The sequence below is a fragment of the Carcharhinus amblyrhynchos genome, chromosome 4 (assembly GCF_965287045.1).
Source record: "Carcharhinus amblyrhynchos chromosome 4, sCarAmb.v2.hapA, whole genome shotgun sequence".
NCBI lineage: Eukaryota > Metazoa > Chordata > Chondrichthyes > Carcharhiniformes > Carcharhinidae > Carcharhinus > Carcharhinus amblyrhynchos.
The window spans coordinates 16243810-16387988 of record NC_137327.1 but is presented as its reverse complement, the minus strand read 5'-3'; the positions used below and the strand labels follow the sequence as shown (position 1 = coordinate 16387988).

Below are 144179 nucleotides of genomic sequence, written 5' to 3'. Positions count from 1 at the left end.
AAGATTTACAGAAGCGGCGCCACTGGAGCCTGTTTGGAAAAACACTTCATAAAATTTTAAAACAAACATTCGCGAGCTCCTGTTCAGTGTCTAGCAACATTTGATCTCAAATATTCCCTTCAAACTGACAGTTAATCTTTCAGAGATTGAGAAAATAGTTGCTTAATTATGTCATCATGGCTGTGTTGTAAATAATTGACAAGTAGAATAATGAAAAAAACAGGAAAGCCCATTACAGATGTTTCAGTGATGTTGTTCAGTAACGCTGAGCACCAAACACTCCATCCTCACTTGCAGCAGTGGTGAACACTCGGAGAATTCCAGCCATTATCTCTCATTTTCTCTCCACAAATGTTATCATGTTTCAGTCACAAATATTTTTCAGTATTTTCAATTTTAATTTTGATTTTCTATAATGTTATTCTTTTTTTGATTTGATTTGATTTATTATTGGCACATATATTAACAGACAGTGAAAAGTATTGTTTCTTGCATGCTATACAGACAAAACATACCGTTCATAGAAAAGGAAACGAAAGAGTACAGAATGTAGTGTTATAGTCATAGCAAGGGTGTAGAGGAAGATCAGTTTAATGCAAGTTAGGTCCATTCAGAAGTCTGTCAGCAGCAGGGAAGAAGCTGAACTTGAGTTAGTTGGTACATGTTCTCAGTCTTTTGTATCTTTTTCCTGATGGAAGAATGTGGAAGAGGGAATATCTAGGGTCCTTAATTGTGCTGGCTGCTTTGCTGAGGCAGCGGGAAGTGTGGACAGAGTCAATGGATGGGAGGATGGTTTGTGCGATGGATTGGGCTACATTCACGACCTTTTGTAGTTTCTTATGGTTTTGGGCAGAGCAGGAGCCATACTAAGCTGTGACACAACCAATCTCTATATATGGGAATCTTCCGCGCCGGACGAGCTTGGAATTGCAATCTTCTGGCAGTCTGTCAGTTTTTTAGACAGCTGGGAGCTTTGCGACGATAGGGTCTGGGGTTGGAGTATACTGGGGAAGCTGGCTTCAAAATATTCAGTTACCCCAACTCCCCATACCAACATGGGTTGCCAGCATTGGGGTGTCAGAGCCATCCTGATGACTCCCCTGGTGGACCCCTCTTCATGACCCTTTCTGCGGCTCACCCATGCATGCCTGCATTGCAAGCACCCCACCTGAACTCAATCCCCTGCACAACCACTCCCCTGTATGACAACCACCCCTCATACACACACTCCCTGCACAACCAATCCCCTGCATGACCACTTCCCTGCACAACGAACCCCCTACAAACGACCACCCCCCCAACCTGGATGCACCCCCTGCACAACCACTCCCCCTGCGCGACCACCCCCCTACATGTCCTTCACCCTGCACAACCACCCCCCTTTACAGAGCTCCATTCTGCATAAGCTCCCCTTCATTGTGCATGCCCTCTCATCATAGCTCCTCCCCACTCAAGGGGGGTTGGCTGTGTAGGGGGGGTGGTCATGTGGGAGGTGCATCCAGTGGGCGGTCGTTGTGCAGGAGTTTAGCACCATTTTCTGTGACAGGTCAGGCTTGGTAGCTCACTTCCTGCCAACATTTCTAGGTGCCATATTTAAAATGTTCCCAACATCGCTGACCCACCATTGAAGAATCTGGGCCTCTTGAAGGAGGAAGATGGATTTTGAGGAACACTTCGAGGCTGGAAGATGGATCTCTTCAATGATAGAGAAGCTCGAAGGCCTGTGATAAATGCTCCCCTCTTCTGCTGTTCCAGGGACACTGGCAACCTCCATGTGGAGCTCCTGAGGCAGCCCCAAAATGTTTACAAGTAAATTCTAACTTTTCCACACCATGTTGTCCAAGTCTGTTTTTCTGTTGGTGTCACACAGAATGAAACACTGGTGATAGATTCCAGTTGGGCCTTTATCTGCAAACCATTGGCAGGATGAAACTGGTTTTGCAGCAGCTGCCAGCGGCGTTCCTGATCTGCCATGGCAGGTAGCTTCAGAAAACCCCGTTGTAATTTCATACCAAGGTCAAACCAACTTTAGGGCATCTACTGAGTCCCTGCACTCCCCATCCTCCCAGCCCGTCATAGATTCTGCCAGTGGGGGCATGGGAAAATTCCATCCTAAGTGTGAATTATGACTGGGAAGATGCTGGGAAGTTGTTTTCCTGGCTGGAGGTTCCACAACCTGGGGGCATAGTCTGAAGCTAAGAGTCAATCATTTGGAACTAAGATGAGGAATGATTTCTTCATTCTTTGGAATTCTCTACAGAACTCGGTGGGTGTTGTTATTGAGTCTGTTCAAGGTTGGAATGAAGAGACTTTTGGACACTAAAACAATGAAGGAATGTGTGAATTGGGCGAGAAAATGAAGGTGAGGTAGAAAATCAGCATGATCTTAGTGAATGCCTGACTGTGCTCAAGGGGCACAGAACTCCTGCTCCTGTTTCTTACAGGTGAGGCACTGGCACAGTGGTGCTATCACTAGACTAGTAATCCAGAGACCTAGGGTAATGCTCTGAGGACCTGTTTCAAGCCCCACCAGGCAGACAGAGAAATTTAAATCAATTAAAAATCTAACGATGACCATGTAACCATTGACGATTGTTGTGATTACTAATGTCCTTTAGGGAAGGAAATCTGCCATCCTTACCCAGTCTATCCTACAGTGACTCCAGACCCACAGCAATGTGGTTGACTCTTAAATGCCCTCAGGGATGAACAATAAATGCTGGGCCAGTCAACAACACCTGCATCCCATGAACGAATGAAAAAGATCTCAAAAAATCCAACTAGACATATTAATGCCCGGTTTCTTCACATTTGATTACAGTTTATAAATAAGTAAATATTGATGAATCACAAGACGCAAAGTCAGGCTAATGCCGCACAATAGTTCAAGAAATAAAAGATTTCAATTCTAGTGGGAAAAGTGTGCTCCTGACCTTTGCAGAATAAGAACATTTCTTCCCTAGGGAGAAAAATACAAAAGTCTGAGGTCACGTATCAACTGACTCAAGAACAACTTCTTCCCTGCTGCATCAGACTTTTGAATGGACATACCTCACGTTAAGTTGATCTTTCTCTACATCTTAGCTATGACTGTAACACTACATCTTGCAATCTTTCCTTTCTTTCTCTATGAACGGTATGCTTTGTTTGTATAGCCCGCAAAAACAATACTTTTCACTATATACTGCTACATGTGACAAAAATAAATCAAATCAAAACTTATAGATAGATAAGAGAGTCAGCTATCAGGTTGTCTTATAGAAGGGGGAGGGATGGTGACAAGATCGCAACAGGGAATCCACAAGATTTCCTCTTACGTGCAGACACAAGAGAAATGATCAAACAAAAATCACTTGTAAAATCTTCCTTTTTTTGGGTCTTTTCTATCACAAGCATTTTAGTTTTTAAAAATGTATTCGTTGCTTGAAAACTCTGTAAAGGTGGTGAATTGTACTGTTGGTGAGACGCAATTCTGTGGTGAAGGAGGAAACCAAGTGAATTCAGTGCAGATAAATATCTCCTGTCGGTTATTTATAAAAGCTGTATTCACTACTCAGCTGTTATAAATCATAAACGCATTAAAAAGATTTTAACAAACACTACAAATGAGATTCATGTTTGCTCTTGATAAGCACAGTTTCTGTTTCCCCGAAGGGAAACATTCTCATTGCTTACAGGTACTTACCTACAACTGAGCAGAATAAAATGTGAACATGTACATTTCAGGCTCGTATAGGCTTTTTTTGACATAATCTAAAGACCTCTGATTCTCATCATAATGTTTCTTTTTGATCAGTAAACAAATTCAAAACTTATTCCTGTTCTTGTGTACATCTTCACATTTGGGGGAATCAAATTTTCCAACGATGAGTTAGTAAGTGTCTGGTTTTGTCACAAGTAGGCTTACATTAACACTGCAATGAAGTTACTGTGAAAATTCCCTAGTCGCCACACTCTGGTGCTGTTTGGGTATACTGAGGGAGAGTTTAGCATAGCTAATGCACCTAACCAGCACTTGGAGTAGCACGGTGGCACAGTGTTTAGCACAGCTACTTCATAGTGCCAGGGATCTGGGTTTGATTTCCAGCTTGGGCCATAGTCTGTGTGGAGTCTTTACGTTCTCCCTGTGCCTGCTTGGGTTTCCTCTGGGTGCTCCATTAATCTCCCACAACCCAAAAAACGTGCTGGTTAGGTGCATTGGCCATGCTAAATTCTCCCTCAGTGTACCCTAACAGGCGCCGGAGTGTGGCAACTAGAGGATTTTCACAGTACCTTTGCAGTGTTGATGTAAGCCTACTTGTGACTAATAAATAAACTTCTGCCTTTTAGCTTTGACAAAGGGTCATCTGACTTGAAACGTCAGATTTTTTCTTTCCTTACAGATGCTGCTAGAACTGCTGAGGTTTTCCAGCAATTTCTCTTCTGGTTAAATAAACTTTACTTTCCTTCTTTGGAGTGTGGGAGGAAACAGGAGCATCCAGAGGAAACACACGCAGAGAACATGCAGACTTCATACAGACAGTGACACAGGCCAGAATTGAACCTGGGTCCCTGGCGCTGTGAGACAGCAATGGTAACCTCTGTGCCACCTTGCTGCCCTGATTCAAGTAAAAGACCTTCAGATCCAGAAATCAACTTTAAACTTTATTTCAACCTGGTTGCAGAATTTTACAGGTTATTTAAATTATTTGGTAGTGCGTTCCGCTGTGCATTTAATGACTGTGATGTATTGACCAACCAATGGTAACATTAAGGAGATCAGATAATTATATTAGTTGAACCGTAATATACAGCAGAAAGCACCCCAAAATAATTTAAATAATGTGTAAAATGCGGCAACAAGGTTCAAGTAAAGTTTTACAGTTTAAGATTGGTCACTGGGTCTGAAGGTTTTTCACTTATACCGACCCCTTAGCACAGACCACAACAGGGCAACACAACGATAAAAGAATTTTTAAAAAGCAGATTCCCAGCATGGGTCATTGTCCGTGTGGAATCTGAACATGGGTTAGACATGTTAGGAACACACTTAGCAAGCGTTCATTCATTTTTCGATTATTTTACCTGTTCTTTGTCTTTGAGTGACTTGCATACCGAGACACCTAAATTCCTCTACTCCTCTATCGCTCTACGTTTTGCGATGGTAAGTGGTGTTTTAGGTTAATTGCCTCTATTAATCAGATGGATCTTGATTTAAAGGGTTGCTATTATGTCATAAATTTCTTGTGGCAGACGTTGTACCCAGTTTGCAAACTGCTGATTTAATGATACAATCAATACAGCTGGTAATGGAGTTTTATCTTTTGACTTGGTCCTATCCGGGCAAATTAATGAATTTTTGAAAGGTATCGTAGGTAAAAGGCATTTATGACGCATTGTATTCCCTTCATCAATCAGCAACATTACCATCGTCAAAAACCCCATCATCATTATCCTTGAAGTTACTGTTGACCAGAATCTTAACTGTACCAGCCATTTAAATAAACGGAATCTAACTGTGGTTCTGCAGTTGGTTTATTTGTCGCAGTAACTGATCTCTCCCTTCCCAAAGCATTACATTTGCCTCTTTAACATAGCAAAATACAATTCAATAATCCTAACCTCACTTCATTTATTCCCTATTCACTTTGGTACACATGGCTCATCAGGAAGCCTTGAGTCTAGCAATGAAACATTTTTGTTTTTAAAATATCCTCAAAGAATCATTGTTTATTTAAACCTTTTGTACAATCTAAGTGAGAAAGTAAAGGAGTGAGGGAGTTCATTTACAACGTCATTTATTGGTTACAGGATCAGGTCAGAGGATGGGTATGCTCCAGAGAAGTGTTTCATTTCCTAGGTCACCTGCTTAGTCCCCAAAGCTTAACTAGCGCAAGTTAAGAGTGTGGCAAATGCTCTCCAGGCACATCTCCAACCATGCTTAAGCAGTTCGATGCATCCAGGAAAAAGCAACCCACTCGATTGACATCCCACCCATTAAATATTCACTTCCTCTTGCATAACGCAGCTGCAGTTTGCAAGTAACACTGCAACAACCTGTTTCTTCAATAGCACCTCACAAACTGCCAAGTGCAAGTACACGGGAATATCGCTATCCTTCAAGTTTCTCCGGAAATGAATGGAGATCATACCTCCATTCTGATTTGGAGATATATCGCTGCTTTTTCATCGTCACTTAGTGAAAACCCTGGAACTCCTTGCCTAACTTTATTCTTATCTTATGTTTAACAGTACAACAGGGTGTACCTTCACTACACAAACTACAGCAGCTGAAGAAGGCCTCTTGCCACCTTCTTCTGAAGGACAATTAGAAATGGGCAATAAATGCCAGCCTTGTTAGTAACACTCGGATCCCACAAATGAAGAAAATCAATGTAGACATAAGCTCAACAAAGGAATCTAATTGTGGTTCTGCAGCAGGCTTAGTTGTCAGAGTAACTCAAAGAATCGTTGTTTATTTAAATTTTGTACAATCTAAGTGAGAAAATAAAGAAGTGAAAAGGAGTTCATTTACAATGTCATCACTGTTTCACTAGTTAAAGTGATTTATTTAATTATGTGGGTCCTTTGCTTCAGTTGGTTCTTCAAAGCTGTAATTACAGATAGAAAGCATGTGGATAATTTGAAAAGCGCAAAGATCTTTCAAGGCTCAAGATTTGATACACAGGCCAATATTTAGAAATCACTTGTAGTTGAGCTTGAAAACATTTGGCTTGTTACTAAGATTTGCAGATGGTTCTGTTTTACTATGGCAGGGCTTCCTTTATTTACTTATTTCATTGGTCTGTTATTTCTACATACGGAGCTCGTACTGAAACCAATCGATAGGTGATGCAAAAAGCAAGCAACCTTGGTCTTTCAGTGCTTTTGAGCAGCCCCAGAATATTTCGGCTGGGTTTCTTTCTTGCGAAAATCTGTCAATATTCTTCAATGGGTACTTCAGACATATGGGAAAATAATTGGTAATCAGAATTGAATTACAGGCACATTCATAGCGTGAAATATTGATGGAGTCATTACCGAAGCATTCATTTTTCTTCCTGTTTTCAGAGCAGACTGATCCGCTGCGCATTTTCATGCTGCTTTTGTTTCTGAGTATTCCTTTTTAAAGACACAGTACAAAGGTTGTTTGGGGTCAACGCAAGCAGCTGCCATGGGATATATATCCATACATTAATGTTTGCAAAACTACAAAGTAAATTTAGTTGCTTCACTATAATGCCCCGAATCTATAATACCAGACGACAAGCTCAGAGGGACCCCAGGCTTCGTGTATGACCAGTGGACCTGAATCTGAATCGAGTTGACTTTGGCTAAGTTGTGTTCTCATTTAGTTTTGGTTCACTTGGTACTTGAATTCGAATCCTTTCTAACAAAAGAGCTTGCATCTTTTTTAAAAAATGAGAGGAGATGTTCCACATTTTACCATTCCGTCTTTCGCTTTCTGCAGGAGTGACAGGGATCAATGTCTGACCCAACCAGAGGATCAGCAACAATGGAGGTCATTGTGAAAATGACAGAATAACAATTTCCAAAAGAAAATACTACACGTGCCAGAAGTCTGAAGTGAAAACAGAAAGTGGGCAATCTTGCTTGAGTGTCAAATAAGTCTGAAAACTGGAGTGTTTCAGCCTAAACCTGCCAGAGAAGCTGGCTGAAGACTGTTTGGGGTGCCATTGCGCAGGCGCCCCAATCTCCCAATGCACTGGGAGAACTCTGATCGACCAGCACCGTGGACCAGAAAGATCACTTGAAATGATATAAATGCTCAACAGGTCAGGCTGCATCTATGGAAAGAAATTGAGTGCAATTTGTTATACTCAGCAACTGGCATTCATTTCTGGGTAGTTTCACTATTAAACATTCCTGAAAGCCTAACAAATGGAGTGGGGTGGGATGAGGTGGGCATGGGATTTCTAATTCTTGCCATCACTGATATAACATGCACCCTTCTCCCATACCATTGACGCAGAAGAGGAAATTTATAGGTTAACAGCCTGTTGTGGCACTGGAGCATTGACTACAATTCAGGCGCAGGCCAATGCTACTCAGTGTTGTGCTATCAATCTTTAAACATTTGTTTTGAAAATGTTGATGCGAACGGTATTACTGAATTGAGTTCAAACATGAAATATTGACCTGTCAGTACATTCAGAAGTCCTTTGCTCGCAATCTAAAAATGCAATCGCTACTCAGTTATTGGTCTAGTATATTGTTAATAGCACTTTACAACTTTCCCCAATTATGTTAATGATGTAAGGGTCCATTTAACAGACATCCATCCAGTTGTCAGACTTTTACATCTGCCTTTAATGAGGGTTTCCTGGAGATAGACTGAAGTCAGGATTTTTTTTTAAGCTTTGAGATGTCTTTCTGAACAGACTGTGGTAAGTACTGACGTGCCGTGGAGAGCAGAACTGGATCAAGAGCTGAATCCTTTGCTTTGAAATCTGGCAGAACAAATGAAAATTGAACCTTTTGTTGCATTTAAGTTTTACTCCTTTTCTTTACAATTAATCTAAACAAATTGTACCTACTTTCCCCAAAATGTTCGAGGAAAGATTTATAAAAATAAACCAACACTGTGATGCATTCATTAGTTTCACAAAGAATGGGGAGTTAACACATCCATCAAAATGGACCGAGAGTGAAATTACACCGGATATATTCTGGACAGTTTGTCCACCTTGAATAGGCATTGTTTAAACACAAATTACATTTGTAGCAAGCTTCAGTGTGTGAACAGCATAGTGTCACTCAGTTGTGACATCTAATTTGTCTCAGTTTAGGAGATCCGTATCCCGCAATTAACACTTCCAAATTATAACAGAAAGCGAACGAATGTGCTGACTCATTGCTGTGGTTTTTAGTTCCCTGAATATCTGTGGGCATATTGTATCAGCTGGCCTTCAAAGTTCAGCTGCAGGGTATTGATTTGCTGTGGGGACCAGCTTTAATGAGCCTGATGAACTGAATACGAGGAAGGATTAAGGTTTCATTTGGTGCCTGATGGAGTAGAAACGCTTTTCAGTGCGTATATCAGGTTTCTGAGGATCAGCCGGGGAAGATGCCCTTCAAGGTAAGCTAATTTTGCTCCTTGGGAGAAACAGTAATACTCGACCAGAACCCACAAGAGAAGTGTAGGCTCCTCTCGCTCAGTCTCCCACTGCCCCCATCCCAAAGGCACCTGTTCCTGTATTCAGCTTGGACCCAGACACCCACTGGTTGCATTAGTTGACAAATCGTTCGGTGTGGCTGTTAAAATTGGCTGGGTGACCTTCTGGGGAAGTTAAATGCTATCTCATTGTCAGTCTGTGATCAGACACTAAAGCTAAGAAAGCCCACCATCATCTCTGCTTTCTCAGGAAGCTACGAATCTCAACAATTTTTACAGATGCACCATAGAAAACATCCTTTCTAGTTGTATCACAGCTTGATTAGGCTCTTGCTGTGGCCAAGACCGCAAGAAACTACAAAGGGTTGTGAACAAAGCCCAGCCCATCATGCAAACCCACCCCTCATCCATTCATTGACTCCTTCTACACCTCCCACTGCCTCGGAAAAACAACCAGCATAATCAAGGACCCCACACACCCCGCACATTCTCTGTTCCACCTTCTTCTGTCAGGAAAAAAATACAAAAGTCTGAGATCACACACCAACCGACTCAAGAACAGCCTCTTCCCTGCTGCCATCAGACCTTTGAATGGACCGACCTTATACTAAGCTGATCTTTCCCTACACCTTAGCTATGACTGTAACCTCAACATTAGCTCTTCACAACTTTGCCTCCTTTTGGCTGCTGGGTTTAGGAAACCTGATCAGTCAGCTTTAAACCTGGAAAAGAGATCAAATCTGAGGAATACGGCCTTGTTAAAATATTCAAATGAGCGACCTATGTCCATGGAGCAGGCTGGTTCCTTGCATCCTGACCCACTTCCAATAAGCTGAGAAGTGGCCATATGTGAAGACAGGTTGTGTTTGCGTTTGAGATTTTTTCACAGGTTCCAACAAAAACCCAACTTTTTAGGGGGCTATAATTCCAACTCAGTCTCTAATTAATTCATCACCATTAACAAGAAGTCTCCTAATAACCTAAAAATGTTACTGTGCGGAAATGTTCCAGATTTAATGTTAAATATTGCAGCTGGAATATCTGTGTATTAGGGGAGTCTCTACAAATGATTGTAAGACAAACTCAGAATGCTTTTAATGTTATATTAATTAAGCAGTTTGAAAACATTACTGAGTGGAACGCCATTGGCCAAGATTGAGGTTTTTAACTTAAGAGAAATTAATCTTTGATTCTTTTTATCATCGTACAGAATTATTAAACATAAAATCATACACTTCAGCTTATTAAAGTTTTTTTTTCACCTTTTTAAATTTAATTTTTAGCTTCTCTGAATGACAAAAGTTTAGAGGAAATGGGAAAAGTTTAGAGGAGATGTGCGAGGCAAGTTTTTTACATGGAGGATGGTGAATGTCTGGAACGCACTGCCCAGGGAGGTGATGGGCACAGGTACAATAGCAGCATCATAAGGGGCAACTAGGCGAATACAAGAATAGGACAGGGATGGAAGTATACGGGGTCTGTTTGTGCATACAGTTTTAATTTAGGCAGGCACCATGATCAGCTTGGCAGGCTGAAGGAGTGGTTCCTATGCCATACCTTTCTTTGTTCTTTGTAAATAGTGTGAAGACTGAGAAAACAAATGGTATAATGGTTTTCAATTAATTCAAAGAGTCTAGGAGGTACTATAGGCATCCACTGACTTGTCAAGTGCCCAGGTGGCACTAGGTGCAACAGGCGCTCTCAAAAAGAAGCAATGCAAGGGCAATCCAACTCTTTAGCCAAGACCCCAATTGCCCCTACAGGATTCTACCCTTGAATTTGTTATATTGATAAAGAATCATAGAATGCCTACAGTGCAGAAAGAGGCCATTCAGCCCATCGAGCCTGTACCAACAACAATCCTACCTGGGTCCGACACATGTGAACTTGCAAATTTACCCTACTAATGTTCCTGACACTAAGGGGCAATTTCACTCTTCTTCACTCAAAGGGTGGTGAATCTCTGGAATTCTCTGCCCGTTGAAGTGGTGGAGGCTACCTCGCTAAATATATTTAAGTCATGGGTAGATGTGTTTTTGGTAGACAAGGGAATTAAGGGTTATGGGGAGAAAGCAGGAAAGTGGAACTGATCCACTTCAGATCAGCCATGATCTTATCAAATGGCGGGGCAGGCTTGAAGGGCTAGATGGCCTACTCCTGCTCCTATTTCTTATGTTCTTAATTTGGCATGGCTAATCCACCTAACCTGCACATCTTTGGACTGTGGGAGAAAGCTGGAGTGTACAAAGGAAACTCACACAGACAAGGGGAGAATGGGACAAATTCCATGCAGTCACCTGACCCTGGAATTAAACCTGAGTCTCTGGCGCTGTGAGGCAGTAGTGCTAACCACTGTGTCACGGTGCCATAGAATATTGTTGATGTGTAAAATTCACACATTTGTCAGCAGATTAGTTTTTATGATTTTGAAGCCCATCATTTCAGCGTAATTGCTCCTATTTAAAATCTACAATGAACGTCTGTTAAATTGCAAAGTGAGGGATGTGATATCAAGCCATTAATTATCGCCACACTTTTATTTTTCACTTTTCAGGTCATCAAAATGGAAATACCTACAATGTTCAAAGACAATGTGATAACTCCAGAAATCTGTGAAAAGTTTTTTTTTGAGTGAGAAAAAATAGCCAACTTCCAAACCCTTCTGTACTTACACTTTCAGAAGTAGAAACAATTCATCTGAAATCGCTGGTGATGTTTTGCCAGGCAGAACACTCTATGGTGTTAGTAAAAAAACATTGCTTGCCTACAGCTCTAATAACATATGTCCCATGTGTTCAGGAAGCTCAGGGCACAGTCCTCAGTTATTGGGTTACCTTCTGGAGGCTTTTCTGTTCCCATTTTCTTGGAACTGCTATCGTGCTAATGGCAATATGTTGTTTCATAAATGGAACTGCATCATTTGCCAAAGAGAATGAGTAACTAAGAGGGTTTTTTTTCATTAAAGCATCCACTTGTACTTTTTTGACATTATCTTGCCTTTGATTTTTTGTTTAAATTTATTCTTTTTAAGCTATTTTATTTCTTAATCTAAAAAAAACAGAGAGAAAACACCGACATTTTTATGTCACAATTGTATAAAACGTTGGTTAGCCCACATTTGGTTCAATTCTGGTCACCTCACCGCCAGAAGGATGTGGAGGCTTCGGAGAGAGTGCAGAAAAGAGTTACCAGGATGTTGACTGTTTTGGAGTATATTAGCTATGAGAAGAGATTGAATAAACAGGGATTGTTCTCCCTGGAAAGACTTAGGCTGAGGGGCGACCTGGTACAACTTTATAAAATTATGAGAGATCTAGAAAGGGTGAACATTTGGAAGCTTTTTCCCAGGCAGAAATGACAATCACAAGGGGGGCACAAGTTCAAGATAAGGGGGGAAAGGTTCAGTGGAGATGTGCGGAGGAAGCTTTTTTACACAGAGAGTGGTGAAGGCCAGGAATGCATTGCTAAGTGAGGTGGTTGAAGCAGCTACGTTAACCACATTTAAGACTTATCTGGATAGACATATGAATAAAAGGGGAATATAGAGCGATATAAGCAGTTGGTCCAGATAGATAAACATGATTGGCACAGGCTTGGAGAGCTGAAAGACTTGTTCCTGTTTCCTGTGCTGTACTGTTCTTTGTTCTTTCTCTTGTTCTATTTCGGGCTGAATTCTCCAGCCTTCCTGCTGTGTTTTCCCGTCAGCAGGGGGTGGTGCATTGTTTGTTGGCAGTGGGATTTTCTGGGCCCGCCACTGTCAATTACTGTCAATGGGAATTCCCATTGACATCACCTTAAGCCTGTGGGTGAGGGTGTGATGCTGGCAGGAAGGATAGAAGGAAACTGGAGCATCCAGAAGAAACTCATGGAGACATGGGGAGAACATACAAACTCTGCACAGACAATCAATTTAACAGGCTTTTGGTGAGGCCTATGTCAACTCTGATGGATGTTTGCACTTTCTTGTATCTGTAGCAAGCCAGGATATTGCCCAAGTCTTGCTGCATTTGAGCACAGACTGTTTCAGATGGTGCAAAATAACCTCAAAGTTCTGAGTAAAAGTGAGAAGACAGCCTGAGATTCAACAAGAGAAAGAGGAAAGGGCAGAAGGCACATAATTCAGTAATAATAAGAACTAAAGTGATCAGAATTTATAAGTAATAATAGCAAACTTTGGTTCAGTCATTTCAGCATGATGGGTGCTGAGACATTGTGGTCTTTTTATTCATGGGACATGGGCATCGCTGGCTGGCCAGCATTTATTGCCTGTCCCTAGTTGCCCTTGGAGGGCAGCTGAGAGTCAACTACATTGCTATGGCTCTGAAATCACATGTAGGCCAGGCCAGGTAAGGATGGCAGATTTCTTTCCCTAAAGGGCATTAGTAATTTTTTTTTTCCTGACAATCGCTTCACAGTCATCAGTAAATTCTTAATTCCAGATACTTTTTAATTGAAATTCCATCATTTGCAGTAGCAGGATTTGAACCCAGGTCCCCAGGACATTAGCTGAGTTTCTGGATTAGTAGTCTAGTGATAATACCACTTGACCATTGCCTCCCCTCAGTGGGTGCTGGTTTAGGAGAAGCATTATGCTTATTCATCATTTTCAGATTCATGTGCTAAATGGAGAAGTATGCGAGGCTACTGATACAAATGGTGGTACAGGGAGTCCTCACTTAAGCTGTGGCTGTGTTGAAAATCAGCACATTTATTGAAACAACTATGAATCATAGTCTCCATAGGAAGGTCAGAGTTAGGTTCTGCCTGTTCCGATCCCAGCTGATAATACTGAACAAGTCAGATCGCAGAGTGAAACTGGAGTCCTTTTACATTGACCAGGCTCTGTCAAGTGACAGAAGTTGGCCAGTGCAGGTAGTGGGCGGCATTCTCAGTGTACCTGCAGTGCCCAATCTCTACCACTGAATTCACAGTGAGAGTTCACAACCAAAGCCAGCAGTGGGCGTGGATTGAAACCATAAGCCAGAAGAGAAACCACTCATGTGCAACATGAGGGCCAGACCCCTAGGCATGAAGGATGGAACAGAGGCTGGCAGAGGGGGCACAGCTGGGGGGCAAGCACGCTGCCAAGAACCATTACCGGGAAGCAGTGCTCTGGGATAGGTGGGCCACAGATAAGGAAATCAGACAAGCAACATTAAAGTGAAATTAACAACGTTAAAGGAATATACTTAAGCTACTTTATTAATAATGTTAAAGTGAAACAACAAAGGAAACACAAAATAAGTGTGGCCTGCATCATTTTGAAGGTAATTGTTTATCCCAATCTCTGAATCTGATTTGGGAGTTGCTCACCAGTTTAGCCGATTTCATTCAGTATCAACACTTGGTAGTAGTTATGTGCCACCTAGTGGTGAGGCAGCACATGCCATAGAATTCATAGAAGAACGATTGAATCCCTATGGTGCAGAAACAGGCCATTCAGCCCATCGAGTCTGCACCAACTCTCTGAAAGAATATCTTACCAAGTGAACCCCCCACTCTGCCCCACACACCCATCCCCATAACCCTGTTGGATTAACCATGGTAAACCTACACATATTTGGACACTAAGAGACAATGTAGCATGGCCAATCCACCTAACCTACACACCTTTAGAATGTGGGAGGAAACCAGGGCACACAGAGGAAATCCATGCAGATAACAGGCAAACTCCCACATAGACAGTCACCCCAGGCTGGAATTGAACGTGGATCCTTCGCGCTGTGAGGCAGCAGTGCTAACCACTGTGCCGCCCAGAAACCAAGTGAACTGACATTTCCGGACAAGTGTAGAAACGGTGATCATACAAGTTTGAGATGGCAAATTTACCATCCTCTGAAGTTGTTGTGACCCCCCCCCCCCACCTCAATACCTGCACAATACCATTTCTTGCTCCATGTTTGTTGTGTTTTTTTTTGCCCTCAATGTGAGAGAGCCATATTATCTTGATTCATTCATTGGGACATGGGCATCGCAGGGCTGGCCAGAATTTATTGTCTATCCCTAATTGCTTTTGACCTGAATGGATTGCCAGACCATTTCAGAAGGTTCTGGAGTCACATGTAGGCCACACTAGGAAAGGATGGCAAATTTCCTTCCCTAAAGGACATTAGTGAACCAAGTAGGTTTTTCTGCCAATTAACAATGGTTTCATGATCATCAGTAGATTCTTATTGAGTTTTTTTAAATTTAAATTCAAATCTCACTGAATTGAACCCGAGTCCCCAAAACATTTGCTTCTGGATTGATGGTCTAGTGAAAATACCACTAGCCATCACCTCCCCAAAAATATCAGGATCTTGCAATGAAGCCCTCCATTTTCCACAGGGTCCCAGAGAGCTCGAATTTTTTACCATCTAAAAGTGAACTTCAGGTCAGCCACATAACAACTCCTCATGAACATTTCGTTCATTCAAAGTGCACTTATTCATTTTGTTGCCCGAAGCCCTGGAGATTAGGTTCACTGCTGCTGCCAGGTTTGATATGAGGATGAAGGAGCCTGAAGAAAGGATGGTTCCAGAGCAGCAAGCTTTCAGTACCAGAGTGGATGCCCCGATAGGCTGAAGAACGTTGCCTTTGTAGACAGTTACTAAAGGAAAACCTTTGCTGACCTCCACCGCTGAGTTGGCATAATGAATAACAAGGTCAAGCAAAGCCCTTGACATTTATGCCTGTGGCTTCTTCCGGCCCACAGGCGCTGTATAGATTGTCTGTAGTGTTGGGTGTTTCGCAGCACATTGATGGATCAATCAGTTGACTGAGAAATTGTTCAGCAGGAAAAATACTTCTGTCACTTTGCCCTCTGGCTAAAAAGTGTGAAAGATCGTTCCATTTTATGATTAGATTCCCCAAATAGTGAGGGCCCTCGGTGCCACGTAAGTGGTTACACAACGACCTGATAATACATCGACAGAGTAGTTCAACAACAACAACAGCTCCAATAACTTGTTTGTGCCATTAGTGGAATTAAAACATCTTAAGGTGCCTCACAGTCAGAGTATAAATCAAGATGTGATACGGAGGCACAAATGGTGATAATAGAGTACAAGGTCAAAAACTTAGTTAAAGATATAGAAGGTGGTGGAGTAATGATAATGACACTGAGCTAATAATCCAGAAGGCCAGGCTAATGCCCTGGGAACATGGGTTCAAATCCCACTATGGGAGCTGGTGGAATTTAAATTCAATTAATGAAGAGAACAACAAACAATGAAAAGTAGGGCACAGGATAAAGCCGTTTGGCCCCCCCCAAGCCTGTGCTAATCATGATGCCCTAACTAAACAATAAAAAAACCTCTGCCCTTACTCGGTGTGTATCCCTCTATTCCCTCCCTATTCATGTATCCATTCAGATGCCTCTTAAATGTTGTTGCTGTGCCTGCTTCCACCACCTCCTCTGGCAGCACATTCCAGGCACTCACCACTCTCTGCGTGCAAACCATTCCTCTGCATATCTCCGTTAAAGTTACTCTCTTTCGCCGTAAACCTGTGCCCCCTAGAAAAAGGGAATTGGAGCACCCAGAAGAAATCCATGCAGCCACGAGGAGAATGTGCAGACTCCACCCAGACAGTGACCCAAGGCTGGAATCAAACCCAGGCCCCTGGCGCATGAGGCAGCAGTGCTCACCACTGTGCCATGCTGCCACCCTTCGATTGTGTGGCAGGATTGGGCAAGCAGGACACATGTAGCTCGGCTTGCATGTCACGGCTGACCTGCAGGAGTTATTTAAACAATACTTTCCAATACTTGATCAGGTGTGCAAATCTCAACATCACGTCAGCCTAAACTTTGACCCGGGAGTTGTTGCAGAGTCTATTCTTTTATTCCCCGTAAGCGTCAGGACACATGCATCAGGAATAGGAGCAAGCCAGGCGACCCCTTAAATGTGCTCCATCAGTCAACAAGATCACAATTAATCTGATCTTGGACTCAACTCTACTTTCCTGCCTACTTCCCATAACCCTTGACTTGTCTAAAGCTGAAAGATCTATCTATCTTAGCCTTAAATATAATCAATGACTCAACCTCGGCCAGCTGTTATCTGGGGAAGAGTAATCCAGATATTCACGATCCTCTTGAGGAAAGGAATTCTTCCTCATCTCCATCTTAAATGGGCAACACTTATTTTGATACCATGCCCCTTTGGTTTTAAATTCTCCCCCCGATGGAACACATCCTCTGTCAAGTCCTCTCAGACTTGTATATGTTTCAATAAGATCGCCTCTGAATTTGTTAAACTCAGCTGAACATGGGTCTGCCCTGCTCAACCTTTCCAAATCCGGCAAGCTTCTGACTATCCACCCTGTCTATGTCTCTCATAATTTTGTAAACCTCTATCAGGTCTCCCCTCAGCCTCCATCTTTCCAGTAAAAACAATCCTAGTTTATTCAACCTCTCCACACAATCAACACCCTCAAGACCAGGCAATATCCTGGTGAAACTTCTTTGTACTCCCTATAAAGTTTCCACATCTTTCTGGTAGTGTGGCAACCAGAACTGCACATAATACTCCAAATGCAGCTTAACCAAGGTTTTATATAGCTGCAACATGATTTGCCTACTCTTTGAGGGCATTGGCCCCAGCCAATGAAGGCAAGCATGCCATTGGCCTTCTTAATCACTTTGGCCAACATTGGCCACCTGTGTTGCCACGTTTAGGGAACTATGGTTCTGCACACCCAGATCGCCCTCTATGTTAATATTCCTAAAATCTGAAATGTAAACCTAGTTTCAGTAATGGTGACTACTAAATTATTGTTGCAAAAACCCACCTGGTTCACTAAAGTCCTTTAGGGAAGGAAATCTGCCATCCTTACCCTGGTCTGGCCTATCTGTGACCCCAGACCCAATGCAACATGGTTGACTCTTTATTGCCCCCATCCCCACTGATTGCATTCAAGGCCCCATTCCCGTCAGGCCCTGCCTTCTAGGCCCCACCCTTTTGGCATTGCCATTTGCCCAGTGGGCAGTGCCAAAGTGCCCCCTTGGGCAGTGCCTGAGGGCACAGGCTACTACTATCAGGGTGCCCATGCCCAGAGGGGACAACTACCCCCACCACCTAACTCCCTGGGGGATCCCAATTGCCCCCCTTCACATCAGCTGTGTCAGGCTGCTAACTCCCCGAAAGTGGGTAGCTACTGTAAACCCTGCTGGAGTGAAACACTCTGGCAGGGTGGGAGAGGCAAATGGGCTCAGAGAATTCAGTCGCGGGTCCACTAATGATATTGAAAGTATCAGTTAAATTCTGGAGCAGACCGCGCTGGAAATCCAGCACTGGGAGATGCTAGTGAGGGCGCAAACACTCATGGAAATCGCCCCCCGCGCAATTCCTTTGGCCCGCTACACTAGAAAATTAGTGCAGTGGGATAGGAGAATCGCCCTCATGGTCTCCATATTTAGGGAGGGCCGTACTTACATTGGAAGCAGTTTAGAGAAGGATCATGAGGTTGATTCTTGGGATGCAGGAGTTGCCGGATTTGGAAAGGTTGAGCAGGGCAGACCCATGTTCAGCTGAGTTTAACAAATTCAGAGGCGATCTTATTGAAACATATACGAATCTGAGAGGACTTGACAGAGGATGTGTTTCATCGGGGGGAGAATTTAAAACCAAGGGGCTTGGTATCAGAATATGTGTTGCCCATTTAAGATGGAGATGAGGAAGAATTCCTTTCATCAAGAGGATCGTGAATATCTGGATTACTCTTCCCCAGACAACAGCTGGCCGAGGTTGAGTCATTGATTATATTTAAGGCTAAGATAGATAGATCTTTCAGCTTTAGACAAGTCAAGGGTTATGGGAAGCAGGCAGGAAAGTGGAGCTGAGTCCAAGATCAGATTAATTGTGATCTTGGTGACTGATGGAGCACATTTAAGGGGTCGCCTGGCTTGCTCCTATTCCTGATGCTTGTGTCCTTAAGTAACATATGGGGAATAAAAGAACAGACTCTGCAACAACTCCTGGGTCAAAGTTTAGGCTGACGTGATGTTGAGATTTGCACACCTGATCAAGTATTGGAAAGTATTGTTTAAATAACTATGTAAGCTGAACTACATGTGTCCTGCTTGCCCAATCCTGCCACACAATCGAAGGGCAGCATGGTGGCACAGTGGTGAGCACTGCTGCCTCGTGCACCAGGGACCTGGGTTCAATTCTGGCCTTGGGTCACTGTCTGGGCAGAGTCTGCACATTCTCCCCATGTCTGTGAGGGTTTCCTCTGGGTGTTCCAATTTCCTCCCACATTCCAAAGATGTGTGGGTTAGGTTGATTGGCCATGTTAAATTGCCCCTTAGTGTCAGTAATTAGTAGGGTAAATGTGTGGGGTTAATGGGAGAGAGGCTGGGTGGGGCCGAATGGCCCCCTTCTGTACTGTAGATATTCTAATCCTATTCAAAAGCACAGCTTTTGGTAGCAGTCCTGTTTGGTAGCAGCGATTGGAGGCTCTGTGTAAATCACACCAGCTGATCTATTTTCCAACCAAGTCACTTGACCTGGGGGTTCATAAAGAAGCCACAATTTTACTGTCAAATTTCCTTAAAAACCCATGCCGCTGCTCAACCCACAACGACACACCAGGGGTGAATTAATCATCAGCCAAAGCAGGATAGATTGCAGAGTCGTCAGAACATCTGAAGCTGTGTTTATTTTTAAGGCCAAGTAAATTAAAATAGTTTAAACCAAAATGAATGATTGCTGTTCCTAATGAGCAACGCTTGGCAAATCTGATCAGGATGCTGATCCCCGCTGATTGAGTGGAAGCACTTTCTGAGGCCTTGGCTGGGAACTGTCCAGCAACTTCCCAATTACCACTTCCACTGCGATTATATTTCAAAGGGTTTTCAGTGGATTCACTTTGGGACTTCCTGAAACTCTGAATGGTATAATATAAACACAGATCTTTCTTTTTGTCAAAGTTTTAAAGACTGTTCCAGCCATGAATGGTTCCAGTGTGCAGCAAAAAGAGTGCTGGCCCCGGATTTAAATCAGGGACAGCGAAGTAACCGAAACCAGGCAAGTCACAAAGATAATGTGAAGATCCACTGAAACTAGAGGCAAATCTCTCATTACCCTTGAGGTTGCACTGACAGGATGAGGTCTGATTGCTTTGGAAATGGTGACAGAGGGAACTGCCTTCATCAGATATCCTCTCAAATTGATTAATTGAGTGGGGACCCTGACATGTGGGTGAAAAGTGGGTCCAAAGGCTGCCCTTGCTAGCAATGGGACCCGCTTTGCAATCTTTCTCTCTCAAAGTTCAATATTTTGAGATTGTAATGTGGAGATGTCGGCATTGGACTGGGGCGGGCACAATAAGAAGTCTCACAACACCAAGTAAAAGTCCAACAGGTTTATTTGGAATCACAAGCTTTCAGAGCACTGCTTCTTTATTATGTGAGTGTTGATATGTGTGATCTTCTTGGAGACCCTCTCCACTTTGAGCTGGCAGTTTGTGGTATCGTTGGTAGCCATGATGTGGAGATGCTGGCATTGGACTGGGTTGGGCACTGTAAGAAACTCAAAACACCAGGTTAAAGTCCAACTGGTTTATTTGGAATCATGAGCTTTCGGGGTGCTGCTCCTTCATTAGGTGAGTTAAGATTATACCATTGTTCTCAGGCTGGGCTAAGTTGTAAAAATTCCTGTTGACCATTGTCTAGGTTCACCAGTATAAACTCTTCCACCCAATACCAAACTCATGAAGCCCTTCCTGACTGCTCATGCATCTCTCTCCTCACGGTTTCTCTTATTGCTTCAAGGAGATACAAATCCTACATGCAGAGTCCCATGAGCAAGCAATGTGGACCTCACTTCTCTTCTTTTTTAAATGAGTCCTTTCAATTTTCTTTGTAGGAAAATCTTTAGCTCCTTGTTCTTTACCCAGATTCCTGCAGACATCCAGGGTGAGTGAGATGGTGTCAATGGGTACAAGGACATCAAAGGTATGGGTGTGATTGAGCAGATTAGTAGCTTCAGAGATGTCTATGGATGTTGGAATGTCTACGGATGCTGTCTGTAGGCAAGTGGGAAAGTCATTTAATAAGATTCGACAGGTGAGGGGCTGATTGCCTAGTGGTATTATCTCCTGATTATTAATCCAGAAATTCAGCTAATGTCCTGGGGACTCAGGTTCAAATCCTACCACAGCAGATGGTGGAATTTGAATTCAATAAAAATATCTGGAATTAAGAATCTACTGTTGATCATGAAAACATTGTCAATTGTCGTAAAAACCCATCTGGTTCACTCATGGCCATTAGGGAAGGAAATCTGCCATCCTTACCTGGTCTGGCCTATATGTGACTCCAGAGTCAAAATCCCTTTATCTACAATTCTCAACTGCCCTCTGAAATGGCCTAGCAAGCCACTCAGTTCAAGGGCAACTAGGGCTGGGCAATAAATACTGGCCAGCCAGTGAGATCCATGTCCCACAAATTGCTTTCATAGCATGTAAGAAACAATACTTTTCACTGTATACTAATACATGTGACAATAATAAATTCAATCAAAAATGAATAAAGAGAAAAAGAATATTGCCAAAAATGAAACTGTGCACAGTCAGAGCAATCTTGTAACTTGGGTTGCAAATGAGCTAGAAGGTAGAAAGCAGGGTAAAGGATATATGTTCTGGCAGGATGTGGTTCTCAGAGATCCGTACTGGGGCTTTTGTCATATTTATCAATTACTTGGATGAATTGATAGAAAGCTGTCTATCAGGTTTGCAGATGACACTGAGCTGAGAGGCACATTAAATAAAACAGATGGTGGCAAAAAGTTACTAAGAGACAGGAACAATAAAACTGTGGCAAATGGAGTTCGAAGCAAGTGTGATGTCATCCACTTTGTATCCAAGAAAAACATGATGAAGTTTCCTAAATCGGAAAACAAAGCAGAATTCTCGGTATGTATGTACACAAATCACTAAAAACAAGTAGACAGGTACAAAAAGACAATCATGAAAGCTAATGGAATGTTAGTCTTTATTTCAAGGGTCTGGGATAGAAAGGCATAGCTTAATTGTGCCAAAGTCAGATGGTATCTCAAGTATTATGTTGAGTACTGAACACTGCAACTCAGGAAGGCTTTAGAAGGAGCGCACAGCAGATTGACCTGAATGAGATCAGGATGTGTTAAATTACGAACATCTGCTGCATAAATTTGATCCATTTTCCCTCAAGTATAGAAAATTGAGGTGAGACCAAATGGAGCTGTTTCAAATGACAAAGATTTGACAGGGTAATTACAGAGTAACAATTTCTCGTGTTTACTATTTCCAGAATAAAAGGGTATCATCTGAACAATAAAGGCTGGTTATTCAGGAGGAAATGAAGAAGTGCTTCTTATAAGATAAGGCCTCGATTTCGCAAATCATCCATAAAGCAACCCACACATCATATACTTTGGAGTGGGGCTGGAGCACACAACCTTCTGACTTCAAGGCAGCCGTATGACAAGCAAACCAAAACTAACACTTCAGCCACTGGGCAGACCTTGGGTTGTTTGTGGCTACCTTTATGTTAAGGGAACATAACATTCCAGAGATAACATTCCTGTCTATCTTAGTAACTTACTTGCACGTGTGGACACATAGAACTTTCCCTTTTATAGTAATAGATTGTCAAGTAGCTAGGCAGTGCTCTGATTACAATATCTCATGATGTGGTGATGCCGGCGTTGGACTGGGGTGGGCACAGTAAGAAGTCTCACAACATAAGGTTAAAGTTCTACAGATTTATTTGGTATCATGAGTTTTCAGAGTGCTGCTCCTTCACTCAACTGATAAAGGAGCAGTGCTCCAAAAGCTTGTGTTGCCAAATAAGCCTGTTGGACTTTAACCTGGTGTTCTGAGACTTCTTACTGTGCAATATCTCAGAAAGTAAAACAACTTATTTTAATTCTAAATAATAATTATCTCTTTTATCACATTATATGATATTCTATGATATTAAAAATAATAGCCTGAAATTTCCACAGGACTTCCCTATGGAAACAAATCCCAGACAAAGGGCCAAACAGGCTAAAATGGCCAATCAACCCTTCTTCTTTCTTCAACTGATTTGTCTTGTTTTGTATCACCTCTGCTCACTACCTTGCATGGGGCATACTTTCACCTGCATATATATCTAGTTTGTGCAGAAGTCTTGAAGTCAGGATCAGGTCCCTCCTTCAGCACTTGCTAAACTTCAGTAACTATAAAGGAATGGAGAAAGCATAAAATAATTTGACAATCATAGCTACAGCCATTAGAAATCGACCATCAGCCAATCTCAAAGTAGTTGATGATCTCTTTAATTAGCAGTGATGGGGGTTAGGTTAAAAGGGAGGGTGGGAGGGGGTGGGGCTGTACTTCCCACTGTTGAATGAGTGTTCAACTCTATGAGTTTAGGAGAAGGTATTAACTCAGACACGGAGCTCCAAAATGGCAATGCTGGCATCATTTCAAAGTGGCACATTGATTGTCGTCATGACGAAAAGGGATTGGTATAGGCTAGTGGGTCATTGTTTTTGTAACTGGTCGGCGCAACATCGTGGGCCGAAGGGCCTGTTCTGCGCTGTAATGTTCTATGTTCTATGTTCTATGTTCTATGACCTACCTACTCTGCCTACTTCTGCCTGACCTTCACCATGCACTAATGCCCTCACCAGTGCAGCATTCACTACAAGTTTCAACAGAAATGTACATATGTATACCATTGTCACCATTTTGAATGTCAAAGGCCCTATGGATTTGACGTTTGCACCCACAGCCTCTCGACTGCAGTGATCTACATTTCATGCGTATTGGGGGGGAGAGGGGGCAAATTTATCAGCTGTTGATGAGCTTCTCCCAGGACTACAATGTTCTCAAGAATAACTTACACACTAACACTTTTTTTAAATAATGCACTACAATAACAGAATATTTGGAAAGTTGGACAAATCTAATGCAAAAGGCAATATTGGCAGCTCATCACTGGAAAATACCTGCTTTCAATTCTTCTTCAATACCTTTTCCAATTTTCATGGTAATTTAGGAACCAAACACAAGACAAGGCCGACAGCATAGATTTACAAAAGAATGTGAAGTGCAGGCAAGTCGCTCGCTGCTGAATTGTTCACTCATTTAAATATACTGACTAATTGAAAACTGTTTTCCCCAGTTGGGAGTTTGGATAAATACTGTGGCCAAAAAGTACTGACAACCTGAATGGATCCATTCTTAGTCATCCTGCTGGACAGTTTACAGAAAGCATTCCTTTGCGTTGTGCTGCGTACATAGTGATGGGCGACACAGCTGCAACAGTTGACTTAATTCCTGCGTTCGGTTTACCGCCTGTCATCTTCAGACTTACACTGTGTGTACTTTATACACAGCTGCTTCCAGCTGAAGTTCCCCTTGGCTGCCAATGCTATCGATTCCACCCAGTTTACTTTGAAAAAGCCACATGGCAGATCTGTACTTGCGCTTGCAAGACGAGTCATCAATCCAACCGTGGCCAAGTGGATGTTCCTGGTCACGTATCCTTCATTATTTATTCCTGGTATATGGGCACTGGTAGCAAGAATTGCATTTATCACTCATCTCTAATTGTTTAAAGTTTATTTATTAGTGTCACAAGTGGGCTTACATTAACACTGCAATGAAGTGACAGTGAAAATCCCCTAATCGCCACACTCTGGCACCTGTTTAGGTACTCTGGGGGGAAACTTAGCGCTGCCAAGGCACCTAACCGGCACATCTTTCAGACTGTGGGAGGAAACCCATGCAGACATGGGGAGAACATGCAGACTCCACACAGATAGTAACCCGAGGAATTGAACCTGCGTCTTGGCTGTATGAGGCAGCAATGCTAACCACTGTACCACCGTGCCCTTGAGAAGGTGAAGGTGAGTCTCTTTCTTGGAGCTCTGCAGTATGTGTAGTGTCAGTATTAGGTAGTTCCATCACGTTGATCCAGTGATAATAAAGGAATAATAATGTATTTGTGTAAGAGGTAATGTTCCTATGTGTCTGCGCCCTTCTAAGTGGCAGAAGTTTGAGTTTGGTGGGGGGGTAAGGGGGGAAGCTGCTGTTGAAGATGCAATGACAAGTTGTTGCAATGCACCTTACTGTGAATGGAAGGAATATTCCAGGTGTTGGGTAGGGTGCCCATCAAAAAAGACTGTTTTTGTCCTGAATGGTGTCAATATTCTGGAATGATTTTTGGAGCTGGATCCAGGCAGTTCAAACAATTCCATCACTCTTCTGACTAATGCCTTCTAGCTAGTGAGAAGGATTTGGGAAGTCAGAAAATGTCTTGCTACAGAATACACAACTTCTAGCCTGCTCTTGTAGAGAAAGTATTTCTGTCACTGCCCCAGTTAAGTTTCAGGTCAATCATAGAATTCCTACAGTGCAGGAGTAGGCCATTCAGCCCATCAGGTCTGCACCAACCACAATCCCACTCAGGCCCTATTCCCGTAATCCCAAGTATCTATCTTGCTCATCCCACTGATACTAGGGTTAACTTAGCATGGCCAGTCAACCTCACCCACACATCTTTGGACTGTGGGATACGGGGAGAACATGCAAACTCCAGACAGATAGTGACTCGAAGCTGGAATCAAACCTGGGTGCCTGGTGCTGTGATGCAGTAATGCTAACCACCGTGCCACCATGCCATCAACAGTGAACCCCAGGTGTAGTAGTGCTGGGTTCCAATGGCTTGTGATGATGGACTGAGAACAACAATAGTTTCAGTACTCTGAGCAGCTCTTGCATGTTTCAATTCTGCCTGCGTTCCGGGAAGAACCTTGGTTTTGTAATGTGGTCTTTCTTGCAGTGTTTTGTTACATGTTGATAATATTTTGTTTTGAGTGATTACAATAAGTCTAGATCTTTCCCTTAATGTTTGGATATCTCTCCTCATTATTATACCAAATTAAATCTTCCAGGTTTTGAGATACACTCGTGTCTAACATCAGCGGAGTTCTTAACACAGGCCCTTTCCCGGGAGGCAGGAGAGGTGAGCTAGGAATTTTCCCATCTCCTACTACCCATTGAGGATGAAACTCCAGGCCAACATCTCTGCTGATTCAAGTTTCTCCACACTGCACTCAAACATCAACTTAAATTAAGTGTTCAAACCCTTTGAGTGCCATTAGAGATTATAACCCTGCGGCTCAGAGGCAACTGAAGCAAGCCGAAACACTGAACAATGGACGTTTGTCTCCATTCATCAACGGATCAGTAACAAAAGGACATTAATTGAGGGTTACCACTGGAAAATGAAGTGGGGGGTTATAAGAGCTGTTTTCACACAGACAGTTATTGGAGCACGGAGTGCTTTATCAGAAATGGCTATTGAGGCAGAGATAACAGCATACTTCAAATGAAATTGAATGAGTGTTTGAAAAAGACCAATAAAAGTAGACAGGATGCATGAGTGGAACATGGATTAGGATGGAAAACCTGAAGAGCAAGACTGTGCATAGTCATAATGGGTTGGCTGATATCTTTCTGTGCTGTGATTTCTATTATTCCACATACAGTGCTCTATAAATTTATTACTTTCCTTTGATAGATATTTGTTCATATCTTTTAACTACTTACATTTGATAAAATTTGAACTTTCACTTCACTGGTTGACAATCTCATATAAATTACAGTCACTCTTTCTTTCTGGATTGGGTGAAAGAGCACCTAGTCTTCACCTAACATTCTTTCATTGGCATTTTCAGCGAAGGTGAAGGGATCATTGACAGGAAATTCTGACAATTTTAGCCCGGGGATGGCAAAAGCAATCAGAATCGTCACTGTTGCCTAACGTGACAAATATAATCAAAAGGAGAAGGAACAGACAATTTGGCCCCTTAAATCTGTTCTGTTATTCATGATGTGGAGATGCCGACGTTGGATGGGGATAGGCACGGTAAGAAGTCTTACAACACCAGGTTAAAGTCCAACAGGTTTATTTGGAATCATGAGCTTTCAGAGCTCACCTGATGAAGGAACAGCGCTCCGAAAGCTTGTGACACCAAATAAACCTGTTGGACTTTAACCTGATGTTGTGAGACTTCTTAATGTTACGCACAGCTCATCTTCTGCCTCAGCTGCACTTTCCTGCATGTTCCCTTTATCCCTTCATTCCAAGGAATCAGAAATCTATCCTAACCTGTTAAATTGTGAAGCATCCATAATCCCTTGTAATAAATGCCAAGTTACCCTTTGTTCTCAGAATTGATTTCCATAATTATATGCTAACTTATTGTTCCTCATGAGTTCACCCCTAACTCTGAACATCAACATTTAGAAGTTACACATCATGCCCTTTGATACATATTCTACTTTCCTATTCTTAAAAATGAAAATTCCCCAAGTTATATTCCATCTGTCATCTTGTGGATCATTCACTTAACCAGTATTTATCACTTTGTGTCCTCCTTATAGTTTACATTCCAATTTAGCTTTGTATTGGATAAATTATTCTAGGTCTCCTTTTCTAAGTCATTAATGCAGATTGTAAATAGCTGAAACCTCAACACTGATACTTGCACCACTCAGCAGCCTGCCAACTTGAAAATACCCCACTCACTTCCAGTCCCTACTTCTCCTCCATTCCATAATTCTCTATCCAAGCTAATACACTACCCAACTCTATGAACCAGTAATATAAACAGAAAATGCTGGATAAATACGGCAGGTCTGATAGCATCGGTGGAGAGAGACCAGAATTCTCCATCTGTTCACGACCCGTTGCCATTGTCAACAGGGTTGGAGAATTTGGCGCTCAGCCAAATCTGCATTCACTACAGGAGGACTGGAGAATCCCGCTGGTGCGAACGGCCAGAGAATCCTGCCCAGAGTTAACCTTTCAAGTCTAACTGACCCTTCTACTGTGCTACTGTGGGCGGCATAGTAGCACAGTGGTTAGCACTGTTGCTTCACAGCTCCAGGGTCTTGGGTTCGATTCCCGGCTTGGGTCACTGTGTGGAGTTTGCACATTCTCCTCGTATCTGCATGGGTTTCCTCCGGGTGCTCCAGTTTCCTCCCACAGTCCAAAGATGTGCGGGTTAGGTTGATTGGCCATGCCAAATTGCCCCTTAGTGTCCTGAGATGCGTAGGTTAGTGGGATTAGTGGGTAAAATATGTAGGGATATGGGGGTAGGGCCTGGGTGGGATTGTGGTCAGTGCAGACTTGATGGGCCGAAAGGCCTCTGTCTGCACTGTAGGGTTCTATGATTCTACAGAAATTAAGGAAGGTGGAAATGCAAAGAATTATATAGTTGGAAATGGGGCAGAAAAGGTGGGCCAGAATAGATGAACTGCGATAGATTAGGTAAAAGGAGAGATTTGTCTGTTCCTGCCCCACTGAACTGACCACCTTCTCTTCACGTTGGATGTCCAACCCGTCTACACCAGCAGGGTATCAGGGCTCACCACTTTTTTCTCAAGCAGAGGCCGAAACAATCCACATCCTCCACCTCACTGAACTTGTTCTGTCATTAAGTAATTTCTCCTTAAACTTGTCTCACTCCTTAAACCCACAGCATAAGGGGAGGATGTGTCATAGTGCTATTGTCACTAGGCTAATAATCTAAAGACGCAGAGCAAGACCCGGATTCAAAACGCACCACAGCAGATGGTGAAATTTGAATTCAATAAAAATATGCAATTAAAGGTCTAATGATGACCATGAAACTATTCTCATTAAAATGCATTTGGTGTATTAATGCCCTTTAGATAAGGAAATCAGCCAGCCTTACCTGATCTGATCTACATGTGACTCCAGTTCCACTCTGCTGAATTTATTCAGCATTTTCTGTTTTTATTTCAGATTTCCAGCAATAGTTTGCTATTATTTCTATGCATATGTATATTAACTTTTGGTGCGGCACATTGTTGAATGTCTTTGGAAATTCAGGTATACTACAGTTGGAATTTTACCGGCACGCCTGCCCCGATTCCAAGGGTGGGCAAGGTTTGGAGAATGACAATATCTGTTGGCCCCGGGCAGGTTTATATGAACCTTGGGTGGATGTGCCGGTAAAATTCCATCCTAAATCCACAAATTCCCCTTTATTACATCCTCAAAAAAAACTCTGAACAAATTTGTCAAACACAATTCCTCGTCTGATTATACTGTGATTTTCGAAATGCGTTGTGCAACCAAAATGAATGTCAACAACAATCCTTCATCCTTAATAATCAATTCGAGCATTTTCTCAATGATTGATATCAGGCAACAGTCTTGTTCTTCCTGTTTTCTCTCTCCCTCCTTTCGTGAATTGCTCTGTTACACTTGCCACCCAATCAACCCATTGAAACTGTTCTAGTTCATAGAATCATAGAATCCCTACAGTGCAGAAGGAGGCCATTCGGCCCATTGAGTCTGCACCGAACACAATCCCAGGGGATTGTGGACGATCATAACCAATGCACTCTTGTTAGCATTAACAGAAAACAGGACAGTGACATATTGGTTAGCATAGCTGCCTCACAGTGCCTGGGATCTGGGTTTGATTCCCAGCTTGGGTCACTGTCTGTGTGGAGTTTGCACATCCTCCCAGTGGGAATGGTCAGGTTTCCTCCCACAGTCCAAATATGTATGGGTTAGGTTGATTGGCCATGCTAAGTTGCCCCTTTGTCAGGGGGATTAGCAGGGTAAATATGTAGGGGTTACACAGGTGGGGCCTGGGTGGAATTGTTGTTGGTGTGATGGGCCAAATAGGCTCCTTCTGCTTTGCAGGGATTCTATTCTATGAAATGCTGTTCAAGTCTGAGATGGTCCATAATCAATTTTAGCCACTACAATATCACACAATGCATTTTTCTACTATTCTTTGAGGAGAGTTCTTAAAAGTTGCCACATTTTTTGTCATAAAAAGTGCAAGTCCAAATTCTTTTCAGGAGAATATTACTTAAACAGCTGGCTTAAATCACCAAGAATCTCGATAACTAAATTGGGCCAAGAATTCGCTTTTCCAAGAAAATAGGAATGATAACAATTGTCCTTTGGCAGAGAATGATAAACACGGCCTGGTGCAGTTCTTAGCACAGAATGTAGAGGGCCTCTTCTCCTCCAACTATGGAACTGGCCGATTCATACCGAAAATGGCAGAGTCCTGGTCAAGTCATTATGCTTTATTACCACCAGGTGGGGCACTCAGAATTGCCTCCCCCCCCATGCATTGTTCCTTAAAAGCTAAAGAAGAAGACCATTGGTTAGGATGTTTTTGGGTGCTTGTCAGATGTAATATGAGAAGTCTGCGTTGGATAGATCAAAATGTTGGGACACTTTAAAAGCTGCCATAAAACACTTGCATTAAAATGATTGGGGGGGGGCAGCGGGTGGTGCAGGAGAGAAAGGCAGGGGTGGGGAAAGTTAGTTTCCAAACATTGTGACAAAGATTCACTGGTCTTTCCTCGTGGGAAGTTTGTCACATTTAAAGGGGAGTTGGGATGCAATACTCAGGGATAGTTCTTAGTTAGGATTGAAGTGCATGAAATTTCTTCTCAGAGTTATATAGCACAAGCCCTTCAGCCTATGCTGACCATCAAATGCCAATCTACACTAATCCCATTTACCAGCACTTGGTCCATAGCTTACTATGCCTTATATAATAACTCTTTGGAGGCAGAAGTTCCTTTACTGAAATCCCTTTATCTACAATTCCAACAGCAGAGCACAGAGTGCTATCAGTCAGCAGTCTAGAGGAACTGGCACTTGTTAAATGCAAGGAAAAAACTCTGGCCCATCGATTGACTCCTGAATCAGGGAACTCTTTTCCTGTTCAACCAAATAAATAAAATTAAACTAACTTAGGGACAACTCAAAAGGAGCAGCTCCCTAAAAGGAGGGAACCGCCTAAAACAAAGTGGAAAGGAAACATAAAAGATCAAATCAAATTGTGATTAAAGGGGTGAATAATACACCCCAATCCCTGCGGTGCCCAGTGGGCACGGAAGGCATCAACTGTGCCTGCTCCCTCTCCAGAGACACCCGACTGTGTATGTAGCCATGGTACAGGGGCAGACAGTCAGGTCGGATGACTCCCTCGGTCGTCCACTGCCTGGACCCGTAGATGGCATGCCTTGCCAGACCCAGGAGTAAGTTCACAAGGAGGTCCTCCTTCCCTTCCCCACCGGGTGCCCATAGATCAGGAGCGTGGGACTGAAGTGTAAACAAAATATCAATTAAAGATTTTTGAGAAAATGATAAGTCTGTGCAGCCTATAACATGAAACATAGACATGGTCCACAGACTCCACGAGGTTGCTAAAAGGGACTCCTGAATCAGGGAATTCATGTTCCAATAGGCATAAGAACATAAGAAATAGGAGCAGGAGTAGGCCATCCAGCCCCTCGAGCCTGCCCCACCATTCAATAAGATCATGGCTGATCTGTCGTGGCTCAGTTCCACATTCCCGCCCTCTCCCCATAACCCTTAATCCCCTTACCTATCAAAAACCTATCAACCCACGTCTTAAAAATATTTAGCGAGGCAGCCTCCACCACTTCAATGGGCAGAGAATTCCAGAGATTCACCACCCTTTGAGTGAAGTAGTTCCTCCTCAACTCCGCTCTAAACCGCACCCCCCTTTATCTTGAGGCTGTGCCCCCTAGTCCTACTGGCCAACATCAATGGCCTGATTGAATCATTACACTTGATGATTGAATGCTTGCCCAGGTGCTTTTTAAATGTTGTGAGAGTATCTGCCTCCATCATCCTCTCAGGCAGCACGTTCCATATTTCCAGCACCCTCTAGGTGAAAAATACTTTCTTCAGATCCCCTCTAAACCTCTTACTCTTCACTTTAAACTTCTGAGACACCTCTTCCTTGGGAATAGAAAATCTTACATTCCTCCATATATATGCCTTATAATTTTGTATAACTCTATCAGATCTCCCTCAGCCCCCTCTGCTCCAGAGAAAACAAACTCAGCCTATCCAGTCTCTCCTCATAGATGAAACTCTCCATCCCAGGCAACATCCTGCTGATTCTCCTCTGCACCCTCTCCAGGGCAATTACATCCTTCCGATGACCAGAGCTGCACATAATGCCCCACCTATGGTCTTGTTTTATAAAATTATACTAAAACATCCCTGCTCCTTTATTCTATCTGCCATTGCTCTGCCCAACTTACCAGCTGATCAACATCAGTCTGTAGCTTCAGACAATCCTCCTCACTATCAACGACATCATCAATTTATGTGTAATCTGCAAACTTACTAATTATACCTTCTACATTCACTTCTAAGTGGTTAATGTACATAACAAATAGCAAGGGTTCCAGCTCTGATCCTTGTGATACACTGCTAGTCACAGGCTTCTAATCATGGAAGCCACCCTCCAACTTTTCCTCTTATTAACAAGCCAATTTTGGATCCAATTTGCCAGCTTGCCTTGGATCCCATGGGCTCTAATCCTTTGGACCAACCTTCATTGTGGGACCCTTTCAAAGACCTTACTGAAGTCCAGGTATACCACAACATCTGTAACACCCTCGTCAATATATTCAGTTACCTTTTTCAAAAAACTCAATTAATGGATGACACAGTGGTCAGTACTGCTGTCTCACAGCGCCAGGGACATGGGTTCAATCCTGGCTCTGGGCAATGGCCTGTCTGGAGTTGGTGTTAGGTGGGCTACTCCAGGGCCAGAGCTTCGCCCGCTGGGCAGTAGCAAGGTGATAGAGTGTCAGCTTGATATTAGATCCAGAGAGGGAGGTAAGGTGCTGTAGCTGCCCTATATCATAGAGACTGGATAGCTCAGTTGGTAGAGCATTAGGCCTCTATATCTGAAGGTTCAGGGTTCACATCTCTGTTTAGGTGATGCTGTGTGGCTTTTAAGGGCTTTCTGGACAAATATATGAATAGGATGGGAATAGAGGGATACAGTCTTCAGAAGGGTGGTATGATCAGTGGAGGGCTAAAGGGCCTGTTTCTATGCTGCAATTTTTTGTTCTTTGTTTGTTTACACTTTCTTCCCACGTCTGCGTGGGTTTCTTCTGGGTGCTCCGATTTCCTCCCACACTTCAAAGATGTGCTGGTTAGGTTTATTGGCCATGCTAAATTGCCCCTTTGTGTCAGGGGGACCAGCTAGGGTAAATGCATGGGGTTAAGGGGATAGGGTCTGGGTGGGATTGTTGTCAGCACAAACTCGATGGCCTCCTTATGCAATGTTGGGATTCTATGATTTTGTAATATTAGTAAGACAGGATCTCCCACTAACAAACCTGTGCTGACTATCCCTAATCAATCCTTGCCTTTCCAAGTGTTGATTAATCTTGTCCCTCAGAATTTTTCCAATAATTTCCCGACCACTGAAGTTAGACTAACTGGCCTGTAACTACCTGCCTTATCCCTGCTGCACTTCTTGAATAACAGGTGGTATATTAGCTATTCTTCAGTCATCTGGCATTTCACCTGTGACCAGTGAAGATTTAAATATCTCCGTCAAGGTAATGCAATCTCCTACCTTGCCTCCCATAGCAGCCTAGGATACATCTCATCAGACCATGGGTATTTATGCACCTTTAAACCTGCTAAAACATCTAAAGCCTTCTCCTTTTCAATTTCAACGCTCTCCAGAACTTCACTGTGCCAACTGAAATCTCCAGCTACAATGTCTTTCTCCTGAGTGAATAAAGGTGAAAAATATCCAGTTAAGACCTCGCCCACATCCTGTAGCTCCATGATTAGTTTGCCCTTTTGGTCTCTAATGGGCCCAGCTGTTTCCCTGGTCACTCTTTTGTTCTTAACATACTTATATAATGCCTTGGAGTTTTCCTTAGTCTTACTTGCCAGTATTGTGGCCCCTGTTTGCCCACCTAATTTCCTTTATATGCACTCTCCTACATTTATACTCCTGAAGGGCCTCCCCCAGTTTTGGTGGTCTATATATATGCTATATGCTTCCTTTTTCTCCCCCTTTATCAAACCCTCAATATCCTTTGACATCCAAGATTCCTTGACTTTCTGCTCTTATCCTTCACTTTTAGAGGAACACATTGGCCCTGAACTCACTATTTCAATTTTAGAAGGCTCCACTTTCCAAATATATCTGCCCCCAATCTACATTTACCAGATCCTGTCTAATAATATTGAAATCAACCTTTCCCCAATTCAGACACTTCTGGACTATCCTTACCCCTTTCTACCATGACTTTGAAACTTGCAGAGTAATGGTCACCCACAGACTAATGGCCACCCAAAATGCTCACCTACTGACACTCCGATCACTTGCCTGGCTCCAGTCCCTAGGATTAGGTCTATCTCTGCCCTATCCTGAGCAGGACTGCGGACTGGCATAAAACACTTTCTGAGATGCATTTTAAAAATTCCAGCCTGTATAATCCTTTCACATTAATACAATTCCAGTTAATATCGGTGAAGTTGAAATTCCCAATACAATCATCCTATTCCTCTCATATCTCTCTGTAAATCATCTACATATCTGCCCCTCCATCTCTCTCTGATGGTTGGGGGGCCTGCAGTGTATCCCCAACAAAGTGAGCTCCCCTTTTTTATTTCTAAGCTCCACTTGTGTGGCCTCATTTGAAGAGCCTTCTGAGGCATCCCCCCGCATTGCTGCAGTGATAGTCACTTAGAAATAATGCCAAGTCCCCTCCTCTCCTACATTTCAAGCCCCATTGCACCTGAAACTTCGGCATTGTGGAATGTTGAGGTACCAATTCCACTCTCCTTTCAACCATGTCTCAGTGGTTGCAACAATATCATATTTCCACATGCTGAACAACACCCTAAGTTGCTTACCAGACAGGCTTCTTGCATTAAAGGGATGCAACTTAGCCTTCCAATCCTCCCATGTGCCTTATCTTTCCCATGTCTTCTTTCTGATGGACTAGTTTTCCTTCTGTATTTGACTAAACCTTGTTCCCATCTACTCTGTGTCCTGTCCACCTGACAAATTACTTCAAAACCTCCCCACCAGCACAAGCAAATCTCCCAGCATGGATATTCGACCAATTCCAGTTCAAACGCAACCTGCCCAGCTTGTGCAGGTCCCACCTACCCCAGAAATGATCCAAAAACCAAAAGCATTCAGATAGTTGCATGGGGATGATGGGTATAGGGGGATATGGGCAGATGAGGCAATTGGGATTAACTTAGGGGTTTCAAAAAAAAGGGCAGATTGGACAAGTTGGGCCAAATGGCCTGTTTCCCTGCTGTAAGCCTCAATGAGCTCTATGGCCCTCCCTCTGACACCTTTAGCCACACATTAGGCCTATCTTCCTATTCCTATACTCAGTAGCACACGGCATTGGAAGTAATCCAGAGGTTACTGCCTTACAAATCCTGCTGTTTAATTGAACTACCTCATTCCCTAAATTCTTGTCACAGGATCACATCACTTTCTCTACTCATGTCGTTGGTACCGATGCGTACCTCAACCACTGGCTGTTCACCCTCCCCATTCAGAATATCCTATTGTGAATGTTTGTTATTTTAGAATATTAAATGGAACAGCCATTACAAGAACTAAAATAACACATATACAGAGCTGCGCAATTCTACATTTACAATTGTGTAAAGAAATTGTGACCACCAAAATGTTACACTGAGAATACAGGGAGTTATAAAGGCTCTTGTAATTTTCTATTGAATGACAGTAACATTGAAATCAGCCATTCCACTTGCTGAACGGAAGTTATACCCCATGGTTTGTGTTGTGGAATCACAAATGATACTTTTTGTAGGCTCCTTGATGTGTCATTCCTCATGCAATCACTTCAATCGTAATTACATATGTCCTCCTACCCCTAGGCATGTTCATGGTTGATTCATACTGTTACTACTATTAGAGAGCTAAGTTAATGAGAAATATTACTTCCTGCAATGAAAACTGATGCTTCAATTAAAAGTTTCTTGTTTATGATCTGAAGAACGACACAGCCACAAAAAAAATCCAAAATTGTGGATCAAGCTTAAGATAATTACTCTATTTTCTGTTTAATGGTTTGACTAAAATGTATAGTGAGTATCTCTGTGATTAAGAAACTGTTCTATTTTGCATTGAAAAATGCAAAGTCTAGGAAAATAAACTAAAGTAGTACATCTCAACAGCTCCCATCCACAACCTGTTGGCTAGAAAATAACATTGCGCTTATGGTGAAAAATGTCTTTGTCCAAGATTTAGACACTAGGCAGGATTTTCCAACCCTGATGCTGGTGGGTATCATTACGGGTGGGATGGGAAAATTTGGAAAGCCGTTAACATTTAACAACTCTCCAAATTTCCCCATTCCACCCGCAACAATGCCCGCCAGTACAGGGGATGGAAAATCCTGCCCAATGTTTGAAATCTTGGAAATGGGGTCACCTGCAAATTTGGGATGGATTGTGATGTTTGCCAGGGCTGAGGTCCAAATGGAGCAAAGATCTTTACTCTTTTTTAAAAGCTGTTTTTCTAACTAGAGAAGCTGATTGATCTTTTCTATCATAGATTTCATTCAACAGCATGCATCCATTAACTGAGTAAAAGGTGGCATGGTGGCACAGTGATTAGCACTGCTGCCTCACAGCGCCAGGGACCGAGGTTCAATTCCCAACTTGGGTCATTGTCTGTGTAGAGTCTGCAGGTTCTCCCTGTGTCTGCGTGGATTTCCTCTGGGTGCTCCGGTTTCCTCCCACAATCCAAAAAACGTGCCGCTTAGGTGCATTGGCCATGCTAAATTCTTCCTCAGTGTACCCAAACAGGCGCCAGAGTGTGGCGACTCTGGAATTTTGACAGTAATTTCATTGCAGTGTTAATGTAAGCCTACCTGTGACACTAATAAATAAACATAAAGCCATGGCGTCCTCCCAGACAATAATTTACACTAAGTTAAATACCAAGTTGTTAGGTTAGATGGCCAAAATCTTGGTTAAAAAGATAGTTTTTAAGAAGCATCTTATTGGAAAAGGATGAATTTGGGATGCAGAAAGGTTTTTGGAGAAATTCCAAATTTGAGGGCTGACAGAGTTGAAGGCCCAGCTGCCAATGACGGGATACAAAGATCAAAGAACAATACAGCACAGGAAACAGGGCCTTCGGCCCTCCAAGCCTGCGCTGCTCATTGGTCCAGCTAGACCATTTGTTTGTATCCCTCCATTCCCAGTCTGTTCATGTGGCTATCCAGATAAGTCTTAAACGATCCCAGCGTGTCCACCTCCACCACCCTGCTTGGAAGTGCATTCCAGGCCCCCACCACCCTCTGTGTAAAATACGTCCCTCTGATATCTGAGTTAAACCTCGCCCCCCTCACCTTGAACCTGTGACCCTGATGGATGAGAGGTTGGTCAAGAGGTCAGAGTTGGAACTAATTCTAGGAGAGGTTTGGGCTTTGAGAAGAATTCACACTAGTTTCAAACCCATTGTGCCCTTGCAAAGATGTAAAGAGAGAAATTTCCAGAGCAGATTAGCTGACATCTCCCAGTCAACGTGCTCCCTTCATTGGAAGGGAGAGATGAAGCAGGAAGAAGTCAATATACAATCCTTATTCCACCCTCCCAAACATCATGCACACAGATAAAAGTTCTGATCTAAATGGACAGTTCAGATATGGAATCCAGCCTGTATTCTGCCTCTCTGGTTGTGAATTTAGGCCCTCTGGTTTAGGGCACTTAATTGAAGAAGTTAATTGAGTTAAGGGGTTTCCATCATAAATGACTCCATCAGGTGTAATTTTAACCTGACACATCAGCTGGAAAACTGACACAATCTCAGTGACTATCCAAGGCTATTTGCTTCAATTCCTTTTTCTAGAGGGCGTCCTATCTCCCCAGTGGAAAAATGAGTTCTTTCCACCACCTGCACCAAGGCCTCCAGTGCTTCTTCGGAAAGTGTGGGAACCCTTTCCTTGGCCTGCTACTCCATTTTGTCCCATTCACAAAGTCCCTACCAGTCACTTCAGCAGTCAGAATGCAACTCCCCTTTAAGTGGCAGCCTCGTAGCTATGCTCCCTGCTAAGCACAGTAAAAAGTCTGACAACACCAGGATCCAAGTGGAGAGCGTCCCTGCTAAGCATGCAGCTGTACTGCAGCACATTTAACACTAGCTGCGTACCATACCACAATAATGGAGGTGAGAAAGTGTCAAAACTTTGTGAGCAGTTTGTGTCACCTCAATTGGGTGCAAGGTAATCACACATTGATCCCTATACCCGCTAACAATCCTTGTCCAATTTCCAGCCTGCCATATTTACCCTACACTGAAGTTTATAGTGTTTGTTTAATTTTCCCTCACTAACATTACTCTCCTATGGGGACTGCATAATTTGCTTTGTAAATCTGTTTTACGCATGAATTAATGAGTACGGATTATTCATCGGTCATTCACGTGGGCCTTTTTTTAATTAAACTGTTCTGTCTGAGCTGAATAGACCTAAATAATTTGCTCAATTTACTTACCCTCCTCTGTGATTTAAGAAACATCTGATTTGATATATTATCAGATGTATGAGTATACAATGAAAAGTATTCCTTCTTGCATGCAATACAGACAAAGCATACCATTCGTAGGGAAGGAAAGGAGAGAGTGCAAAATGTAGTGTTACAGTCATAACCAGGAAGTAGAGAAAGATCAACTTAATGCGAGGTAGATCCATTCAGGGAAGAAATTGTTCTTGATTCAATTGGTACATGACCTCAGATTTTTGTATTTTTTGCCCGACGGAAGAGAATACGTCCAACATGCGTGGGTCCTTAATTATGCTGGCTGCTTTTTCGAGCAGCGGTAAGTATAGACAGAGTCAATGGTTGGGAGGTTGGTTTATGTGATAGATTGGGCTTCATTCACAACCCTTTATAGTTTATTGCAGTCTTGGACAGACCAGGAGCCAAGCTGTGATACAACCAGAAAGAATGCTTTCTATAGTGCATCTATAAAAGATGGTGAGAATTGTAGCTGGCATACCAAATTTCCTTCGTCTTCTGAGAAAGTGGGAGCATTGGTGAGCTTTCTTAACTATAGTGTCGGCATGGAGGGACCAGAACAGGTTATTGGTGACCTGGACACCTAAAAAACTTGAAGCTCTCGACCCTTTCTATTTCATCCCTGTTGATGTAGCCAGGGGCATGTTCTCCTCAACACTTCCTGAAGTCGAAGACTATCTCCTTCGTTTTGTTGACAATGAGGGAGGGAGGGAGGGAGCTGTATAGGGCATTGGTGAGGCCGCAGCTGGAGTGCAGTTTTGGGCGCCGCACCTGCGCAAGGATATTTTGGCCCTGGAGGGAGTGCAGAGGAGGTTTACTAGGCTGATACCGGAGCTGAGGGGATTGAGCTATGAGGAGAGGCTGAATAAACTAGGCTTGTATTCGTTAGAGTTTAGAAGAATGAGGGGAGATCTCATTGAGACGTATAAGATGATGAATGGGATGGATAGGATAGAGGTGGAGAGACTCTTCCCGCTCAAAAAAGACAGTAGGACTAGGGGGCACAGCCTCAAGATAAAGGGGAGGCGGTTTAGAACGGAGTTGAGGAGGAACTTCTTCACTCAAAGGGTGGTGAATCTCTGGAATTCTCTGCCCGTTGAAGTGGTGGAGGCTGCCTCGCTAAATATTTTTAAGAAGCGGGTTGATGGGTTTTTGATAAGAGAAGGGATTAAGGGTTATGGGGAGAGGGCGGGAAAGTGGAACTGAGCCACGACAGATCAGCCATGATCTTATTGAATGGCGGGGCAGGCTCGAAGGGCTAGATGGCCTACTCCTGCTCCTATTTCTTATGTTCTTATGTTCTTATGACTATTGTCGTTGCACTGTTTCTTTATCTCTTTCCTATACTCCGTCTCACCATTGTTTGAGATCTGACCCACTATGGTGGTGTCATCAGCAAACTTGAAAATTGAGTTGGAGGGAATTTGGCCACACAATCATAGGTGGTATATGAAGGATGGTAGAGGACTGAGAACACAGCCTTGTAGGCACCGGTATTGAGGATGATTATGGAGGAGGTGTTGTTGCCTATCCCTTCTGATTGTGGTCTGTGAGTTAGGAAGCTCAGGATCCAGCCACAGAGGGATGTGCCGAGTCCCAGGCCACAAAGTTTAATGATGTTGAAGGCTGGGCTGTAGTTTATAAATAGGAGTCTGACATAGGTATCTAGTGAACCGAGATTGAGTGCAGGGCCAGGGAGATGGCATCTGCTGTGGACCAGTTGCGGTGGTAAGAAAGCTGTAGTGAATCCAGGCCAGAATTGATCTGTGCCATGGTTAACCTTTCAAAGCACTTTAAAATGATGGATGTTAGAGTGACCAGATGATAGTCATTAAGACATGCAAAACTGCAACTAGACCACTCAGAATTTTTTTAAAATACCTCTTGCAATAATCTGTTAATTGAAAATTAAGATGAAAATACAAATCTAAATACAAGCCAAGTTCAAAAATATAGATTGTCAGATTTGTAAATAACCTGGGAAATTATCTCTGATTTTTGATTCAGGGAAGAGTGGGCAGTGGGAACGCCTGGAGTTACTAAGTAAAAACGTCAGATCAAGAGGCCGGGGGCTTTGAATCACAGTTAGCACTAGAATTAGGTGGCCATGCTAAATTGCCCCTTAGTATCAAGGGGATTAGCTGGGAAAAATGCATGCGGTTATGGGGAAAGGGCCTGGTTGGTATTGTGGTTGGTGCAGACACAGTGGGCTGAATGGCCTCCTTCTGCACTGTAGGACTCTATGATTCTATGAATCACCTGAACCAACTTAATTTGTGTAAACAGACATGGTAAAATTGAGTCTGGGGAGCAGGTGTCATCATACTATAAGAGCTGTCTGGCCTCTCAGCTATGCCTCATTGCTAAATGCCTCTGCATTTCCTCCCAAATGGGCTAACCCAACTCCAGCTCTCCTCTTACCTCCAGAGATGAAGATACTGCCTTTGTGGGGACTGTCTCCCGAGGTTTATGGGCCGAGCCATGAATTTTGCCAACACCTTACGTGCCTCGAGGAGGAGAAGCCAGGTGCTGGTGAGAACAGTCCTCCTGGTCATTGATCTCAATGCTGTTTGTAGACTATGGTCATTGTGAAGTTGCCTGCCACATTTGCTTATATTACCACACAGTGGCTCCAATTAGCATTACTTCAAAAGTGTTGTATAAGGCTCCACATGAAAGGTACCTTTCTTTCTTTCTAAATCAATCTAACTTCATTGAAGTTAAAGCCCAGTTGAAGAGATAAAAAGAATGCATAATTAATTTATTCTCATCTATTATCATGGACAACAGTTAAGAATTGAAGTTTCAATTAAACTAATTTGACACAAGAGTAGTCTGAAAATTGCACCCCTTTTGGTGGGAGATTTTATTTTGAGATAACGTTCTGAATAGACAATAGAAATGGAACAAGAATTAAATTTATTTTAAGGATCTGACAGCTAGTATAAATAGCTAGTTTAATATGAAATAAAAACATACGAAAGTGTCTTTAAATTGTGAATGAAAGTTTTGTAATAATGTTAACTTCAGAGGATTCGCTAGGCTTTATAGTTCCCAATGCATTGAATTGGTTTCCGTAACATATGGTACTGCTTTAACCTCAGGCAAACAGTGCTATATCTTACCCCACTGTGCTGCAACACAGATTAAGCAGAGCTGAGTGTATTAAGGCATTAAATTATGCATGTGCATCTTGCTTTATGTTCACTTTTCTCACATCTTTTTTTCCATAATTTTTAATTTTCTCTCCTCCCATCTCCTGAACGATTAAAAACAAAAATGTTAAACTTAATGAAACACATCATATATCATTAGACTGAAAAAGGGCCAGTCTAACAAGATCCTTTGGCAAATCAAACAATACATTAAGTCAGAATAGCTCCGGAAAAAAAATTGCAAGACTTTATTATTTAATAAGTATCTTGAGAAACTTCTGTCTTGCAATTGTCAATTACAGTCAAAGATACTCATCAAACGCAAGTCATTGCAATGAAAAGCAGCCCATTGCAGCATTTCAGAACTTTTGATGAGAGCATTGAGCTAAACTGTGCAATTCTAGCTTGTAGATCAAAGGGAACAATTATATTCCTGGAGGAATTCAGGCAGAATGAAGGTCTGCTAATCTTTAGCAAATTACATTAACAAGGTCTGGAATCAGGCTGCATGAGTTCTGTTAGCTTTTCTGGAGAATCACGCACAGGCTGAACACTTCAAAGTTATAATGAGGCTGAAAGCTACAGGATGCCAGCAACAGATTTAACAAGGGGCATTACCAGGGCCTCAAAACAGTAAGGTCTTCACTTCCGCAGAATCAGGGCTCACTATTCAGCTTTCACACTCAAGTTCAATCACTCTGATGGGCATCCCTCAGTCAAGTATCCTCCCTACTTTTCTCATAGTTCTAAGCTCACCACTTAAGTTGTACTTCTAATATGTTGAAAAATATTGAATGACATTTCAGATTTTGAAAGTCTGTTAACTTACCTGCTCCAGAAACTGTATCATTATGCAATGACCTTAAGTTAAGAAAAAAATCACCTCCATTCCCCATTTAAAACGCATGTAAAAGCCTAACTATGTTTTAAATCTTAGGGAATTAATTTTTATTTGAACATCTTATGTGATTGAAATCTTTTTGGAAACCGTAGGCTTTGCTGAAAATATGCAGCAATTATTTAAGCAGGCTGGAGGAGAGACAACAGGGCTGCCGTGGCTTTATATCAGAATGGGTCACTGCCTCCAGGACAGGAGGAGATACGGGAGAAAATGGAAGGGGACAAACGATCGGCTTCCATGACAGTCATTGAGGGGGAAGGAGCAGCTGTTAACTGTAGGGATAAATTCAATGGTCCCACGCTTGAAAATAGCTCTGCAGCACTATATCATTGATTTCTCAATCCACGTCACATTAAGAATAGCCGTGCAGTAGAAATAAGAGGTTGTGGAATTGACACTGCCATGTCGCACTACAATGAAATATACCTCACCTAAAAGGCCAGAGCAATGTTTAATATGGAGTAGAAATTATTCTGCTACTTACAACAGATCAATTTGTTAATTTGTGTGTGTAATAGTTTAACCATATCATCAACCCGTATAAAATAAATTGTGATTTTATTAAAATAGTATATGCAAACATTTTTTTCCAATACAGTTTTCAGTTCATTAGAAAATGGCAACTGCTTCCTTCTTTGGTAAATATCAAAGTTTAAAAGTTTATTTATTAGTGTCACAAGATTTACTTTAACACTGCATGAAGTTACTATAAAGATCCCCTAGTCACCATATTCAGGTCTTAATTTCACAACTCATCCATAAAGCAACTCACGGATGTATACTTTGGAGTGGAGCTGGAAGATACAATCATCTGACTTAAAGTTAAAGTTGATTTATGAGTCACAAGTAGGCTTACATTAACACCGCAATGAAGTTACTATGAAGATCCCCTAGTCACTGAACTCCGGGGCCTGCTTGGGTATATTGAAGGAGAATTTAGAATGCCCAGTGCACTTAACAAGCACATCTTTTGGACTGTGGGAGGAAACTGGAGCACCTGGAGGTAACTCACACAGACAAGGAGAGGCCGTGCAGACTCCACGCAGACAGTGACCCAAGCTGGGAATTAAACTCAGGTCCCTGATGCTGTGAGACAGCAGTGCTAATCACTCTGCCACCAGAGGTTTATAAATAAATGACTTGTATCACAATGCACAGAAGCATCACATTATGTTAAGTTTCACCCTCTTACAACATTGCTTTTAATGCTTCTGTTTCCTCCAATCTGCAGAGAGAAGGTGAACTGCCTCAGGGCAGCCAAGAGATTGGCAGTAAACTAAGCTCAATGTCAAATTTGCATTCAGCTGCTCTCTGTAAAACAATTGGGGATACCCTAACATGTTAGAGATATTATGTTACAAGCCAGGGAGCCTTCTGGAACAGTTGTTAGACTCCCTGCCTCTGAGCCAGAAGCTCTAGGTTCAAGCCTTACTCCAGGACTTGGTGACAAAGGAAGATGTGTTCATAAGATGACCAAACAGTTTGTGCACCAACCTGTAAATCCTTCCAACATATGTTAATGACAGGTGGTAAGATCAGGAGTGATTCCTGGTCAGATGGAATGAAATTTATATCCTCTAGTCTCACTATTTGTAGCTTTGGACTACAACAAGCCTGTCAAAGTGCTTGGGAGGCTGGTGTTGATCGGTTTGGTGCCAGTGTCACGGGATTTGATCCCTGTTCCGGCTGGGCTGAATTCAGCTCCTGCCTCCTTGCCCTATCTGTGCTGGGGGTCACTGCGCTGTTGCTTGGATCTGCCTTCAAGCAGAGGACTGAAGTTTATTATTCTTGCAAATGCCAGCCTTGCTGGTGATACTCAAATCCCAAGAACAAATAGAATAAATAAAAATGTTGCCAGTTTTAAATCTGGAAGTCCTTTCCTGAATGCTACCACTTATCCACCTCTTCCTCCTCCTTTAAGATCCTCTTTAAAATCCCCCTCTTTACATCTTGATCTAAAAGTATTGTCAGCCATCAGTTAGGGATTACCCAGCCTATGAAACAGATGTAAGACAACCGATGGAGTTCAACTAGATCATAGAATCCCTACAGTGCAGAAGGAGGTCATTCAGCCCATCGAGTCTGCACTGACAACAATCCCACCCTGATCCTATTCCCATAACCCCACATAATTACCCTGCTAATCTCTTCACATTACGGTCAATTTAGCATGGCCAATCAACCCAACCCACACATCTTTGGACTGTGGGAGGAAACTGGAACATCTGGGGGAAACTCACGCAGACATGGGGAGAATGTGCAAATTCCACACAGACAGCTACCCAAGGCCAGAATTGAACCCGGGTTCCTGGTGCTGTGAGGCAGCAGTGCTAACCACTGTGTCACCGCTTCTCTTACTTCAATACAAGTCTGAACCACTTGATTGGATACACAGAGGGCAATACCAACAAACTCGAGCAACAATTTACTATAACTACATATCTGGTTAATATTAAAAGCGATGGAAGTAAAAGGCTGGAAACAACAGGGGGATACTAAAATATTAGAAAAATTATAAAAAACTTTTCTTTGAAAAACTGCTTATTTAGCTCAATAAAAACAATCGCTGGTGCCTCTTTTGCTACGTGGAATATTTACAGTCAACTAGCGGGCCCTGAACAAAGGAAGTTGGAGCCTCTTTAAAGTTATTCAGGAAGGTTCTCTTTCCAATGATAAATATGAGCTGATGGGTCCATTCTCAGATATCTCTGTAACACTGCCATAATAGGCAGTTTATCCAGGCTCCTTCACTCTTCAGTAGAACAAATGTTTTTTATGTGCAATATATTATCTACTTTTATGTTCTGGGGGAGGGAATTACTTTTTAAAGAAAAGAAATGCAACCAAATTAGATCTCAATAAGCAACCATGATATCAATATGATTGAAGCTTGATGAATATTTATATTGCCTTTATCTGTGAGGAAGTATCAAAGGAATATTTGAATATAAATGTTGAAATTCAAATGTACAACAAAGGGTAACTTCTACCTTCCAGAAAGAAAATAGTCAAGACTAATGGAATTTCAGAATATGCAATACAGCCTCAACTGGGAGAGCTAATTAAGGCATTCAGGTGACATAAGCAATCAAAGTACAGTTTATTAATTTAAATGTTGTCAATTATGATTAGTTTTGCAATTATCCCATTACATTGACCCTAATTCCATCAGGATTTTCCCAGATTCTCACAGCGGCATCTTACTGAAAAATATTGAGCTTGAATTTTCAACAGGTATTGGGACTCAATATCAGCATCATTTCTCTGCCCAATTTGATAAGGTTGTGGTACGTCACCTCCACTTTCCTGCTTGCACCCCAAATACCCTATAACTCCCTTGTTAGTCAAGAATCTATCTAACTCTGTATTAAAATGCTCACTGACCCTCCCTTCTCCCTCTCTGGGGAACAGGATTCCATAGGTTCAAAATGCTCAAGGGAAAGAAATTCTCATCTCGGTTTTAAATGGGAGACCCCATATTTTTAAAGTATATGCCTTTGTTCTATTCTCTATCACAAGAAGAAACATTCTTTCAGGATCCACCTTGCCTTATCTTATTTGTTTCAATAATATCACCCCCCATTCTTCTCAGCTCCAATTGAGGCAGCCCAAGCTGGCAAACCTTTCCTCAGAAGATAATCCCTTCATCCCAGGAATTAGTTGTGAGCTTTCTTTGAACTGCTTAGAATAGAGCAGACTCATAGAATCCCTACAGTGCAGAAGAAGGCCATTTGCCCATTGAGCCTGCACTGACAACAAGCCCACCCAACCCCTATCCTTGTAACCCCAGGTATTTACCCTGCTAATTGCCCTGACACAGAGGGTCAGTTTAGCATGGCCAATCCACCCAACCCACATGTCTTTGGAGTGTGGGAGGAAACTGGAGTGCCCAGAGGAAACCCACGCAGACATAGGGAGAATGTGCAAACTCCACACAGACAGTCACCCGAGGCCAGTATTGAACCCGGGTCCCTAGCTCCGTGAGGCAACAGTGGCAACCACTGTGCCACCCAGTAATGGTGGACATATCTTCAATCTTTAAGACCCAGAGTCTGGAATTCCCCCTGCATATTCCTTCTCTCCTCTAAGGGCCACTTTAAGCTCCATTTCTTTACTTTGATCAAGCTTTTCATAACCTCTCGTAATATTGGCTCTTCTGTCTCAGCATCTGGTAACACCTTTGCTTCCAATACAGATATATCCTTTCTTAAATAGGGAGACCAAACAGTACACAATACTCTAAATGTGGTTTCACCAATACCTTGTACAGCTATAGCAAAACTGCCTTACTTCTAGATTCCATTACCCTTGCAATAAGTGACAATATTCCATTTGCCTTTCAAATCACATGCTATATGTATACTAACCTTTTCTGATTCACACACAGATCCCTGTCAAACTCAAGAGTTCTGCTATCTCTCTCCATGTAAATAATATGCTGCTTTTCTATTCTTCCTACCAAAGTGAATTCAAATTTTCCCACAGTATATTCCAGGTTGCAAATTTTTGTCCACCGTCTTAATTTATCTCTATCCCTTTGCAGACTCCGGTGTCCTCCTTACAACTTATTCACACCTGTATCAACAAATTTAGCAACCACATATTCTGCCCCTTCATCCTCTAGTCACTAATATAGGGCTGAGTTTTCTGGCCTCTCCCATTGGCAGGATCTTCCAGTCCCACTGATGGCAACCCCCCCCCCCACCCCACTTCTCCCCCACCAGCTGTTGGGTTTAACCTTCTGTCTTAATGTGCCCACCCCAGTCCAACACTGGCATCTCCGCACCATGGCTACTCAAGATGGTCATGATGTGGAGATGCCAGCATTGGACTGAGGTAAACACAGCAAGAAGTCTCATAACACCAGGTTAAAGTCCAACAATCTTTAACTTGGCGCTGTGAGAAATTTTACTTAAGATAATGCCAGAGCGAAGTGACTTCTTGTGAGCTGTCCCCAGCATATCATCTAATCCTATATTTCACTCTTATTTTCTGCTCTTAAAACTTAACTCTAACTCTCTAATAATGGTGTTTATGACTGCAACACTATATTGTGCACCCTCTCCTTGCTCTCCTATGTACTCTATGAATGGTAAGCTTTCAGCTGTATAGTACACAAAAAAACAACACTTTTCACTGTATCCCAATACATGTGACAATAATAAATCAAAAAGTCCTAACATTGATCCCTGTGGCACTCCACTTGTTAAACCTTGCTAATCTATAAATGACCCAGTTATGCCTAATCTCTGTTTCCTGTCAGCTAGCCAATCCTCTATTCATGCTAATATATTACCCCCACACTATAAATTCTTATTTTGTGTAGTAACTGTTAATGTGACACCTTGTCAATGTTTATGATTAGCTGATTACAGCTAAGGGGAAAAAGTTAACTGAATAATTGGCACTTTTTTTTCCACGTTCATCTATTCTTCCTCTTTGCAAATGTCTGAGTCAAATGTGTCTCACATGTTTCCACAAAATATATTGGAACAAGTGCAGCTGGAGAAACACCAATAGTCCACAGTGAATGGTTATAAAGTCCATCTGGATCTTGCATTATGTATAGGTGCCAATCTAGAACATTGGCAAAAGCAGCAACTTTCACAAAGCTGACAGAAAAACTATGAACGGTGGCAGTTCAAAAACAGTCTTTGAAACATAAAGACAAGAAGTTAAATTGTAAGTATCATTGGCACAGATTTCTCATAACTTAAGCTGCAGGTACAATGAACATTCGATTACTTTTATTCTTTGATTTGATTTATTATTGTCACATATATTATCATACAGTGAAAAGTATTGTTTCTTGTGCTATACAGACAAAGCAGATCATTCGTAGAGAAGGAAATGAGAGAGTGCAGAATGTAGTGTTACAGTTATAGTTAGGGTGTAGACAAAGATTAATGTAGGGTAAATCCATTCAAAAGTCTGATGGCAGCAGGGAGGAAACAGTTCTTGTGTTGCTTGGCACATGACCTCAGAGTTTTGTATCTTTTTCCTGATGGAAGAAGATAAAAGAGATAATGTCTGGGATGTGTGGGGTCCTTATTTATGCTGGCTGTTTTTCTTAGGCAGCAGGGAGTGTAGATAGAGTCAATAGATGGGAGGCTGGTTTGCGGGATGGATTGGGCTGCCTTCATGACCTCTTGCAGAGTCTTGCGGTCTTGGGCAGAGCAGGAGCCATACCAATCTGTGATACAACCAGACAGAATGCTTTCTATGGTGCATCAGTAAAAGTTTGTGAGAGTCATAGCTGACATGCCAAATTTCCTTAGTCTTCTGAGAAAGCAGAGGCATTGGTGGACTTTCTCAACTATAGTGTCGGCGTGGGGGGGCATTGAGGGGAATCAGGACAGGTTGTTGGTGATCTGGGCACCTAAAAATTTGAAGCTCTTGACTCTTTCTACTTCGTCTCCATTGATGTAGACGGGGGCATGTTCTCCTCTACGCTTCCTGAAGTCGATGACAATCTCTTTCATTTTGTTGACATTGAGGGAGAGATTATTGTCGATTATTCACATATTTGGTAACTATTGGACAACTCTAATCCGAAAGAAAGATGATCTTTTTTTGCGAGTATGATGCAAGTTGATATGGGAGTGGAATAGGGGCCTCGCCTATAAGCAGTTGACGTGCAAAATAACAATCTAATTTTATTATCAGTGTTTTTATTGAACAATGCACTAAAGAGCCAGAATCTGTTTTCCAAGTATTATTCTAAGCACATAGCATAATTCATCTCAAGGCTCTTAGTTTTACGATTCAAATGTTGCCAATTTAGCAATTGTTAAGAGTAGGAATAAATATTACCTAATGGAACAATATGGTTTTTAAGCCAGGCTCTCTGTGTTGTGACCAAGATACAAAGAACATTGATAGGCTTATATCTTGTGCTGAAATGGGATTTGGAGGCATACTCAATTGTGTTTTAAGAGCAAGTTAACTTATTCTCTCAAATTTCAGAAAAAAGCACACAGCTGTGGAGAATACTCAGTTGTTAAAGCTAAAGATTCACTTGATTCAAGGAAAAATAATTTGGCATTAATTTTAGATGCATTCAGCTACACTTCCCCCTGCACTTGCTAACTGCTTTGCCAGTTTATTTTTTTCAAGCTTTCAAACTAGTTTAGTCTACAGCCTTTTAGTCGCCACTCAACCCCCCACCCCCACCCCCACACCCCCTACAGCCTACTTGCCTGTATTCCCTGCGGCATGCCTACTAACTCATACAGGAAACAAGAGAGACTGATATCCTTTATGAAAGAACCTCCCACCCTTTGAGAGGAGTATCAGTATCAACCTGACTGCCAACATCTCTCCCTGTTTACATGCTTTACTGAGGGACTAATCTGACTCAAGAGGCAGAAGATGTATAAACAATGCATCTTGCTCAATAAAACATTAATGTTTGCATTTTAATTTAACCCTTTGAGTGTCATATTCAGTTGACTGAACAACTTGTTCGTGATGCAGTATGACGTCAGCAATGTAGGTACTATTCCCATAGCAACTTTTTGATTTGAATTATTATTGTCACATGTACTGGCATATAGTGAAAAGTATTATTCCTTGCGTGCTATACTGACAAAGCATACTACTCATAGAGTGCATATGGGAGAAGGAAAGGAGAGGGTGCAGAATGTAATATTACAGTCATAGCTAGGGTGCAGAGAAAGATCAACTTCATATAAGGTAGGTCCATTCAAAAGTCTAAAGGCAGCAGGGAAGAAGCTGTTCTTGAGAGCTGAGGTTATTTGTGAAGCCCTGTCTTCTCAACCTTGCCCCCCCCCAGGTGTGATGATCCTCAGGTTAAATCACCACCAGTCGCAGCCTATGGTCATCTGGCACGATGGCAACTTTATCATTGAGTAATATGACACAAATGGTCATTTTTCTATGTTCATGGTGGTGATCATGGAATTAATGGGGTTTATGTCATCTAAGATAAAGACAAAATACTAAGGATGCTGGAATCTGAAACAAAAGCAGAAAATGCTGGAGAAATTCAGCAGGACTGATGGCAGCTTTGGAGAGAGAATAGAGACAACATTTTGAATCTGGATGACTGTTTGTCAGGGTTGAAAGCAAGAAAATCAGATGAGATTTATACTGTGAATATTGCATGGGGGAAGTGCTATAATAGGAAAACAGAAATATAAATGGTGGTGAAGAAGGCTGAGAAAGGTACTAAGAGCTTCCCTTATGTGCGAACACCAGGAGGGAAGCATTGCAATCTAGTTTGCCAGGTCGGGAAACCCCATTGAATCAGGTCGAGTGGAGTCTTAGGGCTTGCCCTTTGCCCTTTATATCCCTTTGCTTGGCTGCTGTCTGAGTCTGAGCCAGACTGTTCGCAAATGTGGCTTCCTATATGATCCAAGTTTTTGTTGCATTGTTTCTGACTACATACTCACTCCAGCATCTACTTCCATCTCTGTAACATTGTTCACTTAGACCCTGCCTCTGCTCATCCACTACAGAAACCCTCAGCCAAGCCTTTGTTACCTCTCGGATTGATTATTTCAATGCTCTCCTGATCTACCTCCCGTTAACCTGAACACACCCAGCATCCTGCAGCTTCATCCCAACTCACACCGAACCCCATTCGCCCACCACTCCTGTTCTCATTGACAGACATTAGCTTCCAGTGCTGTAAAGAAGTTTTCATCTTGGTTTTGAAATCCCTCCACAGTCTCAACTTCCTGTGTCTGTAACCTACAAAAAGCCCCACGACCCCTCAAAGATTTCCTCGCTCCAAATTGTAGCCCCCTTGCATATCCACAAGTTGTCTTTTAATTTCTCCACAACTGATAGTGGCGCCTTTAGCTGCCTAGGCCTGTGTTGTTGAATTGACCACTTAAATCTCTATCCATGCTCTTGGGCAGCACGGTGGCACAGTGGCTAGCACTGCTGCCTCACAATGCCAGGGACCGGGTTCGATCCCCGGCTTGGTTCAGAGTCTGCATGGAGTCTGCATGGGTTTCCTCTGGGTGTTCTGGTTTCTTCCCACAGTCCAAAAGATGCGCCGGTTAGATGGATTGGCCATGCTAAATTCTTCCTCAGTCGAGGGATTGAGTTTAGGAGTCGGGAGGTAATGCTGCAACTTTATAAGACCCTTGTCAGACCCCACTTGGAGTACTGTGCGCAGTTCTGGTCACCTCACTACAAGAAGAATGTGGAAGGTCTTGAGAGAATGCAGAGGAGATTTACAAGGATGTTGCCTGGATTGGGAGGCATGCCTTATGAGGATAGGTTGAGGGAGCTAGGTCTCTTCTCCCTGGAGAAACGAAGGTTGAGAGGCGACCTGATAGAGGTTTATAAGATGTTGAGAGGTATAGATAGGGTGGATTCTTGGAGGCTATTTCCCAGGGCTGAAATGGTCGCTATGAGAGGACACAGGTTTAAGGTGCTGGGGAGTAGGTACAGAGGACTTGTCAGGGGTAAGTTTTTCACGCAGAGGGTGGTGAGTGAGTGGAATCGGCTGCCATCAGTGGTGGTAGAGGCGAACTTGCTGGGGTCTTTTAAGGGACTTCTAGATGAGTACATGGGATTTAATGGGATTGAGAGTTATAAATAGGCCTGGTAAGTATGGATATGATCGGCGCAACTTGTGGGCTGAAGGGCCTGTTTGTGCTGCAGTGTTCTATGTTCTACGTACCCAAACAGGCACCAGCGTGTGGCGACTCAGGGATTTTCACAGTAACTTCATTGCAGTGTTAATAACCTTAAACTCATTCTACAGTGCAGAAGGAGGCCGTCTCTCTGACAGAGCACCTTACCCTGCTCAAACCCATAACCGCACATATTTACCCCTCTAATCTCCCTAATCATGAGACACTAAGGGATAACTTACCATGACCAAACCACATAACCTGCACATCTTTGGAGAATGGGAGGAAACTGCACCCAGGGGAAACCCACACAGACATGGAGAGAATGTGCAAACCCCACACTGACAGTTATCCAAGGGTGGAATCAAACCCAGGTCCCTGGCGCTGTGAGGCAGGGACTGCGTCACAATGTTGCATCATTTAAGACAATTTTTAAAACCTAACTCTGGTGATGTTTGTTGGAACCTATCCCAATACGCCCTTACTGTGATTAGGGTCAGAATTCTCCGGCCTTGCCCACAGCTGGGATTCTCCACTCCCGCTGCAACGAATGGGGATTTGACTGAGTGCCAAATTCTCCATTCTTGCTAGCAGCAACAGCAGGACATACAACAACAGAGAGTTCTGACCGAAGTGTCAAATTCTGTAACACTCCTTGGAGTATTTTCTAATGGTAAAGGCACTATATAAGTTTAAGTTGTTGCATTACTTTGCTGTGCCTTCAATGGAGTTAGGTAGCATTTAAAACTGGTCTTGCACCGAATAAATGTGTTCCCCGACAGGCAGACTACATTAAAGTTGCTCCCTCTGTCTGTACTGTAAAATTAGAAGGATATATTTTACCATGGTTCTTGTTCATGGTAGCAATGGTGATAGCACTAATACTAAAGCATATTGATCAGGACAATTTCTGAGCTACTTGTGGCTGATGAGGTATCGGGAATGTAATTTCTGATAAAGTCAAACTCCTTTCACAGTCAGCCTATGCCTTGATACAATCTCCAACCCTCAGTCACCTTACACTGTTTGCTCTGCTTGTTCTCATGTCCCTTCCCCCCCCACCCCCGACGTGAACAAGGCTGTTACCAAAACAAATCCAAAAGTATTTTTAACCTAGTAAAGGTACAAACATGCATTGAAAAATATCTGCTCTTCATCACCCAGCTCCTCCCTCCCAAGCCTCAAGGTTTCTCTCGACATTAAGCTCTCTTTTTCTGTTGGTGCACATCCTTTGTAATGTAGGCAACCTGGCATCTTCCTACTTTAGGTTAGCAGCTTCTTGCAAGCTGTGCCCAGCATACCTTCTAATTCTATCTTCTGCTCTTGTTCTATGCTTCTAAAACTTCATTCTACTTTTGAATGGACCTACCTTGCATTAAGTTGATCTTTCTCTACACCCTAGCCGTGACTGTAACATTGCATTCTGCACTCTCTCCTTTCCGTCTCTATGAATGGTGTGTTTTGTCTGTATAATGCACAAGCGGCAATACTTTTCTCTGTATGTTAATACACGTGACAATAATAAATCAAATCAAATCAAATCCTACCACATCTTGACAGTAAGTCATCTCTTTTAATGCTGACATTCATATGTACAGAGACACATTGCAGTCCAGCAACTGGTCACTATCTTGCGTTTGCAGAATTGAAACGGTTGTGAAAGAACAAAATGTGGTGAAGCCATACAACTTATAATTGATTCTGATTATATCTCCTATTAATCCACCTAGTACAACCATCCTGTAAGTGTGTTCATCAAGTATGATCTATTGTCAAATGAAAAACATGTAGCTTTCAATCTCCCAGTGTATCCTTTGAATCACTGAAGACAACATTGCCTGTTTGGAGTTAATGGCAATTACAGGATTTAGGACAATTGTGGTGCAATGAATTTAATTAGATCATTGAAGTTGGGCTATTGGAGTATGAGATCCCTGATTAAGGATCCAATTTTTGGGCCAGTCAGGGGGGGTTTTGCCTTGTACTTAACCAGGAGTGACAGTTCCTCTGACACCCCTGGAGATAGACTGCTAGCACTCTGTGCACTGCTGTTAAGAGTTGGAAATTGAGAGGTTTTGGTGAAAGGACTTCTGCCTTCACAGACTTATTACACCTACAACCATCTCTCTCCCTCCATATAAGTCAAACAGGCATCGACCATAAGACTGACAGACGTTCTTTCACAATGGTTTCAATTCTGCAGATGCAGAACAATGACCAATTGCTGAATACAATGTGTCTCTGTACATATGAATGTCAGCAATAAAAGGAGAGTGACTTACTGCCAAGATGTGGTAGGATTTGATTTGATTTATTACTGTCATGTGTATTAACATACAGAGAAAAGTATTGCTTCTCATGCATTATACAGACAAAACATACCATTCATAGAGCAGGAAATGAGAGAGTGCAGAATGTTGTATTACAGTCACAGCTAGGGTGTAGAGAAAGATCAACTTAATGCAAGGAAGGTCCATTCAAAAGTAAAATGAAGTTTTAGAAATGTACAACTAGTTCTGTGTAATGTGGAAACAATTAAATTCTAAGCTCCAACTCATGTAGCAAATCCACCCATTGGAGAACATTGCCAAGTTAAACAAGTGAAGGTGATTCATTCTGAAATCTCTAATTGCTTTTGAACTGATTATTCTATTATCCAAATTCTAAACCAAGATTTAAACTTCAATGGCTATTTTTCAAAAGGAAACTAACTTTCTGCTCATTATGTTATTTTAATTCTATTTCATGATTTGTACAATAATTTTGTTTAATGTAGCGCTTGACTTTTTTTTATCCATTCAAGGGATGTGAGCTTCGCTGGCAAGGCCAACATTCATTGACCGTCCCCAACTGCCCTTGAGAAGGTGGTGGTGAGCTGTCTTCTTCAACCGGTGCAGTCCATGTGTAGGTACATCCACCATGCTGTCAGAGAGGAAGTTCCATGATTTTGACCCAGCAGCTGAGAAGGAAACATTTCAAAGTCAGGATGGTGAGTGGGTTGAAGGGGAACTTCCAAGTGGTGGTGTTCCCAATCATCTGCTGCTCTTGTCCTTCTACATGGTAGCACCCGGAGGAAATGCATGCATACACAGGAAGAACATGCAAACTCCACACAGATAGTGACCCAAGCCGGAAATCAAATCTGGGTCCCTGGCGCTGTAAGGCAACAGTGCTGGTTTTAACTGGAAAAATTCATCTCAGTTCCATTCAACTCAGCACTTATCACCTATAGAATCACAAAGTTTACAGCACAGAGGCAGAAAGAAGCCATTTGGCCCATTCGCACCGATCTGCCAGTTGTCTGTGTGTCTGCAACCTTTGTCTCTGAGAGCGGAGTCGGAATTTAATACTCTTCCCCAAGATGAATTTAGAGGTGGGGCTATGCGATCCAATGAGAGGATGGTGGTTGGGGATCTGCCACCTACCCACCTCTGCTCATCAAGTCTGATGCAAGAAGGTTCATGGGTGGCCTTCCTGCCCCAATGCCAATTGAGGCCCTTAAGTGGGCAATTAACGCTCACTTAATGGCCTTATCTTGTCTCAACTGATATTCAAACCTCAATGGGTGGGGCATTCACCACACAAAAGACCCAAGAAGCAAACCTTGTTGTATTTGCTTGCAAGCTCTCAGGGTGGTGGTTGAGGAGGGTGGTGGGAGACACAGGATGGGGTGACCCTCATTGTCAGACACCCAGGGCAGAATTTTCCCATCCCGCCTGCCACAGGAATTGTAGCGGATGGAACACGGACCATGAAAAGGTTTGTTGATCTTGGGCAGGATTTTATGGTCTTAGGGTGAGCGTGGCTGGAGAATCCCGCCCTCTGTGGCTGATTGAAGGATCCAGCATCAGGAAGAAGGAAAGTTTGGGGTGCTGAGGTCCCCTGGGCCTCTGGTGGTTGCACTGCCAGAAGCTAGCACCACCCCCTCATGGTGCTGAAGGCAATGAACAGTTACTGGCCCCTGACTGGTTGGCAGCAGCTCTGGGGTGGAACTTTTTCTCTACCCTGGGATCCATGATCCCAGAGAAGGCCGCAACATTGGTCACTTTGTCTAGCAGGCACTTTATTCAGAGGGTCTTAGCCATAGGAGGCAATGTGGAATTCTTACAGCCTTCAGCCAGCGATCGAAACCCCCCAGTCACTTGGATTAATTCCAATAAATTGAGCCGAGCAAAAGAAGCAGTATCCTTTCTAGTTTAATATCATGCAAACCAATGCTCTTTTATGATGTATTTTTAATAAGATATATTTTACATTTAAAGATTAAACACAAGTTAAAACTAGCTTTGGTGTTTTAATTTTAAAGAGTACATTTTCTGAAATGTCTCAGTCACAGCAGATATTGCAGCTTCTAAGTAGTGCTTACACTCTGGAACTTTCAGATAATGAACTCCTGGTATCAGGTATGCTGCTGTAGGAAAGCAAAACCCAAGGACCATTGAATCTTAACAGACAGAAGGAAGCCATCTGATCAGTTGTGCCTGTGCCAGTTCTTTGAAAGAGCTGTTGAGTTTAATCCCACACCCCAGCTCCTCCTCCATGGCCCTGCAAATTACTTCTCTTCACTACACGTTCAATTGTCCTGGGAAAGCTCCAGGAAATCCATTTCCGTTGCTCTTTCCAGTATTGTGTTCCAGACCTCAACACCCCCCCCCCCCCATGTAAATAAAAATGTTTCTTAATTTCTCCAAAGTCTTTTGGCCACAATTTTAATTTTGCGACCTCTGATGACCGACACGCTTGCCAAAAGAAACAGTTTTTACTTACTTGCAGTCAAAAAAAATTCCTTACTTTGAATACATCTATCAAATCTCTTCTCTACTCTAAAGGTGAAGAATCCCGAATTGGGTATATTGAGAAAAGATGCATGCTGTTGAAGTTTCTCATCCTGCATTCATCAGGACAGATGCAAGAATGCCAAATTTCAAGGGAACTAAAAATTTCCACTGCATGAAGTACCTGCGTGGACTCGATGGGCCGAAGGGCCTCTTCTGCACTGCATGATTCTATGGTTCCGAGAAAAGGATGTTGATTGGTTGGTAAGTCCATGCTGATTGGTCAAGGTGTCCCCACGTTTTTCTTTAATTCAAAAACTGCGCAGGAATTATCATGCAGGGTTTCTTCACATCTGATCCTTTATTTCTCTTCTATCTATTATTACACCCTACACATTCCACAAACTGCAATACGATTGGATATTTGTGAGGCAAAATGATCCAACTGACAGGCGATATAGGTCAGTGTAGAATTTCTTTACTCTTTTTCCTTTCAATGGAATGTGGACATTATTGTCCTTTCTTACCTGCCTTTGAGAAGGTTGCAGTAAGACACCCACTTAAGTGTGCATAAAGGTACAATGCAATGCAATTTCCAGATCAACATATTCATTGTGCTGATTCTGCATGAATTATCAGCTTCAAGACCGAAAATACTGTCTCCTTTATCTTTCTAACGAATTAGGCTGTCAATGGGTGTGTAATAAGTCCTCAGAAGCAGAAGTCCCGTCACCAAAATCCATTTATTTACAAGTCTGATAACAACATACAGAGCTCTGTCAGTTCGCAGTCTACACTTGGAGTCCCAGAGGAACTGACACGCCTGGTTAAATATAAAGCAAGAGGTTCCCTGATTGGCCCATCAAATGGACCTTTTTCATATTTTAACAGGCCCACTTCAATTACCTGATTAAAGTCATGAAAATTTATGCAAGATAAAGTGACACATATCAGTGCCATGTTCTACAAAACTGACCCTTTTGATGGAGAAAGTTACAGAAAAAAGACACAAGTTTTACCATTATCATCGTAGAAAAGCAATTCCAGCAAATTAGAGTTGCAAATATTTAATAACTATCCAATTAACTAATCATTGAAACACCCTGACAATAATGCAGACAGAATAGTAGCGTTCCTTCAACTTCCTAGGAATGTTATGCAAATTCATTGGAGTATCCAGAACTACTTCACTTATATCATTCAATGGCATTGATTCCAGTTGGCTGATAGCAGTATACATGGGTGACAGCTCATGCTAGCTACTAATGCTGTTCATTTTTTTTATTTTGTTAAGCGTTTTCCCACTGTAGTTATATAAGCAACTTCAAATACAGGCATTCTGATTTTTGTCGCTCTTTCATGAGATTTGGGGATGTAAGTCAGCATTTGTTGCGGGTTAGGTGGATTGGCCATGCTAAGTTGCTGCTTGATGTTCCAACATGTCTAAGATAGATGGATTAGCCATGGTAAATGCATAGGGTTAAAGGGATAGGGCAAGGGGAAGGGACTCGGTAAGATGCACTGTCAGAGAGTCAGTACATGCTCCCCAGTGCACCCAATCACTTCTTCTGCATGGTAAGAATTCTATGATTAAACGTTTGCCTTTAATGTATTGCGGATAAAATATAAACGTAGGGAAGTCTTGCTACAGCAATACAGGACATTGGTACGACTGTACCTACAGCAATATGCAGTTTTGGTCTCCTCACTCAAGGAGGGATATACTTGCACTGGAGAAAATTTACCAGACTAATTCCTGTGATGAAGGAGTTGTTTTATAAGGCAATTTTTTGCAGGTTGGACCTATGTTCATTGAGGGTTTGAAGAATGAGAGGTGATCTTATTGAAACATAAGATTCTGAGGGGGTTTAAAAGGTAAATGCTGAGAGGATATTTGTTCTGATGGGGGAACGGGGGGAGGGCACATGGTAAACTAGGGGCTGTAGTTTAAAATAAGAGGTTTCCCTTTAAGATGGAGATGAGTTTTCTTTCCCTCTTGGAGGTCACTCATGTTTGGAATTTTCTTTCATGGAGTTCAGTTTAGACTGGGTCATTGAATGTATTCAATAGTGAGTTAGACAGAGTTTTGATAGACAAAGGATTCAAGGGTTATGGAGGATAGGGAGTAAAATGGGATTCATTTTATGATATGGTAAAATGAGATTCAATATGATCTGGTGGAGCAGTTTCGAAGGGCCAAATAGTTTATACCTGCTTCTATTTCTCATGATTCTATGAATGTCAAGTTTGCTCCCAGATAGCTGGTTGCTGTTCAGGTGAGGGTGTTAGTTAAAATGCTATCCAATAAAGTGCAACACGGTTTCTTCAATGAGCTCCAGTAGGAATTTTAAGTGGCATGGCATCACCTCCTTTATCAAGATGGTGTTTTGAATTAAATGCAGACTAAACCAGTGTTGCAGCTTAACACTTATTTTGGCACATGGACTGCAGGGGATCACCACTTTCTCAAGGGCAACTGGGACATCTTTCAGTGAAGGGCAAGTAGGGATAGGCAATAAATGTTGTTCTAGCCAGAAAAGCCCACATCCCATGAATGAATAAAGAAAACACCTTCGAAGCTCGTTAGTACTTAAGTATCTGGTGAAAATTGCTCCTTTGTGTCTTATACCTATCTAAGCTAATGCAGGGCTTATATGGTTCATGTGAGAAATGTGAGTTTACTTTCCACTTTGAATTTTTGTTGTAATTGGCGGATAAAAATATCTTTCTCCTATTTTATAGAAACAGCGCAGAACACATAGTTTGAGTTTGGCAAATAAGCTTTGAGGTACTGTCAATCATGAGGTTTATGAGAGTATGAATCAAAAGGAGTCACCCATTACTTTAAATTTGCATTGCTGATTAGAATATTTTAAATAGCTACCCTCACGTAGTCGTGTTGTACTAATGTCTAGCTGAGAACTATTTTTGAATGCTTGAGGTGAAAGTCACCTTCTGAGGAGATTATGCCAGCCACATTAGGGAAAGGTAATTTAAAAAAAAGTATTGTGGAGTCAAACTCAAGAGTAACCTCAGAGTAACAAATCAAGCAATTCTATGGTTCTGGTAACCCTCATCTAATCTTTGACCCATGGTTGTTGATACAAATCTCCAAGTATATATGTAAAATTTATGGAGTCAGTATAGCCGTTGTTATATGAACACTGTGCAGAAATGGCTTTGAAAGTCATTAAACTAAACAACAAAGGGGAACCCAGAGTCTTATCACTAAACATATACCTTTGAAGGCTGAGTCTCAAGACAAAACATTGTTTAGTGTCGGGGTGGGAGCTAGCGAGAAGCCCGCAGGTGGAGGAAGGAATTTACAAGCCTATTAAAATACTCATTGATCAGGATGGCAATGTTTTGTCTCCCACCTGGTCGCCTGCATTCTTTGTGTTTAACAAGGCGTGTGGCTTTCATCAGCAGCAGTGGTGGTTTGGTCTTTGTTCCCTAAGTGTTTTTTTATTCCCCCTCTGATTATGTACCATTAGGCTCCACTGTAATTAGATAGTGCAGCAGGATAATCATCCTGTATTTTAGATTTGAATGGCTCTCTAATTATCTGGGCCACATTTTTATAAAAACACTTTTACAAACCAGGAAGCCAGATTGGATTTGTTCTACTTTAACTTGAAATTGTATCTATTTACTTTTGTGAAACGTACTCTTCTGAGTTAATAGCACCATGATTTCGAGTCCATCACACAGGGCTTTCCCATCAGAGTTCTGGTTGATCTTGGAATTTGGGAGACGGGGAATGTCTGGAAAGAGATTTTCGTAGAATCATAGAATCCCTACGGTGCAGAGGGAGGCCATTTGGCCCATCGGGTCTGCATCTACAACAATCCCACCCAGATCCTATCCCCGTAACTCCACATATTTGCCCTGCTAATCCCCCTGACACTAAGGTCAATTTAGCCTGGTCAATCAACCTAACTCACGTATCTTTGGACTGTGGGAGGAAACCGGAGTACCCAGAGGAAACCCATGCAGAAACAGGGAGAATGTGCAAACTCCACACAGACAGTGACCCGAGTGGGTAATCAAACCCAGGTCCTTGGCACTGTGAGACAGCAGTGCTAACCACTGCACCACCATTTCCCTACATCACATTTTTTCCAAGCAGATATATGGGAATTAAATTATAGAGGGAAGTATAACCTTTGACAATGTTTCCTGTATGAGGATGATCGAAATGTTAACAACAAGAGTAGGCCTTCAAGGCTCCCAAACTTGCTTAACCATATTCCAGTCAGATCATGGCTGGTCTCATCAGATCAACCGCAGCAGCTCAGTCTTCTCCACACTGCAGCAGTGAGTCTTTGACGGTAAAGACCTTCAAGGCAACAAAATTCCTAGTGTGAGGGCAGTTGTTGCCACGGCACTTCTGTACTACAGTGAGACCTGGACTATGTAATACATAAGGGCACGAGAGAAATTTCAGCAGCAATGGCTCCATCACAGCCTCCATGTTCTATAAGAACCACTGAACAAACGCAAGTGTCGCTGAAACCATGTTTACAGGCTTCATTCAGGCAAAACTCCCGTAAAATCAACTTCAGTGGACAGGTCACTTGTCAGGAAGGCTGTAAACTGTGTCCCTTTCACCCTGCACTCTGGATCTCACTACTTTATAGATGTCCTGCCACACGTGCCCAAAGGGTAGAGAATTAGTTTGTTCACTCACTTGAAGGCAGAATCTTACCACCCTAAGCAGGCATCACCCTCAAACTGAAGGACAGCCAACAATGCCTACGGAAGCCAATTTATAATATGGCTCGTCATGATTATTATCAAAAAGAAATTCTGAATTTTGTTCATTTTAAGATGCAGCAAAAATAGGAGGCAAGATTCTCTGGCCTCCCAGCTGCGTGTTCCCAACTGGCAGGAAGCGGCACGTTGTTTGCGAGCATCAAGATCCTCTGGTCCCGCTGCTGTCCATGGGAATTCCCACTGATGTCACTCCATACTGGCAGGAAAGTCATGGGTGTCGCCAGGACCAGAGAATCCTCCCAGTGTGAACGGCCAGAGAACTTTGGCCATATACTTGCTCTATGTTCTATTAGACAGGCCTGGTAGGCATGGATATGATCAGTGCAACTTGTGGGCCAAAGGGCCTGTTTGTGCTGTAGTGTTCTATGTTCTACGTAGGTTGCAATACAAATTATTTTGTGATTTCTGGGAAAGGGACAATGGCTTAATGTAATGGTGAATGTATCCCCTCCCCCTCTGAGTTTTACTTTATTTATTAGTGTCACAAGTAGGCTTACATTAACACTGCAATGAAGTTGCTGTGAAAATCCTCTGGTCTCCTCACTCCAGCACCTGTTCGGGTACATTGAGGGAGAATTCAGCCTGGCCAATGCATCCAACCAGCACATCTTCTGGGCTGTGCGAGGAAAGTTTTAATTTAGATATACACCTTCCTAACAAATTGGGCTTCACATTATTATAAGCCAGTAAGAAATATTCATCAAATGTCCCAATAGGGTTCATTACACAGATATGGGAACTTCCGAGAAATTGATTTAAATATCCTTTTTGATCTTGAATGCCAAACATTACTGATCCCACTTGATAAACTTAGATGTTTGATTGTTACGTGAATTAATTTTCAGTAGATAAATGACCCCTTGAATACAAAAATGGAATACATAGATATTGGGGAAGTGGAGGGGGATAACAAATGGAAAGGGAGGGGAAGGTAAAATATGGTAAATCCATGGCAAGCAGGATTAATTAAACCAAATCAATAGAAACTCTAATAGTCAAGTCGGGCTTAACGTTTTCCAACTGCGTCTGTACAGAACCTCGGCCACACACAGTATATTCTTTCGAGACCACAAATTTGGAGAACTTCCAAAATCAGGACTATCAAATTGGTGACTTTCCTCGAGTGTGCAATCATGTTTTCGTAATTAAGTTCAAGTTTGGCTGAGTGTATAGGAAGTTATACAAACTGCACTAAATTGAACTCTTCAACTTGGGCTTTATCCAGAAACGTGCATAATTCTGCATTTGTTGCAAAGTTTGGCTCGAGTACTCTCTGAATGGCTTGAGAATTTGAGTATGAGCTTCTTTGATTGCTGAATAAGTAACTGTAGATTCATAATCATACAGTCATAGACACTTACAGCATGTAAACAGACCATTTGATCCAACTTGTCCATGCCACCCAGTTTTTACAACAAAGCTAGTCCCAATTGCCCAGATTTGGCCCATATCCCTCTATACTAATCTTACCTATGTAACTATCTATATGCTTCTTAAAAGACAAAATTGTATCTGCCTCTATGACTATCTCTGGCAGCTCATTCCAGACACTCACCACCTTCTGTGTGTAAAAATTGCCCCTCTGGACCCTTTTGTACCTCTCTCCTCTCACCTTAAATCTCTAGTTTTAGACTCCCCTACCTTTTGGAAAAGATGTTGGCTATCGACCTTATCTATGCCCCTCATTATTTTATAGGCCTGTATAAGTTCACACTTAAGCCTCCTCCGCTCGAGAGAAAAAAGTCCCAGTCTATCCAGCCTCTCCTTGTAACTCAAAACATCAAGTCCCGGTAGCATGCTAATAAATCTTTTCTGCACTCTTTCTAGTTTAATAATATCCTTTCTATAATAGGGTGACCAGAACAGTACAATATTCCAAGTGTGGTCTTACCAATGTCTTGTACAACTTTAACAAGACAATCCAACTCCTGTGTTCAATGAAACCAAGCATGCCGATCGCTTTCTTCGCCATTTTCAAAGAGCTATGAACTTGTACGCCTAGATCTTTTTGTTCTATAACTCTCCCCAACGCTGTACCACTAACTGAATAAATACTGCCCTGGTGTGATTTTCCAAAATGCATCATCTCGCATTTATCTAAATTAAACTCCATTGGCCCAATTGAACAAGGTCCCATTGCAATCCTAGATAAGTTTTTTTACTGTCCACTATGCCACCAATCTTGATGTCATCTGCAAACTTATCACCATGCCTCTTAAATTCTCATCTAAAGCATTAATATAAATGAAAAAGCAGTGAACTGAGCACCAGTCCCTGAGGCACCGCAGGCCACAGGCCTCCAGTTTGAAAAACAACCCTTTACAACCACGTCTGTCTTCTGTCATCAAGCCAATTTTGTATCCAATTGTCTACCTCACCCTGGATCCTGTGAGATTTATCTTAAGCAACAACCTACCATGTGGTACCTTGTCAAAGGCCTTGCTGCAGTCCAATAACTGCACTGCCCTCATCTACATTCTTGTTTACCCCTTCAAAAAACTCCATCAAATTCATGAGACATGATTTTCTATTCAAAGCTATGCTGACTGTCCCTAAATCAGCCCTTGTCTTTCTAAATGCCTGTAGATCCTGTCTTTCAAAATACCTTCCAACAACTCACCCACTACAAACATTTGGTTCACCGGCCTGTAGTTTCCAGGTTTTTTCCTGCAGCCCTTCTTAAACAAAGGCACAACATTTGCCACCCTCCAATCTTCAGGCACCTCACCAGTGGCTGTTGATGATTCAAATATCTCTACTAGGGGATCCGCAATTTCCTTCCTAGCCTCCCACAATGTCCTGGGATACATTGCATCAGGTCTCGGGGATTTATCTACCTTGATCTGGTTTAAGCACCTGCACTTCCAGCACCTCCTTCTCTGTAATACATACGCTCCTCAAGACATCACTATTTATTTCCCAAAGTTCCCTGACATCCATGCTTTTCTCAACTGTAAATACTGATGAGAAATATTCATTTAGGATCTCACCCATCTCCTGTGGCTCTGCACATAGATGACCTTGTTGATCCTTAAGAGGCCCTATTCTCTCCTTTATGGCCTTTATGTATTTGTAGAAGCTCTTTGGATTCTCCTTTGCCTTATCTGCCATAGCAATCTTGTGTCCTCCTTTTGCCCTCCTGATTTCTCTTAACTCTACTCTGACACCCTCTAAACTCTTCAAGTGATCCACGATCACAGCTGTCTATACATGTCATATGCCTCCCTCTTCTTGACCAGGGCCTCAATATCCCAAGTCATTCAGGGCTCCCTATTTCGACCAGTCTTGCTCTTCACTCTAAAAGGAATGAGTTTATCCTGAACCTTGATTAACACACTTTTGAAAGCCTCCCACTTGCCAGATATCCCTTTGCCTGCCAACAGATTTCCCCAATCAACTTTTGAAAGTTCCTGTCTAATACCATCAAAATTGGCCTTGTCCCAATTCAGAATTTAAACATCTGGGCCAGATCGATCATCCTCCATAGCTCTTAAAACTAATGGATTTATGATCCCAAAGTGATCCCTCACTAATAATTCTGTCATCTGCCCTTCCTTATTTTCCCAAGAGGAGGTCAAGCTTTGCCTCCACTTTAGTTGGGCCATCCACATACTGAATGAGAAATTCCTCCTGAATACGCCAGCAATATTTTTCTCCATCCAAACCCCTAATACTATAGCTGTCCCAGTCAATGTTGGGAAAGTTAAAGTCCCCTACTGTTATCACCCTATTTTTCTTGGAGCTATCTGTAATCTCCTTACATACTTGCTCCTCAATTTCCCATTGACTACTTAGTATAGTACAACCTTATTGAAGCGATCTCTCTGCTTCTTACTTCTCAGTTCTAGCCATATAGAGTCAGTGGGCGAACCCTCAGATATATCCCCTCTCAGTACTGCTGTGGTGTTTTCCTTAATCAAAAGGAATCAAAATCCTCTCTTACCTTCTGTTCTATCTTTCCTATAGCATCTGTATCGTGGAACACTGAGCTGCCAGTCCTGGCCCTTCCTTAGCCATGTTTTAGCGATAGCTATAAGATCCCAATCTCCTGTACCCATCCACGTCCTGAGTTCATCTGCCATGCCCATCAGGCCCCTTGCATTGAAATAAATGCAGTTTAACCTGGACTTCCCTTGCTCTCCGTCTTGCTTTGCCTGATCCGTCTGATACTAGGATTATTGACACTGCCTTTACTATTCAATGAACTCTCTTTAACTTCCATTCTGTCCTCAACATTTTCTTTTGTCTCCCTAATGCTTTGGGTCTCACCCCCACCCTCCACCAGACTAATTTAAACCCTCCTGAGTGGCTCCAGCAAATCTTCCCGTCAGGATATTAGTCTCCCTTCAGTTCATCCCTCTTGAACAGGTCATCCCTACACCAGAAGAGATCCCAATGATCTACAAATCTAATTCCTTGCCCCCTGCACCAGCTCTGAAACCATGCATTCATCTGCCTAATCTTTTTATTCCTAGTCTCACTAGCACGTGGCACCAGCAGTAATCCAGAAATTATTACCCTCAAAGTCCTGCCTTCTGCCTAACTCTCTATATTCACACGCCAAAGGGAATGGTGGCAGGGCAAGAAAAGAGCAAAAAAACCCCTCACATTTTAGCCGGTTAGTGTAGTGTGAGTGATATGTAGCTGCTCCGACACTAATCAGTTTCGAAACTCTCTCGAACAAAAACCAACAGACACCACTCAAGAAAGGAGAACCATAGAGTATTTCTCTCACCAACTTTTACAGATGTACTACAGAAAGCGTTCTTCCTGGTTGCATTACAGTTTGGTATGACTCCTGCTCTGACCAAGACCACAAGAAACTACAAAAAATCATGAATGTAGCCCAATCCATCACTCAAACCAGCCTCCCATCCATTGACTCTGTCCACACTTCCTGCTGCCCCGGAAAAGCAGCCAGCATAATGTAGGACCCCACACACACCGGACATTCTCTCTTCCACCTTCTTCTTTTGGGAAAAAGATACAAAAGTTTGAGGTCACATACCAACCGACTCAAGAACAGCTTCTTCCCTGCTGCTGTCAGACTTTTGAATGGACTTCCCTCACATTAAGTTGATCTTTCTCTACACCCTAGCTGTGATTGTAACACTGCATTCTGCACTCTCTCATTTCATAGAATCTTACAGTGCAGAAGAAGGCCATTTGGCCCATCAAGTCTGTATAGACCACCATCCCACCCAGGCCCTATCCCCATAATCCCACATATTTAGCCTAGCTAGTCCCCCTGACATTAAGGGGCAATTTAGCATAGCAAATCCACCTAACCCGCGCATCTTTGGACTGTGGGAAGAAACCGGAGCACCCAGGGGAAACCCAAGCAGACACGAGGAGAATGTGCAAACTCCATACAGACAGTGACCCAAGCCGGGAATTGAACCCGGGTACCTGGTGCTTTGAGGCAGCAGTGCTAACTACTGGGCCACCATGACATCCACTATTTCCTTCTCTATGAATGGTATGCTTTGTCTGTATAGCGCTCAAGAAATAATAATTATATGTTAATACATGTGACAGATATAAAGCAAATCAAATATTTAACAGTGCAACCTCCACCAGTTAAATGCAGTCCCCAATTAAGAATAAACATGATCAGATTTCAAGAAGGGTTACAGTTCCACTGGGCCTTTTAGTTCCATCTTGTTGAGCGCACACAGTTCACTTACTTTGAGCCTGGCAATTGTAGGCTTTTCTTTGAAGCTGCGATCAAATGCATTGCAACTGTTGAACAGAAAACCACAGACGTTTGATAGTGTGGTAGTCAAACCTCCTGCTTTGTATATTAGTTGCAGTCCAACTTTTACTCCATAAATCACTGATTTGCAGTAAAGGCACTGACACCTGTTTTAAATTCTTTACAATTAATCACACGGAATACTTGAAGGCAGCCCAAACAGCTCTGCTTTCCATTTCAGATAGGTAGCCCAGACTAAAATCCACAAATGAAGAGTGTAAAAGTGGGTACACACAATAGCTCAGTTGGTTAGTGTACAGACCTCGAAGATCCCAGGTCTATTTCCAGCTGTGCTGGTTTTCCTGACTTCAGCTGGATAACTATAATAGCTTCAACTGCCTCTGAGCTAAACAGGCAAAAAATCTAAACAGTTTTTGTATTCCTCACCATGCTGCAGCCCCTGGATAACTTGTGTGGAAACTCTAAACACCTTTCTTAACTCTGGCACCTCACAGCAGAAATTTATGGGGATGATTGGACGAATGCCAATGGAAATGTTGGACTAAATATCAGATGAGAATGAACAGCCGAATGTCACACTGTCTAAATAGACGTTAAGCCAACAAGGAATTAATGCAGTGGAGCAGTGGAGAACATTGATGGAAAAAGGAAATGAAAAGAAAGGGCTGTAATTATCCCAGGGCTGTATGGAGCCAGCTGAACTCCAGGCTCTGCAAAACTGTCACCCACACAAGTGATGACACTTCTTTCATTTAGTGCATAAGATTCTCTACCCTGTTGACTTCTCCTTATTGTTGCTGCCTGGAGGAATATTTCCCAGAGTAAGTGCAGTGCAAAATGCAATGATGTGCAGGTTAGGTGGACTGGCCATGGTAAGTTGGCCCTTAGTGTCCCAACATGTGTGGGTTAGGTAGATTAGCCATGATAAATGAGTGGAGTTATGGGGATAGGGAGGAGGGGTGGGACTGGATGGGGTGCTTTCTCGGAGAGGGGGTGCAGACTCGATGGGCCGGATGGCCTTTTCCTGCATTGTAAGGATTCTATGATCTATGTTAAGACTGATAGCAAATTTTTCCTGCCAGCGGAAGCAAAAATTTCCCTGTTGCTATCTCTAGCAGACCTTATTCATTAATAAAAGGGAGCAGCTAGCTGTTTGATTGACAGAGAAACAAAGTAAGGATTGAAAAATACAAATAGCGCTTTAATTTTTTTTCTTTCAACTCATTTGTCTCCTGTAGGCATTGACTTATTCTGGGTTACGGATTCAGGAGCACCAGTTTTTCTTCACTAGCTCACCCAAGTGGTTCATCTTCAAAGGTGAGCATGGGCAGTGAGTTAATTAACCAGTTGGAGGGAAGGGTAGAACAAGTGGCCACCCCATCCACCACGTCAACCATTCACTTCTCCACCACTGAAGCACAGTGGCAGCAGTGTGTACCACCTATAAGATGTACAGCAGCAACTCACCAAGGCTACTTCAACAGTACCTTCAAAACCAGCGACCTCTACCACCTATGGTCTGCACAGTGGTTAGCACTGTTACCTCATAGCTCCAGGGACCTGAGTTCAATTCCTGGCTTGGGTCACTGTCTGGGTTTGAACGTTCTCCCCATGAGTTTCCTCCAGGTGCTCCAGTTTCCTCCCATTGTCCAAAAATGTGTGGTTCAGGTGCTTTGGCAATGTTAAATTGCCCCTTAGTGTTCCGGGATGCGTAGGTTAGGGGGGTAAATGTGTGGGGTGATGGGGATAGGGCCTGGGTGAGATTGTTGTTGGTGTAGACCTGATGGGCCAAATGGCCTCCTTCTGCACTGTAGGGTTTTTGTAACTCTGCAAAAGGACAAGGGCAGCAGATGCATGGGAATACCACTACCACAAGTTTCCCTTCAAGCCACTCACCATTCTGACTTATCACCGTTCCTTCATTGTTGCTGGGTCAAAATCTTGGAACTCCCTCCCTAACAGCACTGCATGTATCCACACCACATGGACTACACCAGTCCATTAAGATGTTCAAGAAGGTAGCTCACCATTATCCTATCAAGGACAATAAAATTCAGCATGTCTGCTACGACTGTCACCAACTTTTACAAATGCACCAATATAAAGCATTCTTTCTGGTTGTATCACAGCTTGGCATGGCTCTTACTCTGCCCAAGACTGCAAGAAACTACAAAGGGCAATGAACAAAGCCCAATCCATCACGCAAACCAGCCTCCCAAGCATTGAAACTGTCTACACTTCCCACTGCCAGCATACTCAAGGACTTCCACGCACCCCAGACGTTCTCTTTTCCACCTTCTTCCATCAGGAAAAAGATGCAAAAATCTGAGGTCATGTACCAATCGACTCAAGAACATCTTCTTCCCTGCTGCTGTCAGACTTCTGAACGGATCTATCTTATTTTAAGTTGATCTTTCTCTACACCCTAGCTATGACTGCAACACTAGAACATAGAACATAGAACATAGAACATTACAGCGCAGAACAGGCCCTTCGGCCCACGATGTTGCGCCGACCAGTTTTTTAAAAAAAAACACTGACCCACTAATCTAAACCAATCCCTTTTCGTCCATAAACCTATCCACAGATCTCTTAAACGCCCCCAAACTAGGCGCATTTACAACCGCAGCAGGCAGGGCATTCCAATCCCTCACCACCCTCTGGGTAAAGAACTTACCCCTGACATCCGTCCTATAACTAACCCCCCTTAATTTAAAGCCATGCCCCCTCATGCTAGCTTTCTCCATCCGAGGAAAAAGGCTATCACTATCCACCCTATCTAAACCTCTAATCATCTTATATGTTTCAATCAGATCCCCTCTTAGCCTCCTTCTTTCCAGCGAAAACAACCCCAAATCCCTCAGTCTCTCCTCATAGGACCTCCCCTCCATACCAGGCAACATCCTGGTAAACCTCCTCTGCACCCTCTCCAAAGCCTCCACGTCCTTCCTGTAATGTGGGGACCAGAACTGCACACAGTACTCCAAGTGCGGCCGCACCAGAGTTGTGTACGGTTGCAACATGACGCTGCGACTCCTAAATTCAATCCCCCTACCAATAAACGCCAAGACACCGTATGCCTTCTTAACAACCTTATCTACTTGATTCCCAACTTTCAGGGATCTATGTACACATACACCTAGATCCCTCTGCTCCTCCACACTATTCAAAGTCCTCCCGTTAGCCCTATACTCAACACATCTGTTACTCCTACCGAAATGAATTACCTCACACTTCTCTGCATTAAACTCCATCCGCCACCTCGCGGCCCAGCTCTGCAACCTGTCTAAGTCACCCTGCAAACTATGACACCCTTCCTCACAATCTACCACACCTCCGACTTTGGTGTCATCAGCAAACTTACTAATCCACCCAACTATACCCTCATCCAGATCATTAATAAAAATTACAAACAGCAGTGGCCCCAAAACAGATCCCTGAGGCACACCACTCGTAACCGAACTCTATGACGAATATTCACCATCAACCACCACCCTCTGTCTCCTATCTGCTAGCCAATTCCTGATCCAAGTACTAGATTACCCCCAATCCCATACATCTGCATTTTCTGCAGAAGCCTACCATGGTGAACCTTATCAAACGCCTTACTAAAATCCATATATACGTCAACTGCCTTACCCCTATCCACCTCTTTGGTCACTTTCTCAAAGAACTCAATAAGGTTAGTAAGGCACGACCTACCTGCTACAAAACCATGCTGATTGTCTCTAATCAATTCATTACTCTCCAAATAACTATAAATCCTATCCCTAATAATTCTTTCTAAAACCTTGCCCACAACAGAAGTAAGACTCACCGGTCTATAATTCCCAGGGAAGTCTCTGTTCCCCTTCTTAAACAATGGGACAACATTCGCTGTCCTCCAATCTTCCGGTGCTATACCAGAGACCAACGATGACCTGAAGATCAGAGCCAGAGGCTCTGCAATCACCTCTCTAGCCTCCCAGAGAATCCTAGGGTAAATCCCGTCCGGACCAGGGGACTTATCTATTTTCAAGCCCTCTAGAATATCCAGCACATCCCCGGTATCAACTGCAATACTTTCTATTTTACACCCCTGCACCCCAGTGTCCTCCTCAGCTACATTCATGTCCCCCTTCGTGAACACCGAAGAGAAATATTGGTTCAATGCCTCTCCAATCTCTTCCGGTTCCACACACAACTTCCCTCTACTGTCTGTAACTGGCCCTAATCTTGCCCTAACCAACCTTCTGTTCTTGACATACCTATAGAACGCCTTAGGATTCTCCTTAATCCTATCAGCCAAAGTCATCTCATGTCCTCTTTTAGCCCTTCTTAACTCCCTCTTCAACTCCCTCCTAGCCAATCTAAAGCTTTCTAATGCACTACCTGAGCCCTCAAGCCTCATCCGAACATAAGCCTCCTTTTTCTTCCTAACCAACGAATCAACTTTTTTAGTACACCACGGTTCCCTAGCCCTACCAAATCCTCCTTGCCTGACAGGGACATGCCTATCACAGACCCGCAGTAGCTGCTCCTTGAAAAAATTCCACATTTCGGACGTTCCCAGTCCCTGTAATCTCCTAGTCCAACCTATGCTTCCTAATTCTCTCCTAATAGCCTCATAATTACCCTTCCCCCAGCTAAAACTACTGACCCGAGGTTCATGCCTATCCCTTTCCATCACTAAGGTGAACGTAACCGAATTGTGGTCACTATCACCGAAATGCACACCAACTTCCAAGTCTTGCACCTGGTCTGGCTCATTACCCAGCACCAAATCCAATATAGCCTCACCTCTAGTTGGCCTATCTACATACTGAGTCAAAAAGCCTTCCTGCACACTTTGAACAAAAACTGACCCCTCTAACGAGCTAGAGCTATAGCTATTCCAATCAATATTAGTAAAGTTAAAGTCCCCCATGACAATTACCCTATTACTTTCACTCCTAACCAGGATCGTCTCCGCAATCCTTTCCTCAACCTCTCTCGAACTTTTTGGAGGTCTATAAAAGACTCCCAGCAGGGTGACCTCTCCTCTCCTATTTCTAATCTCTGCCCATACTACCTCAACAGACAAGTCCTCATCAAACTTCCTCTCCGACACTGTGATACAGTCCTTGACCAATAATGCTACCCCACCCCCCCTTCTACCCCCTTCTCTACTCCGACTAAAACATTTGTACCCCGGGACCTGCAACATCCATTCCTGCCCCTGCTCTATCCATGTCTCTGAAATGGCCACAACATCGAAGTCCCAGGTACTGATCCACGCTGCAAGTTCATCCACTTTATTGCGAATACTCCTCGCATTAAAGTATACGCATTTCAAACCCTGCTCTGCCCCACCCCCACAATGCCGTACATTGCAGTCCCCATCTATGCCCCCCTCACTTTCACCCCCTCCACTCAGGATCCCACCCCCCCCCCGAATCAGTTTAAACCACTCCGCATAGCCTTCACAAATTTACCCCCCAGGATATTTGTTCCCCTCTGGTTCAGGTGTAAACCATCACTCTTATAGAGGTCCCACCTTCCCCAGAATGAGCCCCAATTGCTCAAGTACTTGAACCCCTCCCTCCTGCACCATCCCCTCAGCCACAAGTTCAAACTTTCCCTCTCTCTATTCCTCTCTAAACTATCCCGTGGCACAGGCAAGAGTCCAGAGATAACCACTCTGTTTGACTTGGCCTTTAGTTTCCACCCCAACTCCATGAATCTCTGCTTAATATCCCCTTCCCTTAGCCTCCCTATGTCATGTGTCCCCACATGAATTATAACTTGGGGTTGATCTCCCTCTCCCCTAAGAGTCTTGAATATCCTCTCAGATACATCCCGGACCCCAGCCCCTGGTAGGCAACACACCAGCCCTGAGTCCCTACCATTACTACCGACTCTCCTATCCGTCCCCTTAACTGTGGAGTCCCCAATCACGAGGCCCAATCTTTTGCATCCCCTAACCACCTGAGCTTTTACAATAGGCTCACCCCCAGAGACCTGCTCCCTTTGGCTATCCTCAGTTGATTCCTCCTCAACTGTAGCCTCCAGGACCGAAAACCTATTTTGGAGGGGAACAGCCCCAGGGGATTGACCCCCCACTTGCTTCTTTCCCCTCCTCTTGGCAGTGACCCAAGACTGATTTCTAGGAGTGACTATCTACTTATAACTCCTATCAATGTCCACCTCTGCCTCCCGAATTATGCGGAGTTCCTCTAATTCCACCTCCAGCTCCTTTACACGCTCCTCCAGAAGCTTCAATCTAACACACTTCTTACAAGTGAAATCCCCTGAAACACTACTGGAGTCCCTCACCACATACATCCCACAGGAGATGCAGCACACTGCCTGAACTGCCATCCCTGAAACAATTACCAGCAGTGAAAAAAAAACAAAAACAAAAAAAAACTTTCCCACACTTATAATTTAGGTTAGAGGAGGTGGGGGGGTGGGATTCTCTACCAGTGTAGAGAATCGGGATACCTCTCTGCGCTAATTTATAGGATTAGGGGCTCAAGAAAAAAAAACTACAACTACCGGTAAGCGTCCTAGTGACGACTTCCGGTTTCTAACTAATTTTAAAAAAAAACCGCCGAAAAAACTCGCGACTTAAACTAGAAATAAACAGTTAAACAAAATAAACAGAAAAATGCACCTTTCTTGCTGCCTCTTCACACGCCCAAAAATCGCTGCGTCTGGATACTGCTCCTCAGGAACAAACTACATTCTGCATCTTTTCCTTTTCTATGTATGGTGTGCTTTATCCATATGGAACCAGTACCTTTCACTGTATACTAGTACATGTGACAATAATAAATCAAATCAAATTTGGGATGGAAAATAAGTGCTGGCCAAGTCAGCGACACCCACATCCCATGAAAATGAACCTGTTGCAAAATAATGCAGAACATGGACATCTTCTGCCAAAGTCACTAAACAGGAGTCAGGATGGAAATCAACTGTATTTTATCTGCCACATTATTGACTGCAATGACCTAAATCAGCATAAACTGCGTGTTAGACTCACCTGATCTCTATGGCTCAGTTCTGCACTGAATAATACTCAGTCAAAATCAATCACTTGAGACATGCAATTCTTCTGGTTCAAAAACGCTGCCCTGATAATTTGAAATTTTTCACATTTTTTGAGCAGATTTGAAAAAAAAGTTACTTCTAAATGTTGGGTTTTTAAAATAAAGTTTATTTACATTCATAAAAATGCATGGAAACATACATAGAAACTAGAAACAAGAGTAGGCCACCCAGCCCTTCGAACCTGCTCCGACATTCATTATGGTCATGGCTGATTATCAAACTCAATATCCTGATACCCTGTTCCCCATATCCACTGATACCTTTGGCCCCAGGAGCTAGATCTAATTTCTTCTTGAAATCACACAACATTTTGGCCTCAACTACTTCCTGTGGTAGTGAATTTCACACATTCAGCACTCTATGGGTGAAGAAATGTCTCATCTCAATCCCTTGTTGGTTCCCCAATGTATTGGTCCAGAAAACCATCCCATATTCATTCCCGAAATTTCTCCTCTATTACACTGTGACTAATTTGACTCACCCATGCAGATTTAAGTAATGAATGATTACAAATGTTCCTTGATCACATGTATCCCTGATTTCCGGTCAAATGCTATTCCCAACATTACCACTCCAGTTATACCACCCCCACAAATGTTTTTTGCCCCTTAGCATTTCATAAATTGTCTGTGCTAATATATTGCTTTAATACTGTATCAATATCTTCTTTAATCAACAATGCAATTCCACTTCCACCAGCTTTCTCTTTCTCTTTCTACCTATCCTTCCTAGACACTGGAATGATAGGAGTTCAAAATGCTAAGTAGAGCAAGAAACCATAAAGAAATAAAGATAATGCCTTTCACGATGACTTCAGGACGCTCAAAAAAATTTCACTGCCAACAGGGTACTTCTGAAGAGAAAGCACTGAAGTAACATTAAAAACGTAAGCATTAACTTTGTTTCCCCAAAGCTGTAAACAATGTGGCAATGTATCAGCTTCTTGTGGCAATCAATAAACACCTTAACACCAATGACATTGGGAAGGTTACAGTCCCCATTAGATGGTGAATAGAACAGTGTGATAGAAGAGTCAGGCAGGTCTTAATAATAGGGACCTACCATTTAAGCTTTAGTAAGGTTCAGCAATTTAGCGCGGAGGAGAGTAATTAAGAATTATTGAGGTAAAACAGCCTACTGATGTGGGAAAGCATTACATATTCACATGAGAACTAATTGTACTGACTGGACTAAACAAATGTGATCTTAATTGATCTTTATGTTTATTCACTGTAAAATAAATTACATTTTTAAATCTGGTCTCATCAAGTGTTTTCCCAATCTGCTTTTGAAGACATTGAAGAACATGTGCAAAAATATGATTATCTAATTCAGATCACAAGACAATATTACTGTGACAACCCTGGATATCATTTATTTAGACATTGGACAGTCTGGGTGCACTGTGTCAGTTTATGGGTGTTGTTAGCACGAGATCTAATGCCAGGCTTTAAGCTTGTAGAAACTACCATAGTGTGTATTTTTCACTGGTTTGTCAGTTTGTTTAACAACGCACAGTTGCCATAGCAAAGCATCAGGCAGTCCAATTTTTTATCTATTTGCCAAACTCAAAAGAATGTGGACATACTGCTCTCCCTTGCTATCATCATATTATACACTAAAGCTAGCTAGCTGGTTTGCCAGACAACTTATTCCTGTACAGTTAAGACACTGACTTCTACCCAAGTGAATGATGGTTACGATTAGATAGTCAAAAGCTTTTTCCCAGGGTGGAAGAGTCAATTACTAAGGGACATAGGTTTAAGATGCAAGAGGCAAGATTTAAAGGAGATGTACGAGGCGAGTTTTTTACACAGAGGGTGGTGTGTACCTGGAACTCGCTGCCGGGGGAGGAAGTGGAAGCAGATACAATAGTGAGTTTTAAGAAACGTCTAGACAAATACATGAATAGAATGGGAATAGAGGGATATGGTCCCCGGAGGGTAGGGGTTTTAGTTCAGTCGGGCAGCATGGTCAGTGTAGGCTTGGAGGGCCGAAGGACCTGTTCCTGTGCTGTAACTTTCTTTGTTCTTCATTCTTTGGTTGAAACATGGTGTCACCTAACCCAGCCAATTTCTATCCTCTCAGAGGACATTATTCATCAGTAATGCCATCTATTTTTTTCTTTACTCTTTCATGGGATGTTGACATCACTGGCTGTGTCAGCATTTGTTGCCCATCCCTAATTGTCCCTTGAACTGAATGGCTTGCTAAACTATTTCAGGGGCCAGAGAGTCAACCGCATTGCCGTGGGCCTGGAGTCACATGGAGATCAGACCAGGTAAGGACAGCAGATTTCCTTCCCTAAAGGACATTAGTGAATCAGATGGGTTTTTGCAACAATCGACAATGGTTTCATGGTCATTGTTAGATTTTTAATTCAAAATTTTTTATTGAATTCAAATATCACCATATGCTGTGGTGGGATTTGAACCTTGGGTCTCTGGTTTATTAGTCCAGCACCAATATCACTATGCCATGGCCCCTTCTAAATGACATTACCTGCTCATCAAATACATATGTCTAGTTTTAGAAGAGCCATTCTCCACATCTTCTTCACACTGATCCAGGTATGGATGTAAAATTTGAATACCAAACATAGAAATAAATAGAAGGTTCAACACAGAAGCAGATTATTGAGACCGATACAGATTAATGTGTACCCTCCATGTAAGCAAGTAGTTCTAATCACATTTGCCCACTCTGTTCCCATATCTCTTCATCACCTTTTCATTCATCTAACTATCCAATGGAATCTTGAATGTGGACATAGTTTTTCCTTTAATCACAAACCTTGGAAAAGAATTCCAAACCTTCACAGCTCTCTGTAAAGAATTTTCTCTTTCTCCTTGTTCTAAATCACTTACATCTAATCTTGCATCAATGACCCCACCCCATCTTTCCATAATTGCAAACAAGCCTACATCTACCTACTTTTCCCATCCTTTCATAATTTTAAACACATATATCATATTACCCTGTAATCTATGTTGTTTTACTGACAAAAACCTTGAAAGAGTTTTTTTTTTAAAATTTATTCATGGATTGTGGTTACCCTCAACATCAAGGCAACATCCAACTGAATATAGCAACAAGGAGCCCTAGCAAAATTGAAATTGTTGGATGTCAAAGGAAATCTCTTCAATGACTAGAGTTATAACGGCCACAAAGGAAGTGGTTGTGGTTCTCAAAGGTCATGAGTCGCAGTTCCAGGGCATTGCAGTAGGAGTTTCACAGGGTAGTGAATATGTCCAATCGTTTTAACAGTGACCTCCTCCTCCCTGACGCATGGCCGGAAGTTTACACTTCAACTCACTCACAATTCCTCCTAACACTGAAGCAGCGAACAGCAGGAGTTGGATAACATCCAGATTGGGTCTGACAAGTGATTACCATCTAGAATGGAAAGAAAAGTCCAGCTACTTTTTGCTGACCCTCATTGCCACGTCCCTTACCAAGTCCACCACTCTCAATGATCGGGAGAGAGTCATCAGTGTAAAGGCGTGGAATCATACAATGGTTACAACACTGGAGGCCATTCGACCCAACATGTCTGTGCTGGCTCTTTGCAAGTGAAACTCGTTAATCCCACTCCCCTCCCTTTTCTCTGTAATCTACACACCTTTTCTCTTCAGATAATTATCGAATTACTTTACAACATCAAAACTGAATCTACCTCCACCACACTCACAGGTATTGCATTCCAGAACCTAGCCATTCATGAAGTAAAAATGTTTTCCCACTTGTTACCTCCAGTTCCTTTAACAATCATTTTAAATTGGTGTCTTCTGAGTATTGATCCTTCCAACATTGGGGATGGTTTCTCCCTGTCTTCTTAGTCCAGAGCCCTCATGATTTTGAATACTTCAACCTTTGAACATAAGTTTCATTTGTGATTGATGATTTATGATTCTTTTCAAATTTGCATTTATATAAAATCAGCAAACAAAACTTTTGATTTACAACCTTATGATTAACAGGTTCTGGGATGTCATACTGTGAGAACAGGGCAGAACAGTGGCACAGTGATTAGCGTGGCTGCTACACAGCAGCAGGGAGCTGGGTTCAATTCTGGTCTTGGGTAATTGTCTGTGTGGAGTTTGCACATTCCGCCCATGTCTGCATGGATTTCCTCTGCATGCTCCGGTTTGTTACACACTCCAAAGGTCTTCAGGTTAGGTGGATTGGCCATGCTAAATTTCCCCGTGGTTTCCAGGAATGTGTAGATTAGGTATGTTAGCCAAGGTGAATGTGTGGAGTTATGGGGATAGGGAGAAATGGAGGGTCTGGAAAAGATGCTGTTTCAGAGGGCAAGTGCAGACTTGATGGGCTGAGTGGCCTCCTTCTCCACTGTTGGGGATTCTCTGGCTCTAATACTTTTAGGAGATTGCCTTTGCCATCTTAAACTCTTATGTAGAGTTTCCAATCAGCATCTGGTAAACTCTGCCATTATCCTTTAGAGTTTTTCCTGAGGAAAAAAAATGCTTATTCAGCAAATAATTGGAATGTTTAACAGTAGAGTTTTAGAAGACGACTTTGTGTGGGTTTGTACTTTTCAAGGTTGTCCAATGATAAATGACTTGCGAAAATTCACAGAATCCCAGCCCCAGGGAGACAAACCACCATCCGCGACTCCCGTCTACATCCACAAAAACGCCTGTCTGCCCCCCTCACTGTGGAGTCCCCTATTAATACTACCTTTCTGCTCTCTTTTTTAATTTTTTGACTTACTGGCTCAGCTCCAGAGACCTGGCCACCGCTTCCTCCCTCAGATGAGCTGTCCCCCCCCAGTAGTACTCAGGCCGGAGTACTTATTTTGAAGGGGGACATCCACCGGTGTGCTCTCCATCACCCGAGGTTTCCCCTTCCTAATAGTTACCCAAGTGCCCTCTTCCCGTTGCCTTGGTGTGACTACTTGCTGATGGCGCCTGTCAATTATCTCCTCATTCTCTCGAATGAGCCGAAGGTCCTCGAGCTGCATTTGGAGCTCCTTAACCTGGTTCCGTAGGGACTGCAGCTCCACACACCGAGCACAGGTGTGGATGTCTGGTAGACCAGGAGCTTCCAAGACCTCCCACATGTTGCATTGGCAACAACATACTGGCCTCACACCCATACTTGCCCCTTTTAGCAACCCAGAGGAAAAAGTAAAAAAAAACTTATAACTTACCTTATCTCTTTGGCCCTGTGAGCCAAAGCCCTTACGGCACACACAAAACAAAAACAGTCTTACCTGCTCTCAGACAGAGCCTCTCTCTCTCTCTCTCTCTTTTTTAGGTTAGAGGAGGGGGGAGGGCTGGGGTACTCTACCTATGTGGAGTATCGGGAATCCCCTCCGGTCTAATTTATAGTAGGGTGAAAAAAAAACTTGACCCGAGTCCCCTCGCAACTTCTTCCGGGGTAAAACTTAAAGCAAGCAAAAAAAAACCCACTAAAACAAAGTTAGTTTTTAAAAGAAAGAAAAAGTCGCTGTACTCACCCACAAGCTCTCCACTCGCAAATCGCAGCCTCTCTTCAGTGCTCCCACGGAACAATGATACATGTTAATACTACATGTTAATGTTTTGTCTCTTTTAATCCACAGGTGTCGGTCCACCTTGTTGTCAAACGAGGGGCATGCACACGGTGGGTCGTGCGTGGGCTGCTCTTGGATGTTTCGAGAGTGGCCTAGTACTTCATGTCGTTGTGTGTGCTTAAACCTGAACCAGCAGACGGGCACCACAACAGCTCAGTGACTATCACTGCTAGCTGTGCAGATACATGGATTTGGGCCAGTGTCTGTGGGAGTTTGCGCATTCTCCCTGTGGTTGCGTGGGTTTCCTCCGGGTGCTCTGGTTTCCTCCCACACCCCAAAGCTGTGCTCTTAGGCTGATTGGTGTACCAAATTGACCCTACACTATTCTGCCCTGAATCTGGCTACAATCGGGGTACCATTCACATACACACGGGGCAAGGTAGGTGTAGGAAAATGCTTTGTTAAAATGGCGGCGTGGGCTCGTTGGGCCGAAGGGCCTGTTTCCCGTGCCGGGTTGTTCTTTGTTCTTTGTTCTTTGTAACCTCAGATGAGGAATTCTAAACTGGAAATGTGGGAAAGCTGCAAAGCACTGACACTGTGTTCCAAGGCACAAGAATTGGGCAGAGTAATTCATTGGGCCCCCTGAGCCTGCTCAATAAGATTGTAGCTAACCTGACTGTGGCCTCAACTCCACTTTCCTTGCTGTACACCATAAATCTTGATTCCCTTGTCGATCAAAAATTTAACTCAACCTTAATTATATTCAATGATCCTCCACTACTTTCGGAGAAGAGAATTCCTCAGACTAATAACCCTTTTATTTGTTCATGGGATGCGGGCAATAGTGGGCAGGCTAGCCCTTATTACCCATAACGCACTGCTTTTTTTCCTGCCAAGCGGACAAGTTCACATTTTCCTATATTGTACTCCATCTGCTAATGTTTTGCCTGCTCATTTAACCTACCTGCAATCCTTTGCATACCATCACCCCCTCTTGAGAACTTACGTTCCTACCCATCTTTGTGTCATCAGCACATACATTCAATATATAGGGGTTAGCACTGTTGCCTCGCAGCGTCAGGGACCCAGGTTCAATTCCCAGCTTGGGTCACTGTCTGTGGGGAGTCTGATCGTTCTCCTGATGCCTGTGTGGGTTTCCTTTGGGTGCTCTAGTTTCCTCCCAAAGACGTGCCGAAAGACGTGCTGGTTGGGTGCACTGGCCATGCTAAATTCTCCCTCAATGTACCCAAACAGGCACCGGAGTGTGGTGACTGGGGGATTTTCGCAGTAATTTCATTCCAGTGTTAATGTAAGCCTACTTGTGGCACTAATAGATGAACTTTAAACAAGTCATTGATGTGGACAACTGGCCCATGAATTCACTTGTCATAATTAACAAATACATGTGTTCCTTACAATTCCTCCAGAGATGTGTGGGTTAGGTTGATTGGCCATGCTAAATTGACCCTAATGTCAGGGGATTAAATATGTGGGGTTACAAGGATAGGACCTGGGTGGGATTGTTGTCAGTGCAGGCTCGACGGACCGAATGGCCTCCTTCTGCACTGTAGGGTTTGATGAATTATTGTCGCTCCATGAAGACAAACGCACATCTAAGTGGGGGCAAAGTCTGAGGAGAGGCAGATAACATGACTTGCAGGCACCAGAGGCAGGACATTGGATCTTCTGTTTGACGCTGTCTACAAACTCTGATCTCATTTTCAACCTTTGTTTTCCTGTAATTCCATCCTTCCTCCTCCTTCACTGAGTTTTTTTTAAACCCCCTGCTAAATTATTCCCATTTAACACAACGAAATCCACTTTTAATCCTATTGGAATATAAATATCCGATGTCTAAGATAAGTCACTTTGTCAGAATTGCTTTATTATTCCACATGCCAGCTGCTTTATTGGGGATTTTTTTTAAAAAAAACTTAACACGGGTCAAATGCTTATTCTAAACAGCTGTCTGTCTGTCTGTGGGTGGGTGGGTGAGTGAGTTGGGGATACGAGGGAGGGCTCCCAAGGAGCTCGGATGGTTCAGTTCATCTAATCCCCTTCTCGAGTTGTGACTCCAGAGCGCCGTGTGGACAAACTGTTCTTGCATGCATCTAAAAATATCTGGCTAATATTAGGGTAGTGGCAGTTGGAGGGGAGGCGTGAATGTTGAATTCCAAATCGAAACGCACACACACCAAGTCTGCACCGGCTGGATTTGGGTCTGCACCGTTTTTTTTCGATGCTACAACACTTCCTTATGTGCTAGCGTTAGCTGCTGCTGTTCCACTATCTTCACACAGCGCCGTCTTGCACAGCTGGGAGGGCAAACCCTGGCCATGGGTCGCACCAGAACTTCCCAGGAAAGTTTTCCAACAGCGCTGGCGGTCGCCTTGCTCTGCTGTCTGGCGCTGCAGCCCGTGCCCGGAGTTACCAAGAGCGTCCTGGGCAAAGGAGACAAATACGACGTGAGTACCGACCGTAAGACTCTTCCCAAAAAGCTGCAGCGAGCCGCTTTTAATCCGTAGCACATGTTGCCGGGCTGGACTGCTTTTTTTTTCCCAAGTCAGGAGGTGAACTGCTGCTAATGCTTATGGCTCATAAATTAACTTGTGGACAAGAAGCAGCATATTAGTTGCTCCTTGCACAGGGCGTTAGCCGTCCTGCTAAAACTACATGTTCTTTCCAAATCTGGAGGACTGGTACAAATGTTCACAGGGGAAGTTAATGTGAACTGCCTGTATCTGTGTAAATCTCTGTCGTATCTGAATCGGGTTTGGTTAACTTTTGAGACAAATAGAATATTAGGGCAGTTACATAAATAAACTGACAGGGGAGCGGTAGAGGAGCTGGGTTCCTGTGTGTGTGTGTGGGATAAAATGTATGTGTGTATCGTGTAATGTAAAGTATGTGTGTACTGTAGTGTGTGTTTGATGAAGGAATTGGGCCACTTGACAGAGTAAGAACTTTCTCAAAACCAGGTTAAAGTCCAACAGGTTTATTGGGTCGCAAAAGCTGTGAGCTTTAACCCTGTGAGACTTCTTACTGTGTTTACCCCAGTCCAACACCGGCATCTCCACATCATGATTTACCACTTGACACAAACAGCGAGATTGCCCTGGTACTGTGGATGTAAGAGCACACACATGGACAGTCCCTGCCCAATCCCTGTGCGTGGAGTCTTGCCATTCATTGCCACTGACCATCCCACTAACACACACTTGACATACTCCATATAACGAGTCCCAACTCTTTTTTCTTAAAGTCATTCTCTGTCTGGCAAGACCGCAATACTTATTTTTTTAAAAAAAACCTTCAGCTTAACTCAAAACACAAAAGCAGGATGCTGGACTCTGAAACCAATTGTCACAGAGAACTCAACACAGATCGAGGCGACGGCAAAGCGTGGTGTGGTTTATTTAGACAATTAGGAGCCGAAAGCGGGGCCGTTTAATCCGATTTCTTGTACAGGAGAGGAATGTTTCTGCGGGGTTTCAAAAGCATGAGGTTGAAAATGAACAGGAGACTTCTGAACACAGGGAAGGGAGGGCGGAGGGGCTGGGGAGCGATTATGAAGGTTGTTCAGACGAGTTTCAATGGCCGAGGAATGCGCACCCATCATTATTAATGGGGTGTAAACCTATAGCGCCAGCCGTGTTTGGAATAATAATCTTTAACTTTTCCATTACTAGGGGCCGAGTTTTTCACCTGAATTTCTCACATTAGCTGCTTTGGGAAAAGTAAACCTCCGCACAGCCTTCCTTGTCTGAACCCACTTCACAGTTTAATGACTGTGTGGAAGGGGAGCTTATGATGGCCAGTGTTTTGTAAGGAACGACATCCCAGCGGTGCATGTCATGCTGGTTACAAAGCACTTGAAACTCGCCATCACTCATGGAAGTGCTGTGTTTGCTCTCTTGTGAAAAGCGATCCTTGGAATGTGAAGCAGCCTTTTAGTGTGATGTCATGTCACTTCTGTTTATTATTCTTTGTTTTTAATAAATTGTAACTTCACTGACAAGTGAAATTGGGTTTTTTTAAAGAAAAAAGATGAATAGATGCAATTAGTGTTTTTTCATAGAATGAGGACAGAAAAATTCCGAGCCAATTATCAACATGGTGCTGACTGAGTGAGAATGATATAAAAATTAAACACAAGGTCGGTAGCACACAACATGATGAGGTCCATTACATGGTGGTGCAGTGGTTAGCATTGCTGCCTCAGCGTCAGGGCTCTATGTTTGATTCTTGGCTTGGGTCACCATGTGAAGTTTGCATGTTCTCCCCGTGTCTGCGTGGGTTTCCTCTGGGTGCTTGAGTTTCCTCCCACAGTCCAAAGATGTGCGAGTTAGGTTGATTGACCATTGCCCCTTAATGTTAGGGGGACTAACAGGGTAAATACATGGGGCTACAAGGATAGGGATGGGTGGGATGGTTCTTGGTGCAGACTCAATGGCCAAATGACCTCTTTCTCTATTGTAGGAATACTTATGAATTCTATGATTACAAATTGCAGTATCTATATTAAATCTTTCTTCCTTCGGATGCTTTGCCCCTATTCATCCATTGGGGAGTAACCGTTCTTGGCATGGTTCCATTCTTATCTTTAGGGAAGGCAACGGCCCAGTGGCCTTATCGCTAGACTATTAATCCAGAAACTCAGCTAATGTTCTCAGGACCTGGGTTCAAATCCCGCCATGGCAGATAGTAGAATTTGAATTCAATAAAAATAATCTGGAATTAAGAATCTACTGATGACCATGAAACAACTGTTGATTGGTGGGAAAAACCCATCTGGTTCACTGATGTCCTTTAGGGAAGGAAATCTGCCTTCTTTACCTTGTCCAGAGTCACAGGAATGTAGCTAACTCTCAACTGCCCTCAGGCAATAGGCAATAAATGCTGACCAGCCAGAAATGCCCATGTCCCACAAATGAATAAATAAAAAAAAATCTAATGCTTTGAGGACACGGGTTTGAATCCCACCATGGCAGGTGGTAGAAGTTGAATTTTAAAAAATCTGGAATTAAGAATCTACTGTTGACCATGAAACCATTGTCGATTGTAGGAAAAACCCACCCGGTTCTCTAATGTCCTTTTGGGAAGGAAATCTACCATCCTTACCAGGGCTGGCCTACATACAGTTCCAGATCCACAGCAATGTGTTTGATTCTCAAATGCCCTCCAAGGGCAACTAGGGATGGGTAATAAATACTGGCCAGCCAGTAATGCCCATATCCCATGAGTGAATACAAAAATCTATCAGATTTGCAATGGTTTATCCATTACCTCTGTAATAATTCCAGGATCTAACCTTTGTTCCTTCCTATTTCTGATCTACTGCCAGCTCCTGAAAATCAGAGGAGATGGTGGAATAATGGTAATATCACTGGACCAGTAATCCAGAGGCATGCTTATTTTCCAGGGACATGGATTCAAACCTCACTCTGGCAACTAGAGAAACTTCGATTTGATTAATAAGCAGTTGTAGGATTGTAAAGTTTACTTATTAGTCAGGCTTCCGGACTATCGTCAATTATTTCACTGACTTTGAAATCCATTGTCTTTCTCTAGATTCATAACACATTAAGAAGTCTCACAACACCAGGTTACAGTCCAATATGTTGATTTGGAATCACAAGCTTTTGGAGTGCTGCTTCTTCAACAAGTAAGCGATTCCTTTGTCAGGTGAGCATTCCGAAAGCTCGTGATTTCAAATAAACCCGCTGGACCTTAACCTGGTGTTGTGAGACTTCTTACTGGGCCTACCCCAGTCGAAGCTGACATCTCCACATTACAGGTCTGTAGCAACATGGTTGACTCTCAACTACCGTGCAGAATGGCCAAGCAAGCCAAAAGAAATTAAGGATTTGCAGCAAATTCAGGCCTTTCTCAGTGATGTCTACATCCCATAAAATAAATAAATATTATCAGAAAACACAATGCCAAATACCACGTATACATTAGCATCATATACACCCCCTCCCTCAACCCCTCCATTGCATTTTGATTTGTCACATTGTTTGTCTGACATCCAGTCTTGGGTGCGCAGAAATTTCCATCAGTTAAATATTGGCAAGATCTTTGATTCCCAGTGTAAATACCGTATAAACTGCTTCCCCCAGTCCGCTGCGCTGGTGAAGGGTCATCCAGTCTCAATGTTGGCTCTATTCTCTCTCCACACATGCTGAGATTATCCAGCATTTTCTGTTTTTGTTTCAGATTCCAGCATCCACAGTATTATGCTCTAATGAATTAGATTCAATGTGAAACTGTTGTTTGGAGCAAGCGAGGAATGGATTTAGGTTTGTCTGGTCCATTCTGAGCATTGGCTTTGTAACTTTAAGGATGGAGTAAAAAATAAGTTGTCAGAAGCTTCTAGTAGATGTACTAAAAATGGCTCAAATCAAAATAGAGGGAATCTAAGGGCAATTATTCTAACTGTAAACTACCCACTCGAAGATGTTCTGCGTAGCAATTTTCTATTTATCTAATTTACTTGCTTGGTAATTTCTACTAGTTACCCCCTCTCCTCCAAGAAAAGGCACAAAATTACACAGCCTGTAACAAGTGTAAAAACAGAGGAAAGAGATTGATGTTAATGATGCACCATGGACATGTCCTTGGGTGTTTGGCTGTTCCTTGCAGAAGCATTTTCAGTAAAGATTGGAAAATTCCTGGGTTAAAATGGGCAGGATTTTCCACTTTATATTTGGTGGAACTGAACAGGCTAAGATGGGAAGTAGATTCTTAGTCAGGGTGTGCACCTATTTTTATTATGGGCCACATGCAACACGTACAAGTATTGTAATGATACATAAGTGACCAAGTTGTAGCATTCAAATGGTGGAGCTGGCTTGAAGGGCTGAATGGCCTAGTCCTGCTCCTAAGCCCCATGTGTCTTTACAGCATTGGGAATGGGGGTACTTGTTCGCTCCTGATGATGATGGTGGAGAAAGAGAGGGAGGTGATTGATTTTAATTATTGTGGATGGTGCAGTGGCACAGCGATTAGCACTGCTGCCTCACAGCGCCAGGGTCATTGTGCCGAGTTTACACATTCTCCCTGCGTCTGCGTGGATTTCCTCCCACAGCCCCAAATATGTGTGGTTTTGGTTAATTGGCCATTATCGCTTAGTGTCAGAGGGATTACCAGGGTAAATAAGTTACGGGGATAGAGCTTGGGTGAGATTGTGATCAGTATAGACTTGATGGGCCAAATGGCCTCCTTCTGCATTGTGGGATTCTATTATTCTATACCCAGCAACATAAGAGGTGCCAGCAACCATTTAAGCTCTTTCGCTCCCAATTATTGGCATGCTAACGGGGTGTAATTTTTTTAATTTAATAAATGACATTTCATGAAACTCTTTCTGGAACTAGGTGCTCTGGTTTCCTCCCACAGTCCAAAGATATGTGGATTAGGTGGATTGGCCATGCTAAATTGACCCTTAGTGTCAGAGTAAATTAGCACAATAAATACATAGGGTTAAGTGGATAGGGCCTGGGTGGGATTGTTGTTGGTGTAGACTTGATGGGCCAAATGGCCTCCTTCTACACTGTAGGGATTCTATAGCTGATGCCCTGTCTGCAGTTTCCATTATTCTCTCCAAAAGTTTTGCCAGGTATGTCAGACGTGCCTTACGCATTTCATGCTGATCTCTGATCCATCTATGGCTTTCGAAGTATTTATTTTATCCTTAATTATTTCCTTTGATTTCCCTGTAATTGGCACAAATGTTTGAGCTGAACTAAACACTTGGTAATTATGTGGATTTCCTCCTTCTATGAACAGAAGTGTAACAATTTGCCTGCAGTCTTTTGACATATATTCTAACAAAAGAATTGTGAAAAAGCCCTGGTTAGTCTCTCTTACTTCCACACCAATTACACTTGTGCCACTAATGACTGTAAAACAACATATGTCCATTTTAAGATCAATAAAGTGTAGAATAATTTAGTGAGCAGGTTTATGCCTGTCGTAGGCCAAAAATGAGTCTGCAGTTTGGTAAGTTAGAGGATAGACTGGAACAAACTTCAATAACAATGAAATCCTGAAGATATCAGATCCATTTAATTAACCCCAAACCAGCATGTCTCAATTCCTTTAGAAACACAGCGTGAACCGAGTCAACAGTTTGTATCCACGTTATGGCACAGAAGGAGGCCATTTTGTCCATCGTGTCTGTGCTGGCTCTCCAAATGAGCATCATGACTTAATGCCATTCCCCGGCATTTTCTCCGTACCCCTGCACGTTGCTTCTATTCATCTCATGCCCTGATCTTTTTAATAGACCTGTTTTTCAATTACAATTTAGAAGATTTTAGACTTCCTCCCTGGATAGACTGTTCCACATATTCATTATCCACTGCATGATGTTACGGGGGCGATTCTCCCAGCCTGCTGTGTTGCCGCAGTAGCGCAACAGGCAGGGAGACATCAGCAGAGGCCGGTGAGCAGGCTCCCCGCTGGGCACCATGGCCTCTGTGCATCCCCGGGACCAGGATTGTTAGCATAATTGACTCCACCAACCCCCGCCTCACTCACCACTAAAGGTGGTTCACTCCAGCAGGATTTACAACAGCTCCCCACTTACGAAGAGCTGGTAACCCCATCCTGCTGGAGGAACAGAGGCCATAGAGGCTACCCCAAGAGATCAGGGATAAGGGGGTTGTCTCTTGGGCATTGCCAGCTTGGCCTCCTGATGCTGCCTAAAGGGCAAAGTGGCAATGCCCAAAGGGGAGGGGGCAGGGCAGGACCTATAGGGAGGGTGGGGCCTACAGGAGAGATCGTGGGGATGGGGTGCCCCACTGCACGGGGATTGGTGGCAGAGGGAGGGAAATGAGGTCATCGAGGCTGGCCATTCAGACTGGGGGAGGGGGCTGCCAGAGGGGGGTCGGGAATGGCGGGGGTCGGGGGGATCAGAGCACACTACGCTTCCTGAAATTGATGACTATCTCCATCCTTTTGTTGACATCGAGGGAGAGATTGTCATTGCACCAGTTCACCAGATTCTGTCTTTTTCCTGTACTCCTTCTCGTTATTTTCAGCAAACTTGAAAATGGAGTTGGAGCAGAATTTGTGGTGTATAAGGAGTATAGGAGCTATGAGGAGAGGCTGAATAAACTAGGCTTGTACTCGTTAGAGTTTAGAAGAATGAGGGGAGATCTCATTGAGACGTATAAGATGATGAATGGGATGGATAGGATAGAGGTGGAGAGACTCTTCCCGCTCAGAAAGGACAGTAGGACTAGGGGGCACAGCCTCAAGATAAAGGGGAGGCGGTTTAGAACGGAGTTGAGGAGGAACTTCTTCACTCAAAGGGTGGTGAATCTCTGGAATTCTCTGCCCGTTGAAGTGGTGGAGGCTGCCTCGCTAAATATTTTTAAGAAGCGGGTTGATGGGTTTTTGATAAGAGAAGGGATTAAGGGTTATGGGGAGAGGGCGGGAAAGTGGAACTGAGCCACAACAGATCAGCCATGATCTTATTGAATGGCGGGGCAGGCTCGAAGGGCTAGATGGCCTACTCCTGCTCCTATTTCTTATGTTCTTATTATAGTAAGGGGCTGAGGACACAGTCTTTCAAGGAAACCCGTGTTGAACATGATCATAAGAACATAAGAAATAGGAGCAGGAGTAGGCCATCTGGCCCTTCGAGCCTGCCCCGCCATTCAATAAGATCATGGCTGATCTGTCGTGGCTCAGTTCCACATTCCCGCCCTCTCCCCATAACCCTTAATCCCCTCGCTTATCAAAAACCCATCAACCCGCGTCTTAAAAATATTTAGCGAGGTAGCCTCCACCACTTCAACGGGCAGAGAATTCCAGAGATTCACCACCCTTTGAGTGAAGAAGTTCTTCCTCAACTCCGTTCTAAACCGCCCCCCCTTTATCTTGAGGCTGTGCCCCCTAGTCCTACTGTCCTTTCTGAGCGGGAAGAATCTCTCCACCTCTATCCTATCCATCCCATTCATCATCTTATACGTCTCAATGAGATCTCCCCTCATTCTTCTAAACTCTAACGAGTACAAGCCTAGTTTATTCAGCCTCTCCTCATAGCTCAACCCCCTCAACTCCGGCATCAGCCTAGTAAACCTCCTCTGCACTCCCTCCAAAGCCAAAATATCCTTGCGTAAGTACGGCGCCCAAAACTGCACACAGTACTCCAGCTGCAGCCTCACCAATGCCCTATACAGCCGCAGCAAGACCTCCCTACTCGCTATGTAGGCCAGCATCCCATTCGCCTTCCTGATCATGGAAGAGGTGTCGTTGCCTATCCTTATTGATTATGGTCTGTAGTTTAGAAAGTCTAGGATCTAGTCACAGAGGGAGGAGCCAAGCCCTAGGCCACAGACTTTTGGAGATGAGTTTTGTCGGGATAATACTGTTGAAGGCTGAACTGTAGTCTTAAAGAGGAGTCTTAACACCTAGCCAGGTGTTCCAGGGTTGTTCTTGGCCAAAATGTCTGGCCAAGGAGATGGCATCTGCTGTGTACCTGTTGTTGTGCTAGGGGAACTGCAATGGATACAGGTAATCTGGGAGAATGGAGTTGATGAGTGCCATGACTAACCTTTGAAGCACTTCATAATGATGGATGTCAGAGCCACTGGGCGGTAGCCATTAAGGAGCATTCTTTGGTCATCTTTTTGAAGCAGGTAGGGACTTCAGATCGGAGTAAGGAGAGGTTGAAGATATCTGCAAATATCCCCGCCTGCTGGTCAGTGCAGGATCTGTTCCATCCTTGGGTGGAACTTTCAACTTCAGTAGGCATTAAAGTGGACGATAGCCTAGTGGCTGTCTATTATAATCCCTACTCGGTTTCCCTCTCCATTGATTTTTTTTTTCACAGCAATGCAGAAGTTTAAAGTGTGCTGCTGCTGGTCTTTGGGTTTATCTTAACATTGAATAGAACATTGCTGTGCCATGGCTGATATCGACAGTGTGGGAACTGCTAACCACGATTCTCTCAAAAAAATTCTAAGTGTCAAGTTCACGGAAAAACTGGTGTAAATCATGGTGTTCTTTTTCAGTACAACTTCAGACTCAAGTCTCCTACACTCTGTGCAATGCAGAGGTCACAATCAGAAATATCATTAAAAGCTCGGGGGACGGGGCCTATTCACACTGGAGGCTGACAGCATGTACAGTGGCCCCAAACAGTCAACCTGTAGTTTGCTGGCCAATTCGATCATTGGCCAGTCTGGGACCCTTGCAGTGTTGCTCCTCAACCCCCTCTCCCAGGGCCCGATCGCGGCTCCCCGTACATTCACGGACCAGCCCTGAAACTCCCAAACAACCCATGATTGTATGTGTGATATAATAATAGGAGTTTTAAGAAGTAATGTGCATAATAACTTTTATTCCTGAAAAGAACTTCTCTTTGATGTGGACAGTGTTGTGTTTCCATTTAGGGAGCCCTGAAATATTGCAGCCTGCTGCTCTCATTCATCCTTTCTCCAAAGGAAAAGCACTAATCATTGTCTCTCAAGCACTCAGTTTCCCCCATTCCTTCCTGTGGCTCCTGGCTTGGCTCCTGATATGTAACATTTCAATTCAGAAGTTTTGAAAGGGCTTAGGGTTGAGCCACAAAGTCTCTAATTCAGAGTCAGGGGAGTCACCACTTCAAAACAATCAAAAACTTTGTCTTCTCCCTGGTTAATTAAAGAAATACGGAGCTGTTTTGAGTTCTAATTGTTCAGTCACATACTTGCCTGGATAACAGTCGTCACTGCACTCTAAGAATAGCTCATCTTGTGAAGTCTTTTTGAGATGTGTCGGCTACAAGTTAGGGCTACTTCACCATACTTTTAACTCTTTCATAACTGCAATGATTTGCTTTCTTGGGTCATACTATGTATCAATTTAAAAGTAACCCTATAGTGGTCGCCAGCAGGGAGATTTTCCTACCATTAGAAATTCTGCCATGCACACACATACCATTCTCCAGTGATTAACAGGCGTTTTGTTTTGCAATGTGATAAGCAGATTTGAGGTTTGCCCTGCCAATGGGTGCGGATCTAAACAGCAAAGTTGTAGATTTATTTATTTCAGTCCTCACGTGAAAAGATCTGTGCAGCTACTGTTACAGGCTGAGCAATGAGCACAGACAAGGTGCACACAAGTAGTGATGTTTGCTCGTCCTAGTCAAAGGTGACCTTGTGTTAATTAGAATTCATTTAGCTTGCAGATGTGATATGTGTGGAGGTGAATATGTTCGGAGGTGGCTAATCAGTCTAGTTAGAGTACTAATGGATCTGTTAGCTGTTGGTGCGATGGACGTGCTTGCATTGCTATATCCCCATTTCCCGTTGGCCAGTGTAATTCTTCTATTAGTAGGAGAAGGCTGATGAGGCTGTGCTATATACAACCATAGAAAAACTACAGCACAGAAAGAGGCCATTTGGCTCATCTTGCCCATGCTAACCTGAGGCCACTCAAATGCCCAGTGCCCTTCCTAATCCCATCTTCCTGCACCTGGCTCATAACCCTGTAGCTTACAGAATTTAAGGTGCAGATCCAGGTACTTTTTTCTGAGCTTGTGGTCTCTGCCCCCATCACCAACTCAGGCAGCGAAATCCGGACACCCTTTGCATAAAAAGAAATTTCTTCCTCATGTCCCCTACTGCCATTTTTCTGAATCAATGTCCCCTAGTCTGATATGTAGCAGAGCTCTATGAATGTCCCCCATAATCTCCAGGGTGATATTGAAATTCTTAGTGAAAACTTCTGTATCCCCTTGAAGTACTTTTTTAACCCTCTTTGTGAACACATTTCCCTTTTAAGAGGTTTTTTTTTAGCAAGTGTTTATTTAGGCATCGTGGCAACATGACCTTGCCAATCTTATCTAAGCTTTCCTCAGCAGTGCATGAATGCTATACATGTCAGTCAGAAGAGAATCTCAGTATTTGGGCACCTTGCCATTTAATCTTGTAGTTTCTGCAGGTCATGTGAAAGTGGTGTAGCGTGTTTGCATGCCTAGAATAAATGGTCTACATCTCACAATCATACAAGAATGTGGGGAAGGGCAACCACTCTGTCTGCCCTCAGTTTGGTTGGGAGATTAATTCCGCTTCACAGGATTGTTTCTCATAGCTTATCTCTAGCATTGGCTGAGCTCTCAATGAGAACTGTGCTGGAGAAAGTGCTGCCAAAGTTAGACAGTGACTATTGACTGGAATTTGTCATGTACACTGCAAATGCTCCACCATCTCAGAAGTCAGTCAAGAAATAGGAACTTGCCTCTTTAAAGGAGGTCAGAAATTCCACTTCCTGTCATTCCCTGAGAGTTTCTGCACGTATGATAAATTGGGAGCGGGCGGCGCAGTCCAACATTGAAATCTTGGGGCTAGAGCAAGTGATCAGGGTGATTGCATGGAGAGAACTGCATGAAAGTCAGATCACGAGACCAAGGAGTTGGGTGCCATAATGAGAGGAGGCCCAGGACAGGGGGACAGCGTGGAGAGAGTGGATCAGGGAAGAAGCCACCAAGAGGTGACTGTTAGGAAGAACCAGCACCACCAAGAGTAACCACTAGGGAAAGAAACAAAGGAAGAAGTTCTCAAAGTGCTGCAGTTGACAGGCTCCAAGTAGTGAGGGCTTAGGAGAAGCCTTGAGCTGAGAAGATTGCAGGAGGTTGGTGATTCCATGCTGCGGGTCACTGAAGTGAGACACAACCCTTTGAAACAATGGCTTTGAAACAAGGATGTATTGGCCTTGGAGGGAGTGCAGAGGAGGTTCACTAGGCTGATACTGGAGATGAGAGGGTTGGACTATGAAGAGAGACTAAATAGACTGGGTCTGTACTCGTTGGGGTTTAGAAGGATGAGGGGGGGACCTTATAGAGATGTATAAGATAGTGAAGGGGACGGATAGGATAGAGGTAGAGAGATTCTTCCCACGTAGAAAGAATAGCAGGACTAGAGGACACAGCCTCAAGATAAGGGGGGGGGGGGGGAGCAGTTTTGATTGGAGTTGAGGAGGAACTTCTTCACTCAAAGGGTGGAGTGAAGAATTCTCTGGAATTCTCTGCCCGTTGAAGTGGTGGAGGCTACCTTGCTAAATATATTTAAGTCACGGGTAGATAAGTTTTTGATAGACAGGGGAATTAAGGGTTATGGGGATAAAGCGGGAAAGTGGAACTGATCCACTTCAGATCAGCATGATCTTATTGAATGGCGGGGCAGGCTCGAAGGGCTAGACGGCCTACTCCTGCTCCTATTTCTTATGTTCTTATGTGTTCTGTTCAGTGGGGCTGAAGTCATGCTTGTCTGGTGTGCAGACCTCTGCATCTAGGGAAACTCTGGAGATGCAATTGTAACGCTGGAAGGCCGGCAGTCGTTGAGGCAGTCCAAGTCAGAGTGACTTCCGGAGGGAATTCAGAGGTTAGATCCTTGAAGGTGAAGACAGAAATCCCTTGTGATGAGGCAAGAGTTTTAAGAAGAATGTGTGACTCAAGATCCTGAATGGTGTTGTTAAGGTTGAGATAGAAAAGAGGTGCCTTCTCGTAAGGGTGTCCAGAACTAAGTACTATTTTAAAGTTGGTGGTCATTCTTTTAGGATAGAGATGAGATTTCTTTCCCTGAGAGAGTTGAGATTTTGGAACTCCATGGCTCAGAAGGCAGTGGAGGCGGAGTCATTGAATATTTTTAAAGAGAGGGTGGATAGATTCTTGTTCGGCAATGGAATCAAAGGTAATGGGTAATAGATGGGAATATGGAACAATAAACAGACCAGCCTTGATCTTATTGAATGGTGGAGCATACTTGAGGGCTGAATGGCCTACTTCTCCTATTTTGTAAATTGTACATAGGACAGGGTATATTGTCTTTTTCTATTCATGGCTGTACTTTTAAGCAATATTTAAGCAGAAAAACTGTAGCCTACATAAAGGAAAAAGGGTTAATGACTATTATTCACTGGATCTTATTACTCTGAGTTAGAGTACTAGTTATAGGTTGTCACACAGTGGCTGAAAACTAAAACACAAAAACAATTTCAGAATATCAAAACTCAGTACCGTGAAACATAAGTCGCTGAATGTGCATGCAGTACTTGTAAAGAAATCCACATCAGTCTATATGATATCAAAATATCAGTCACTCTCTGTGAAATATAACCTCAAAAAGATGCCATTTCCATTATACTATGTCCTTTGAAATGGCTGAGATTATAGAGTTAGTCAAAATTAACATTTTTGCATTGGGAAAAAATGTTAAATGTCTGGACACACTGCTGGAAAATATGTTTCTTATCTGCTGAACATTGTCAACAATGGAATTTAACCACACAGTCAAGATTTAAGGTGTGAGAAAGAATAGTCAATCATCTCCTTAAATGTCTCAAGGACTCCTGTGAAATGTCCACAAACTCCTTTTAAAATATATTTTTGGAGGTCAAATGATGAGGGAACATCAGTTCCAACTGAGAAATAGATGCTTGGTTCCATTGCCAATGCAGGGAAGTTCAATCATTATCGCATAACCTGACATCAGAGAAAGTTATTTTTTTTCCTAATGAATCAGTCCTGAAATATTCTTTATATAATCCTCAATACAAATTCAATTAGTTTGGAAATTATAATTTAACTGTGTATCTATTAAATCCAATAATAGGAGGCAATTAAAATTAGACTTTTCAAACTGAGCTCATTCATTTCATGGAACAGTGATTAAAGATAAATATATCAGGCTCCTTGCTAGAAATCTGCATTTGTAAGACTGACCTTCAGAAAATGTGCTGTTTCCCAAGTGTGTAGGAGGTTGGTTAGCTCAGTTGGCTGGGCGGCTGGTTCTTGATGCGGAACAATGCCAAGAGTACAGGTACAGTTTGTGTACCGGCTGAGATTATTCATGATAGTCCGACTTTCTAAACCTTGCCCCTCATCTGAGGTGTGGTGATCCTCAGGTTTAATCACCACCAGTCGAGTCTATCTCTCTCAAAAAAAAATGATCCCACGGGACTTTGGAGACTTCCACTTCTGAATATTTCACGGGGGCTCTTGTAGTTTAAAGTTCGCCACAGTCTTGTGATCTAACAAGTTCAGTGTCCAGTAAATTGGTTTGTACTTGTAATATATCAAATTTTAATTTATAATGCATAACTGGGGCACTGTGGTATATCAAGTTAAGATTATGTCACATACACCACTTGATCTCTCCACAACTTTGTGTAGTGACTTAGGTCATATCATTGCAGTGAACAGTCCCTTTTCCCTGCCTCTTCCCCATTTAAATCAATGCTTTCTAACATGGGTTGTGAGAAATTTCATAATGGGTAAATGTTTAGCAGAGTGGTCTTTGCAGATGCCACTGGTCTTAAGTCCTTCACTTAAGTGGCTATTTGTTACATCTACTCAGTAAGAATTGGCAAGCTTTTAGATTGTGGGTCAAACCTCCCATTTGCTTGCCTGACTCCCATAGAGTCATATTGGCAACACTGACAATCATAGAATTCCTACAGTGCAGAAGGAGGCCACTATTGCCTGCATCGACAATAATCCCACCCAGGCCCTATCCCCGTAACCCTAACATATTTACCCTGCTGGACCCCTTGACACTAAGGGGAAATTTTGCATGGCCAATCCACCGAACCCGCACACCTTTAGAGTGTGGTAGGAAACTGGAGCACCCAAAGGAAACCCATGCAGACGTGGAGAAAACATGCAAACTCCATACAGTCACCCTAGGCTGAAATCGAACTCGGGTTCGTGGTGCTGTGAGGCAACATTGCGAACCACTCTGCCACATGCAAACTGGATGGCACTCATGAGTAGGGATGTTAGCTGAATTCTATTTTGTCTTAACAGTGCAAACAACTATACTCCTCATATAATCTGGGTTGAGATCAGTCAATCCCAGCAGAATACCAACATTTAATGAGTTTTCAATAGAATCCCTACAGTGCCGAAGAAGGCCATTTAGCCAAATCAGGGCACCCCGACTCTTTGAAGGACCATCTACACAGTCCCCTCCCGTCTATCCACATAACGCACACAGACAAGGGGAGAACGTGTAAATTCTATACAGTCACCCGAGGCCAGAATCAAACCCAGGTCCCTGAGGCTGTGATACAGCAGTGCTAACTACTATGCTGCCTCAAATGATCTGTGGCTTTGGAGGTTTTGGCTAAAATCCTCAGTAGAATTTTCTGTTATAATTTAAATTCTGATTATCTTTCAGCATGCTTGGGAGAAAGGGGGTTTCCCAAGTTTTCCACTATTGAGTTTTCCGAGTGTTCTTTTGAATCTGTTGTAAATTATTTGACACATATTGGTTGTTAGGGTGAGTTAACAATTCCATTATTGGTGAATCCGACAATTACCAATAATGTGGCCAGCAAACGAAATGGATGTTGGTCTTCTGTTGACTATAAGTTATTGTGTTCCTAGCATTGTTATAGCTAAAATCTTGCATTGCTGCACTCAGCAGGTTTGTATCGATTTTGATTTCCTGCTATATCCCACAAGTGCAAATGTAACCTGGGGCGATGAAACAAAATAGTTTCAAAACCAGAAATACAATGCCAAAAGGATCCACTTGGGAATGGAATTCTGGCGTGGTTTTATCTGCTTATTTCCAATAACTTCTGTGGGAGAGCTGTGGAAACCTCCCAGAAAGGCAACAATCATTATTTATACCACTTTCTCAGGGTGCCTGTAGTTCTATCGTCAAAATTGTAAGGGCAATTGGAATACCGCTGTGAAAACTCACCCACCCCCTTTGCCACTAGGCATGACTCAATATGCAGGTCCAAAATTTACTGATGCAACAGTTTGCTCCCCCTACCCAATTCTGGAAAGTTTTATTTGTATAACGGTAGGAATTGCTGTGGTTGATAGCAGTGTTATAGAGCTGTGTGCCGTTCAGCTTCCCTTTAGCTTGTAACTAGAGCCACCTGCAGGAGTGTGCAATTCACTGCTATTTTGCTGGATGCATGAACTCTGGTTTAAAGTGCTGTGAATTGCATGGAAGGTAAAACTGAACAAACAACTATTTCTAGCCCAGGCAGGCTTGGGTGCAAAGAATAGCAATTGTAATGTAATGGAAGAGGACAACATTTTCTTATTGGAATGTTCCTTAACTCACAAAGTGAAAGGCACTATTTCAAAACAGGGTGCTTTTCCATTTATTTCAACTTGGTGACAGCATTGCGCATCCCAAATCACACACAAAATCATAGAATCCCTACAGTGCAGCAGGAGTCCATTCAGCCCATCAACTCTGCACAGATCACAATCCCATCCAGGCTCTATCTCTGTAATCCGTACTAGTCCCCCTGACACTATTGGGGCCAATTTAGCATGACCAATCCACCAACCCGCACATTTCTAGACTGTGGAGGAAACTGGAGCACCTAGAGGAAACCCTCACAGACACGGGGAGAATGTGCAAACTCCACACAGACAGTGACTCAAGCTGGGAGTGGAAACTGGGGTCCTCAGCACTGTGAGGCAGCAGTGCAACTAACAACTGCGCCACTGTGCCATCCCAATCTGTTTATTTCTAACGGATGGCACTGAGCAAATTGACGTTTCCCTGACTTGTTGCTTTGTTCCGATTTGTGTTTTGAGAGTCTGGATTTTGGTTAAAAGCTGTAAAATCCTGATCTGGCCATCAAGGTTTAGTGGAAATATGCATGTGAAGCGGAAATAACTGCTGTGGTTGTCCTTGATTTGAAATGTACAGGAAATCATACAGCCAATGTAACAGCTGTGGCGGGTGTAGCTGAGTTAACAGACTGAGCTGTGCTGGCCCCACAGGGAATTTATTCATTGCTGCAGGCTGCCAATTTACATAAGGCCCCAGTTAGGGTTGTTTTGGTGGGAGGAAGGGGTGGGGGATGTGGGGGGGGGGGGGGGGGAGGTGTTGGTGAGTGGTTCCTGCTGGCATTTTGCTGTCTGCCAATGTGGAGGCTGTCAATTCGATGGAGGAGGCCTAACTGTGGCAGATTGGGGCCACTGTGGCAGGAGCAGCAATGCTGCAAAGAGGGGGCATTGGTAGGAATGTCGTCACTCCCAGATGGACCTGGAATCTCCAGGAGTTCAGGATCAATCTCCAGGACATTGTGAGGTGCGATCCTGGAGAAAAACCCAAACGCACATTTCAAAAAAAATCCTTTAAATTTCTTTAAACATTTCTCTTTACTGATTATAAACATATTGAAATATGAAAGTTGTTTAGCTGACAATCAAGCAATTGAGTAATTAGTCTTTTCAAACTGGCTTAGGGAAGGCAGTGGGATTATCTTATAGAATCATAGAATCTACGGCATGGAGACAGGCCTTCGGCCCAGACTGGTCCATGCTGACCGAAACTCATCTAAGCTAACTCCATTTGGCCCATATCCCTTTAAACCTTTCCTATCCATGTATCTGTCCAAACGCCTTTTAAATGGTATCATCTGCTTTTAAATGTTATCCTTTAAATGATCTTATGAGACAATTAATGTGTTGTATATAGTGAAAAGTATTGTCTTTTGTGCATTTTACAGACAAAGTACGCCATATACATAGGGGAGCAGGAAGGGAGAGAGTGCAGAATGTAGTGTTACATCATAGCTAGGGTGTAGCGAGAGTAGAGTTTTAAGAGCATAGAACAAGAGTGAAAGATAGAATTAGTGGGAATGCTGGGGACAGCTCGCAAGAAGTCGCCACGCTTGGTGCCAGTGTGACAGTTTAATCAAATCTACAATCAGTTAAGTGCATCTGCCGCCTACCTGCACAGCAGTGGGGGTCCCATGGGCAGATAGTAAATCGTGATCCAAATGCTCCGAAGCCAGCACAGAACAATTTTTAGCTCCGTGTGCTTTGTTTGCCGTGGACAGCATTTGACACGACCAGAATGTGGTAGTGGTGGAAAAGGTGGTTCCTCTGTCCCATCTGCATCCTGTGATCTAGCAAGCAAGCCTACCTATTTCAAAAATATAATCCTGAAAGTAAGGTGGACTCCTGGCTACTGCTGTCAGCCAAAGTAAAAGATATACGAATGGTATATGATTGAATTTAGTGCTTCCATGTGCACGAGCCAAAAAATGAAAAAGTCGCTCTAAATTTGTTAAATCAATAATCATTTATTGGGCATAAATGTTTGTTGCAAATGGGGAGAGCAGAAAAATTGCTAGCTTTATCCCAGCATGGTTTAATAGCAGGAAAAGTGGCATTGAGTAGGATCAGAGGATTTGTTTATTTTAACACCACTCTAATTTGCAACGCTCAATTGCAAGAAAAGACAACTTCCAAACAAAATAGCCGCAAAATGCAAACTTAGGCAGAAGTATGTTTTGTTGCGACATTAGTTAAAATATTCTGTTCTTTTTAATATTTTTTCACAGGACTATGAGTATCAGCTGGTTTCAATATTCATCACAATACCAGAAGAACGATCGATGTCCTCCCCCTCCACAGGTTTTGCCAGGACAGAGCCTGTGAGGTTCCCAGCTGCAGATCGGACTCTGAATGTGAAAGGCACAAACGCTGCTGTTACAATGGGTGTATTTATGCTTGTTTGGAATCTGTAAAGCCACCACCAGGTATACTTGATCTTTGCAAGATTCTGCGAATCTTCCCTATTCAGACCAAAATTATGAGAGACATTACCAGAGTGGATAGTCAGAGGCTTTTTCCAAGGGTGGGAGTGCCAATTACAAGGGGGCGCAGGTTTAAGGTGAGAAGGGGAAAATTTAAGGGAGATGTGCAGGGGATGTTTCTCACGCAGAGAGTAGTGGGTGCCTGAATGCGCTGCCAGAGCGGGTGGGTGGAGGCAGGCACATTAGCAACATTAAGAGGCACCTGGATTGGTGAATGCATAGGGAGGGAATAGAGGGATACATTCTGAGTAAGGGCAGAAGGTTTTTTTTGTTTGATAGGGCATCATGATCAGCACAGGCTTGGAGGGTCGAAGGGTCTGTTCCTGTGCTGTACTTTTCTTTGTTCTTTGTCCTTTCTTTGTTCTCTTGCTGCATTGTTAACGTAGTTTAGTGTTTAATTATACAAGAAGCACAATTGACTCCAAACCCTCCTGAATTCTGTTTATTAATTGTGCAGAGCCGGAACATATTTTTCAGTATGGTTGGCCCAGTGGTTAGTACTGCTGCCTTACAGCGCCAGGGACCCGGGTTCAATTCCCGGCTTGCATTACTGTCTGTGTGGAGTCTGCACATTCTCCCCCATACTGCATGGGTTTTCTCCTGGTGCTGCAGTCTCCTCCGAAAGACATTAGGTGCTTTGGCCATGCTAGATTCTCCCTCAGTGTACCCAAACAGGCACCTAGGAGATTTTCCCAGTAACTTCATTGCAGTGTTAATGTAAGCCTGCTCGTGACACTAATAAATAAACTTAAACTTAAAAACATTTTCCCATCTTGGCTGGAGAAGGAATATACTTCCAATCTTCTGCCTTGACCACTCTAGCAGTTTTCTGAAAGCCTGACATTGTACAAGCTTGATTTGCCTGCTCATTTTTCCTTCTGTTTCGGGATGCCTTTGCTTGTCTCCTCCTCCTTGTTCATCCAAGATTTGGGACTTGCTATGTGGAAATACCAAAGAAAAAGATTGTAAATCAAAAACATGCTTGTTATTTACAATCACAAATATCAATGCAACACGTGAAACGTTCAGCTCCCTGATTAACAAAATAAAGAATTTTACTTCCGGATATTAAACTAGCAGAATGTAGTTTCTACAAAAGACCTGTTCTGAATTACTTGTGGGATTTCGTCAGGTCTGTGATGGGGAGGAGGAAAAGAATAGAAATGTTGGATTTTGCAGTCATTAAATGAAAGATTATTGTTCCAACCAATAAACATGATTTCCTTGCAGCCTCTTAAGTAAATCTAATCTTGGAAATGTGGGAGCTGATTTTTCATAGGAAATGAATTTATCGTTGATGCAGGTCATAAAGGCTATCTTCAACCTTTTCAAATATAAAAAAAGCAACAGATTTGGGATACCATGAGAATATCTTGATGTGTTTACAGGAACATCAAACAATTATAATAACTTGCTGAAATAGAAGCAGGAATCACCTACGATAAATGTTTGTACACTTTCTCTTTCGTTCGTTCTGTCTTTCTCTCTCTCTCACTCGCTCTCCCCGTCTGTCTGTCTCTCTCTCTCTCTCTCCATCTCCCCCCGTCTCACTCTCTCTCTCTCCCCCTCTTCCCCATTACCCCCCGCCCCGGATTTGATGTATTATTGTCACATATTTGGTATACAGTGAAAAATATTGTTTCTTGCATGCTATGCAGAGAAAGGGAAGGAGAGAGTGCAGAATGTAGTGTCACAGTCATAGCTAGGGTGTAGAGAAAGATCAACTTAGTGTGAGGTAGATCCATTTAGAAGTCCAATGGCAGCAGGGAAGAAGCTGTTTTTGAGTTGATTGATACATGACTTCAGACTTTTATATCTTTTTCCTAATGGAAGAGAGTATGTCCAGGATGCATGAGGTCCTTGACAATGCTGGCTGCTTTTCCTAGGCAGTGGAAAGCATAGACAGAGTCAATGGGTGGGAGACTGGTTTGCATGATGGACTGGACTTCATTCACGACCCTTTGTAGTTTCTTGCAGTCTTGAGCAGAGTAGGAGCCATACCAAGCTGTGATGCAACCAGAAAGGCTGCTTTCTATGGTGCGTCTGTAAAAGTTGAGGAGTTAATCTGCAGCAGTGATAAATTCACTTCCTATGAAAGTTAGACAATTACATGGATTAGATGGTTATAGAGGGATGTGGGCAACTGGGAACTAGCTTTGTAGTAAAAACTGGGCGGCATGAACAAGCTGGCCTGAAGGACCTGTTTCCATGTTGTAAACTACCACGACTCTAATCATAGCAGACATGCCAAATTTCCTTATCCTCCTGAGAAAGTAGAAACATTGGTGGACTTTCTTAACGATTAGCGTTGGCATGGAGGGACTAGGACAGGTTGTTGCTGATCTCTCTCTCTCTCTCTGTCTTTCTCTCTGTCTGTCTCTCTCTCTCTCTCTCTCTTTCTCTCTCTCTCTCTGTCTTTCTCTCTCTCTCTCTCTCTCTGTCTTTCTCTCTCTCTCTCTCTCTTTCTCTCTCTTTCTCTCTCTCTCTGTCTTTCTCTCTCTCTCTCTCTCTCTCTCTCTGTCTTTCTCTCTCTCTCTCTCTCTCTCTCTCTGTCTTTCTCTCTCTCTCTCTCTCTGTCTTTCTCTCTCTCTCTCTCTCTGTCTTTCTCTCTCTCTCTGTCTTTCTCTCTCTTTCTCTCTCTCTTTCTCTTTCTCTCTCTCTCTCTCTCTCTGTCTTTCTCTCTCTCTCTCTCTCTCTGTCTTTCTCTCTCTCTCTCTCTCTGTCTTTCTCTCTCTCTCTCTCTCTGTCTTTCTCTCTCTCTCTCTCTCTCTCTGTCTTTCTCTCTCTCTCTCTCTCTCTCTCTGTCTTTCTCTCTCTCTCTCTCTCTCTCTGTCTTTCTCTCTCTCTCTCTCTCTCTCTGTCTTTCTCTCTCTCTCTCTCTCTCTGTCTTTCTCTCTCTCTCTCTCTCTCTCTGTCTTTCTGTCTTTCTCTCTCTCTCTCTCTCTCTCTCTGTCTTTCTCTCTCTCTCTCTCTCTCTCTCTCTCTGTCTTTCTCTCTCTCTCTCTCTCTCTCTCTCTCTCTGTCTTTCTCTCTCTCTCTCTCTCTCTCTCTCTCTCTGTCTTTCTCTCTCCCCGCCATTGGCCCAATACAAATAATGTTTCCCAATAACAAGCAGAAAGACTTTCTCGCACTAAGAACGTATAATGTGAATAGTGAAGCTCCAATTACTTGCACAAAGTTAGCCGTTGAATTTGTGTAATGGCTCCATTATCATAGGAAGAATATCTTGCAGCATGGATTGCATTTCAGATATACTAAGCATTTTATAGGTTTTACCCTTCAGTCACACCAGAAAGCTAATATGTGTTTGCTATTTTGCTGGCTTGTTTTAACTTGTGTTAATTTTAGTTCTAGATTGGTTGGTGCAGCCAAAGCCCAGATGGCTTGGAGGCAATGGATGGCTACTTGATGGACCAGAGGAAGTACTTCAAGGTGTTGTTTCTTCAATATTATTTGTGATTTGGACACATGTGAGCTGATATGTACAACATAACTTCTTGTAAATTAGTAACTGAGGTTGTTATTTTCTATGACCAAGTCTATTCTGCCATTCATATAAAGATCATGGATCTGGATTGTTACATTGTTTTTTCCCTCAAATTGCTGAATTCCTCAAATCTTGGAGATCACATAAAGTCTAGATCTCATTATTTGATTTTCAGGTTTTAAGTCATTCAAAATTCTGCAATGGAAAGTGGGAGAAAGTCCAGGAAATAAACTAGGTGCCAAAAAGCCTGGGTGAATTGCAAGAGAAACAGGAAATAGCTATTTGAAACATTGCTAAGCACAATAGAATCATAGAACCCTACAGTGCAGAAAGAGGCCCTTCAGCCCATCGAGTCTGCACCGACCACAATCCCACCCAGGTCCTACCCCCATATCCCTACATATTTTACCCGCTAATCCCTCTAACCTAAAGCACTAAGGGGCAATTTTTTTTAGCATGGCCAATCAACCTAACCCGCGCATCTTTGGCAATACTGCTTTGCTGGTACCATTTAACTAAATGATGCTTTGCAGGTTTTATTTGCACAGTTTAGCCACACCACTTTTTACTGTGATTCTAAAACCCCCATGACAGAGGCAGATATTGGAACAAAACATTATTGTCTTGTCTGATTCGAAAGGATTTATGTTAACATAATACCCTAAAGGGAAACTAGTACTGTGCATTAAAAAATGCTTTTAATTTATTTAATTCTTGTTCATAAACTATTTTGGCTCCAAGGTCTGTCACTACCATTCATAAAAACATTGAGTGAAAAAGATATGGCTCCTTTTTCCCTTCTATGAAAGAATGTGTTCCTTTTGTCAGGACATTAGCGGGAAGGCAGTTGTGTCGTGGTATTGTCACCTGACTAGTAATTCAGAGACTCAGGATAATGCTGTGGGAAATTTGGGTTTGAATCCCACCACAGCAAATTCAATCAATAAAATCTAGAAGTCGAATGATAATTGGCTATTGTTAATTGTCATGAAAAACCATCTGGCTCAAATTCCCTTTTGGGAAGGAAAACTGCCGTCCTTACCTGGTCTGGCCTACATATGACACCAGATTTACACCAATGTGGTTCATTCTTAAATGTGCTCTGAAATGCCCCAGCCTAACCACTCCATTGCACCAAAAACTGTTTAAAAAGTCTAAAAAGAATGAAACTGGATGGACCACCCAGTATCGACCTAGACAACGGAAACAACAATGGTACACAAAGCCCTGCCGACACTGCAAAATCCTCCAAATGGACATCTGGGACTTGTGCCAGTATTAAGAGAGCTGTCTCACACACTAATCAAGGAACTGCCTCTCATTCATATACACAGAATCATAACTTATGGATAAAATCTAATCCTGTGTATGTCTGTCCCACTGGAAGAGGTGGTGCCACAGTGGTAGAAAGTCGGGAAGCAGTTTTTGTCCTGGGAACATTCCAAATTGAAGTCTTGTGACATCAGGTGAAACATGGGCAGAGGAACCTCCTACTGCTGATTGCTACATGGTGTCCCTATCTCCCCCTACTCTCAGCTGATGAATCAACACTCCTGCACCACTTCGAGGAAACACTGATGGGGGCAAGAGCACAGAATGTCCTTGAGACCTGGGGTCTTCCATGTCCCATCACCAAGAGTGGCTTGGTAGCACCACTTCTGACTGAACTGGTTGAGTCCTAACTGCGAGATAGTGTCTGGGTCTGGTGAGGGAAAAAGCATATTTGACTTCATTCTCACTAACCTGCCTGCTGCAGATGCATCTGTCCATGTTAGTATTGGTTCCTTCATGAAAGGGCATTAGGGAACAAGATGGGTTTTCATGATTAATCTGTTACAGTCACTATTACTGATACTAGCTGATTGCAGTGTCTCTTCCCCCTCTCCCCAGCCCCCAAACAATTGGGGTTTACAGTAGGTTCCCACTAACGGGATGTTGGTGACCCGACCCCACTGGAGTGAAGGGGAGTAGAGGTGGGTTGCCAACTTGGCCCCCTGGCACTGCCCAAAGGGCAAAGTGACAGTGCCAAGGGGACAGTATCAGAGGAGTGGGGTCTAATGTGGGCAGGGCTTCTGGGGGACATCAGTTGGGATGGGGGTCCCGCTGTCATTCTACATTTTGGGATCAGTGACAGAGGGAGGAAAGGGCTGATCAGAGCTGGGTTGGGGGGGTGGTGTCAGCCTATTGGGGGAGTTAGGACTGCGCGGATAGTCAGGACCGCTTGAGGGGGGGTGATCGGAGCTATGGGTGGTGGGGGGGGAGGGGGGGTACATTGGTGAGGCCGGTAGTGCAGGGCTACTGCGTGTACGCTGATGTTGGTGCTGACAGATTGGCGCATGTGCAGTGGCCCGCTCAGCATTATACTGCCGGCCTCTCCAGCGGGAATAGGCCCCATCCTCTGATTTTTGGAGTCATTCACGCTGGTGCATTCAGTGTGAGAGATTCGTTTTAAAACTCCCGCTGAAAAAAGCAGCAGGATTTATTCCTGTTTGTATGCAAATTTGACACTTAGATCTTTTTGGGAGAATTGCCCACTCTGTCTCCTGTCATGCGTTTATCTGTCTTAACTTTCTATTTCTGTACTCATTTGTGCATGTTATTCCAGTAATCCTGAGATCAATATCTCGTCTGCTGCCTAAAATCTGCCTGCACAAGCTCATTCCGTTTTCTGTCTATATTGTTGGTACCAATATGGATTACAGCCATTGACCGTCCCCTCTCATCCATAACAGTGCTCTACAACTTTTCAGTAACATTTTTTAATCCTGGTGGCAGTGAGGCATCGCACCATCCTGAACTTAGATCCGGGGCCAAAGTCTGTGCCTGTAACTATAAGTCCACCACTATTAGTATTGCCTCTTAGAATCTCAGAATCCCTACAGTGCAGAAGAAGGCCATTCAGCCCATCAAGTTTGCACCAATTCTTTGACAGAGTCACCCTCTGCGCCATCCTAGCCCCATAACCCCACACATTGACCATGGCTAATCATCAAACCTACACATCCTGGGAATGTAGGTGGAAGCCAGAGCACGCGGAGGAAACCCAAGCAGACACGAGGAGAACATGCAAACTCCACACAGACTTGTTTCGACAATCTTACTCCTGCACTACCTCACCCAGCTGATCCTGCTCTGAACTCCCCAGAGGAACAAGCACTCTCAGCATTATTCAGAATTAAACGGTGATTGAGAGGCACTCTGGAGACTTCCAAACTTCCAAGACCACCCCCTGCATCCACATTCTTAAACTGCCCCTCCTGAAGCACGCTATTCATGGATGAACCACAGAAACAGCAGCTGCTGTTGCTCAAACTCAGAAACCTGGAACTCAAACTCTTTAGCTGCCAACACCATGCGTGTGTGTAATTGCTCAGGTCATGAGAAGCATGGAATTCTGACATGGCTGTGCATTCCATGAGAATGAAGTGCTGTCTAGATCTCTGTTTATTAGACTATTAACTGGCCATATAGAAATAAACTGAAGACTTAAATAAACAGAAGACTGATCAGGCACTCACCAACCAGCTGCTTCTCGATACTGATATCACTTGCTTTTATAAGGAGATTGATTTAACAATTTTTACTTGACTCTTTAAATTAATATCTGAGATATTAATACTCTGACACATTCAGAACATTTTAATGCTACTATCCCTTGTTATATGGTGGCACAGTGATTAACACTGCTGCCTCACAGCACCAGAGACCTGGGTTCAACTCCAGCTTTGGGTCACTGTCTGTGTAGTCTGCACATTCTCCCTGTGTCTGTGTGGGTTTCCTCTAGTGCTCCAATTTTCTTCCAGAAGATGTGCAGATTAGGTGCATTGGCCGTGCTAAATTCTCCCTCAGTGTATCAGCACAGTTGCCAGAGTGTGGCAACTAGAGGATCTTCACAGTAGCTTCATTGCAGTGTTAAAGTAAGCCTACTCGTGACACTAATAAATAAACTGATTTAATTTTAACTTTAAATTATCAAATTGGCTTTGGTTTTTATACTAATTAATTGACCTTGTATTTAGTTAATTAATTTAAATTAAAATTAAAGAATTTTGTTTTGTGTCAACAACTGGAAAGGGTGGTGTTACTACACAGAATAATGTGCTTCCAAAAATTAGTTAGATATTGTGCAGCCTATTTGTGTTGCTATGATTTGCAACATATAGAGTGTAGGGGTGGCACAGTGGTTAGCACTACTGTCTCAGAGTGCCAGGGATCTGGGTTCAATTCTGGCCTTGGGTCACTGACTGTGTGGAGTTTGCATGTTCTCCCCATGTCTGCATGGGTTTTCTCTGGATGCTCCAGTTTCCTCCCACGGTCCAAAGACGTGTGGGTTAGAACATAGAACATTACAGCGCCCTTCAGCCCTTGATGTTGCGCCAATCTGTGAAACCAATCTAAAGCCCATCTAACCTACACTATTCCAATATCATCCATATGTTCATCCATTGACCATTTAGTTGTTGGCGAGTCCACTATTGTTGCAGGCAGGGCATTCCATGCCCTTACTACTCTCTGAGTGAAGAACCTACCTCTAACATATGTCCTGTATCTATCATCCATCAATTTAAAGCTGTGCATGGTTAGGTGGATTGGCCATACTTAGTATCAGGGGGACAAGCAGAGTAAATACATGGGGCAATGGGGAGAGGGCCAGGGTGAGAGTGTGGTCAGTGTAGACCTGATGGGCTGAGTGACCTCCTTCTGCACTGACAGAATTCTGCGATTCTAGTGCATTGACTGCATTTTATAAACTAAACATCTATTACACCAAATTTTACGCAATGTTTTGCCATTCATGTAATCACCCCTACATATCAAGAACTTGGGAATATTAGTACTTTTGAACAGACAATTACAAAGCCGATTGATCTTGTTAAGTTTCAGTTAACTTTTTTTTGTGGTTCCCCCTTGTATCGTATATTAGTAACAAGAATAAGAAAATACAAGCAACAATTTTTTTGAAGTTTGTTCTTTAATCATCGCTGCTCAAGCATATTCTCCCCTTGAACTGTTCATTAAACTGTGGGAATAAGTGGAACAGTGATCAAAGATATTTACTTTCATTCAGTAATTGAACGTATGAATAACTTTAGTCATCTGAATTTTAAATTAGAAAGCACTTCGCTTTTCTTCACAATGACTTTTATTCAAAGTCATCGTTTTGTATCATTCTAATCCTCAGCACGCCAGATCTGAATTAATGATGGTTGTTAAAATAACTCCACTCAGGAGGCATCCGAAACGGAAAACAGTTTGATATTTCTATAAATCTAGCTTGGCCGATTTGGTGCAGTTAGCAATGAGAATTGAAGATTTTTCTTTTATCATTAGCTTACTTGAGAAGGGATACACTGGCACTGGAGGGGGTGCAAAGGCGGTTCGCTACGTTGATTCCAGAGTGGAGAGGCTTGCCTTATGAGGGGAGACTAAGTAGACTGGGACTATACTCATTGGAATTCAGAAGAATGAGGGGAGGTCTTATAGAAACATGTAAGATTATGAAGGGGATAGATAAGATAGAAGCAGGGAATTCTTTCCGATGGTGGGTGAAATTAGAACTAGGGGGCATAGCCTCAAAATAAGGGGAGCAAATTTAGGACTGAGTTGAGGAGGAACTTCTTCACACAAAGGGTTGTGAATCTGTGGAATTCCCTGCCCAGTAAAGCAGTTGAGGTTACCTCATTGAATGTTTTTAAGGCAAGGATCGATATATTTTTGAACAGTAAAAGAATTAAGGGTTATGGTGAGCAGGCAGATAAGTGGAGCTGAGTCCACGAAAAGATCAGCCATGATCTTATTGAATGGCAAAGCAGGCTCGAGGGGCCAAGTAGCCTACTCTTGCTCCTAGTTCTTATGTTCTTACACGTTTAAATATTTAATGTCTGTTAGTGTGCTGTAAATGAAGCAAAATATTGCTGGGAATCTGAAATTAAAAACAGAAAATGCTGGAAAAACTCAACAGCTCTGGCAGCATCTGTGGAAGGAGAAACAGAGTTTGTGGGTGAGATTCTCCAGCCCCATCCCCGTGCATGTTTCCCACTGGCAGGAGAGAGCGCATTGTTTGCTAATGCAGGATTCTCTGGTCCCGCCGCTGTCAAAGGAAACTCCTACTGACGTCACACCGGCAGGGAAACCCACAGGTAGGGGTGCGCTGCCAGCGGGACTGGAGAATCCGGCCGGTGTGAATGGCTGGAGAATTCCAGCCCGTGTTTCTCAATGCTGAAGAAATCATAGGGACTCCAACTGTTGAATCTGTCTCTCTCTCTCCACAGATCTGCTAAATTTTCTGGTTTTAGTTTTGTGCACTATGTATGATCAAATTTTCATCTCCCTCCCTCACTCGCACACAGCTGGATTTGTTTCTCCTGCACTCGGCGAACATCGCGGAGACTGGGCTATTTTATTGACCCTTTCAGTCACATTTTGCTTTTGTTTTCAGTTTCCTTTGAGATTCTGTTTGTTTTGATGCAGTCTCCCTTCCGTGGGACTGCAGATTTATCCCTCAATTTGTCAACTTAGTTTGTCTGGTTTCCCAAAAGAAGCAGAGGTGGATTTTTAGCCAATGCCCAGACAGGATTCGAAACGGGCAAGCAAGAGTGGAAATTTCCATTGCTGGCCTGCGAGCTGGTTCTCTGGCTCCCACTCCAGGGTCAAAGACAAGTTGGGGTTACCCGCCTGCAAGCCATTTAAATTAAATTAATAATTAAAGGCCTACCGTCAGAGGGTGACTGGGATTTCCAAATCGGCCTTCAGTTGGCTGCGGGCGAAGGCTCCGTTTAGCTGCCTGGAGGTGGCCCCCCCTAGCAGCTGACCAGAGGCCAGTTCCCCAGGTGGTTTTAAAGTCCCTGCTTGCCTGCCCAGTTCAGCAGCAGCCACAGGTGACCCCTGTTGAATAGATCATCACACCCCTCCGCTCTCACCCTTCCATAAAGATGGCACAATTGGTTAATCTATTTCAAAAACAGAAAATGCTGGGAAACCTCAGCAGGTCTGACAGCATCTGTGGAGAGAGTAAAGAGCCAACGTTTCGCGTCTGGATGACCCTTCATCATAGTTGAGGAATTCTGAGGCTGGGGGCGGAATTTTCCCTGTCGCCCGCTACGGGAATCGTAGTGGGCTGGGAGGGGTCATGCAAAGGTCCATTGTCCTCAAGTGGGATTTTCCGTTCTTGGGGCAAGCATGGCCAGAAAATCCCACCCTGGATCATATTAAAGACTGAATTAGACAGGAAGTTGAGGCTTACGGGGAGGTGGCAGGGAAGTGAAGTAAGGCTATAATCAAATCAGCTGGGACCTTTTCGAACGAAGGAACAGATTGGAGGGGCAGAATGGCCTACTCTGATCTCTGCCAATCGTGTCACTGAGTCAAGCTGACACTTAAATGGATGAAATTATTATTTTATATTCCCTGATTCTTTTTATATCTTATTAACAACCTAACATATAAAGTTTATATTGAAAGTGATTTTTTTTCCTGTGTTTAACTTGCACAAACTTTAATTGTTTGAAGCACATACTACAATATTATCACAAAATTGGATCGCGGCCGTTTGCTTAGCTATTTGTCTTTCCCTGCAGCTGAAGCCTGTAGTACTACAGAGGATGGAGATGAACCCCTGCATTGTCCCACTGGCTACGAATGTCACATCATAAATCCTGGGAATCCAGCAGAAGGAATTCCAAACAGAGGGCAGTGCATAAAGCAACGAGGCAATAGTGGTCAGTTAATATCTCTCCTATTCTCCTATAGATACCATGGCAACTGTATGTTAATTGGTGAACGAGTGTTTCTGGTGTAGATAATTGAACAGTACAGTTAAATCAAACTTGGGTCTGAGATGATTGATGTTCATTTCTGAGTGACTCAGAAGAATGGAAAAACTGAGCAATGATCCTTTACTCACTCAGTATTACATTTGTTGGAACAGCTGAATCCAAGTGGTCAGTTTGCACTGTGCTAGTTTATATTGCCGAAAGAGGGGAAACTGTAGTATTTATGACTCCCTCCAGATATCTTAAATCTCAATTTTAAAAGATAGCTTTTGGAGCTTTTTGAGGTGGAGAGGTTCTTCCCGCTCAGAAAGGACAGCAGGACTAGAGGGCACAACCTCAAGATAAGGGGGGGGGAGGGGCAGTTTAGAACAGAGTTGAGGAGGAACTTCTTCACTCAAAGGGTGGTGAATCTCTGGAATTCTCTGCCCGTTGAAGTGGTGGAGGCTACCTCGCTAAATATATTTAAGATGCTGGTAGATAGGTTTTTGGTAGGCAAGGGGATTAAGGGTTATGGGGAGAAAGCGGGAAAGTGGAACTGAGCCACGACAGATCAGCCATGATCTTATTGAATGGCGGGGCAGGCTCAAAGGGCTAGATGGCCTACTCCTGCTCCTATTTCTTATGTTCTTATGAGCTAGGCCAGCACTGTCTGGGGTGGAGTGGGGAGGGCGGAATCCCCTCTACAAGATAGTCTGTGGCTGCTCCTGCATTCAGGAAGGGTCTCTAGGTCTGCCTGGACCAGTTGTACCACCTCCATTGGTTCTCACCGAGATACTACTCACGGTGTGCAGGCAGGAAGCCCTAACCCTCTACATAAATGGCCTGTAAATAAGATGGAGCTCAGGAAGCACCACATGAGCCAAGGGAACCGCTTGATTCCTAAATTTTACAGGATGGATGTTTCTGAAAGGGGTGGCACGTTGCACAGTAGTTTGCACTGCTACCGCACAGCGCCAGGGACCCAGGTTCAATTCTGGCCTCGGGTCATGTCTGTATGGAGTTTGCACATTCACCCACATTTGCATGGGTTTTTGTGGATTGTTCCGATTTCCTCCCACAGACCAAAGGTGTGCAGAATAGGTTAATTGGCCATGCTAAGTTGACCCTAGTGCCTGGGGATTAGCAGGGTAAATATGTGGGGTTATGGGAGCAGGGCTTGGGTGGGATTGTGGTCAGTGCAGACTTGATGAGCTGAATGGCCACCTTCTGCACTGTAGGGAAACTATGAAAGAGGCAGAGAGTAAAGAGCGATGCTGTGATGTGCTGATGTGCCTGGATATAGTTGTATCCAACTCTGTAGCCTCAGACAGATTACATTGGTGTCCTGATACGCAGTATTACTTTTTGCAAAGTAGCTAAGTATTACCTTTTGCAAAGTAGCTCAGTAAATTGGTTCATTATGAGCTTTGTTGAATAAGAGGCAAAGGTGACTCCTACAAACCTTGAACTGATAGTGTCATCCAACACATTTATTAATGGAAAATAATAACAGCTTCTCATGTTTCAACTTACTTGATAGGATGAATCATTTTTTCTGACAATTTCATCTCTATGAAAGATGGAAATATTGCTCTTGAGTTCCTCGGCTGCCCTGTGTTGTTCAGTGCAGGACATGCCATTCCCTTCCCTGCAATAAAGGCATTACCTGAATGAGTCATTCGCTGGCCTCTTGGTATATTTTTCAAAGGAACATTTAGAAAGCTGCAAATCATTATGCCTGTCTCATTTTCAATACTGTAGAAGCAGCAAAGTTCCTGCCAGCTAATGGATGTGATCCCAATCATAAGCAATTTCAACTTTTGGAACCTTAATGTCAGAACATTAATCGGTTAGAGCCCAGAAATACCCATGAGGTCAGTACATTTATGGCAGAGTATTTGGCCTTCCTGCTATACCCAATGTCTTGTCAAGTGTTCACCCGATCAAAAAATCAATGTTATTGTCTTGCTTTAGAAATCTTAACCAGGTTAACATGTTGCCACAATAGGTAATTCAAACTTTATAGTTTTAGATCCAATCAGCTATAGCTCACTAAAAGTTATGTCAATATTATTTCTTGGTCATCCAAAAACTTCTGAACTGGGGCCTTGTTGCGTTGAATGTCTATGCATCAGAAGAAAGGGGGTTATTACCACTCCACTGCAGTATTGAGAGAATGGCACACTTTCAGATGGGCCATCCTTCTGAAGCAAAGTTTAAACTGGGGCCTGTCTGTTCTCTTGGATGAAATTTAAAGATCCCATGGCACTATACGAAGAGGTGAATGGGGCTGTTCTTCCAAATGTTCTGCTCAATTATTCTCTCTCAATCAACATTACTAAAACATTTTATTTGGTGATTAACTCATTGCTATTTGTGGGACTTTGCACTGTGCACATTGTCAGCCACATTTCCTATATTACAACAGTAACTACACTTGCATTGTTTGTAAGCCCTTTGGGACTCCTGAAGTCATGAAAATCCCTACAGTACTGAAGGAGGCCATTCAGCCCACCGAGTCTGAACCCACCACAATCCCACCCAGGCCCAATTCACGTAATCTCACACATTTACCCTGCTTATCCCCCTGACACCAGGTTCTATTTAGCATGGCCAATCAACCTAACCCACATATCTTTGGACCCTCCGGGGGGGAACCAGAACACCCGGAGGAAACCCATGCAGACACAGCTAGAAAGTGCAAACTCCACACAGACAGTGACCCAAGGCCGGAATTGAAGCTGGATCCCTGGCATTGTGAGGCAGCAGTTCTAACCGCTGTGCCATCCTCAGGTATGAAGTATATCGTGACTTCATTAAAGGGATGCCATATATGCATATTTTTATTATTTTAAGGAATAGACCTTCATAATTAGTGCAACATATTCACGGTCACCTTTATCCTTGAATTATTATATTTAAAGTAAGTCCTTTTTTATGGTTTAAGGCCTTTTTATTATTCAAAGAAATAAGGCCCTAATTCAGAGGCTTTTAGATGACCAACAAACAATACTGACCTACAGGGAAACTCAATGTTCCAAAACTGTTCCTATATATTATCTGAATTAGCATGAAAGGACATATTATTTAAGCCAGGAACCCTACAATTTTCTCAACTCTTGAGGTAAAAATGAATCTATACACATCAGAAAACAACAAACTATTTTGACAGATAGGGGGCGATTCTCCCAAAAAAATTCAAAATGTCAAATTTGTGTTAAGAACTGGAGTAAATCCTGTTGGTTTGTCCAATGGGAGTTTCAAAACTCTGTGCACTACAGAGTGCACTAGCGTGTATCACACTGAAAATCTGGGGGCCTATCCTCGCTGAACAGGCCTGCAGTATAACGCATAGCACCGTTTTCTGGTGTGGAGCTATTGGCACTGGAAATCCAGCGCCCGGAGACTGGCGGAGGCCGTGACACCCAGCGGAAAGCCCACGACACGGCTTCCACTTGCGTCTCCCAGCCCACTGTGCGACAAAAGCAACACAGCAGCTAGAAGAATCACCTCATAACGTTGAAAGAGAGAATGATTTAGCGATCATTTCTGTATTTTCTCAAAAGTTATTTCTAATTACTCTAAATGTCTGTTTGCAGATGGACGCAATTTAAGACCGAAAATGTACAAGGACTATAAGGATTATTTTGGTAAGAATTTTGAGTAGTTAGTTGAACAGTGTGTGCGCTGATCACATGTTATGTGTTACATGTTATGTTGCAATCCCCATGGAGAACAATAACTTTTCAAAAAAAAGAAAATGAATCTTCTATTCTCAGTGACCAATAGAAAGGATCGCACAAGATTTTACATTTGAGGACTTTTTCCTGTAACAAACTAAAATCAACATAGGTGAAATAGACTTAATAGACAACTAATATACCAAACAGCAGGAAAAAAGTACTTCCCCATTAATTAATTAATACAAACAAAACATTTTATAATCCTTTTTTATTCATTTGTGGGAGATGGATGTCTCTGGCTGGCCAGCATTTATTGCCCATCCCTAGTTACCCTTGTGAAGGTGGTGGTGAGTTCCCTTCTTGAATCGCTGAAGTCCACGTTCTATAGATTGAACCACAATACTGTTAGGGAATTCCAGGATTTTGACCCAGTGACTACAAAGGAACGGTGATATATTTCCAAGTCAGGATGGTAAGTGGCTTGGAGGGGAACTTGCAGGTGGTGGTGTTCCCACGTATCTGCTGCCCTTGACCTTCTAAGTGGAAGTGGTCGTGGGTGCTGTCGAAGGATCTTTGCTGAATTGCTGCAGTGCATCTTGTAGATAGTAGGCACTGCTGCTACAGTATGTTGGTGATGGAGGGAGTGCATGTTTGTAGATGTGGTGCCAATCAAGTGGGCTGCTTTGTCCTGGATGGTGTTAAGCTTCTTGAGTGTTGTTGGATCTGCACCCATCCAGGCAATTGGAGAGTTTTCCATCACAGTCCTGACTTGTACCTTGACATTGAATAATGTGCAACATTTGCACGTTTTGCCACACTTTCAGCAAATATGTAGCCTTGAAATTAAGTGCAGCACTCTTCCCAGCTTTGCAGCAGACTCCCTTCTCCTGCAATACCAATGTGAGTCTTAGTGTTGTTTGAAGGTCATTTCACCCAGTATAGTGAAAATCTGGAACTGACTTCCACCAGCAAGGGCCTTAAATCTTCACAAGTCTCATCTTTTCAAGCAGAAAACCATTCCCTTTGGCAACCTGTTTGATGGCTAGCACAAAACAGTTCTTTACATTTGCTTGTCACAGCAGCAGCTGCTGTTCCATCTCCCTCTCTAGTTTTCTGAATATGAGTCTGAGAGTCTATATCCAGAAAGAGCAGCTACCCTTCTTTTAGATCAAGGAATGAAAAATGGGGTTTGATTTTCAATAGATTTTGGCCTGAGCCTCTTTCCCCATAGCAATCAACTCACATGAACCTCTCTCCAGACAGAATTCAGTATGATTTTACGATCCAGGGCATTCCGTTTTACCTTGGATCAAAGGAGACAGTTTAAAACATAGCCACCATAAAAAGCCTTGCATTTGTAACATATGGAGGATTTATTCCTCCCTTAAGTACAAAAGACTGAATTTTATTAGAAATTCAAAGGCATGAGAATAATCTGAGCTGGGTTTTCCTCCAATGCAATGACAGTAAAGCTTTGTTGGAGTGAGATATTCTCCACAGGCCTATTTACTGTTGTCAGGATAATATAAATATGGAGGGAACACGCCTAGGCCATGTGGGGCACCACTGATATCCATCTCGAGCAAGAAGGGAAATTGCTACTATGATCAACAATAAAAATGTAAAATGGGTTAATTTATTTAAATGTTTGAATTTGACTAAGGCCATCACTCATTATCACCCAAGTCTAAGTCTTCACACAGTATCTAATTGCTATGCTAATGATACAAACACCACATGACACAAGGGGAAGCGGGGTGAGGGGGCACATATTTTCTTCATTAATATGACATTTCAACACACCTATCCAGATTTGCTGGAAGAAAACCTGGGAAATATAGATGACTTACAATGCTTCAGAATCAGTCCTGGCTGATTTGCATCCTTCCCAGCCATCCAAAAAATGAGCAGTAAAGAGTGGAAAGCGCTTTTAATTTCAGAAAGCTACAGCCAATAGTGAAACGCAAGGGTTAAAGAACTAAGTGCTGTTTTATTTTCGCAAGTGTATGCATGTATTTTGTAAATTCAAGTTTATGTTTTGTTACACATTTCCTTACAAAAAGTTTATGATGCAGTGGGATTCTTACCAAGGTTATACATATCATAGAATCATAGAATCCCTACAGTGCAGAAGGAGGCCAATCTGTCCATCATGTTTGCACTAACCCTCTCTGAGAGACTATCTTGCCCAGGCCCTCTGCCCCTCCCTATTCCCACAAACCCACACATTTACCATGGCTAACCCATCTAACCTACACACCTTAAGACACTAAGGGGCAATCTTACCATGGCCAATCCACTTAACATGCACATCTTTCGACCATGGCAAGAAACCGGAATACCCGGAGGAAAGCCATATAGACATGGGGAGAACGTACACGCTTCACGCAGACAGTCACCCAAGCCTGGAATTGAACCCGGATTCTTGGTGCTATGAAGTAGCAGTGCTAACCATTCCACCCAGAGGTATGCTAACAGAAGTACCAGCACTTGATTTCACTCGGCTTCCAAGAAGAGTCCTTTGGTTGATTTTCAATGTGTTGCTCTGGTGTAAAAGTGGCATTGCAATCCACTCAGTTTTTTATTTCCTCTGCGATTAACTGTACAAAAGTCCAAACATCAGATTGACCATCTACCCTCCAGCTCCTTGATATCGCTCCTGAAGTGTTGAATGTCAATGATTTGGAATAAAAACAGAAAATGCTGGAGAAACCCAGCAGGTCTGGCAGCATCTGTGGGGAGAGAAACAGAGTTAATGTGTTGTGCTCTTTTTGGATACCAATGGCAGAACTCAAGCCGTTGTTAATTTATGCTGTAAAACATGAAAATAAAACTGTAAGCAATGAATAAGACAATACCATCAGTCATGTACCATATACAGCCTGTGGTATGAGCTTGATCTATAATAGCACCACCATGCAGCAAATCAGGGCTAATAAATTCCCACCTTACTAACTGAGCACCACTCCTCCAGTAGATGAGGCCATTTTGTATACTTTTTTTACTCATTAGTACTGAATGCAATACTCCATATGTTGGTAAAGCCCTAGCATAATTTATCCTCTATTGTTTTTGTATCTCCTAATGTTTCATTTGTTTTGCTGTACTATATAGACATTGAGAGTGATGAATTTGTGAGCACTCCTAAATTAATTTCCAAATCTACCTTTCTGAATTCAGTTCTACTGTTTTTAAAAATCACCTTTTCCCACTAATGTACATTATATTTATAAAATTCAAATTTAATTGGCCATTGGGTGATGAAGTGACACAGTGGTTAGTACTGCTGTCTCACGCCGCCAGGGACCCAGATTCAATTCTGGCCTTGGGTTACCGTGTGAAATTTGTATGTTCTCCCCGTGTCTGCGTGGGTTTCCTCCCACAATCCAAAGGTGTGCAGGTTAAGTGGACTGATCATGCTAGTCTCACAAGATGTGTAGGTTAAATGGATTAGCCATGGTAGATGAGCAGGGTTACAGAGGTAGAGTGGGGGAGTGGGCCCGGATATAATTTTTTTTTGAGCTTCACTGAATCTCCAATGGGCCAATTGGCCTCCTTTTGCACTGTAGATTTGCTCATCCAATATTTCTGGAAACCTTTTATAGTATCCCCTGTCTCTACGTCTCTTTTAGTATTGTTGGAAAACTTGACAGCTTATCTTTGTTTTCTAATTCACGTAAATTAAAAACAATAACAATCTACTCAGTTTCATCCAGCAGATTAATATAACTTCCTATGAGATCCCATTTCCTATATGTAACAAAATTCCATTCAATCACACAGTTGTGAATTTCATTTAATTAGAAGTCCTTCAAGTGTTAGAAGCAAATTGCTTCTAACGCTATCACGTTGGCTTTATTTGCAAGATTTTCAAAAGATGCCACATAGGTTGGTCAACCACATTAACCTGTCTAATATCTACACCTCCCTCATTACAGTACCTTCCAGTGGGCTGATAAGTTCATGTTAATATTAGGCATTAAGTTCAATATAAATTGCAAGTATAGGTCAGTCTTTAACCATTACGGTGCATGACTTCAATGGAAACAATTTGTACCTTACCTTGGTGTGCATAGCAACTTGGCTAAGCTTTCATATAAATTGATTTCAAAGGGATAAAAGCATAGGGATGTCAGAGCATAAGGCGGGCGAGCAGAAGTAAACCATTCTGTCCAATGAGATCATGACTGATAGTAATCGTCAACTCCACTTTCCTGCCTTATCCCTACAAACCTTGATTCTCTTACTGATTAAAAATCTGTCTATCTCAGCCTTGAACATACTAAATGATGCAACCCCTGTCGCCCTATGTGGTAAAGAATTCCACACACTCAGCACTTCTGAGAGATGAAATTCCTCATCTTCATCTTAATTACTCTGAGATTACGCCTTCTGGTCCTAGATTCTCTGTAAGAAGACTCACAACACCAAGTTAAAGTCAAACAGGTTTATTTGGTAGCACAAGCCACTAGCTTTCGGAGCACTGTTCCTTCATCAGGCAATTGGGATATCAGTTCACAAACAGGGCATATAAAGACACAAACTCAATTTACAAAATAATGGTTGGAATGCAAGTCTTTACAGGTAATCAAGCCTTAAAGTTACTTTGAGAGGGTTAAGCACAGGTTAAAGAGATTGTATTGTCTCCAGCCAGGACAATTAGTGAGATTTTGCAAGCCCAGGCAAGCCGTGGGGGTAACAGTTTGACATGAACCCAAGATCTCAGTTGAGGCCGTCCTCATGTGTGCGGAACTTGGCTTTCAGTCTCTACTCAATGACTCTGTCGTGTGTCATGAAGGCTGTCTTGGAGAATGCTTAGCCAGAGATCAGAGGCCAAATGCCCGTGACTGCTGAAGTGTTCCCGAACAGGAAAAGACCACTCTTGCCTGGTGATTGTCGAGCGGTGTTCATTCATCTGTTGTCGTAGTGTCTGCATGGTATCCTCAATGCACTATGCCTTGGGACATCCTTTTCCTGCAGCGTATCAGGCAGACAACGTTGGCCGAGTTGTAAGTGTATGTACCATGTACCTGGTGGATGATGTTCTCACGTGAATTGATGGCATGTGTTGATGATCCGGCACATCTTGCAGAGTTGCTGTGGCAGGTCTGTCTGGTGTTGTGGTCACTGTTCTCCTGAAGGCTGGGTAGTTTGCTGTGACAATGTCCTGTTTGAGGTTGTGCGGTTGTTTGAAGGCAAGAAGCGGGGATGTGGTGATGGCCTTGGCGAGATGTTTGTTTTCATTGATGATATGTTGAAGGCTCCGGAGGAGATGTCATAGCTTGTCCGCTCCAGGGAAGTACTGGACGACAAAGAGTACTCTGTCCGCTGTGTCCCGTGTTTGTCTACTGAGAAGGTAGGTGTGGTTTTTCGCTGTGGCACATTGGAACTGTTGATCAATGAGTCAAACACCATATCCTGTTCTTAAGAGGGCATCTTTCAGCCTCTGGAGGTATCTGTTACCCATCCTCCTCATCTGAGCAGATCCTGTGTATACAGAGGGCTTGTCCTTAGGGGATGGCTTCTTTAACATGTTTAAGGTGGAAGCTGGAGAATTGGAGCATCGTGAGGTTATCCGCAGGCTTGTGGTACAGTGAAGTGCTGAGGTGGCCATCCGTGATGGAGGTGCGTGTGTCCAAGAATGCAACCGATTCCAGAGACTAGAACATGGTGAGTCTGATGGTGGGATTGAACTTGTTGATGTCATCATAAAGCTGTTCAGTGATTGTTCACTATGAGCCCAAAAGAAAAAATATCATCGGTGTATCTAGTGTATAGCATAGGTTGAAGGTCCTGTGCTGTGGAGAGTTCTTGTTCAAAGATGTTGGCATATTGAGGTGCATATTTTGTCCCCATGGCTGTTCCACGTGTCTGGATGAAGAACTGGTTTTGAAGGTGAAGACATTGCGGTCCAGGTTGAAGCTGATGAGTTGTAAAATTGCATCTGGAGATTGGCAGTTGTCAGTGTTGAGGCATTTGCAGCAATGCCATTGTCGTGGGGGATGCTGGTGTAGAGTGTCGAGACATCCATTGTGACCAGGAGTGCTCTTGGTTCAATTGCTCCTTTTGTGCTGCGTTTCTGTAGGAAGTCCGTAGTGTGGTGACAAAAGCTGGGAGTTCTTTGTACAATGGGTTTACCTTATTGTAGCTGGAGAGGTTCTCGCACAGGGCCTCTTTGCCAGATACGATGAGATGGCCGGGTATGTTTGCGTTGTGTATCTTCAGGAGGCAGTAAAGATCTCCAACGCGGGGAGTACATGGGATGAGAGCACGGAGGGTGCTCTGCAAGTCTGGATCAAATGTCTTGATCAGTCTGTTGAATTGGTGGATGTATTCTTTGGTCAGATCTGGGGGTAACTGGATGTAGTATTCCTTGTTCAGTTGTCGGTACACTTCTTTGCAATAATCTGTTCTGTCCAGTATGATGATGGCCCCTTCTTTGTCTACTGGTTTGATGACGATATTGCAGTTGGTCTTGAGAGCGCGGATGGTGTTGCGTTATGCTTGGGTGATGTTCGGGGCTGTCTTGTGAGTGCGGCTTATGAATCTGGCATTGATGCACCTTCTGACAGCTTGGGCATAATGTCAAGTCGAGGGCAGCGACCTTCCAGAGGAGTCCAATTTGACTCTTTCCTCTTCGGTCGCTCACCGCAGATCTCTTTGTCAGCTGTTCCAGTTCATTGGCTGTCTCATTGTGTTTGCTGTTGGCTCTTGGGGTTTGTGGAAGAACTCCCGGAGCCTCATTCACCTGATGAATTCCTCTGCCTCTGCTGCAACACTGATGGGGTCTATTTTGGTGGTGGGGCAGAAATTGAGCCTCTGGCTGGGAACTTCGATTTTATCTGGTTGAAGTGTGTAGTCCGACAAGTTGACAGTAGACTTCCCTGCAGTGGTACTGGTTTCTACTGTCCCACTCTCCCACAGGGGGAAACAGCCTCTCAGCATCTACCCTGTTAAGCCCCTTGGGAATCCTATATGTCTCAACAAGGTTATCTCTCATTCTTCTAAACTCCAATCTACTTAACCTCTCCTCTTAGGAAAATCCCTCCATATCCAGTATCAGCATAGTGAACCTTCTCAAACAACTGGGGAAAAAGAATGGGTGAACCCTGAGCCACACCTTTACAAAAGCATTGTTAATGTGCAGATGTCCATTGTTTAACAAGTTTATTTATTAGCATCACAAGTAAGCTTATATTAACATTGCAATGAGGTTAATGTGAAAATCCCCCAGTCATCACACCATGGCGCCTGTTCGGATACACTGAGAGAGAACTTAGCATGGCCAATACACCTAACCACCATATCTATCAGACTGTGGGAGGAAACTGGAGCACCTAGAGGAAACCCACGTATTCACAGGGAGAACGTGCAGACTCTGCACAGACCGTGACCCAAGCTGAGAATCAAACCCAGGTCCTTGGCATTGTGAGGCAACAGTGCTGACCTCTGTGCCACTATTGGCATATAAGAGGGAGAAATTTAATGTACATTTCTGCTAAAATACATTCTTTTATTCAAGCAGAGAGCACCAATGACATCATTGGTGAGGGAGGATTTGCTAAATACGGTAATAGGAGGGAGTTACATTTATATCAGTCGGTATGATCACATTCCACTTCACTTGAAATTTCAACTGCCTTTATTAATTCTCCTCCCTCACATTGTTAAACTGAAAGGCTCCATCAAACCAGCTTACTAATTGGTTTGAAACATTTTTTATAATGTGAAAAGCCGAAGCTCATTTTTAAAGTCAAACGTAATTGCATTTTGCAACAAGGGAGCATAACTTTAGGCTTAACACTTTTAACAAAATGGGGAGTTTGCAAGATTTTGTTTTATGCAATGAGCTATTAGAATATGGAATGCATTACCAGAAGTGATGGTTGAAATGAAGTAAGTCCTGATATTTAAAAGGGAATTAAGCATGAAGAAAAATGTTAAGGGAATGGTGGGGGTGGGAGAGCAGCAAAGTAAGATTGGTTAACTTGTTCTATGGAGCTAACACTGGTCCAGACCAAATTCTGTTCTGAAATTTCAATCAATCTAATTCTTTAAAGTTATCACTCTTTAATGTACAGATAGCATTCTCTCCATAAATGAACTATATATCCTCATACTAAAATTGCTTACTACTGTATAGGTCTTCTAGTTTTCAGCTGTGACTTATGGTGGCTGAGTGGGAACAATGATAAGATCGTGGCTTCAGGGATTTGAGCACAAACCCAAATTGGCACAATAGTACAAACCTGAGGAAATGCAATACTATTGAAGTCGCCATATTTTGGATTAGATGTCAAAACAAGGCTCTATCTGCCCCTTCAAGTGAATGCCACTGTTCAAAGAGTAGGGAAGTTCCTCCTTTTGTTTAGGTTCTTAGCCAAGCTAAATGCCAACAACCCCCCCTCCCCCACAAGCCAATACACCATCCCCATCCCCCACCATGCCACTGGATTTCATTGTTTTATTGCTGTTTTGTGGGAGCTTGCTGTACATAATTTTGTTGACTTTTTTTATTCAATCATGGGATGTGGGCATCACTAGCGGGGGCAGCATTTATTGTCTGTCCCTAATTGCTATTGAACTGAGAGAGGTCATTTCAGGGGACATTTTAAGAGTCAACCACATTGCTGTGGATCTGGAGTCACATATAACATAGAATTCCGATAGTGCAGAAGAAGGCCATTCTGCCCATTGCGACTGTACCCACCACAATCTCACCCAGGCCCTATTCCCGCAACCTGCACATATACCCTGCTCATCCCCTGACACTAGGGACAATTTAACATGGCCAATCAACCTACCCCACACATCTTTAGGAGGAAACCAGAGCACCCGAAGGAAACCCACACAGACACAGGGAGAACATTCAAACTCAGCACATACAGTGACCCAAGCTGAAATTGAACCTGTGTCTCTGGCGCTGTGAGGCAGCAGTGCTAACCACTGTGCTGCCATATATTTTTCATCCTACAATCATGCAGCCAGATAGGTAAGAATAGCAGATTTCCTTCCCTAACGTGAATCAAATTGTTTTTTATAACAATCAGCAATGATTTCGTGATCATCATTAGACTTAGATTTCAGATTTTTAATTAGATTCAAATTTCTGCCTTGGTGGGATTTGAACCTGGGTACCCAAAGCCTTACCGTGGATCTTTGGATTACTAATCCAGTGGCAATACCACCATGCCACTGCTTCCCCTTTATTTCCTACTTTGCAACAATGACTCCACTTAAAGTTTGTTATTGATTGTAAATCGTTTTTTTGACATCCTGAGTTTGTGAAAATTAAATCTTTTCTATTCTGATCCTTTTACTTTCTGTATAAATTGATTCCTCTAAGCTTAATCTCCAAGGTAGATGGCGCTGTTGTGTGCTTGTCACTGAGACCTTGCAGCTTCAACCCACAAAAGTTGCAGGGTAGCAACCGTGTTACAGCTCAGTTCAAAGTTTCAAGGTCATTTGCCTCCCAGTGCTGTGACTGCCACCTCTCACACTTGCCACCTTCTGCCCCACTCTCCTGAGCTGCAGTGTCCTGTAGAATTGGATCCTTACACTGCAATCCCCATCCAGGGTCAACAATCCTGGGCAGCATGGTAGCACAGTGGTTAGCACTGCTGCTTCACAGCTCCAGGGACCTGGGTTCATTCCTGGCTCGGGTCACTGTGTGGAGTTCGCACATTCTCCTTGTGTCTGCATGGGTTTCCTCCGGGTGCTCCGGTTTCCTCCCACAGTCCAAAGATGTGCAGGTTAGGTTGATTGGCTGTGCTAAAATTGCTCCTTAGTGTCCTGGGATGTGTAGGTTAGAGGGATTAGCGGATAAATGTATGGGGATATGGCCTGGATGGGACTGTGGTCGGTGCAGACTCAATGGGTCAAAGGGCCTGTTTCTGCACTGTAGGGTTCTATGTTCTAACCTCCCCCCCCCTCATCCCCGCCTCCCTGGTGAAACTTGGAGGGTTTCTCCATTAATTTAAATAATATGCCCTTTCACATTTTATTGTATTTCTCCAATCCAACCACTAGCATCAAAAGAGGATAAGTTATATTTCATTTCTGCACTGCTTTGGTTAGACCCACCCCGCACCCTGCCGCCACCCCCCACCCCCCATGTGGAGCACTACATTTTGGCACAGTGGTTAGCACTGCTGCCTCATGGCACCAAGGTTCGATTCCCGGCTTGGGTCACACTCTGTGTGCAGTTTGCACGTTCTCCCTATGTTTCCCATAGTCCAAAGATGGGTGGGTTAGGTGCATTGGCCATGCTTAATCTTTGGACTATGGGAGGAAACCAGAACACCCAGAGGAAACCCACGCAGACACAGGGAGAACATGCAAACTCCACACAGAGAGTGACCCAAGCCGGGAATTGAACTGGGTCCCTGGTGCTGTGAAGCAGCAGTGCTGACTACTGTGCCAAAATGTAATGCTCCGTATGGGGGGGGTGAGGGGTCTGACCAACACAATGCAGGAATGAAATATAACTTTTGATGCTAGTGGTTGGATTGGAGAAGGATAATGACATGTGAAAGGGCATGTTATTTAAATAAATGGAGAAACCCTCAAAGTTTCACCGGTGGTGGGGGGGAGGGGGGTGGTGGTGGTGGGCGTGTTGACCCTGTGTTCCATTGGGTGTAGCAGGTTTAGGGTTAATCTTGTTGACCTGTTTAAAATTTTATTAGGATTTAGCTGACAGGCTATCCTCTCTGGTTGGGGCATCCAGAATGTGGAAGCAAAATCTTAAAATTAGAGATATGCTTTTTGAGGGGGCAATCAGGAAATATTTGTCATAAATGATAATGGAAATTTGGAATAGTCTCATGCAAAGTGTTGTTGATGCTGTTTTTGATGATCAGAATCAAGATTGGCCAGTTTTTATTCAGTCAGAGCATCAAGGAAAATGGATCAAAGATAGGCACATTGAGCAAAAGTATAGATCAGCTGTGATCCAGTTGAATGGAAGCAAGTCTTGAGAGGCTGAATAGCTTATTCCTGTTCCTGTGATCCATCCATCTCCTGAGCCCACCATAACAACATTTTAAATGTAACCATCTTATTAGGTTCTGCATTTGTAACACGAGTCATACAACTTTATAGCATTTATTAAGTGATAAACACCAGGTATTACAATGAGGAGCTTGTGTTAATTTGCCTAACAAGCAGATGGCATCAGGTACTAGCTGATCATCTTATTGGACAACCGGGGCAGTATCCTCCGTAATCAACTCCACCCCCGCCAAGAAACAAAATATCTAAAATCTTTTTAAAGGGACACAAACAATAAGCACTGTTACCCACATCATGCAAAGAGAAAGGAAACGCATCCAATTAAATCAAAATATTACTTACACTGGAAACTATGCAATGCAATCCCTTTGATGTCTTCCAGTTGTGGAAGGCATTGAGCAGACCAGCACATACAGTGTGGTCCTTCTGCAAGGTCACCTGTTCAAGACCATAGCTGCAGAAGAGAGGCAGTTGGTCAGAGCAGACAATCTGACCAGCCATGACTAACCTGGGTCTGTGGTTGGCCACCTCGGCAAGGCCTCGTGTACTAGAGGTTTATAGAGGTTTACATCATGGAAATAGGCCCTTTGGCCCAACTTGTCCATGTCGCCTTTTTTTTAAAACACCTAAGCTAATCCCAATTGCCCACATTTGGCCTATATCCCTCTATACCCATCATATCCATATGACTGTCAAAATGCTTTTTAAAAGACAAAATTGTACCCGCCTCTACTACTACCTCTGGCAGCTTGTTCCAGACACTCAGCACCCTCTGTATGAAAATATTGCCGCTCTGGTCACTTTTGTATCTCTTCCCTCTCACCTTAAACCTATGCCCTTTAATTTTAGACTCCCCTATCTCTGGGAAGAGATATTGACTATCTAGCTGATCTGAGCTCCTCACTATTTTATAGACCTCTATAGGATCACTCCTCAGCCTCCTATGCTCCAGAGGAAAAAGTCTCAGTTTACCCAGCCTCTCCTTACAACTCAATCCATCAAGTCCTGGTAGCATCCTAATAAATCTTTTCTGCACTCTTTCTAGTTTAGTAATATCCTTTCTGTAATATTTAATAGAAATCGCTGAGCCAAAAGGTTTATGGCTTTGCTTCACTTTGGATGAAGGGCTAATGCAATCACAATCATGTGAACTAAAGACTGTAAAATACGGCGTAACTTCCACACTTAAGCACAACAAGGTGCTGCTGCGAGTTTCACTGAGGATAGGGACAGGGATTTCAATCTGCATATTGATTGGTTGACCCGTGTGGGACGCGGTGGGCTCGAGGAGGAGTTCTTGGAATGCTGCCGGGATAGTTTCCTTGAACAGTGTGTGTTGGAGCCGACGAGGGAGCGAGCTATCTTGGATCTGGTGCTATGTAATGAGGCGGGTAGAATTAGGGACCTTGTGGTGAAGGATCCTCTTGGGGAGAGTGATCATTGTATGGTGGAGTTTCTGGTGCAGATGGAGGAGGAGAAAGTGGGTTCCCAGACACGCGTCCTTTGTTTGAACAGAGGGGAGTACGGTAGGATGAGAGAAGAATTGGCGAATGTGGACTGGGGGAGTGCATCGGAAGGTAGGTCTGCTGAGGAGCAGTGGAGGATCTTTAAGGGGATCTTTCTTGGTGCTCAGCAGAAATTCATTCCGATGGTCAAAAAGGACCGGAGGAGGAGAGGTAATAAGCCGTGGGTAACGAAGGAGGTGAAGGAAAGTGTTAAATTAAAAGCGGAGGCGTTTAGAGTAGCTAAGAGTAGTGGGCGAGAAGAGGATTGGCAGAGGTTTAAATGTCAACAAAGATTGACAAAGAATTTGATAAAGAAGGGTAGGAGAAACTATGAAGCTGGGCTAGCGCTTAATATAAAAAAGGATAGCAAGAGTTTTTATAAATATATAAAAAGGAAGAGGCTGGCTAGGGTGAACATTGGACACTTAGAGGATGAGAAGGGGGACTTAGTGGTAGGGGATGGGGATATGGCTGAGGTCTTGAATAACTTTTTTGTTTCGGTCTTCACGGAGGAGGACGTGAATAATTTGCCGGGTGTTAGAGATGGAAAGGTGGTAGGACTGGAGGGTCTCAATGACATTATTGTTACTAGAGAGGCGGTGCTCGACAGACTGGAGGGACTGATTGTGGACAAGTCCCCAGGGCCGGATGGAATGCATCCGAGGGTTCTGAAAGAAATGGCGGAGGTGATAGTGGATGCCTTGGTGGTTATTTTCCAAACGTCGCTGGATTCCGGGGAAGTGCCGGAAGATTGGAAAACGGCTAATGTTACGCCGTTGTTTAAGAAGGGTGCCAGGCAAAAGGCAGGGAATTATAGGCCGGTTAGTTTAATGTCTGTTGTAGGTAAAATGTTAGAATCCGTCATCAAGGAGGAAATAGCGAGGCATCTTGAGGGGAATTGCTTGATAGAGCAGACGCAGCACGGTTTCGTTAAGGGGAAGTCGTGTCTGACAAATTTACTGGAGTTCTATGAGGATGTGTCTAGGGCGGTGGATAGAGGAGAGCTGGTGGATGTGGTCTTCCTTGATTTTCAGAAGGTGTTTGACAAGATACCTCACAAGAGGTTATTGTAGAAGGTCAGGGGACATGGAGTTAGGGGTAGGGTGTTAGCATGGATAGAGGATTGGTTGTCAAATAGGAGGCAGAGAGTGGGGGTCAATGGGTGCTATTCGGATTGGCAGTTGGTGACTAGTGGAGTGCCCCAGGGGTCAGTGCTGGGGCCTCAGCTATTTACCACTTATATAGATGATCTGGAGGAGGGAACCGAGTGTATGGTGTCGAAATTTGCTGATGACACCAAGATTGGTGGAACGGCAAATTGCACGGAGGGTGTGGAGAGTCTGCAGAAGGATCTAGATAGGCTGGGCGAATGGGCCAGGAACTGGCAAATGGAATTTAATGTTGGCAAGTGCGAGGTGGTCCACTTTGGTAGGAATAATGGTAGGAAGGATTATTACTTACGTGGCGAAAAACTGCAGCAGGCGACGGTGCAGAGGGACCTCGGGGTCCTTGTGCATGAGTCGCAAAAACCCAGCTTGCAGGTGCAGCAGGTGGTCAGGAAGGCTAATGGGATGCTGACCTTCATAGCGAGGGGGATTGAATATAAAAGTAGGGAGGTCTTGCTGCGGCTGTATAGGGCATTGGTGAGGCCGCAGCTGGAGTACTGTGTGCAGTTTTGGTCGCCGTACTTACGCAAGGATATTTTGGCCTTGGAGGAAGTGCAGAGGAGGTTTACTAGGCTGATGCCGGAGTTGAGGGGGTTGAGCTATGAGTAGAGGCTGAATAAACTAGGCTTGTACTCGTTAGAGTTCAGAAGAATGAGGGGAGATCTCATTGAGACATATAAGATGATGAATGGGATGGATAGGATAGAGGTGGAGAGACTCTTCCTGCTCAGAAAGGACAGTAGGACTAGGGGGCACAGCCTCAAGATAAAGGGGGGGAGGTTTAGAACGCAGTTGAGGAAGAACTTCTTCACTCAAAGGGTGGTGAATCTCTGGAATTCTCTGCCCGTTGAAGTGGTGGAGGCTACCTCGCTAAATATTTTTAAGACGCGGGTTGATGGGTTTTTGATAAGAGAGGGGATTAAGGGTTATGGGGAGAGGGCGGGAATGTGGAACTGAGCCACGACAGATCAGCCATGATCTTATTGAATGGCGGGGCAGGCTTGAAGGGCTAGGTGGCCTACTCCTGCTCCTATTTCTTATGTTCAAACGTTATTGGTCCATTTTAAACCTACCTTTTCCTTCCCATGGTCTGCACTAACAATGCCCTGTCCTTTCATTGCTCATCACCAAACCCAGACTTGGTGGTTCACTGGTCCACAAAACACACTATTTCATTTATTGAGACAAAACCAATTATCACTGTTACCGGTGTGTTAAGGAGTCTAGCTGGCATCTCTCTCTCACACAGGGCTGATTTCCAAGGTCAAACATGGGAAAGTGACATTAGGTTCATTATACGGATTGTAGTCATAGACATGTTACAGGTTAACATACCTTTTCTTCTGCAATGCACCATAAAAACACTGAGTTGGTGCAGCACCATAATTTTTCACTTCATGTAGTGAAAGAAGTGCTGTATATTTTAATGATGGTGCTTGTTAAAGATTTTAAAACCATTATGCTATGATAAATTGTAAAACCAACATTCAGGTCTCCTCGCTAAAGGGCATTCTTTACCCTAAAGGAACCATCTCACTTTTTTTCCAAAATTTTAAGATTTAATGTTTATAGAATTTCATTTACATGAGCAATGTAATGAGGAGGATCATTATTCATGTCCTGCGTGCTCTTTCCTTGCCTCTAGATTCCCAAAGGGAATGACACAAATGAATTTTCTGATAGCAAGCCAACAAAATTAGACAAATATGGTTTTAATTCAGTATGTTTGTAACATGTCCATTTTCATTTTGCAGGAGCTAGTTCCAATAATGCAGTTGGCTACAAAAAGCACCACTATAAACATCTGGGCTAAAGTTGCCAATGTGAAGGTACAGCAAGATCTGTTTTAAGAACACAACGTGATTAAGAGCAATGCTTCCCGTAATTCTATAACAGTGACAACTGTTGTAAAATTACAGGTAATCTGGATCATTACTTTGTGAGTCACATCAGCTTCATCGTTAATTGCTCAGCAAGTAGCAGCCCAGAATTTATTGGTAAAGTAATGGTGAGTTAAAGTCGCACATTGGTATTAGCGTGTAAAAGATCCATCAATTTATGGTGGGGAGTTATGCAACGAGCTGCAATTTGCTATAAATTGCTGGATGATTTGATGTTAATCTCCATGCAAGTTCCTGCACTTGAGTTCTGAAAATTTAGTTGGCAGAAAGTGGCTTCTTTAATTGTGTGAGGATCCCCGTTAATGGAATAATTACCGTTTCCCAGCGTCTTCCACCGTGAAAGCAAGATAGCAATTAAGTGATTAATCGTTCTGCACATGCCACAGATAGGCAGACAACCAGGATGCAAATTAAACTGATCATTTAGCTGATTAAAATTATTTACTGTGGATTCTTACTGGGAATAAACTCAATGCTAAATTCAATTCAGTCTGCCAGAAAGTAAGAGTTGCCAACCACTCACCCCACTTCCCTCAAAGGTTTGTGGTCCACAGATTAAGTAAACAAACTGGTTCCAAAAGTAACAAAATATTTCCAATTTCTAAAAACATACTTTCGTATGTATCACCAACTGCATTCAATTCATTCAGTAAATTGAAAATAAACATACGATCTAAACCCGGAACAAGAGGCTGCCCTTTTCATCTCTCACGTTCCATAGGCCAAAAACATTTGGAACAAAACGTTTTCTTCCCAGTAATCAAGTGATAAACTTTAAGTTTATAAGCAGATGTTCAATCTTTGACTTCAAAGTTTTGCGAACCATTCAAGTCCTTAAATTCCAGTGGTTAAGGAGGTAGATTATCAGTCTGGTCATTCTCCAGGGTCCCACCATTGACCTCCTAATATGTTGCGTTGCTCAGCTCACACCTTCAGCAGTTAGCAACACAAAATTTGGATCTGGAGTAGGAGGTCAACAATTCAATTCTCGGCACTCAGCAAATGTTCCACTCCAGCAAATTCTGGGCCAAAGAATTCACCCACGTTAAACAGAGTTACTCAGGCAGTAAATTACAAGGATAATGATATGGATTTTGTGATTGTAATGATGGCAAAATTGTTAAGGGCTCACTGTCAGCGTTCTGTGTAAATTCTGACGTGCACACGTGTGCAGTTAAACTCAGAAATCCAGCAGTTGCTGCCAATGATTCTCTTGCTTCCCTATAGGGTACACTGTTGAAGTCCTTGCAGACGCAAACCAATTAGAAATCGTTGATTTGACGTGAACTTCCACATTGTGTACTATTAATCTCCATGCAAAAACCCTTGAAAAAATTGAAGCTTGTTGAATGGGGTATAGCTGGATATGTAATGATAGACTGACTAAATTACAATTACTGCTCAACAACTCCTCTAGCCCTGGAAAATTAATTTTACATTTGTAGAATGTAAAAATTCCTCCCTTATGATAATTAATATTCCAAAATTTAAAAAAACTCCAGCAATATACAATGTATTTTTTAAAATATTATAATAATTAGGCTCTAAACTAGCCCATCTGTATATTCCAGTCTTTCTTTTGCACTGTAAAATGAGTCAAAAGGTGAAGGATTATATGTCTTAAATGATTTTAACAGTGAAGTGTTTTGTTTTATTTCTTGGTTTGCTGTCTGAGACAGCTTCAGTGTGATTGGCTATTTAACATGTCCCATGATATCATTGTTGTTGGACACTGAAGATCTCCTATAGTTATTGCCAGAATGAAATCAGTGTTGGGTGAGGAAATTCAGAGATTGCTAGATTTTTTTGGGCAGTTTTCAAGATCAGCAGCGAGTGATGTCACTTACCCCCTGAATGCAAAATCCAGGCCAATGAATTTAAAACTGGCAATTCATAAATTAATAAATTGTTCTGCACTGCGTTTGTTTGTGTTATTTGATATAATCATCCTGATGCAAATCAAGACTTAATAGGTGTGCCTGAACAGTAGCTATTACTTGGGTATGAGGAAGAAATGGGCTCTGTAATATCTTTATTCTTGATAGTGAACCACATAATGAAGCACGTTTCACAAAATCAGTACTTTTGTCGCAAAGTGCAGATGCATTGTTTCACTTCTAGAGGTCCAAAATATCATTTGTTTTGCTCATTTCTGGTGCGAGTTGTGCTAGTTTCTACATTGGTGAGTCATTAATGCAAATGCGGTTTGTATCTGACCGAGATTTCTAGAGTAGGCAGATCAATATGGCAATCAGCATCTAATGCTGATTTGACACTGGCACTGCCATTTGGAGTTCAATGTTCCAGCTGGCATTGAGTCTTATTCATGTGTTCAGCAACAGTGCCCCACCAATACTAATTAATGAGATCATTGACCATTTTCAAGATTAGTTGTTCATTGATTTATACTGGCCATTGCTATGATTGTGCCAGTGTTTGGTGCTTTCTAGAGAGTTATTTCTTGGTTTGGTGTTTCCTTATTATTTACATCTACAGGGAGCACTGTGACATCCAGTGAAAAACTGGGTATCCAACTTGAAGACTTCTGCACAAACAGTTGTTTTCAGATATTGGTGCAGTAGTCAGCAGTGTCCAGAGGGTACACAAAAAGCTGCCAGAAGAGGAGGAATAGAAGTGCTCTCAGTGAAAGACATCTACATTTGAGTAATCTGTTCTGCTGCAGCCACAACTGAAACGAGAGCAGGGCAAGGCCCTGTCTTGCCAGAATGTGGTAAGAAGTGTCACAACACCAGGTTAAAGTCCAACAGGTTTATTTGATATAAACACCACAAGCTTGTGGCATTTACTATCAAATAAACCACATTCTGGCAAGACAGGGCCTTGCCCTGCTCTGTGTTTACCCCAGTCCAACACCAGCATCTCCACATCATGCCAGAATGTGACCATGAGTGTTTATGCAATGGCTCCTGGCTAGCTGGAGTTATTTGCGACATTTCATAGTTATAGAGTCATTGGGGTTTACAGCATGGAAACAGGCCCTTCGGCCCGACTTGTCCACACCGCCCTTTTTTTTAAACCCCTAAATAGTCCCAATTGCCTGCATTTGGCCCATCTCCCTCTATACCCGTCTTACCCATGTAACTGTCTAAACACTCTACTACTACCTCTGGCAGCTGGTTCCAGACACTCACCCCCCCTCTGTGTGAAAAAATTGCCCTCTGGACCCCTTTGTATCTCTCCCCACTCACCTTGAACCTATGCCCTCTAGTTTTAGATTCCCCTACCTTTGGGAAAAGGTGTTGACACCCTAGCTGATCTGTGACCCTCATTATTTTAAAGACCTCTATAAGATCACCCTTCAGCCTTCTACGCTCCAGAGAAAAAAATCCTAGTCTATCCAGCCTCTCCTTATAACTCAAACCATCAAATCCCAGTAGCATCCTAGTAAATCTTTTCTGCACTCTTCCTAGTTTAATAATATCCTTTCTATATCCTTATTGTGTAAAGGACATCTCTGGGACGCTCCTTCCGAAGTTAACAGCTATGTTCTATGTTTAATTCTCTCTTGCTAGAAACAGGCAGGCAGAGTGAGCATGTACCTTCACGAGGATTACAGACTGCCCCTGTGGTGCAGGGTGCCACACTTAATGCCACTTTGCAGGCCCTGTACATCACCTTTTGAGGAAGTGATTTCACTCCCTTTTAGTGCCCAGCTAGTGTGTGTGACCATATCCTGTAAATCAGTGCTGGGCATCCTGGCAACAACCTTCAGGCCTCCATTCTGCAGCAGTCTGCTGTGCCATCTGCATTTAAACTGTGACAAATAATGGTTGTTTTGGTGACGAGGGGATGGTGACATTGGTGTGCAATTCATGCACACACGCAACAAAAACCATTCTGCCACACCAAATGTGGTAAAGCAAATCACTGGCAAGCAGCAATAATGCTTCTGCTGCCAGGCCCGCTCTGGGAAGCTCTATGGGGTACTTGGCAAAGCACATGTCAGGATTTGTGGTGGTTTGTTACAAACTGCACAACTTCAGCTTCATGATGAGCTGTCGTTTGCCATCCGTTATACAACCAGCACCTGAAGAGCTGCAGGAAGGGAGCAGACAGCCTGTTTCTGGTTTGGGGGTTGGTGAACAGTTCAATCATAGGATCCCGACAGTGCAGAAGGAGGCCATTTGGCCCATCGAGCCTGCACTGACCACAATCCCACCCGGGTCATATTCCCATAGCCCTACATATTTACTCTGTTAATCCCCTGACACTGGGGTCCATTTAGCAGGGCCAATCAACCTAACCTGCATTTCTTTGGACTGTGGAAGGAAACTGGGGTACCCTGAGGAAACCCACGCAGACGTAGGAAGAATGTGCAAACTCCACAATGACAGTGACCCCAAGGCCGGAATTGAACCCAGGTCCCTGGTGTTCTGAGGCAGTAGTGCTAACCACTATGCCACCATGCCACCTAAATAAATTAAGATACCAGCAAGCTCAATCCAAATTTCACACTGACCAGCTGTTCCTCTGTCACCGACCATCACAGGTACAGCTTAGGTACAACACAGTAATAAAAGCCAAAAGAAAATAAACATTCTGAACAAAATTTCAAATTTTTTATTGCATACAATTGTCAATCAGTCACACCTTTATCCCTTGGTGCCTCTCTTGTACCTTCACCAGTCCTGCTGTTACACAGTGGCTGTAACATGGCTGTAGAAGATTGCTGACTTTCAATGGGAGAAGATTGATGATGGCCCTGCAAGCTGACTTTGAGCAGTTCTGTTCCTGAAAGACCCAGCTGCACCACCATATTTGCAGAATGGGAGACAGTGGATCTGCACTGTCTGCCTGAAGTTGTTAGCAGAGTGGCAGGGACGGGAGCATGAATACTGTCTTCCTGAGAATAGTAGGATAGAGGCTGTGTGTCTCACAGAGTCAGTACCACTCCTGTGATAATCTGTAGGAGAATAGATTACTGTGACACCCTGCAAGCCCCTTTGAACACATGTATACACAGCCGTGATGCAGGTTTCAGATTTCTCCCATGACAGCAAGCTGAGCTTGAGGGACAGAAATTAACATTTCCACTGCAGTACCCAGATATTGGGTGGCTTCTGCTGGTACTGCAATGAAAACTGAGCCATCAGACATCAGTTATTGCTTCCTGATTAGGCGTACAAATTTGCTAGTGGTGTTCGCCTCCATTCCAATGCTGGGAGGTGTTATGGTACACCATACAAGATGTGTAGCAATGCTTCCAACATACAGCAGTGCAAAGGGTGTGATGCAACATACCGTGTCACTTCTGTATGAATAAGAGACCTGTACATGAGCATATGCACATACCATCCTTGAATAAAGGATCCATGTTATCATGTCACTGTTATAGTTGAATCACTGGCAGTGTGCTCGAACTATGAGATGTGAGTGCAAGGCTTGTAACAGTACAAAGTGAATTATGTTAGGTATGTTACCAATGTTAGATAAATCAGTAGAGATTTTTCACAATGGTGAGTGATCTGGGGTATGGTACATTGAGCAATGTCTAGCCTAGTGGTGCAGTTAGTGAAGTATTGCATTTTAGGATGCATTTACTTGATCACTTTTACAGCAGTGCATCCAGGACTTTGCAGTTTGACTTGCAGTATTGCTTCCATGGCTATCCATTCCATTGCCTGGAAGGCTTCCTGCATATTCCCCAACTCTCCTCCTTTTCATCTCCTCGAAAAAGTTTCAAGTGCACCATCAGAAAATATTAGAGCTCAGTGTCTCCCATGCTGTGTCATTATTGAATGTTTTCCAGGGGTTAGAATTAGTTAGTACACATGCTCCAACCACAATGCACCTCCCCTAGCCAGTGTAAGAGATACAGGCTGAGTTTAAGTAGCACAATGTAGCTTAAATTGGTGCTAAGTGCTCAGTATTTTGAGCCCCTTACCAGACGTACAGTTGTTTAACAGTGTAGTTAGTTTTGCCTGCATGTTATAATCATGCTACCTAATCATGGGTCAATCCTTCACAGTGATTCCTGAGTCTGCTTTCAAAGGCTATTGAAAGTTGCTTCATTTATATTGTGAAGATGTTTGTAATTCTTTTACTATGCACTATCAATAGGAACAGAAAATGGTGGAAATACATAGTCAGTCAAATCAGCACCTGGAAATAAAAAGATAAAATTGTAGGTTTCAGTTGATCTACCCTTCTCTTTCAAATACTGATCGACCTACTGTACAATACAGTTAATTAGTTTCCTTTTTTCAAATGTTATTATAACTTCAATTTATCAAATCACCACGCATTAGATTTTTTTCAAAAGTGTTCAAATGCACAAAATGTTTCATACTTAGTATGTAAATTAAGTATAAAATTAGCTGTTGTATTCTTAATATTCATAAACAAAAGTAACAATATACTGGATCTCAATTATACAGTAACACCTCATATGAATACTGAAGTCTATTATTGATTGAAGAGTGGCTGAATTCAGGAATTTGCTTGTTAATGGATACCAAGTTCCATCACCTGTACAGGGAGGGTTTAGAAATGGCATAGAATTTAGTACAATGTGCAATGCTAAATGGTTAATTAGAAATTTAAATGATACAAGTTAACATGTTATTGAAAAGCAAAAAAAAAGCTGTCACCGAGTACATTGCAACTGAGGCTAATGAATTGATCCTTCTTTACACTAGAACACATAACAAATAGAAGCACGAGTAAGCCACCAAGCTCTTCAAGCCTGCCCTGCCTTTCAATACAATCATGGCTGATCTATACTGGCCTCGACGACTCCTCCATGCCATTTTTCCGTAGCCCTCTATTCCTTGATCTATCAAATATTTATTCACCTCCACTCTGAATGCTTCTATTGATCCAGCCTCCAACACCCTTTAGAGCAGAGAATTTCAGAGATTCACCACCCTCTGCGAGAAGAAATTTTTGCGCAGCTCAATTTTAAATGACTGACCCTTTATCTTGTTGCTATGTCCCCTTGTTTGAGACTCTGCCATTAGGGACATAGAATCCCTACAGTGCAGAAGGAGGCCATTCAGCCCATTGAGTCTGTAGCAATTACAATCCCACCCAGGCCCTATCCCCATAACCCCACATACTTATCCTGCAACTCCCCCTGACACTAAGGGTCAATTTAGCATGGCCAATTCACCCAACCTGCACATTTTTGGATGGTGGGAGGAAACCAAAGCGCCTGGAGGAAGCTCACGCAGACACGGGGAGAACATGCAAACTCCACACAAACGGTGACCCAAGCCGGGAATCGAGCCTGGGTCCCTGGCGCAGTGAGGCAGCAGTGCTAACCACTGTGCCACCCATCTCACCCTGTCAAGCGCCCCTCAGGATCATGCATGTTTGAATAAGGCTACCCCTCACTATTCTAAACTCCAAGGAATACAGATACAGACTATTTTGTCTCTCTTGATAGAATTACCCTCCCATCAGCAATTAGCCTGGTGAATCTCCTTTGGACTGTCACCAATGTTACTGTATTAATTTTCAGGTAAGGGGAACAAAACTGTATGCAGTACTCTTGGTGAGGCCCTATCAACACCCTGTACAATTGCAACAAAACCTTCCTTCTTTTAAAATCCAACCCTTTGCAATAAAGGTCAAAATGGCATTTGCCTTCTTAACTGCCATCTGCCTGCTAGCTTTTTGTGATTCATGCACTAGAACACCTAGATACCTCTGTCAATCACTCACCTGCAGTCTCTCTCCATTTAAATAATAATCTACCTTTTGTTTCTTTCTACTAAAGTGCACAATCTCACACTTGCCCACATTAAATTCCATTTGCCAGGTTTTCGCCCTACACCCAATCTATCTCTATCCTGTTGCAGAATCACAATATCCTCATCACTACCTGCATATCATCAACAAATTTGGAAATCTTAAATTCTGTTCCTTCCTCCGGGTCATTAATGTAAATAGTGAATAATTGTGGGCCAAGCTCTGATCCCTCCAGTACTCAAATAGTTACATCTTTTCCACTTTGTAAAGGACCCAATTATTATAACTCTGCTTTCTATGTGACAGCCAATTTTCAATTCATGCTAACAGACTTCCTCCAATTCCATAAGCTTTTACTTTATGCACCAACCTCTAATGTGGCATCTTGTAAAATGCCATTTGGAAATCTAAACACATTACATCTTCAGGTTCCCCTCTATCTACTCTCCCTGTTACATTCTCAAAGAATTCAAACAAATTTGTCAACATGATTTATTTTTTATAAAATCATGTTGATTAGGTCTGATTATATTCAGCTTTCCTAAATGATTAGCTATTTCCTCTTTGATTTAATGATTCCAGTAACTTTTCAATAATAAATGTTAAACTAACTGGCCTATAGTTCTCTGCCTTCTGTCTTTTTCCCTTTTGAACAAGGGAGTCACATTGGTTGTTTTCCAATCTGCTAGTACCCTCCCGAAATTGAATGAGTTACGAAACAATTCAACAAATGGGTCCACCCTCCCTGCTGTTAACTGCAGTGAGCAATATCTTGTTCAGATTCTGGTTATTTGTTCCTTTGACTTAAGTTTTCCTAGAAATTTCCTCTTGTTTATTCTTTGGTTTCTGGAACCTTCTGTTCTTTAACTTCTGGGACTTGCTTTCAGCCCTTACTTTATTATCCTGTTCAAACTGGCAGTTTCTATAGAAAACATCTTGCTTTTTGGGTTATCTGGTTCTAACTGAACTCTACTTGTCATTGTGAGCCACTAGCTGCTAAACAACAGCTTTTTGTTTTATGTTGTGAAGCCTCAATTAAAATACAGGCAAAGTTTAACGTGAAACTAAACTATAGACTTGCAGGTACCTGTGTTTAACATGAAGCTAAATAAATGCAGAAACATAAATTAATCTTAAATTTAAACCTTATTCCTAATCCCCACAAGTATAAATTGTTTAAACTATCTCTACTTCCTAACAATAGTAACATTATTTATCATTGGTATCAATGCTTATGAATGTTCTTCTGTTAAGTGAGTGCAGAACATATAGGCAACTTATCAAAAATGTTGTCTGTATGGATTAATTATTTAATGAAGCTCATACAAAATTGACAACATTGTTGTATATTTTCCTTTGCAAAAAAAAAATGGGTTTGAATGTAAAGTGGATATCAATAAACTTTCAGTGAGTGGAGTAAAATATGACTCTGCTAGTTAGTAAGTCAAGGACAGAAAAAATGGAGATGTAACATATGTATGCACATATAGTGGCAAGAACTATTTGTTTTACATTTATGTGCCAGTTCATTTGTACTGATTTTCAAATGGCCAAAGTATGCAGCATTTAAACCTCTAACGTGATATCAAGCAAGTGTACTATAAAAGCTGCACTCTTGATACAACTTAGCTTACATTGGAAAAGCATGATCATACTTTTTACTGAACTGTTAGAAATGCAAACAAATGGTAATGTAAGTCTGGGTGTTTATCTTAATTATGATTAGAGTATTGTATTAATTCTTGCATCCAATGCACACATTACAACACTTACTTGCTGATCAGCATGATATTTGTCTTGCATTTTTGCCATATTGTGTGACACGCTTATCAGTCATTCCCTTTGTTGTATTTCCTTGTCACCTTGAACTCCTTAATTGTTACTTCTTTTGAGCCAGTCTGCTATTTTTACGTACCTACAAGTAGCTGTTATTCCTCATGTGACATATTCCCAACTTTGTCCTGCAAACTGCATCTCTCAGATTCATTTTCTCTGAGACCCAGAAAGAACATAAGAACATAAGAAATAAGAGCAGGAGTAGGGCATCTAGCCCTTCGAGCCTGCCCCGCCATTCAATAAGATCATGGCTGATCTGTCGTGGCTCAGTTCCACATTCCCGCCCTCTCCCCATAACCCTTAATCCCCTCTCTTATCAAAAACCCATCAACCCGCGTCTTAAAAATATTTAGCGAGGTAGCCTCCACCACTTCAACGGGCAGAGAATTCCAGAGATTCACCACCCTTTGAGTGAAGAAGTTCCTCCTCAACTCCGTTCTAAACCGCCTCCCCTTTTACCTTGAGGCTGTGCCCCCTAGTCCTACTATCCTTTCTGAGCGGGAAGAGTCTCTCCACCTCTATCCTATCCATCCCATTCATCATCTTATACGTCTCAATGAGATCTCCCCTCATTCTTCTAAACTCTAATGAGTACAAGCCTAGTTTATTCAGCCTCTACTCATAGCTCAACCCCCTCAACTCCGGCATCAGCCTAGTAAACCTCCTCTGCACTCCCTCCAAGGCCAAAATATCCTTGCGTAAGTACGGCGCCCAAAACTGCACACAGTACTCCAGCTGTGGCCTCACCAATGCCCTATATAGCTGCAGCAAGACCTCCCTGCTTTTATACTCAATCCCCCTTGCTATGAAGGTCAGCATCCCATTCACCTTCCTGACCACCTGCTGCACCTGCAGGCTGGGTTTTTGCAACTCATGCACAAGGACCCCGAGGTCCCTCTGCACCGTTGCATGCTGCAGTTTTTCGTCATGTAAGTAATAGTCCTTTCTACCATTATTCCTACCAAAGTGGACAACTTCACACTTGCCAACATTAAATTCCATTTGCCAGCTCCTGGCCCATTCGCCCAGCCTATCTAGATCCTTCTGCTGACTTTCCACACCCTCTGCACAATTTGCCGTTCCACCAATCTTGGTGTCATCAGCAAATTTCGACACCATACACTCAGTTCCCTCCTTCAGATCATCTATGTATGAATAGTGTGCAGACACCATTACCCTAAACCTCCTTCTCTCCTACCCCAATCCTCCACACGATGACCTGGGAAAGGTAAAACAAAAGCAGAGCGCTTTAGGTCAGTTTAAGAAAGAAACACTGAGGAAATTCCCTCTCCTCCTAAAACCAATCAAGCCACCTCCTCGATGGCTGATCTCCTGGAGATCAGACGCTCACCTTAAATTGTCCACTTGCCTTCTGAATATGCAGATGTTTTCCATTCATGGGAACTTGTCCACCTTGCTTTTCAATAGTTGATCAATTTGCAATTACTGCATATGTTGTCAATTTATTTCTAGAGATTGACATTATTTGTGAAAAGTTCTTGCTAGCATAAAACCTAGATGTTCCAACTTAAATTGTCCAAATACTCTATCCCCATGTACAGAATCCAATACTTTGATCCCCTTCAAAGTCTCTGACCATTTCATCACAATGTCCAAACTTTTCCAAAGCAAAAGGCTCCACTTTCTAAATCTATCCTCATTATTAATAATTGTCAGTTGACAAATTTGGAAACAATCTTATATGGTTAACTTTTTAAAGCTAAATTTGATTTACTTCTCTATTCCAAAAACTATTCACATTGCTTATGGTTCCACCACAGATCTGACCCCAAGTTAATTAAATAACATTTCTTTCCTTTCCAAGTAATTTTCTCCCCATTAAATATTTTTGTCTGCAGCATCCATACCTCACCTCCAAATAATTAGAATTGTAGAATGGCCTCCTTCTGTGCTGTCACCATTCAGTTTAAATTTATTTATTCATGTCACAAGTAGGCTTGCATTAACACTGCAATGAAGTTACTGTAAAAATCCCCTAGTCGCCACACTCCGGCGCCTGTTCAGGTACACTGAGGAAGAATTTAGCATGGTTAATGCACCTAACCAGCATGTCATTTGGACTGTGGGAAGAAACCGGAGCTGCCGGAGGAAACCCACACAGACACTGGAAGAATGTGTAAACACCGCACAGTGACCCAAGCTGGGAATTGAACCTGGATTCCGGTACTGTGAGGCAGCAGTGCCGCCGTGCCACCCAACATACTTGTGCTACCCTCTGAGGCAAGAGTTCACCTCATCCCACTCCCTTCAATTTCTCTGTAACCCTGCATTGTTCTCCTTTTCAAATGATGATTCAGTTCCTTCTTGAAAGCCTCAATTGACCCTTCCTCCACTGTGCTCCTAGGCAGTGCATTCCAGCCTCTAGCCATTCTCTAGAACAGTGCAGTGTGCAACAACATTCAAGAAGCCTGACAGCATCCAAGACAAAGGCGCCCACTTGATTAGCATCCCATCAAACACCTTCAACATTCAGTTCTTCCATGACCAATGCACAATGGCAACAGTGTGTACCATCTACAAGATGCATTGCAGCAACTCACAAGACTCCTTCAACAGCATCTTTCACGAAGGACAAGGGCAACAGAGGTGCATGATAACACCACCACTGACAAGTTTCAGTCCAAGTCACACACTAAGTTGCTTCGGTGTCTCTGGGTCAAAATGCTGAAACTCCTTTTCTAACAGCACTATGGTGTTCCTACCACACATGGACTGCTGCAGTTCATGGAGGCATCACACTATTATCTTCTCGTGGGCAATAATACTGGCCTAGCCAGTGGATTCCCATACCCTATGAATGAATTTGTTAGAAGTTTCCCTACATAATTGGTCCCATTCAGCCACATTCCCCTTCGACACCCTGATCCTTATCCCCCATCCTTAACTCCCCATTTCTTCTGAAGCAATAAGTAGTCTGGTGAACTGCCGGTACCAATGAGGAATAGAAGATAAAAATGATAAGAATGAGAGTGGAAGGAGGTTGCAAGTATTCATTCTCCAGATTTCTGCTAGACACTCAGACCCATGTCCTGCAGGCGCCAATCTGGGTATTGGTCAGTGATGCTAACAAACCTCAGGAAACTAATCCCTAGCTGTTCTTTAGCCTCAGGAACCCTGAAATGAGTTAAACCCTCAGTTCCACTGCAGGTCAGATCTCTCCTCTTCAATGCTAACAAATCCTCTGCAGCATTTCAAACTCCAAAAACCTCTCCACAAAAATATCAAACCTGGCAGCTTTCACTCATGTACAGAAACATCTCAGGGCACATTTTGTGCTCCTGACTTAACAATGGCTGCTTCTTCCTTCTAAAGCCCAGAAATCCACCAGTACTCAAAACCACAAGACTACCATCCCTCCATTTTACCCACAATCTGATGTTACATGCACTAAAAAAACTTACAACTTGACAAACTGGTATATCTTCTGAATCATTGTGACCAGTGCATATGGAGATTTACCAGTTATTCCTGCAAAAATATACCTTCTCATTTT

At 42.9% G+C, this 144179-nt stretch overlaps 1 protein-coding gene across 1 annotated transcript; it reads left to right on the top strand.

Annotated features, from left to right (window-relative positions):
* Positions 1-82048: 82048 nt before the first annotated feature.
* wfdc1 (WAP four-disulfide core domain 1) lies at positions 82049-143897 on the top strand. The gene is given in 9 exon segments (XM_080186746.1): positions 82049-82498; positions 100359-100382; positions 100384-100440; positions 100442-100556; positions 103962-104045; positions 111678-111818; positions 115451-115501; positions 130970-131044; positions 143031-143897. Coding segments are annotated over 8 exon segments (660 nt in total). The 5' UTR covers positions 82049-82369; the 3' UTR covers positions 131029-131044; positions 143031-143897.
* Positions 143898-144179: the final 282 nt, after the last annotated feature.